Below are 110,072 nucleotides of genomic sequence, written 5' to 3' on the forward strand. Positions count from 1 at the left end.
AGAAAGAACAAACTGCCTTCAATGTCTAGAATCTCATTAGAAGAAAGGATGGGGAGGCTTCATCTCACATACTTTGGACATGTTATCAGGAGGGACCAGTCGCTGAGGAAGGATATCATTCTTGGTAAAATAAAGGGTCAGAGAAAAAGAGGAAGACCCTCAATGAGATGGATTGACACAGTGGCTGTAACAGTGGGCTTCACATAACGACAATTTTGAGGATGGTTCAGAACCAGGCAGTGTTTCCCTCTGTTGTACATAGGATCACTATGAGTCAGAACTGACTTGATGGCACTTAACAACAACAACAGGACCCCAGGGGACTCCCAGGATTCTGGCTTAGGGGCCTGGCTCTCCTAGCAGATGATGGTCCAGTTAACCAGAACACATGAAGAGAAGCAGGTTTTGGAAAAGATCTACAGTTTGAGACACCAGAGGGCCATAAATGCCAAGTTTTGTGTGCATCTACTCCCTTGAAGGGCTTGCTACACCTGCAGATTCCTAGGTCCCTGCCCCAGTGATTTAGACACGGTGGGTCTGGGGTACAGCCCAGGAATCTGCACATGTAAAAAGTGCCCTTCTGCTTCCTTCTGATGCAAGTGGACTCCAACCACTCTCGCCCTAACTCCACCCCCAAGCTGCCAACACAGCCTCTTCAGGAAGATGGGGTGGGAGGCAAGACTGGCACACTCTCACCAGCATTATGGCTAAGCAGCCCAGAGATCCAGGGAAAGGTGGCGTCTAAAGGCCCTGGGTATGGTGGAAGCAACGGCTGCTTGTGTTTCACTGCTGGAGCTGAAGAGTTGCCATAGAGTGGCCTTGATCATCACATATAACAATAGCTCCTGCTCACCTGCTTGAAGAACTGTAGGAAGTAAGTGGTGGAGCCAAGCCTGGGACTCATTATCTGCCTTTTATCTTGTACCCTGATGGGGAGTGGTGGTGGCTGTGGTGAACTGGAAAACAAGCTCAGTGCAAAGGGAACAGCTCCTACCTCACGGTATCTCCCCTAATTAACTCTTACAACAGCCCTATGTAGTCAGTTCTACTATTATTTCCATTTTTAGATGAGAAAACTGAGGCTCAAAGAAGTTCTATAAATTGTGCTGGTTCACAAGGCGAGGAAGCAGGGAAACCAAGGCTGGTATGCAGATCTCTAAACACTTCTAACCCCAGCATTGCCCTACCTCCCCCTGAGTGGGAAAATTCACTTCATCTCTTAATCTTCAATGACCTTCCAAGCAAGGGGGTGCGGGAAGTACAAATTTCCTTTGGGCCATCCCTTTCAGAAGGTATCTACGTCCTTTCCCAAAGAGAAAGCTCTCAAGGCCCAGAGGAGCTGGAGTTTAGAGGCTCATGGTGCAAACGAAGTTGTAGGGTCCCCGCCTGATCTTCTAAGAATCTGACAGCAGTACCACATGCCTCAGCCTTATCCTAACAGCAGAAAGAGGTGGCAGCGGCAGCGGCGGCGGCGGCGGCGGCGGCGGCGGCGGCGGTGGCGGCGGCGGCGGCAGCGGCAGCAGCGAATCTACCCCCAGTGCACTAACAGTAGGGTTTTGCTGTGATGAAATATGCATGGCATATGGCTGCAAAGTTACTATCTTGAGAATGGATAGAAATGGGATTTTTCACGTGCCGGATATCACTTCCCTTTCTGAAACAATTCTCATAGTAAACAGCGGTTTTCTGATTTTGTTAAGCTCCTGCAGGATGGGAATTCCTTGACACGCTGCAAGACTATTGTCTTGAAGAGTTTCAGACTGTGGGTTGTGCAAATGTTTTCTAAACTTGAAAGCTAGTCTGTGCTCCCTCCCCTCTGCAAAGGCCAGACCTGGAGGAAGAGTTGCCACCACCAGGGGGCCAACTCCATTCCAGATACAGACCACCCTGGTGATGAGACTTCCCTATGTCCTGTAGCTGCCACCTCTTGGCAAATGGGGTAGAGAAGAGAAAAGCCTTGCAGAGCGTGGGAGGCCACGGGGCGGAGGAGGCAAGGAAGGGCCAGGAAGCGGGTAGAATGTGACTTTTAGGAGGAGAATTATTTTGAACCACGTCTTATGCACTGACAGGATAATAATCATTATTAGGGCCTCAGATGTAACACGAAGCCCTCCCTGAAGTTAAATTTTCCTTTTCAGTTAAGCGTGGCCTGTCAGCCCAACATGAGATGGTTCTGTGCCAACCTCCTCCCTGATGGGGGGTTGGGATGCTCCAGATGCCCTCTCTCAGTTACCTTTCATTAAGGAATTTGCTTTTTGGTAAACAAGGGCCCCATTTTTCTACCTTAGCCTTTTATAATCAACCTGAAAAACGCTTCGTGTAAGGACCACAACTGTATTTGCAGCTTTCTATTCACATTTTTGTTTTGGGGGTTGCTGTCTGGAATCCTACTTTCCCAGAGGCCCTCCTGGACACAGTGTAACCTCTAACAGGGGCAGACCCATGGCCTGAATTATGCCCCGTCCAGTTTGTTTGACTTTCACCATGTTTTTGAAAATTGAGAATTTTTACATCAAAATCCTGTTTGCTGACTTCTCTTGAAAAATCCGAAAACCTGACTATACCGGGCCACAGTTTCCTGTGATCGGAACTGAATAATAGTTGCTCCCTTCGCATAGAGTATGTTCCCCAGTTTTGCCACAGTACTCACCACTCCCTATCACACTCCTATCCACACACAAGGAAAAGAGACAAGTTAAAAGACAGATATGGAGAGATGAGTTCCAGTCTTGGCTGCACATCTTTCTGTGTTTCCTTGAACAGGTGTCTGCATCTCTCTGAGATCTGTTTTTAATCCCTGGGGGTGGGGGGTGGGAAGAATAATGAGATGTCTGCAGAGCACTGGCAAAAGGCTTAGAATAGAGGAAATACTCACTGAGGATTTGCCATATATATTTACTGGTGTAAATGACTATTTCTTGTCAATGACATAGAGGAGCCTTGGAGATGGTATACAAATGGATACACCTACTAGAATGTAAGCTTCATATAGGCAAGGACTCTTTTTTTTTTTTTAATCTGTTTTGCTTAATGCAACATTTTATTCGGTTATACATAAGGTCACTATGAGTCGGAGCTGACTTGATATCAACCAGTAACAACAAAGCTAGAAGAACGAACAAATCACAAGAGAAGCACAACCAGAATGCTCCTTAGAAGCGAGGGTAGCAAGACTTCAGCTTCCTTACTATGGACCCATCATCAGGAAAGACCAATCGCTAGAAATGGGCATCATATTTGGTAAAGTAGAGGGTCAGTGAAAACAAGGGAAACCCTCAGTGAGATGGATTGACACAATGGCCACAGCAATAGACTCAAACATACTAATGACCATGAAGATGGCACAGGACCAGACAACGTTTCTTCCTGTTATACATAAGGTCAGAGACTGGGCAGCAACTAACAGTGACAAGAATATAAGAATATCTCCAGAGCCTAGTGCAGTTCCTGGCACAGAGTAGGCACTCAGTAAATATATTGAACGAATATGTGGATTTAAAGTTTCCTTGAGTTATTATTCTTCCTACGTGATTTTTAAAATTATTATTTGCCCATTTTATAAATATCAGTGCAAATGGGCTTACGAGCTAGTTATTTATTTCTAATTTACATGTGTTGATTTTTTTAATCCTTTAAAATATCAAAAAGCAGAAAGATTCTTCAGAGCTGATGGGGACTTCATTGCCATACTCAGTTGAGTCACAGCCTGGGAGAAAAATATGTTCTCCAGGGCTGGGTTTCTAAGATCACTATCAGAATGCCAGGTGACTTCAGGAATCGGTGCTTCAAGAAGTCACAATTAAAAATGTATGCAGTTATGTGATGCTTCTTGAGAACTCAAGGTGCTGTACAAATACATTGAAAGCCTTAAGTGCACCCTGAAGGACTTTCCTCAGAAGTAATACTTCCAGAGAGGAGAGTGCTCTTAGCCAATGGCAGGCGCTGTGCCGTGATCTCAACACAGCTCAGCCTCTGAGTGCGTGGAGCTTGCTCCCCACTGGATGCAACTTTCCTGGAAATTCAAAGGAAGGTGAGTTGATGCCAAGAAAGCCTGGGGGAATATTACATTACATGCAGGCGCCTTTCATAAGCTTGTGGTTTCCGTATCGATGACCTGTAGGGGTCAGCTGTGATTTTGTTTGCCCAGTATCCATTTCTCCTAGTTCTGGTAACTGAATCTTGATTTTCCTTGGGAAGCCATTCTGTCCACACTTTTAAATGTGGAGTTTGTGGGAAGCAGACCTCATTCCCAGCTCCAGAAGAGAGCATAGGACTAGCCAGGGTGTCACATCCCCTGGCCACAGTCACACATTCAGAGAAAAATAAGTTACCCATGCCAATCTGAACACCAAGATTCCATTCTGGAGCTTTCTTAGTACTTGTGAGAATGAGAAAGCTGCTTGTCTGCCGGTACTTTTCACTGTGGGAATGTAATTTTGACACTCTCAGAGATACTGCCTGAGAATGAAGCCACGCAGAGGAAAGAGAGCTAAGAGATGGAGTGAAAGATGAGATTCCTGGTGACAGTGTTTGAGTGCTTGGATCCAGCTATGCCTGAAGCTCAGATTCATCCTTGGATTTTTGTTTTCATGAGCCAATGAATTCTCTTTCCCTTGCTTTCTTAAACCAATTTGAGTAGCACTTCAGTCTCTTGCACTAGAGAGAGTCCTAACTAGCAAGTCAGAATTTGAAAACCTAGGTCAGAAAAAGAGACACATAACTGTGAGAACCATTGCTCAAGTGAAAACTAAAGCTTTGAACTATAGAAAGAAGCAAACTGATGAATTTGCCTCTTTCTCTTGGAATTCTCTAATGGAATTTGCAGCTTAAATTCCATTGGAATCAGGCAGAGCAGTGAGCTAGGAAACAGTAGGGGAAACACAATTTTTTGTTGTTGTTTCATTTCCTTAATACACCCCCACACAAAAGAAGAATCCAGTCATTCTTTCCGAGTATTTGTGCATGTGCTGGTCACATTCACTGGCTTTCTGTTAACATGTGTTCATTTGTCTGCTTCCCTGGGGGAGATGAAACAAGCCAGAAGCCAGAGTGGGGGATCTCAGGTCTTGGTGGACTTGTCCAGTGCTTTAAAGCTCTCTGTACTTAACTCAGGGTAATGCTGCTAGCATTTGCCTTTGAGTGAAGGAGCTCCAAAAAAGAGGTTCGACTCAATGCAGCATTTAGTGATGTTCACTTAATAGGACTACTGAGAGCCTCTGCATGCCAGGCTTCAGCTTCTACACACATACAAGCTAGTGGGGCAGGATTTCTTGTTTTCAGAAGAGGCTGTTTCTAGTCCCTGATTAGCCTTCTTCACCCTTGGGCTGCACCTTGGCCACGAGCCCCGCTCTCTCTTCTGACCCATCCTGAATACTGCTGCCAAGTGATTTTCCACAAAACACTGCATCCTGTTCCCATTCCCACTTCCAGGACCTTCAGTGGTCCCCTAGAGTTTTCACTGAATCTCTCCACTTCTGCTCAGCCCTTAACAAAACTAAAACTACTAATAAAAGCTAAAGATTTGGAGCATTTACCATGTGTGAGGCACCATGCATAGGTTTTATATACATTATCTCAGTTAATCCTCAAAACATCTTTATAAGGCAGACACCAACCTTATCCTTATTTTCAGATGAGGAAACTAATGCACAGAGAGGTTTATTATTGCTCAAATCACACGGCCAATAAGTGATGGAACCAGATTCGACCTTGTCACTTGGGCTGTAGACTCCATGTACCTACCAGAAGATTCTGCCGTCTCGTCTGAAGAGTGGGCTTCAAGAATGAATGCTTTTAGCTCTGCGTTAACAGAACATCCGGGAACCATGGCTTCGGGGGTTCCTCCAGTCTCAGTCAGACCATTAAGCCTGGTCTTCTTATGTGAATTTGAGTTCTCTTCTACACTTTTCTTCCACTCTGTCAGGGGCTCTGTTGCCTTCTCTGTCAGGGCGGTCATTTGTAGTAACCAGGCACCATCTAGTTCTTCTGGTCTCAGGCTGATGGAGCCTGGTTCATGTGGCCGTTATGTTGGTTTGGTTTTTTAGATAGCTCTTTAAAGGAGCACAATGCTTGGTGACACAACTCAAAGAATGTAATCAATGTCACTGAATTGAACATGTAGGAACTGTTGAATTCATGTATGTTCTGCTGTATATATTCTCAACAATGAAAAAGAAAATAAGAATAATAGATGAGGTAGAGAAACAAATTACTGTGCAATTTAAGAACAGCAACATTCAAAATATATACAGGTAGAGAAATAGGATAGAAAAGGGCATAATAACTCCCATGATTAGAGTTCTGGGAGGCCAGGAATGCCTCCCTAGAGAAGGTGTAATACCTGATATGGGTTGTGAAGGATACATAGGAGTTTGCCTGGGGAACTGTAATTGAAATGTCTTTCCAAGGAAAAGGAATAGCAAGTCAGAAAACGAAACAACAACAACAAAAGACTCCAAGAACATCAGAAAATAAAACTATCAGATAGAGATTATGAAATTCTCAGTCCGTAGTTCTTAAAGTGTGGTCCTCAGACCAGCAGCATCAGCACTACCTGAGAATTTGTTAGAGATGCAAATTCTCAATACCAGCCCCAGACCTACAGAATCAGAAACTCTGGGGGTGTTTCAATAGGATCTCCAGGTGATTCCAATGCCCATTAGAGCTTGACAACCATGGTGCTAGGCAAACATCTTTATGTCAGTAAACCTTGATTTTGTTGAAGCCTTTTTCCTTAGATTAAAAACAAAAATTGTTTTCTGATTATTGAGGTATTACATGTTATTATAATGATTAAAGGAAATACAAAAATGTGTGACAAATAAATGTCACCTATTCTCCTACCACTCAGAGATTACCATAAATACTTTAAAGGTTTTTGAAAGTTGTTTTTGAAAAGTGGTTACATCTCCTTCTAGTCTGTCTCATCCAACCTTACAGTTGATTGTTATTGTTGGTGTTAGGTGCTATCGAGTCGGTTCTGACTCACAGCGACCTTGTATACAACAGAACGAAACACTGCCTGGTCCTGCACCATCCTCACAATCATTGCTATGTTTGAGCCCATTGTTGCAGCTGCTGTGTCAATTCATCTCATCGAGGGTCTTCCTCTTTTTCTCTGACTCAAACTCTGCTTTACCAAGCATAATGTCCTTCTCCAGGGACTGGTCCCTTCTGGTAACATAGTTGGACAAGTATGTGAGAGGATGTCTCATCATACTTGCTTCTAAGGAGCATTCTGGCTATATTTCTTCCAAGGCAAATTCGTTAGTTCTTCTGGCAGTCCATGGTATATTCAATATTCTTTGCCAACACCGTAATTCAAAGGCATCAATTCTTCAGTCTTCCTTATTCTTTGTCCAGCTTTCGCATCATATGACGCGATTGAAAATACCATGGCTTGGGTCAGGAGCACCTTAGTCCTCAAAGTGACATCTTTGCTTTTTAACACTTTGCAGAAGATTTGCCCAGTGCAATGCGTCGTTTGATTTCTTGACTGCTGCATCCATGAGTGTTGATTGTGGATCCAAGTCCGTAAAACGTAATCCTTGACAACTTTAATCTTTTCTCCGTTTCTCATGATGTTGCTTATTGGTCCAGTTGTGAGGATTTATGTTTATATTGAAGTGTAATTCATGCTGAAGGCTGTAGTCTTTGATCTTCATCAGTAAGTGCTTCAAGCCCTCTTCACTTTCAGCAAGTAAGGTTGTGTCATCTGCATGTTGCAGGTTGTTAATGAGTCTTCCCCCAGTCCTGATACCTCGTTCTACTTCGTATAGTCCAGCATACAGACTGAATAAGTATGGTGAAAGTATACAACACTCACACACACCTTTCCTGATTTTAAACCATGCAGTATCCCCTTGCTCTGTTCTTGACTGCCTCTTGGCCTATGTTTAGGTTCCTCATGACACAATTAACTATTCTGGAATTCCCATTCTCTCCAATATTATCCATAATTTGTTATGATCTGCACAGTCAAATGCCTTTGCAGAGTCAATAAAACAGAGGAAAACATCTTTCTGGTAGTCTCTGCTTACAGTCAAGATCCATCTGACATCAGCAATGATGTCCTTCATCCTATGTTCTTTTCTCAGTCTGGCCTGAATCTGTGGCAGTTCCCTGCCAATGTCTTTGGGTTGTCTTCAGCAAAACTTTACTTGTGCATAATATTAATGATATTATTCAATAATTTCCATATTCTGTTGGATCACCTTTCTTTGGAATGAGCACAGATATGGATCTCTTCCAGCTGGTTGGCCAGGTAGCTGTCTTCCAAATTTCTTGGCATATATGAGTGAGTGTTTCCAGCACTGCATTCATTTGTTGAAACATTTCAATTGGTATTCCATCAATTCCTGGAGCCTTGTTTTTCACCAATGCCTTCACTGCAGCTTGGACTTCTTTTAATACCATTGGTTCGTGATCATATGCTACCTCCTGAAATGGTTGAATGTCGACCAATCACAGTTGATTATCCACCATCTTATACTGTTCTCTTGCTTCACAAATGAGTCTTGTCTCTCCCAAAAGCCTGGAAGCTTCTAGGCAGCAAAAGCTGGTCAGCAGTAACAGAGCCATGGGGGCCTAGACTCTGGGAGCTTGAATGGACCTGAGAGAGCTATAGTCTGGTGTTCCCATTTTATAGATGAGAGAACAGAATCCCCCAGAGCTATGTGACCCACCAGGTAGAGACAGAATTACATCCAGATCCTGCTCTCCAGAGCTCCTTCCAGTGTATGTTCCATGGTGAGGAAGACACAGCCAATACTGCACCTAAAACATATTCTTGACACCCGCTGAGGTCACAGACTCCACTCTTCCCCTGCCCCCTGGGTCATCCCAGCACATCACCAGGTGATGAGGCCATCTTCATCCTCACTGGCTGTTGTTCCTACTCCATCCAGACACAAGACTCCTGAAACACACTAAGCCCAGGGGCATTGAACCCACACTGTTCCTTGGTGGTGCTTTCCGGAGATTAAAAGACAGATGTCCAGAAATGTAAAATGGTGCAGCCACTTTAGAAAACCATTTGGTGGTTCCTCAAATTTAAATTATCATGTGAGCCAGCAATTTCACTCCTAGGTATATACCCAGGAGACTTGTAAGCAGGAACTCAAACAGATCTGTGTATACCAGCGTTCATTGTAACTATTCACGGTAGCCAAAAGGTGGAGCAAGCCAAATGTCTATTAACAGATGAATGGGTAAACAAAATGTGGTGCAGATATGCAATGGAATATTATTCAACCGTAAAGAGAAAATTCTGATACATGCTATGACATGGATGAACCTTGAAAACACTATTGAGTGAAATAAGTCAGACACAAAAGGACAAATATTGTATAATTTCACATGGAATATCTAAAGTAAGTAAATGTATTGACACAAAAGTTTATTAGTAGTTAACAGAGGCTAGGAGGAAAAGGGAATGAAAGTTATTGCTTAAGGGGTACTGAGTTTCTGTTTGGGGTGATATAAAACTTTTTGAAATGGATAGTGGTGATGATAGCACAGCATGGTGAAAGTAATTAATGTCACTAAATTGTATACTTCAAAATGGTTAAAATGGCAAACTTTTGTTGTATTTTACCTTGATGAAATTTAAAAAAAGAAAAAACAACGCAATGCACAAGGCAGACATTCTTATTACTAATTAAGCTAAATTATTGTTTAGTTTAAAGAAGATTTCAGGGGATAATTTTGGTTTAGGGTTTAAAGATTATCTCAGGGTAATAGTTTCAGGGGTTCATCCAGCGTCAATGGCTCTAGAAAGTCTGGATTCCATGAGAATTTGAAATTCTCTTCTGTATTTTCCCCCTTATGATTATGATTCTTCTATAGAATCTTTGATCAAAACATATTCAGCAACTATTTACTGAGCCCTTGCCCTAGGTGCACATCTTATCCCTCTATCTAGAATAAACATTAGGCTAATTTCAGGGTAAAGAAAGGGAATCCAGATTCATATTTTAAGGACCATTTTTATAACCATTGTATCTTCATTGGATCCCATTTGTTCACTCAACAATTGGGTGAAAGAATGTTTCTTGATTACCTAGGTATTCACCTTCTGGTTAGCAGCCAGTGATATTAACTGTTTGTACCACCGAAGGACTAGTCTTATGCAATTGATATTATCTCCATTTTGCAGATAAGAAAACTGATTCTCAAAGAAGATAGGTGTCTTAGGCTGAGTTCTCTAGAGAAGCAAAACCAGTGAAGCATATATATATATACACACATATAAACAAACAAACAAAAAACCCAGTGCTGTGGAGTCGATTCCAACTCATAGCGGCCCTACAGGACAGAGTAGAACTGCCCCATAGAGTTTCCAAGGACTGCCTGGCAGATTCGAACTGCTGACCCTTTGGTTAGCAGCTGTAGCACTTAACCACTACGCCACCAGGGATATACATATATGTATAGACACAGAGAGAGAGATTTATCTCAAGAAAATGGCTCACACAGCTGTAGAGGCTGGCAAGTCCCAAGTCTGTGGATCAGGTGTCAGGCTGGAGGCTTCTCCTGACTCAGGTAGCCACAGGGTCTCATGAACCCAAGATTGGCAGGTCAGACAGCAGGCCACTGGCTTATGGGCTGCAGAAGTCAATGAATCCAATATCAGCAGGTAAGACGCAGGTGGCTGGCTCAAGTCCCAAAAACCGGACATCAGATGATGACAATCTGGATGCAGGATTCAGAGCAAGCGATGAGCTTTGCCAGAACGTCCATATATATATTTGATGCAGGCCACACACATGAGGAAACTCTCCTTACAACTGATTGGCTGCTCACATCATGGAGGATGACTGTATCATTACATAACTGCCAAACAATATCATTATATAATTGCCAAACTACATCATTACACAACTGCCAAACCACTGAGAATCATGGCCCAGTCAAGTTGATACACAACCTAAACCATCACAGTAGGTAACTTGCTCCAATTCACACAATGGATAAATCTCAGAGCCCAGGTTCCCAGCTACTGCACCAGGCTGCCTCCACAGTTCTTGGATGGTTCACCTGAATTAACAGTGTTGACAATCCCTGCAGCTTCTGTGGCTGGATATATACATCGCCAGGGTCTTCTACATGGACATTTTTCTTTATCTCCAGGAATAGAAACCTACTGCTGTTGTGAAGAAATGTGGTGAAACTCCAGCAACTTCTACACCTGGTCTACTGCTCAGTCCTGGGATATGAGTTCAAAATCCTGGAAAAGAGCCATGTGAGACATTCTAACTGGCCACATTTCTAGTTCTTGGATGATGCCAGCAACATTCTCTGAGTTTTTACCCACGTGATAGTGTTCCTTCCTCAGCAGTGGAGGTGGGGTGGGAAATGTTCTGTTTTTCTTTTGATGGTTACACCCTTGCCCTACCAACTCAGTAAAAGGGGAATGGCCAGGGACCTTACTGAAAACGTGTTCTATCATTTTTTCTCCCCCAGCACAGCCCCCGGATGTGCTGCCATGCTAAGTTTCCCTCCCTTCCAAGGCAGTTAGCCCTGCCTTCCACCCCATTCGCACCTTGTCCTGCCCAGATTGGTGCCCAGGAGCATGTGCTTACCTCTCCCCCCGCTCCACAAAAAAAAGAAAAAGGCCTGGAAAACCTCCCAGCCCAAAAGGCTCTATAGTCTCGAGGAGCACTATCTAAGTGTAGTTACGGGTGTGCCTGTTTCTGCTCTTCCCTCTGCATCAGTGCTTTGCAAAGGGTAGCTCTTTTCCCCTCATGGTCCAGAGATGGTTTTAGGGTATGCATGGATGACCTTCCTTCCTCAGTGACTGACTGGCAGTTGTTCTCCCCTGCCAACCTCCAAAGGACACTGCCCACTGCCTGGTCCTGAGGAGACGTTGGCCTGTGCTGGGTTCTCCCCACCCACTCCCCCTTCCCCTCGGCCATTGCCTTTGCAGTCCCTCAGCTTCCCTTCCCTTGATGCTGTTAGCACCCTTCCTGGGCCTTTCTTCACCTTGCCTTCCCTTGCAGCAACCCCTCCCCAAACCACTGGGTCCCCCAAACCTTATTCTGGCCCAAATTCCCCCTCCACCCGAAGTTCCTCTTCTCAGATCTATCAAACACCCCAGGTCTGGCTACCCCTGCCCTGTTCCCACCATCTTCCTGCCCTCTAGTCTCTGCCCCCGGGGACTTAGGCAGAGGACCCTCTTTCTGTCTGGAGCCATGATTCTTCTCTACCTTTCACCGATGTCTTTTTTTTCCATATATATGTTAGCTCCTTTGAAAAGTAAATGTATAAAAGTTAAAAAATGTCACTTAAATAAAACTATTAAGTAAATAATAAACATTACAGGCTGGATGGTTAAACATTACAGGTGGTACTTGGATTCACAATCAACACCCATGGAAGCAGCAGTCAAGAAATCAAACAACGTATTTCATCGGGCAAATCTGCTGCAAAAGACCTCTTTAAAGTGTTGGAAAGCAAAGATGTCACCTTGAAGAGTAAGGTGCATCTGACCCAAGTCATGGTGTTTTCAATCACCTTCTATGCATGTGAAAGCTGGACGATGAATAAAGAAGACCAAAGAAGAACTGACGCCTTTGAATTGTGGTGTTGGTGAAGAATACTGAATATACACCATGGTCTGCCAAAAGAACGAACAAATCTGTCTTGAAGAAGTACAGCCAGAATTCTCCTTAGAAGCAAGGATGGCAAGGCTACATCTTACATACTTTGGACACGTTGTCAAAGGGTCAGTCCCTGAAGAAGGACATCATGCTTGGTAAAGTAGAGGGTCAGTGAAAAAGAATAAGACCCTCATGTTGAAGTGTAAGGCCCTTATGTTGAAGTGTAATTCATACTGAAGGCTGTAGCCTTTGATCTTCATCAGTAAGTACTTCAAGTTGTCTTTACTTTCAGCAAGCAAGGCTGTGTCATCTGCATAACACAGGCTGTTAATGAGTCTCCCTCTAATACTGATGCCCCGTTCTTCTTCACAGAGTCTAGTGTCTTGGATTATTTGCTCAGCATACAGATTGAATAAGTATGGTGAAAGGATACAACCCTGACACACACCTTTCCTGACTTTAAACCACGCAGTATCCCCTTGTTTTGTTCAAACAACTGCCTCTTGGTCTATGTACAGGTTCCACATGAGCACAATTAAGTGTTCTGGAATTTCCATCCTTTGCAACGTGTTATCCATAATTTGTTATGATTCACACAGTTGAATGCCTTTGCATAGTCAATAAAACACAGGTAAGTATCTTTCTGATATTCTCTGCTTTCAGCCAGGATCCATCTGACATCAGCAATGATATCCCTCGTTACATGTCCTCTTCTGAATCTGGCTTGAATTTCTGGCAGTTTCCTGTCAATGTACTGCTGCAACCTCTCTAGAATGATCTTCAGCAAAATTTTACTTGTGTGTGATATTAATAATATTGTTCAAAAATTTCTGTGTCCAGTTGCACGGAATGGGTATAAATATGGATCTCTTCCAGCTGGTTGGCCACGTAGCTGTCTTCCAAATTTCTTTGCATAGATGAGTGAGTGCTTCCAGTGCTTCATCTGTTTGTTGAAACATCTCGGTTGGTGATCTGTCAATTCCTGGAGCCTTGTTTTTCAGTAATGACTGCAGTAAAGTTTGGACTTCTTTCTTCAATACCATCTAGTCTTAATCATATGCTACCTCCTGAACATCAACCAATTCTTTTTGTTATGGTGACTCTGTATTCCTTCCATCTTTTGTTGGTTTCTGTGTCATTTAATATTTTCCCTGTAGAATCCTTCAGAAGAAGTGACCATCTGCAGCCCTCAAAACACATATAGGAAGAGTGCTGTCTGGGTGCTGCTGCCAACAAGATATTTTTGCAAGACAGACAAAGAAAATACATGTAGGCATCTTGTGACCATGATCTAAGCATCCTGTGAAACTATCTGTAATCACTAACTAATTAACTAATCAGAGTGTGATTATTATATTAATTGATTTTCCTGTAATTGCCCTACCCATGAGCCCTGATGGCACAGTGTTTAAGAGCTCGGCTGCTAACCAAAAGGTTGACAGTTCAGATCCTTCGGCTGCTCCTTGGAAACCTTATGAAGCAGTTCTAGTCTGTCCTATAGGGTCGCTATGAGTCACAGTGGACTCCATGGCAACTAGTTTGGTACAGTTCGGTTCCTTTTATACCCCATAAGAATTCTTTTATAACGAAACTGCCCCGGACTCCCTGGCTACATTTTCAATTGTTTTAAACCCCTAATAAACCTTCGTTTTAACTTGAAACAGCATTCAAGTTTTTCTCTACAACACTTGCTTTGAGGTTTATGGGGGAAAAGTTTCCAGAGAGCAGTCCAGTCATCAGCTTCAGCCCCAGTCCTCTCAGGTACAGCTCGGGGAGCAAACTGACACCCCAGAATCTAGTTGGGTCTAGGCTGAGAAGACACCAGGAGGCAGCAGCCCACAGCGAACCCCGTGTGCCACGCACTGGGCAGAGTAGCGCAGGGACACAGGTTCTAACTCTCGGACTCCAGCGCTAGCGGTTAGGCGGTATTGATTGTAGAGCTGATGATCTAACTAGAGGGGATATCTGCTGGAGTCTCAGATACGGTCCCAGCTCAGAAGCCAGCGCAGGGCGGCCAGAGTCCGACCTCCCGCCGAGGCGGCGCGGACAGGCAGGGAGCCGCAGCGGCTGCGCCTCTGGGCCAAGAGGCTGGGGGCGGGGCCCGTGCTGTGACCCCGCCCCTCGGCCCGCCCTGCGCGTGTTGCCAGGGTGATCAGGTGACTCCGAGCTTGCGCGGCGCTCGGGGCGGCCGTGACGTCAGGCGCGCGGTTGCTACTCGTTCGCTTGGAGACAGATGCTGCGTGTCCCGAGCGGCCCCGTGCAGTCCAGTCCCGACCGAACCAGTGTCCAGTCCAGCTCATTCGTGGAGAGGAGAGGTGAGGCGCGGCGGGCCCGGGCCGGTCCAGCTGGGATCAGGGAGGGGGCGAGGCGCGGACGGGGGCCATCCTGGGCTGTGGGCACCCCGGAACTCCCCTCTAGGCGCCGCGACAGCGGGCACCGGGGCCCAATGGGGGAGGGGCCGGGAGCCGACGAAGCGGCTGCCGCCCCGGTTGGATACCCACCCGGGCGCCCCACGGCTGTTCCTCGGACTTCGTCGCTGCGCCGCTGGCGGAGGCTGAAGGCGGTCTCGCGCCACCCGCCCGGCCTCTCGGCTGTGGTTGAAGCGCCTGCCGGGCTGCACGTTTCTGCGAGTCTGGCTCGGAGCGAGTCGGCGGGCTCCGAGTCGGGCTCGCCACACCCGGTCTCTGGGGACGTCTGCGGGAGGCTTCTGGAATTCTTCACCTTGGGTTTCCGATTTCGGAAGCGCTGCCTACTACATGGTCTGTGCAGGGTCCTGCTGGGGGCGTGAGGCCGGCGTGGAGCCCGTGGGTGGGAGCAGCGGGTGGAGGTGGACTGCAAGTGGGAAAAGCAAAGCCGGGCGCTCAGTGGCCCCGGGCTTCCATTGAAGGTGCTGTGGAGGGGGAAGGAATCTCGACTGCTGTTGAGAGCGGTGGATTGGGGATCTGAAGAGAGGTGAAATCTGAGCGGGGTCCTGAGGAATGGGACTAATCTCTTTGTAGCCATGGGGTTAGAAGAGTAGAGTGAAGGGAAGAGGGGACCCCCGGAAAAGGAGACCTTGCTCTAGAGGTAGAGGAGAAATGATTCGGTGACTAACTGGAAAAAAAAAGTTTGGAAAATTAGGCTAGGACCGGTTAGTAAAAACAGTGCTGTGGGAAGCCATCGAAGCATCAGCTGGATCGGGGTGGGGGGAACACTGGGGTAGACATAAACTGAGACTGGTATGACAGTCTCTAGAGAGGTGAGGACGCTCGGAACTCTGGTCTGATGGGATTCCGGGAAGCCTGTTTATGAAATATTTATAACAGACAGGGCTGGAGGCTTAGGCAACTAGGTGCTGTACACCCTTGAGATTGTTAGCAGATTAAAAACAAAAACAAACAACAAAAAAACCGCGAGAGAAAAACACACAAAGGCCACCCGTTTTCTTGTAATCTCCTTTGACTATATTTAATGACCAGCTGAGGATTTGCCCCCCCCCCCAGTATGCACAGAGATTGTAATGACCACTGCACATTCCCTTCAAGAGTTTCAAGAGTATTTTACAAAAACACCTCATATCCGCAGGGTGAAACCCAAATCTCCAGTGATTGGTAGGAGATTTAATGGGGGGAGGAGGGGAAGTTATTAAAGGAGAATCGTGGCCTAAAACATGACTATGTATCATTGGGTAAGCATTTCAAAAAGGGGCCCCATGTTCTTTGTTAATCCAGTCCAGAGTTCTCCTTTCCTACCTGTTCCCCTTAGCTTGTGGGCTTCTTAATGTAAGGCTGCTTAAGTGTTTATTGGCCGTTTCGTGTTAATTTCCTGAGAAACCTGAAGAAGATATTTTGATTATATGAAGAGGAATGATTTAGTGATTTTCAAAAATTTTCCCAGCCATGAAGTTCACTGATGCTGTGACAAAAAAAAAAAAAGCACACCCGCCCATTTTACATGGGAACTTGGAATTTTCTGTTTTCTGGGAGGAAGTGAAATGCTGAACCTTCTCACCAATTTGTTTTGTATTTGTTTCACTGACTCCAAAAAACAGAACTGGACCTCCAGAAGTTCTGGACAGTAAAAGGTAGTTTAGGGAATTGCCAAGAACTTCAGAAGGCGGCAGAAGCTGGTTTGTGCATGAAGGGAGAAACCAGCACAGCACTAGAGGGAGGGCCAGTCCAGAGTGTGGGACCTGAGGAAGGCCAACTTCCTAGTCAGATCAACTAAGTCATTCTCTCTAAAAGACCCAAGATAAGTGACGTGAGCAACGTGTGTAAAAGGCCAGAGCAGCGTGCATGTCCTTCACACACACACCCCCCCCCCCGCCTGCCCCCATGGCCTTGTTCCTGTTCAGTGGTAGGGCTTGTTACTATAGCAGTTTTTAAGGGTCTTTGCAGGAGCCCCTTAGTATCAAGAATCACTGGATATTAGATTTCTTGGCCACATTTTAAGTTTGTTAACTATTTTTTTTTAAACCTCTCACAGTGTTTGAACAGTCTGCTCTCCCTCCCTTCTAAACACAATAAGTACAGTATGTGCTATCAGGGTAGATAAGTAGGCCAAGAGTTTTCAGAAATTTTCTATAATCCTTTCATTCACCCCTGCCACCTCCACTTCCTTGTCAGGAAAAAAATGTTAGTGTGTTTCCCTAAACACAAACTAAGATAAAAACTGGGGCTGCACTTCAACAGAATGCCCTCCCCTATGAGGAGAACTCGGAGCAGGGCTGGGTTGTTGGCAGGACACTGGCTTGGAGTCATTCTGATCCCTGTGCCTGCGATATCCAAGGCCCTGAGCAAGCCCCTCCTCTTCACATGGAAATGTTCCTCAACCTTGAAAATGGATAATAGTACCCCTTCACAGAGGTACCAAGGAGAGTTAATGAGAGGCTTATATATTTGAGGTCCTCCAAAGTAGACTGAATGGTATATTTTGAGACAAAGTAAAATGAAGGCGGTAAACATTCTAAATTTTAAAGTAAAAGACCAATTCAAACTCTTAAGGCATTTTTGCTCTTTTTTCCTGGAGTATATGGGCTTGGTTACCAGTCAGCCTGTACTCAAGATATAGAGGCCTAAAGCTAAGTGTACGTTTGTGTTTCATATGTAAATCAGCTCAGATTGCTCACCACCCTTTATTTCCCCTGGTGTTGTTAGTTGCCATGCCATCAAGTCGGCTGCAACTATTGGTGATCTTATATTGTCCAATGCAGTGCCATCTTCATGGTCTTTAATATATTTGAGCCCATTGTTGAGACTGATGTGTCAGTTCAGCACATTGAGGGTTTCCCTCATTTTCTATTACTCTTACATATCTCTCTGTGTCTTCCTTTGTCTTGGTCATGTTGTGCTGACGTCCCCCTTGTGTTTTGTGTTTACCAGAGTTAATACTTGTCTACTGTCTAGTTACTGATTTTCTCTCCCTCCCCCTACCATCCCTGGTAACCATCAAAAAATGTTTCTTTCTGTGTATAAACCTTTTCTTCACTTTTTATAATAGTGGTCTCATGCAATATTTGTCCTTTTGTGAATGACTTATTTCACTCAGCATAATGCCCTCCAGGTTCATCCATGTTGTGAGCTGTTATGCAGATTCATCTTATTCTTTAACGTTGCATAATATTCCATTAGATGTATGTACCACAGTTTGTTTATCCATTCAACCACCGATGAGCACTTATATTGTTTCCGTTTTTTTACTATTATGAATAATGCTTCAGTGAACATGGGTGTGTATATGTCTGTTAGTGTCACAGCTCTTACTTCTTTGGGTTATGTACCTAGGAGTGGAATTGCTGAATCATATGGTATTTCTATTTCTAGCTTTGTGTGTGTTTTAGTTGAAGGTTTACAGAGCAATTAGTTTCTCATTGAACAATTAATACACACATTGTTTTGTGATATTAGTTGCCAACCCTGTGACTGTCAGCACTCTCCCCACCTTGACCTTGAGTTCCTCATTTCCATTCATCCAACTTTCCTGTACTCTTGGGACTTCTTATCCTTGTGCCTGGGGTGGTATGCCCATTTAGTCTCATATACATGGTTGAGCTAAATGTATTATTGATTGTTTTATGGGCCTGTCTGATCTTTGGCTGAAGGGTGAACCTCAAGAGTGACTTCAGTACTGAGTTAAAAGGATGTCCCGGGGCCATACTCTCAGGGTTTCTTCAGTCTCTGTCAGACCATTAAGTCTGGTCTTTTTTTGGTGAGTTTAAATTTTGTTCTACATTTTTCTCCAGCTCTGTCTGGGATCCATATATTGTGATCCCTGTCAGAGCAGTTGGTGGTGGTAACTGGGCACCATCTAGTTGTGCTGGACTCAGTCTGGTAGAAGCTGTAGTACTTGTGGTCCATTAGTTTTCTAGACTAATCTTTCCTTCGTGTCTTTGGTTTTCTTCATTCTCCCTTGCTCCAGACGGAGTGGGACCAGTGGAGGATCTTAGATGGCTACTCACAAGCTTTTAGGACTCCAAACCCTACTCACCGAAGTAGGATGTAGAACATTTTCTTTATAAACTATCTTATGCCAGTTGAGCTAGATGTCCGCTAAGACCATGGCCCCCAGCCCTCAGCCCAGTAATTCAGTTTCTTAGGGAGTTTGGATGTACCTATGAAGCTTCCATGCCCTTGCCCTGGTCAAGTTGTGCTAACTTCCCCAATATTGGGTACTGTGTTACCATTCACCAAGGTTACCACTTATCTATTTTCTAGTTAGTATTCTTCCCTCCCCTCTCTCGTAACCATCAAAAATTGTTTCTTTCTTTGTGTAAACCTTTTCATGATTTTGTATAATAGTGGTCTCATACAGTATTTGCCCTTTTGTGATTGACTTATTTCACTCAGCATAATGCCGTCCAGATTCATCCATGTTTTGAGATGTTTTGCAGGTTCATCATTATACTTTATTGTTGCGTAGTATTCCATTGTGTGTATATACCATATTTCATTTATCCATTCATCTGTGGATGGGCACTTAGGTTGTTTCCATCTTTTTGCTATTGTGAATAATGCTGCAGTTAACATGGATGTCCATATGTCTGTTCATGTCACAGTTCTTATTTCTCTAGGATATATTCGTAGGAGTGGGATTGCTGGATCATACGGTATGTCTTATTTCTGGCTTTTTAAGGAAGCTCCATACCATTTTGCACAGTGTTTGTGCCATTTTGCATTCCTATCAGTGTATGAGAGTTTCAGTCTCCCCACAATCATACTAGCATTTGTTGTTTTCTGTGTTTTGGATCAGTGCTATTATTACTGGGGTGAAATGGTATCCCATTGTAGTTTTGATTTGCATCTCTGTAATGGCTAGTGATCACGAGCATCTCTTCATGTGTTTTCTAGCCACCTGACTGTCTTCTTTGGTGAAGTGTCTATTCATGTCTTTTGCCCATTTTTTAATTGGATTGTTTGTCTTTTTATTGTTGAGGTGTTGAAGTTTTCTATAAATCTTAGAGATTAGCCCTTTGTTGGATATGTCTTTGCCAAAAAATTTTCCCAATCTGTGAGTTCTCTTTTTAGTCTTTTGGTGAAGTCTTTTGATATGCGTATGTATTTAATTTTTAGGAGGCCCCAGTTGTCTAGTTTACTATATACTCTTTGTACATTTTTAGTGATGCTTAATAGTCTATTTATGCCATAAATTAGGGCCCCTAGGTGTGCCACTGTTTTTTCTCCTATGAGCTTTATAGTTTTAGGTTTTACTCTGAGTTAGGTTTTGTGTATGGTGTGAAGTAAGGGTCCTGCTTCATTCTTCTGCAAATGGATATCCAGTTTTGCCAGCACCATTTGTTAAAGAGACTATCTCTTTCCCATTTAATGGATTTCGACACTTTGTCAAAGATCACCTGCCCATAGATGGCTGATTTACTTCTGGGTTTACAATTTTGTTCCATTCTATGTGTTTGTCATTGTATCAGTACCAGGCTGTTTTAACTACTGTGGCTGTATAGTAGGTTCTGAGATCAAGAAATATGAGTCCTCCTACTTTGTTCTTCTTCAGTAATGCTTTGCTTATCTGGGGCTTCTTTCCTTTCTATATAAAGTTGGTGATTAGTTTTTCCATCTCGTTAAAGAATGTTGTTGGAATTTGGATTGGGATTGTATTATATCTATAGATTGCTTTGGGTAGTATTGACATTTTCACAATGTTAAGTGTTCCTATCCATGAATGTGGTATGTCTCTTGGTTTCCTGAAATAGTGTTTTGTAGTTTTCTTTGTATAAATCTTTTATGTCCCGGGTTAGATTTATTCCTGAGTATTTTATCTTTTGGGGGGCTATTGTAAATGGTATTTTTTTCCTGATTTTCTTTTGGGAGTTCTCATTGTTACGATAGAGCAATCCAGCTGATTTTTTTTATGTTGATCTTGTATCCTATCACTTTGCTGAGTCCTTCTATTAGTTCCAGTAGCCTTCTTGTAGAATCTCTGGGATTTTTTATGTATAGGATCATATTGTCTGCAAATAGAGATAGTTTTACTTCTTCCTTATTGATTTGGATGCCCTTCATTTCTCTTTCTTGCCTTACTGCTCTAGCTAGAACTTCCATTACAATATTGAATAAGAGTGGTAATAAAGGGCATCCTTGTGTGGTTCCAGTTCTCAAGGGGAATGTTTTTAGCCTCTCTCCAGTGTTGGCTGTTGATTTTGTATTTATGCCCTTAATTATGTTGAGGAATTTCTCTTCTGTTCCTATTTTGCTGAGAGTTTTTATCAGAAATGAGTGTTGGATTTTATCAGATGCCTTTTCTGCATCAGTTGAAATGATCATGTGGTTCTTTTCCTTTGTTTTATTTATGTGGTGGATTATGTTGATTGATTTTCTATGTTGCACCATCCTTGTATACCTGTTATAATCCCACTTGGTCATGATGTATTATTTTTCTGTTATGCTGTTGGATTCCATTGGCTAGGATTTTGTTGAAAATATTTACATCCATATTCATGAGAGATATTGGTCTATGATTTTCTTTTTTAGTGGTATCTTTGCCTGATTTTGGTATCAGGGTTATACTGGCTTCATAGAGTGAATTCAGGAGTATTCCGTCTTTTTCTGTGTTCTGGAATAGTTTGAGTAGAATTGGTGTCAGCTCTTCTCAGAATGTTTGGTAGTATTCTCTAGTGAAGCTGTCTGGGCCAGGGCTTTTTTTTCTTGGGAGTTTTTTTTTATGACCTCTTCAATTTCTTCTTTTGTTATGGATCTGTTGAGATTTTCCACCTCAGTTTGTGTAAGGTGGGTAGTGTGTTTCTAGAAATTTGCCCATTTCTTCTAGGTTTTCAAATTTGTTATAATTCCTCATAGTATTCGGTTATGGTCCTTTTTATTTCAGTTGGTGGTTTCCCTCATTTTCACTGACCTAATTTATCAAGCATGACATCCTTTTCCAGGGACTAATCTTTTCTGATGACGTGTCCAAAATAAGCAGGAAGTTATGCCATCCTCACTTCTAAGGAACATTCTGGCTTTATTTCTTTGCTATGATACTGGAAACTATGCCACCAGTATTTCAAATACCAGCAGGGTCACCCATGGTGGATAGGTTTCAGCAGAGCTTCCAGATAGGACAGACTAGGAAGAAAAGCCTGGCCATCTACTTCTGAAAATTAGCCGATAAAAACCATATTTCTTTTAGCCTCGGTTAACCTGGGCTTAGTCCCTGGGTGGTACAAATAGTTAATGTGCTTGGCTGCTAACCTAAAGATTAGAGGTTTGTGTCCACTGAGAGGTGCCTCAGAAGAAACGTCTGGTGATCTACTTCCAAAATATCAGCCATCGAAAGCACTATAGATCATAGTTCCACTCTGACACACATGGGGTTGCCATAAGTCAGTTTGAGGACAATTGGTTTTTAACTGCACTTGGTCTTTTCAGAATGCCTGAAGTAAATCAGTGACAGAGCAGGCAGTGGGGCTGACAGCTTTTGACCCAGCATCCTTTCAACAGCAAGAATATTATAGGAAGGTGTCTCCACCTTAAAAGAAGTTAGTTATTAAATTCATTAGAGAAAGAAGTGGGTAATAATGCTCACTAAATTGAATGATCAATGCAGTAGTCATCTGTTTAAATTCCCCCTATCCTATGTTAGTCCGCCAGGCCTGCAGCTTAGTCAAGTAGAGATTCAGGTACTTGCTGATGTGCTCAGGGACTCCATGGAACTGTGACATCTATCTCTTAGATTTCTGACATTTGTTGACCAGGCATAGCTCTCTCTACATGTGGGCAATTCTGACAGGAGAGTTTCCCTATCCTTCTCAGGCAGAGCTGAGTGCTCTGTTCCAGGCCTCCATATTCCCCATGCTTGGCCAAGGCTACTAATTGACGTGGCTGTAAAATGGAGTCAGCAATTAAAAAGCAGCAGCGTAGGAGGGAGGGAAGTGGATGTGCATTGACTCTCCAGCTTCACAGTCAAAAACGTTTCCTCCACTTTGGCATCTATATACAAAGTGTTCTTCAAAAGGAAGTGAACTTGGGATGACACTTTTTGTAGTTTTTAGGAGACCTTATGTAAGTATTATATAAGTATTAGTACTTTATAAAAGTATTAGTACTGATTTGGGCCTCAAAGCCAGATCTAGGAAACTGGATAGGCCAGTGCTTAGATCTAAAGCAAGGCAAACAAGCGATTTGAGTCCAGTCTCTGGGCAGCAAGACTGTGGTATGACTTTGCCAAAAGCAAGGGATGATTTATATTTTTCTGAACTCTTTCAATTAAAGGGTTAAAGCATAGTCATGGTGGAAGGAGAACTTGATGAATTTCCTCATTGGGTAATACTGCCTTATCAGGAATGCCTATCATTACTTCGCTGATGATTTGTGCTAAAGAATCTTAGCCAATCCCAAGAATTCTGGGCCAGAATATACATCATGACTGAGAACTATTTACACATGGTCAGTGTTCAAAGAAAGGTGGAGGTGGGGAATATTTGAACTGCAAAGAGAGTTGGGGAGAGGAAGATCTGGAAAATGATATTTAACTGCCACTTTAAATGTCTAATGCTGCATGTAGTACTTTAATCCAGTTGCTGTCCAGCCAATTCCTACTCAAAGTGACCCCATGTGTGTCAGAGCAGAACTGTACTCTTTAGGGTTCTCAATGGCTGGTCTTTCGGAAGTGGATCACCAGGCTTTGTTCAGAAGAACAAGGCATCTCTGGGTGAACTTGAGCAGCCAACCTTTTTGTTCAGCAGCCGAGCACACTTGTCAGCTTTCAGTATCAGGACCTTGGGTAGGGTCAGGTCAGCTGGGAATAAAATGTGTTGAGAGGGTGACATTTGTAGTAAAGTGCCTGTCTCATGAGTTTTTATCTTTAAGCATAATACTTAATGCTTTTGTGATGCCACGAGCTTCCTGGGGACCCCAGGCCCTATTCTACCCCTATTTTCCCTCTCTAACAATACCCTCTTTAAATGCAGTCTAATTTCTATAGATATAATCTGATATTAGAGATAACCTCATCCCAGTTTCTGCTTTTTTCTGGCCCTGCTAACTTTCCTGAACTATTTTTTGGTGGTCTTTAATGTAAGGGGAGTCCTGGTGGCACAGTGGTTAAGTGCTTGGTTGCTAACTGAAAGCTGGGTGGTTCCAACTCACCAGTGGAGAAAGACATGGTAGTCTGCTTCCTAAAGATTACAGCCTAGGAAACCCTATGGGGAAGTTGTACGCTGTCCTATAGGGTTGCTATGAGTTGGAATCCACTCCGTGGCACACAACAACAACGTGTGGTGATGGTGATTAGTCTTTAATGTCTGGTGGTGGTGATAGAAGGAAATCCTGTTGGGGCAGTTAAATTCCAAAATGAGGGACTGGATGCTTAACACTGGTGTTTCTTAGGCTTGATTTGTATATTATTTGCTTGATCTTTGTCTTATCTGTATGCCATCTGTACCATTATTTCATTAACATTTTTCTTTAAATTGATCCACTTTAAAAAACTCTAAAATTTACTAAAAAGGGAAACTGTATCATTGCCTTAGATTAAAAACCACTCTCAACAGCCACAAATAGAGGTGAGTTAAAAAAAGGCATAACTACAGGCATGTTCCCCAAATTATGCCCCACTTGGGGAAATACAGCCTTCACCTAAAGATACTCTCACTAATAGTGAGTTTTTCAGGCACCATTAGATAGTGGTAGGAAGGTTGTAGAGGTAGACAGGCCTTCAGACCAAAACCCAGAAAACCAAACCCAATGCCGTCGAATCGATTCCGACTCATAGCAACGCTATAGGGCAGAGTAGAATAGAGTAGAACTAACTGCCCCAGAACTACCTTCAGACTAAACAAAAAAAAAACAAAACCCATTGCCATCGAGTCGATTCTGACTCATAGAAACCCTAGTGGCATAGTGGTTAAGAGCTGCGGCAGCTAACCAAAGAGTCAGCAGTTAGAATCTACCAGGCACTCCTTGGAATCTCTGTGGAGCAGTTCTACTTTGTCCTTTTGGGTTGCTATGAGTATGGGATGACCTTCAGACAAAAAAAAAAAAAAAAACCAAAAACCCAGTGCCTTCAAGTTGATTCCGACTCATAGTGACCCTTATAGCACAGACCTTCAGACAGGGCCCCTTAAATCCCATCCTTCCGAAACTCCCTGTGTGGCTCTATGGTTCCATGAAGGCAGTAGGGTGAAGACGAATCTTAAGAGCTAAAAAGAAGTAAGTGCAGTGTGAAACCACTGGTGTTTTGATACGAAGTTTGCCCAAAAGGTGGTGGTGAGCCTTTATATTGTATTAAATTCTAGGCCCTTTGCCAGGGGCTTGGCTTCACTGATGCTGTTATTGTTCTTCCTATGCATGCGTCCTCCTGGAAAACTTACTTTAATTTTTTTGAGGGGGGGTTATTATTATTTTTTTACTCATCAGTACCCCAAACTACTTTGAGCCCTTGTCGTCCGTATGCAGAGTAGCTCTTTGTGGATGTTACTAATGACAGAAGTCTGAAGTTGGCAACTAGCAATTTGCTTTTTCTAACCTTTGTTGTCCATAAAGCCTATTCCTTTAAAAGTCCTATGAAAATGGAGAAAGAAAGGGGGAAGGGCAAGCTGCCCTGGGGTTGTATGGTCTCTTAGGGTGCTGCCCATGGTAGGCATCAGCGGTAGGTAGTTCCCAGGGGGACGTGAAATTCACTGTTGCCCATTAAGAGCCACCCAGCAGTGCTGACTGAGCTGCTGCTCCCTCAGAGGGTCAGGAGAGCGCACTTTAATGGTGGAGCAGACTGAGGCTGGCTTGCTGTTCATCAGGGACCAGGAGAGCATTTAGTTAAATTGCCTGCGCATTGAGCTGTGGGGACTGCTTTCTAAGCCATCAAGATTTCACCTTTCCCACAAAGCCTCATCTGATGCTTTGGGAGGAGGCAGGCAGAGCTAGTCTTTCAGGAGCCATGCTGGTGGGAGACTCAGCCTGGGAAGTGACCCTGTCAGGCCTGTTGGGAGGGACAGACCTGTCCCTTTCTAGTGTGCCCTCTTAACTTGGCAGGGGGCAGAGTTCTTCCCTTCTCTCTCTCCATGCCCTAACCTCTCCTTTCATTTCCCCAACTCATTTTCTGTGTTGTTAACCGCTTTCTTCCCTTTTCCTTTGCTTTCTATTCACTTTTGCCCTCTCTTTTGATCCTTTCTCTTGCTGGGCCTCATTTTCTCTCCATTCTCACTTTGAGGGCTGGCTATTTGAAGTTCCCAGAGTCAAAATGCTGTATGTTCCAGTGACAAGATAGAATTCAGAGGTGCCCAGACTTTTTTTTTTCTGAGGAGGAGCCAGCCTTCACTTGCCACTGGCTTCAGATAGCAGGGTTGGTGGGGCACTGACCAGAGTCCCTAACTTGAGTGGTTGGGGTGGGACGGGTTGTGCCCGTTTCCCAGCAGTGAGGGGGGAAGTTGTGGTCAAGATTTGCTGGCACTGTCAGGAGCTGTCAGATAAGAAGCAGAGGTGTACTCCTGGGAACTCTTCAGGGGCATACCCCTCCTGGAAGCTGAAGGCAGAAGGGAGTCCTGCATCCAGGCTGTCCTCTGGTTTCTGCAGAGGACCGTTTATGCTTAATGAAGGCTGGAGAAGGGGCCCTTGGTGAGTTTGGCCTGGAACCCACAGGACTGTTCATCATCACTGTGGATTCTGCCCTGGAGCTGCATATTTCCTGGTGGTGACCGGAACATATTCTGTTCTCAGTGGTGGTTGGATGGTTATCGGAAGCACAGAGAAGCATGGCTTTCCTGTTCAATGAGGAAATAAATGAATTATTTTTTCTCCTAAAAGCCATGTAGTTGACTTAACCCAAAGATCATCAGCAGGGGTTTTAACTTTCTTTGTTTAGTATGGCATATATAAAGTATATGTAACATAAATGTACGGTTTAATGAATAATTATATTCGTTAATGTAACTGTGTAATCTACCCAGGTCTAGAAATACACCTTTATTTTTAAACCTAAACGAGGTAATAGAATACACTGTTACAATTTGATTTTTTAACTTAATACATGTTGATGCTTTTCCATATCAGCACATATAGTTCTACCTTATTGTTTTTAAGGGTTCATTGGAGGTCCCTGGGTAGCACAAATGGTTTGCGTTTGACTGCTAAATGAAAGGTTGGTAGTTCAAACCCATCCAGCAGTGCCACGGAAGAAAGGCCTGGCACCCTGCTTTCATAAAGCTTACAGACAAGAAAACCGTACAGAGTAGTTCAGCTCTGTAACACATGGGGTTGCTATGAGTCAGAACTGACCCAACGGCAACAGGAAAAATAGTAGCTCCATGAGGGCAATGGTAATTCAGAATTCTCGCCTTCCAGGTGGGAGACCTGGGTTTGATTCCCAGCCAGTACACCTCATTTGCAGGCACCACCCATCTGTCAGTGGAGGCTTGCTTGCAATGATGCTGAACACGTTTCAGTGAAGTTTCCAGACTAAGACAGACTAGGAAGAAAGTCCTAGCAATCTACTGCAGAAAATCAGCCAGTGAAAATCCTATAGATCACAACAGTCCAGTCTGCAACTGATTATGAGGATGGCACAGGACCGGGCATGATTTCGTTCTGTTGTACATGGGGTTGCCATGAGTCTGGGGCCTGACTTCACAGCAGCCGACAACAGTAGAAGTTCCATGGTGTGGAAATACCTTGGTTTATTTCACCATTCATGAAGCCCTGGTGGTGCAGTGGTTAAGATGCTCGACTGCTAAATGAAAGGTCGGTGGTTTGAAACCCCCAGCAGCTCTGGAGGAGAAAGATGTGGCAGTCTGCTTCCATAGAGATTTACAGCTTGGAAAACCTAGGAGGTTGCTGTGAGTCAGAATTGACTTGATGGTAAAGAATCTTTAATCATTCATATATATGGAAACCCTGGTGGCATAGTGGTTAAGAACTACGGCTGCTAACCAAAAGGTCAGCAGTTCGAATCCACCAGACACTCCTTGGAAACTCTGTGGGGCAGTTCTACTCTGTCCTGTAGGGTTGCTATGAGTCGGAATCAACTCCATGGCAATGGGGTGGGTTTATATATATATATAGTAAATTCTTCAAATGCTTTTTATTTTTTATTGTGCTTTAGGTGAAAGCTCACAGAGTAATTTCCCATTCCATAGTTTGTACATAAGCGTTCCATGACATTGGTTGCATTCCCTGCAATGTGTCAGCACTCTCCCCATTACCACCCCGGGTTCCCTGTTTCTTTTCATCCAGATTTTCTCCCCCTTCTCACCTTTTTGTCTTTGCTTTTGAGGAAATGTTGTCCTTTTGATCTCGTGTAATTGATTGTTCTTAGGAGCATGTTCCTCTCAGGTGTTATTTGTATTATAGCCCTGCCTATTGTTTGACTGAAAGGTGGTCTCTGAGAATGGCTTCAGTTTCAGGTCAGAAGGGTGTCTTAGGGCCATAGTCTTGGAGGTTCCTCCAGTTTCTCTGAGCAGTAAGTCTGGCCTTTTTTGTGAATTTGATTTTTTTGTTCTACATTTTTCTGCTGCTCTGTTCGGGACCCTCTGTTGTAATTCCAGTCAGAGTGGTCGGTAGTGGTAGCTGGGCAGCACCTAGTTCTTCTGGTCTCTGGGTCATGTAGGCTGTGGTTTGAGTGGTCCATTAGTCCATTGAACTAATTGTTCCCTTGAGTCTTTGTGGTTTTCTACACTCTCCTTTCCTCTGGATGGGAAGAGACCAATATTGTATTTTAAACGGCCACTCGCAAGGTTTTAAGACTTCACACAGGATGTAGAACATTGTCTTTATGAACAGTGTTGTGCCAATTGATGTAGGTGTCCACTGAGTCTGTGGTCCTTTGCCTTCGAGCCTAGGAGCTTTGTCCTTTGAGGTGTTTGGTTATGTCTCAGAAGTTTCCATGACTGTGCCTCTTGTACTTGTATGCTTTATTGTCTGTATCTGTATACGTGCAGCACCTACAACTATGTCTGTAGAAATACCCACAACCAAACCTATATCTGCAGGTGGATGTGCTCCCTTGTACCCTCCCACACCTCTTTAGCATACCTGTCTACCTGTGTATCCTTATTGTTTGTTTGTTTGTTAATACTTTTGTTGCAGGTTTGTCAATGTTATAGTAATTACTGTAGCTGCCCTTTAATTTTGCTTTCCTCTCAGTATCTTCCTTTGCCTTGGTCATGTTGTGCCAACTACCTCCATATTGTGTATTGCCATTCCCTTCACCAGCGTTAACATGTGTCTTCTATCTAGTTAGTAATTTTATTTTCCCTCCCTCCTCCTCCCATCCCTGGTAACCATCAAAGATTTTTTTTTTTCTTCTGGTTATTAACCTTTCTTGTTTTTTTTAAAATAGTGGTTGCATACAATATTTGTCCTTTTGTGATTGTCATATTTCACTCAGCATGATGTCTTCCAAATTCATCCATGTTTTGAGATGTTTCACAGATCCTTAATTTTTATCCTTGAGTAGTATTACATGGTGTGTATGTAGCACGGTTTGTTTGTCCATTCATTCATTAATGGGCACTTAGGTTGTTTCTGCTTTTTGCTCTTATGAATAATGCTGCATTGAACATGGGTGTGTATATATCTATTCGTGACATGGCTCTTATTTCTTCAGGGTATATATATATCTAGGAGTGGGATTGCTGGATCATTGAACCACTCACATATTGATGGACATTTGGAATGTTTTATTTGCTATTGCAAATGAATACTGTAATATATATCTGTGTGTGTATGACAAATTTTTTTTTGGTATATGGGTGCTAGTAGGTATCTGTAGGATAAATTTCTAAAGGTAGAATTGCTAGTTCAGAGTAGGGTGTTTTTATTTATTTATTTGGGGTTTCACTCCAAAATGTGTTTTTATTGAAGTGTTTATAAGAAAAAAGGATGGTCCCTCTGTAAAAAGAATGTTTGCTCCAAACATGAGGCAAGACTGAAGCATCAATGCCTGGGTGGCTCAGGGTAGGCCATTTTAATTGTTGATAGGTATTTTCAGATAGCAGTGATTTTTTTTTTTAAGTTACATTGAATAAATGTGGTAGATGTTGTATCTTATAGAGCAGTAGGTCCTGAATCCAGCCAGAGGTTCTTTATAGAATGCTTTATGCGCAATGATTTTAGCAGATATGTTGTCCTTGAAGGGAGGTTCCCTGGATTATCTCAGAAGTCTTCAAGGCTAGAAGAATGCTAAACTGTATATGCCAAATTTAATATCAGAGGGAGGCAAGCTTGATTGGCTATAGCCATATTTTAAAAATAATTTTGAACTACTAATGTGAATCATTAATGTGGGTATGACTTTTCAGGCTTTGTGGTTCCTAATCTAAGATATTAGAATAAGTTGAGAATGCTTATATCCTTTGAGTTATCTTAAAGTTGGGGATGGCAGCGTAAAGCAATTTCCTGAATGACATTAGCTAGCCATGTTATGAAATTGTTGATTTCTTAGTTTCATGTGTAACTCAGTTACAAAAACAATAAACCCAAAAAACCAAAGCCAGTGCTATCGAGTCGATTCCGACTCATAGCGACCCTGTAGGACGGAGTAGAACTTCCCCATAGAGTTTCTGAGGAGTGCCTGGGGGATTCAAACTGCCGACCCTTTGGTTAGCAGCCGTAGCACTTTAACCACTATACCACCAGGGTTTCCACAAAAGCAATATGTTGTTTTACATCAAATATTCTTTGTGAGAAAGGAAAATAAAATAAGATAGTCTCTGATCTTTTGCCTTGCATTTACATCTTGATGTCTTTGTTCACTGAAGGGTCCCATTTCTGAGCTGTCTCATTGTGTACCTTACAGAGCGGGTATTCCAAAGCCACAGCCAAAAAAATTTTCTTATTTTGTTGTTGTTGAGAATGCACACAGCAAAACATATATCAATTCAACAGTTTCTGAAAGTACCATTTAGTGACACTGATTACATTCCTCAAGTTGTGCAACCACTCTTACCTTCCTTTTCTGAGTTTTTCCTCCCCTCTTAACATAAATTCACTGCCCCCTAAGGTTCCTATCTAATATTTCAAGTTGCTATTGTCAGTATAGTTCTTAAAAGAGCTTAGTGCTCAAGGGAAACATTTTTTACTAATTAAGCTAAACTGTTGTTTGGTTCTAAGAAGACTTCAGGGAATATTAAAGATTATCTCAGGGCAGTAGTTTCAGGGGTTCATCCAACCTTCATGACTCCAGGAAGTCTAGAGTCTCTGAGAATTTGAAATTCCGTTCTGCATTTTCCTCCTTTTGATCAGGATTCTTCTATAGAATCTTGGATCAAGATGCTCAGTAATGGTAGCTGGGTACCATCCAGTTCTTGTGGTCTCCTGGTAAGGGAGGCAGTTGTTCATGGAGGCGGTTAGCCACACATTCCATTTCTTCCTCCTATTCCTGATGCTCCTTCTTCCTCTCTTGCTCCAGGTAAAGTATAGACTAATTGTTGTGCCTTGCATGTCCATTTGCAAGCTTTTAAAACCCCAGGCACTGCACTACGCAGTGAACTAGGAGGTAGAACAGAAGCAGTAAACATGTTATTAGGCCAGTTAACTGGGATGTCCCATGTAACCATGACCCTAAACCTCCAAACCAAGAAACCAAATCCCATGAGGTTTTTGGTTGTACATAAGCAGTCTCAGCAGCTACTCTTTTTTTTTTGTCGTTGTAAATATATCTATCACACAACTTTTGCCAATTCAACTTTATCCAGGTGTACAGCTTACTGACAGCAATTACAATAATCACCACAACCAAAAGTTTTGATACAAAAGACATGCTGTAGTATTTGTCCATTCACTGACTATATGAGGACAGCTCATGGCTTGATAGAACTCTAGCAAACAAAAGACTGTGAATGAAGTAGGAATTGCTAATAATATTTGGGAATAGTAATGGAATAACACTGCAAGTTGTTTCCTTTTCGCCTACTCCCAAAAGAAAAGAAACTTAGGAAATGACAGCACACAGCAAAATGAGTTAGAAATGGTGAGCATGTCATAAAAACAAAGATCTTGTCCATTTTGTACTATCAGAGGTCTCCTGGTATTGTCTTTGCTGGGAGCATCACTCTTTGCTGCGAGCATCACTACCATCTTTAAAAAAGTAAATCTTTGCTGTTGCTCCCATGTAAAGTGGCCCATGTCAGGAGTTGGTTCTCCCTAGGTGAAGGTCTACAGTTCCACTGGAATGCCTGTTGTTGTGACTTTGGCTTTGGGATTTGGGTTTGAGACCATTGCTTCTTACCTCTGTGCACTGTACACGTGAATGCGTGGCATGACTCTCCTGATTCGGGCCTCTACTTGTACTTTGGTTTCAGTAGAACTGCTCATAACTCTTTGAGGTAGTTTCCCCCCGTGCCCTGGACTCCACAAAGTGATTTCGTCTAGTCTGTGTAGCCAGATTACCCTCACCATACCCTTGAAATTTGGAGAAATTCTAGCCTTTACAATCTGATGCAATAAGAGACAAATGGAAAAAAAAAAATTATTTTTGTTAATAACATTACTGAGGGAAAAGAGCAAGTTGGCTAGAGCTCTTCCTCTCTTATCTCCAGCACCGGGCCTGACATGTGTTGTTGTTGTTAGGTGCTGAGTAGATTTTCAACTCATAGAGACCCCATGTGACAGAATAGAACTGCCCCGTAGGGTTTTTAAAAAAATTATTTATCTGTTGTTATTGTTGAGAATACACCAATTCAGTAGTTTCTACATGTCCGATTCAGTGACATTGATTACATTCCTTGAGTTGTGCAACCAGAGGAACCACAGTACTCTGTGCTTCCTCTACCTCAGCTTGGTTTTATAATTGCTGATGTTAACAACGTCTGTCTCCCTCACTAACCTGAGTAGCTGTCTCTAGCTTACCATTATTGCTGTAGTGCCGGGAATCATATTAGGTGTTCCAGGAAGTATATATGGAATGAACAAAGACCTGTGTTAATGGAATAAACTAGCCTGTAAATGCTAAAAATTAATGAAAACTGTAAACCGGAGATGATATAACAGCACAAAACCAGTAATTCTAAAGCTTTTTTAGCCCAACAAACTGCATCTAAATCACAGCTAAATTATGGGTGTGAGAATCAAGAAAAATTGAGGGACAGAGGATATAAACAGTCTATTTACAAAGGTCCTATTCAAAGGCCAGCTAATCAGGGAGTTCAAAAATAGACAGGGAGGTCTTTAGAGTTAGATCTGCTTTCAAGTTTTTAAACTTTAAAGAGGAATTTTATAAGTTACCATGAAGGATATTTAAAGACAGAAAGATAAGCCTGACATCAGGCTTTGAAGATAATAGGGTTTCAAGGTGGGGTAATCTTACATGGAACCAAGAGAATTTTTTTTTTAACTCCAAGTCTGGTACCTAGCCAAGTGAAGTGTCTTCTGAAAAAAGAATCACAACTACAAAAATCACCACAAAAAACAGTGAAGGGGAAGATTAATAATAGGAGGGAAAATTGGTATACCAAAAGTAGATAGGAGGCCTAAAGAGGCGTTCCAGCCATTAAAAAAAAAGTAGGCAGTATAAAAATATGAGAAAGCACTAAGAAGACTTAATTTTTTTATGATTATATAAGTTCCTTTATTGAAAATTTCAGGAATACAGTAGAGTATAAACAGGAAAACAAAAACTGTCCATAATTCCAACACCCAGGGAAAACCACTAATATTTTTTTTTCCTTCTAGCCAACTTTTGTCTGTCTGTTGTTACTGTACCACTTAAGCATACAACTCAGTGAATTTATATGTTGTCATGTAAACATGACTCAGCTCAAGATATAGAATATTTTCAACATCTTAGAAGGCTCCCGAGCTTGTGTCTTTTCCCAGTCAATATCCATAGATTTGGCTCTTCTTGAATCTCATATAAATGAAATCTTAGTTACCTAGTGCTGCTATACCAGAAATACCACAAATGGCTGTTTTTAACAAACAGACATTTATTTTCTCACAGTTTAAGAGGCTGGAAGTTCAAATTCAGGGTTCTGGCTCCAGGGGAAGCCTTTCTTTCTCTGTTGGCTCTGGAGGAAGGTTATTGTTTCTTTGAGCTTCTGTTCCTGGGCGATCTTCCTGTGGCTTGGCATCTCTCTTCCGCTATCTCTGCTCTTTCTCTTGCTGGTTTAATCTTATTTATATCTCAGAAGAGATTGATTTAAGACACACCCTACACTAATCCTGTGTCATTAACATAACAAAGACAACACATTCCCAAATGGGATTATAACCACAGGTATAAAAGCAAAATGTGCCGATGCCATGATGTTGATTTCAACTCACAGTAGCCCTGCAGGACAGAGTAGAACTGCCTTATCATAGGGTTTCCAAGGAGCAACTAGGAGATTCGAACTGCTGACCTTTTGGTTAGCAGCTGAGCTCTTAACCATTGTACCACCAGGGCCCCATCACAGGCATACCCGCTGCCGTGGAGTCGATTCCAACTCAGCAACCCTATAGGACAGAGTAGAACTGCCTCATAGGGTTTCCAAGGAGAGCCTGGTGGATTCAAACTGCCAGCTTTTTGGTTAGCAGCTGTAACAACTAAGCAACCAGAGTTTCCATCTCAGGCATAGAGGTTATGATTTACAACACATATTTTTGGGGAACATGATTCAATCCATAACATGTGGCATTAAGTCTGTTGAGTCTGGGTTCTTCTGCTCATCATTTTCTGTGGGATTGATTCATGTTGTTGCGTGTAGTAAGAGGATTTTTTTTTATATTGCTGAGTAGTTTTCTATTGTATAAATATACCATAATTTATCCCTTCTGCTGTTGATAAAAGGAGCCCTTGTGGTGCAGTGGTTAAGCGTTTGACTGCTAACCGAAAGGTTGGCGGTTCAAACCCACCAGCCACTCTGTGGGAGGAAGATGTGGCCAATCAGCTTCCCTAAAGATTACAGCCTTGGAAACCCTATGGGGTGGTTCTACCCTGTCCTACAGGATTGCTATGAGATAGAATCTACTCATTGGCAGTGTGTTTGGTTTGGTTTTTGCTGTTGGTAAACACTGGGATAGTTTCCAGTTTTTGCTTTTATAAAGCTGCTTTGAACATCTTGTACATGTCTTTTGGTGGACTTATGGGATGTACAATTAACTTTACCCAGAGAATTTAGTTTTCCTCTCACTTCCTCTGACTTCCCTGACCAGTTAGTTGCCTCTACTTTGAACTCTCAGTAGAGAACTTTGAACTCTCTGTGCTTCCTCTACCTTAACTTGGTTTTGTAATTGCTGATATCAATGTCTATCTCCTTCACTAGCCTGAGCAGTTGTTTCTCTTTTCCTTTTTTTTTTTTTTTAATATTTTATTGTGTTTAAGGTAAATTTTACACAGCAAATTAGCTTCCAACTCAACAATTCATACACAGATTTTTCCGTGATATTGGTTGCTATCCCCACAAATTGTCAATACTCTCCTTATATCCACCCTGCCTTGCCCCGTTTCCATCCCTCCACTTTCCCCGCCCCTCCTTGCCTTCTCGTCCTTGCTTTTGGGCAAATGTTGTCTGTTTGATCTTGTATAGTTAGTTGATTGTTCTAAGGAGCACATTCCTTTATAAGTCAATCTATTGTTTGGTTGAAAGGTGACCTTCGGGAGTAGCTTCAGTTCCAGGTTAAAAGGGTATCTTAGGGCGATAGGCTCAGGGGTTCCTCCAGCCTCTATCAGTCTGGTCTTTTTTATGAATTTGATTTTTGTTCTACATTTTTCTCCATTCTAACCAGGACCTTCTACTGTATACCTGGTCAGAGTGATTGATAGTGGTAGCTGTGTACCATTCTAGTTCTTCTGATCTCAGGCTGGAGGACCCTGTGGTTTGTGTGGGTCTTTAGTCCTGTGGACTAATTGCTTCCTTGAGTCTTTGGTTTCCTTCACTCTCCTTTGCTCCAGATGAGAAGAGACCAATAGTTAGTTGTGTCTTCGAAGGCCGCTCGTAAGCTTTTAAGAACCCAGATGCTACTTACCAAACTAGGATGCAGGTGGAACATTATCTTTATGAACTATGTTATGCCAATTGACCTAGATGTACCCTGAGATTATGTGAGTAGCTGTCTCTAGCTTACCATTATTGCTGTAGTGCCAGAAACCGCTAGTGCTGGGTCATAGTAGGTGCTCCAGGAAGTATTTATGGAATGAACAAAGGACTATGTGAATGGAAAAAACTAACCTGTAAGTGCTAATAATTAATGAAAACTGTAAACTGGAGATGATACAATAATACAAAACCAGTAATTCTAAAGCTTTTTTAGCCCAACAAACTGTACCCAAAGCACAGCTAAATTATGGGTATGAAAATCAAGAAAAATTGAGGACACAGAATATAAACAATCTATTTACAAAGATCCTATTCAAAGGCCAACTAATCAGGGAGTTTAAACATAAACATGGAGACTGTTCTTGGGAGATAATCTCTAAACTCTTGGAATTCCCAGTGATTGGAGTCTTTGTTATTTATGGAGGGGCTGCAGATTACACCTGCTAGATTATGACAAAGAGGCAACTCTTGGGTAGAGGCTGTCTACTCCAGAAAGACCCACCAGGTGATATCAGCCCTACTACGGGGCAGTGAGAGGGGCTGGAGATTGAGTTCAACCATGTGAGCAATAATTTAATCAGCTATGCCAAGGAAATGAAACCCCAATAAAAACTCTGGACAATGAGGCTCAGGTGAGCTTCCTGGTTAGTGGAAGACATGGGAGGATAATGCATCTTTGGGACATGGAAGCTCCATATATGTATTTCTAAAAGCGTCTAAGTTACTCTCTTAATGATGCCTTTTGAGGAATATTTTTATTTTTTTTAACAAAGTTCAATTTACTTCCTTTTATGTTAAGGTTTTTTGTATCATGTTCAAGAAATCTTTACCTACCCCAAAGCATTGAACATATTCTATGCTTTCTTCTAAAAGTTTGATTGTTTTAGCTTTCATAGATAGATAAATGGCTATCTTCTATCATGGTGACCTTACAAACAACAAAATGAAACATTGGCCAGTCCTGCATCATCCTCATGATCACCAGCATGTTCGAGTCCATCATTGCATCTTTCATGTCACTCTATCTTACCAAGGGTCTCTCTTGCCCTTGCTGGTCCTCTGCTTCACCAAACATGATGTCCTTCTCTACTAATTGATCCATCCTGATAATGTGTCCAAAGCAAGCAAATCAGTCAGTGTTCTGTTTTGATCTATGAAGTTTACGTTGGCTGATTTTCAGAAGTAGATTCCCAGGCCTTTCTTCCTACACTGTCTTAGTCTGGAAGCTCTATGGAAACTTGTCCACCATGTATGATCCTTCTGGTGTTTGAGATAGCTTTCAGCATTACAGCAACACACAAGCCACCACAGTATGACAAATTGACAGATGGTTGGTGGTTTCATATATAGGCCTATGATCTACATATTATGAATTAATTTTTGTGTATGAGAGTAGGAATCAAGGTTAATTTTTTTCCCCCACAAGGCTGTCCAGTGAATCCAGGTCTATTTATTGAAAAGACTAGCTTTTCCATTCTGAATTGCAGTGGTGTCATTCTCTTAAATTAGGTGGCTATACTGTATGGTTCTGTTCTAGGATACTTCCTTCTGTTATGTTGATCTATTTATCAGCATTTCCTCCCTTATTTTTTGTAAACTTGCATCTTTAAAAATGTGTCTATCCTTGTACTTGATTGATAGTTTAGCTGTAAAGGTTAAACACCTTTCCCTCAGAATTTTGAAGGCATTGTTCTATGATGGCAAGTTTCAAGTGTTGCTTTTGAAGTTCCTGATCATTTTCTCTCTGGAAGGTTTTAATAATCTTTGCTTTGTCTCTGGTGTTCTGAAGTTTCACAAAGAAGTTCTTTGATGTGGGTTATTTTATTCATTGGGATGAGCCTTTCAGTTGGTAAAACAAAACTCTCAGTTCTGGGAAATTTTCTTGAATTGTTTCTATGATTTCATCACCACCATTTTCTCTCTCTCTCTTTTTGTCCCCTGAAACTCCTCTTAGTTGGATATGAACCTCCTGGATTAAGACTGTTTTTTTTTTTGTTGCTGTTTGTTCTTTCCTATTTTCGTTTTTCTTGTGTATTTGTGTATGTTTTTTACTTTCTGTGAAATTTAGTTTACCTTTAACCAGGTGAATGTGTTTTGCATGTGGGAAGGGCAAGAATTTTGGGGACCACCACTTATCTGTCAATTTGTTGTACTGTGGTGGCTTGTGTGTTGCTATGGTGCTGGGAGCTATGCCACCAGTATTTCAAATACTAGCAGGGTCAGCCACAGTGGACAGGTTTCAGCAGAGCTTCTAGACTAGACAGACTTAGGAAGATGGACCTGGTGGTCTACTTCCAAAAAAGATTAGCCAGTGAAAACCTCATGAATAGCAGTGGAACACTGTCTGATGTAGTGCTGGAAGATGGACCCCTCAGGTTGGAGGCACTCAGAATATGACTGGGTAAGAGCTGCCTCCTCAAAGTAGAGTTGACTTTAATGATGCAGGTAGAGTAAAGTTTTGGGGACTTTCATTTGCTGATGTGGCAGGACTCAAAATGAGAAGAAACAGCTGCAAACATCCATTAATAATCCAGACATGGAATGTACAAAGTATAGATCTAGGAAAATTAGAAGTTGTCAAAAATGAAATGGAACACTTGAAGATAGATATCCAAGGTATTAGTGAGCTGAAATGGTCTGGTATTGTGGCTACTTGGAATCAGACAGTCATATTAAAGAGTAACGGCATCATATTCATTCATTGTCAGAAAGAACATTTCAAGATCTGTCCTGTCGGTGATAGGATAATAGCTATATGCCTACAGGGAAGCCTAGTTAACACAACTATTATTCAAATTTATGCACCAACCACTAATGCCAAAGATGAGGAAATTGAAGACTTTTACCAACATCTGCAGTTGAAACTGATCAAACGTGCAATCAAGATGTATTGATAATTACTGGTGATAGCACACGAAAGTTGGAAACAAAGAAGGATCAGTAGTTGGAAAATATGGCCTTGGTGGTAGAAACAACATCGGACATTGCACGATAGAATTTTGTAAGACCAACAATCTATTCATTCCAAATACCTTTTTTCAACAATATAAACAGCAACTATACATGTGAACCTCACCAAGTAGAATACAGAAGAATCAAATCGACTACATCTGTGGAAAGAGACGATGGAGTAGATGAATACCATCAGTCAGAACAAGGCCAGGGGCTTACTGGGGAATAGACCATCAATTGCCCAAATGCAAGTTCAAATTGAAGCTGAAGAAAATTAAAACAAGTCCACAAGAACCAAAGTATGACCTTGAGTATATCCCACCTGAATTTGGAGATGATCTTAAGAAATGAATTAAACACTAATGACCGAGACTAGACAAGCTGTGAGATGGCATTAAGGACATCAAACATGAAGAACACAAAAGGTCATTAAAAAGACAGGAAAGAAGGAAAAGACTAAAATGAATGTCAGAAGAGACTCTGAAACTTGCTCTTGAATGTAAAGTAGCTAAAGAAAATGGAAAAATGATGAAGTAAAAGAGCTGAACAGAAGATTTCAAAGGGTAGCTTGAGAAAACAAAATATTATAGTGAAATGTGCAAAGACCTGGAGTTAGAAAACCAAAAAGGAGAACATGCTCAGCATTTCTCAAGTTGAAAAACCCGAAGAAAAATTTCAAGCCTGAAGTCGTAATATTGAAGGATTCCATGGGCAAAATATCGAACGCAGCAGGAAGCATGAAAGGAAGATGGAAGGCATACACAGTATCACCATACCAAAAACAGTTGGTCGATGTTCAGCCATTTCAGGAGGTAGTGTATGATCAAGAATCGATGGTATTCAAGGAAGAAGCCCAAACTGTACTGAAGGCATTGTTGAAAAACAAGCCTTCAGGAATTGACAGAGCAACAATCAAGATGTTTCAACAAAGGAATGCAGCACTTGAAGCACTCACTTGTCTTTGCCAAGAAATTTGGAAGACAGCTGCCTGGCCAACAGACTGGAAATGATCCATACTTGTGCCCATTCCAAAGAATGGTGAGCCAGTCGAATGAGGAAATTATTGAACAATATCATTAATAAATTACACTACACCAGTAAAATTTTGCTGGAGGTAATTAAAAAATGGTTGTAGCAGTATATCGACAGGGAACTACCGGAAATTCAAGCCTGATTCAGAAGTGGATGTGAAATGAGGGATATCATTGCTGATGTCAGATGGATCTTGGCTGAAAGCAGAGAATACCAGAAATATGTTTACCTGTGTTTTATTGACTATGCAGTGGCATTTGACTATGTGGATCACAACAAATTATGAATAACATTGTGAAGACTGGGAATTCCAGAATACTTAATTGTGGTCATGAGGAACTTGTACATAGGCCAAGAGGCAGTCATTTGGACAGAACAAGGGTACACTGTGTGATTTAAACTCAGGAAAGGTATCCATCAGGGTTTTATCCTTATACCATACTTATTCAGTCTGTGTGCTGAGCAAATAACCAAAGAAGCTGGACTATGTGAAGAAGAATGAGGCATCAGGATTGGAGGAAGACTCATTAACAACCTGTGATATGCAGATGACACAGCCTTGTTAGTTGAAAGTGAAAAGGACTTGAAGCACTGATGAAGATCAAAGACAACAGCCTTCAGTATGGTTTACACATCAACATAAAGTAAACAAAAATCCTCACAACTGAATCAATAAGCAACATCATGACAGAGAAAAGATCGAAATTGTCAAGGATTTCATTGTACTTAGATCCACAATCAACGCCCACAGAAGCAGCAGTCAAGAAACCAAACGATGTGTTGTATTGGGCAAATCTGCTGCAAAAAACCTCTTTAAAATATTGAAAAGCAAAGGTGTCACCTTGAAGACTAAGATGTGCCTGACCCAAGCGATGGTATTTTCAGTCACCTCACATGCATGTAAAAGTTCAGCAGTGAATAAGGAAGACTGAAGAAGAATTGATGCCTTTGAATTATGGTGTTGGTGAAGAATATTGAATATGCTACGGACTGTCAGAAGAATGAACAAATCTGTCTTGGAAGAAGTACAGCCAGAAAGCTCCTGAGAATGGAGGTTGGAGAAACTTCGTCTCAAATACTTTGAACATATTATCAGGAGGGACAAGTCCCTAATGAAGTCCATCATGCTTGGTAAAGTAGAGGGTCAGCAAAAAGAAGACCATCAACGAGGTAGATTGACACAATGGCTGCAACAGTGTGCTCAAACATAGCAATGATTGTGAGGATGTTGTGGGACTGGACAGTGTTTCTTTTTGTTGTACATAGGGGTTGCCATGAGTCAAAACCAACTTGATGGCACCTAACAACAACAACAAAGGGTGGAATGTTATGGATTGAATTGTGACCTCCCCCCACCCCCGCAAAAAAAAATATGTGTGATATAGCCTAACCCCTACACCTGTGGTTGTAATCCATTTAGGAATGGGTTTACCTTGTTATGTTAATGAGGCAGTGTGGTGTAATTAATGACTTAATACGGCCTTTCTAGCCATGGTCTTGTAACTCCCACCCAGTGATTGAGTGGGACTCAATCATGGCCCACCAAAGGGATTGGTCAGTTTTGCCTTAAGAGAGCCAATTCCAGAGCAGAGAGGAGAGCCCACCACCACCAGGGAGGAATAGCAAGGAGCCAGAGAGTCCATTGGACTCATGATCCCTGTGCTGGGAGGATCCAGGAGACAGAGAGAGAGCTGTGGCACTGGGAACAGCAGAGACCCGGCAGCAGAGACCTGACAGCACGGGACAGGTGCGGTGGGCTTCCTGCTCCACAGAACGAGAAAGCCGAGAGCTTTTTGGCAGAGACTAAGGACCAGGGAGAGGTGTGACAGGGAAAGGCATGCCTGCTAGTGAGTGTTGACTGTGGGTTCTGTGTTACCATTGCAGTGAATTGTCAAATCCAGCAGAGAAGTAGAGAGTGCTGTGGGCGGGACAGTTGGCGTCAGAGTTGGTAAAGATGGTGGCAAGAGAAGGCATATCTGACTTCTGCATCATAGGAATCAGCCTTCGGCTGTTGGTTTTGATTCTCCTTTCCCTTTGTGAAGTTAGAGGAGGTAGGACACCATCCCCATGCTGCTGGCAGTTTGCATTTGCTGGCAGTATTAGTGTAGGGTGTGTCTTAGGTCAGTCTCTTTTGAGATACAAAAGAGCAGGTTAAGCAAGCAAGCAAGCAAGCACAAGGTAAGGGGAAGAGCACACCAAATGATCCTCAAGGAACCTGGGAATAGAGGCTCAAAAAAGAGAAGGACTTCCCCCAGAGTAGACAGAGAGAGGGGCGAGAGCCTTCCCCTGGTGCCTATGCCCTGAATTCAGACTCAGAACCTCCTAAACAGTGAGAAAATAGATTTCTGCTTTTTAAAGCCTCCCACTTGTGGTATTTCTGTTATAGCAGCACTAGGTAACTAAGACACCTATCTACTGAACTTTTATACATGTGTGTGTATCTGTGTATGTACAGATAGATGGGTGGATCAAAAAATTAAATTTTATCTAATCTGCTGTTTCTTATTCTTTAACTGGCTATAATAATGCTTATTTTCTAGGGTTCTTGAGAGAATTGCATGAGATAATAAAGGAAGAGTACGTAGTAGTTACTCATTGGACATCCTCTTCCTATTCTTTTTTTAAGCTGGGTCAGAAGGTCTTTCATCCTTTGCTAATACAAATGACAAGTAGGTTTCAGAGGTCTCATCTCTTGACATGTGCACATCTCTTGACATCTTGCCACCAACCAAAAGGTAGCTGTTAGGTGGGTAAATATTTCTTTCATACTAGTCATGTGTCCTTTCTTGTGGTGTGAGTATCACTATTACAATACTCCTGACCTCTCTCCTTATTGACTACGCAAAGGCATTCGACTGTGTGGACCATAACAAATTATGGATGACGTTGCAAAGAATGGGAGTTCCAGAACACTTAATTGTGCTCATGGGGAACCTTTACATAAATCAAGAATTTGTTCCGACAGAACATGGGGATACTGATTGGTTTAAAGTCAGGAAAGGTGTGCGTCAGAGTTGTATCCTTTCACCATACCTATTTAGTCTGTATGCTGAACAAATAATCTGAGAAGCTGGATTATATGAAGAAGAATGGGGCATCAGGATTGAAGGAAGACTCATTAACAACTTGTGTTATGCAGATGACACAACCTTGCTTGCTGAAAGTGAAGAGGACTTGAAGCACTTATTAATGAAGATCAGAGACCACAGCCTTCAGTATGGATTGCACCTCAACATAAAGAAAAAAAAAATCCTCACAACTGGACCAATAAACAACATCATGATAAATGGAGAAAAGATTGTCAAGGATTTCATTTTACTTGGATCCACAGCCACGGAAGCAGCAGTCAAGAAATCAAACGATGCATTGCATTGGGTAAATCTGCTGCAAAGGACCTATTTAAAATGTTAAAAAGCAAAGATGTTGCTTTGAAGACTAAGGTGCACCTGACCCAAGCCATGGTGAAACCTGGACAATGAATAAGGAAGACTGAAGAAGAATTGACACCTTTGAATTGTGGTGTTGGCGAAGAATATCGAATATACCATGGACTGCCAAAAGAATAAACAGATCTGTCTTGGAAGAAGTGCAACCAGAATGCTCCTTAGAAGCAAGGATGGCGAGACTGGGTCTTACATACTTTGGACGTGTTGTCAGGAAGGATCAGTCCCTGCAGAAGGACGTCATGCTTGGCAAAGTACAGGGTGAGCGGAAAAGAGGAAGACCTTCAATGAGGTGGATTGACACAGTGGCTGCAACAATGAGCTCAAGCATAACAACGACTGTAAGGATGGCGCGGGACTGGGCAGTGTTTTGTTCTGTTGTGCATAGGGTCGCTATGAGTCGGAACCACCTCGATGGCACCTAACAACAACGATCTCTCTCCAGTGCCTCGTTTATTTCTCCCTTAGGCAGATGCGGTGACATATTTGTGAATACACTTGAAAGTATTTTTACGATTACATTTTTAATTTCCAAGAGCTACTGATTGTTCTCTGTTCCTTTTTTTTTTTTTTTAGCATCTGCTTTTGTTTTATGGCTCCCTTCTTTTCTAGATGTTTGGTTTTTGTTTTTAATTTCTTCTTATTCACTTTGTCTTTGTTACCTCTAAGCTGCTTTCTTTTCCCTGCTTTGTTTTGGTCTTCAAATACCTGATAATCCTTGTCAATCCATTCACTTTTTTTTTTTTTAAATAATATTTTATTGTGTTTTTGGTGAAAGTTTACACAGCAAATTAGTTTCCTATTTCACAATTTCTACACAGATTGTTCAGTGACATTAGTTACATTTTCCACAATGTGTCAACATTCTTTTCAATTGCATTCTGGTTGTTCCATTTCCAGTTGTTATGGATTGAGTTGTGTTCCCCAAAAATGTGTGTTAGCTTGGCTAGGCCATGATTCCCAGTATTGTGTGATTGTCTGCCATTTTGTCATCTGTTGTGATTTTCCTATGTGTTGTAAATCCTACCTCTGTGATGTTAATGAGGCAGAATTAGAGGCAGTTGTGTTAATGAGGCAGAACTCCATCTATAAGATCAGGTTGTATTTTGAGTCAGTCTCTTTTGAGATACCAAAGAGAGAAGCAAGCAGAGAGATAGAGGGACCTCCTACCACCAAGAATGAGGAACCAGGAGAGGAATGCATCCTTTGGACCTGGGGTTCCTACACTGAGAAGCTCCTAGACCAGGGGAAGATTGATGACAAGGACCTTCCCCGAGAGTCAGCAGAGAGAAAAAGCCTTCCCCTGGTGCTGGCACCCTGAATTTGGACTTTTAGCCTCGTAGACTGTAAGAGAATACACTTCTGTTTGTTAAAGCTATTCACTTGTGATATTTCTGCTATAGCAGCGCTAGATAACTAAGACACCAGTACTCTAGTTTCCCTGCTTCCTTATCTTTTCATCTTTGCTTTAGAGTAAGTATTTACCTTTTTGGTCTCATATAGATGGTTTTTTAACAGAGCACTCTACTCACAGGTAATATCATTTATTTTGTGTGCCAATCTGATAGGTTCAGAGTGTAAAGAGTATTTCAGGGCAATAGTCTCAAGGAGTCCTCAAGTCTCAACTGGTCTAGTAAGTCTAGACTTTTTAAGAATTTGAATTCTGTTCCATGTTTTTCTCCCCTTCTTTCAGGGCCTATCTACTGAACCCCTAATCAGAGCAGTTGGTAGTGGTAGCTGGGCACCATCTAGTTCTTGTCTTGGGGTAGATAAGGCCGTGGCTTGTGTAAACTAGTTGCCCTATACACTAGTTTCTTCTCTGAAAATAGTTCCCTTTTTTCTCTTTTGTTCCTTACAAGTAGGGACCAATAGTTGTATCTTACATCGTTGCTCTCAAGCTTTTAAGACCCCAGATTGTTACATCACTAGGATGCGGAATGTGAACTTTGTGAACTATATTATGCCAATTGACTGAATTGTCCAATGAGACTAAGGTCCTAAGCCTTCAAACCCAGAAAACCAATCTCACAAGATGTTTGGTTATGCCTGAGAATTATCTGTAACTGTGTCCTCTATAGATATATATGTGTGCACACACATACATGTAGATACTTCTGTCTGTACATGTGTAGGTACATACCTGTACCCACCTGTACACATATATGCTAATACACATACATGTGTGACCATGCATTCATTTTTTGGTTATTGTTGGTATTGCTTCTAGATTATATATGTCGTATTCTTCAGCACAAACATCTTTTTCTCTTGTCCACTTCTTAGTGGCATCGTTTACTTTGGTCATGCTGTGTTCATTATACCCACATTCTGTGCTACTTTTCCCATCACCAAAAATAACAAGTATCTACAATTTAGAGAGTAATTCCCCCTCTCCTCCCACCCGTCCCTGGTAACCATCAGTGAACATTGGTCTTTGCATATATATCTATTCTTGTCATCTTATAAAAGTGAGATCATACAGTATTTGTCTTTATGTGATTAACTTATTTCACTTAACATTATGAGTCCATTCAGGTTTGTCTGAGGCATTAAAAAATCGATTAGACCTCCTTTGCCATGAGATGAGAAGAAATGGATGGTGCCTGGCTACCATTACTGAACATTTTAATCAAAGATTCCATAGAAGAACCCTGAACAAAAGGTAGAAAATGCAGAACAGAATATCAAATTCTCATGGACTGCAGACCTTCTAGAGCCACCAAGACTAGATGACCCCCGAAACTGTTGCCCCGAGATAATCTTTAAACCTTAAACCAAAAATATCTCCTGAAGCCTTCTTAAAACCAAACAGTAGTTTAGCTTAACTAGTAAAAAATGCCTTGAGCATTATGCCTGTTTTAGAACTGTTTACCAAAAAATCAAACCCACTGCCATTGAGTCCATTCCAACTGATAGGAACCCTATAGGACAGAGTAGAATTGCTGTATAGGGTTTCCAAGGTTGTAATCTTTACGGAAGCTGACTGCCACATCCTTCTCCCATGGAACAGCTGGTGGGTTCAAGCTGCTGACCTTTTGGTTAGCAGCTGGGTTCTTTAACCACTGTGCCATCAGAGCTCCTTAAGAACTATCTATATGGGATCAAATTGGCAACAACTCGAAAGATTAGATTGTACTTTGGGGGGCATGTTAATTTTGAGTTTATGTTAATGGGGAAGGAATTGCCCAGAAAAGGAAGTGAGAATTGTATAACTTGAAGAATGTACTCAGTGTCACTGAATTGTGCATGTAGAAACTGTTAAATTGGTGTGTGTTTTGCTGTGTATACTCTCAACAACAGCAAAATAAGTAAAATTTTAAAAAGAATTAATATATTGAGAACTAAAAAAAAGAAATCACCTAGAATGAAGCAGAAGTGACAAAATATGAAAGTACAGGAGAGAGGGTAAGAGGCCCAAAGGACATAGTGAGAAGATTTAATATATTTTTATTTGGAATCCCTGAAGAAAGCAAAGAGGACATAAGGCAAAAGCACTATTTGAATAGATAATAGTTTCCCAAGACTTTTGAAAGTCATCAAATAACAGAGTCACGCACAGAGATTCAGACATTTCTGAAAGACCTTTTGTAGGCTGTACTGAATATACCTAGCCAGCAGTGGTCTACAGCTTATAGCCTATGAAATGCAGCAACTAGTAAACAATCTCTAGAGACATTAAGATCTTTTCATTACTCAAGGATTCCCAGAGACTTCTTCATGAAGCTCTAGCCAGAGTTCCAGGGGCTGACTCTAGCTAGCCCCTCTCCTTGTTCCAGTGGCTTTTCATGGCCTGGCACCTCACCCATCCTAGTATGAGCTTTCTAGCTGATTGTGGATAATCAGCTATGACAAGGGCTGAGAGTTACTGAGGCAGCCCGGCATGCCCCAGTGAGTCTATGCAGCAGCCACCCCCACGGGCCAGGGTCATGGCTGGACTAGTCTAGAGCAGGCAATATTGGGTCCTGATGCAGTCCACTGTTTTTGAGGGGCGTCCCACCCCAAGCCAAATCCACCCTGCTGATTCTTATGTTAGGCGAACTCCAAGTGGGCCAGGCCCTCTAGGCCCTTAATAACCTTAAAAATGCTGTGGTACTATGGGCCTCTAAAGTCACAAAGTCCCAAGGACTGCAAATAAAACTGTGAAGACTAATTGGGAGGAAGAGTAGTTTAAATCATTGAATTATGTTCAGTTCAATTGAATATTTTATTAGAAATACTCTGTGTTAATTTTCTAGTATAATAGTAAAGTATACTAGGAAAAAAAATGCCTGCTGGTTAGAGGTTCAACTTTTATCAACAAATTTCAAAAGATTTAAAATTAAAAATGTTGATTAGAAGTTCTGTGGGCTTGGGTAGAGCTTGACAACTTTGGGCTTTACCATAGGGTGATTGAATGAGTCATTTCTTTGGAGTCTACCGAAATATTAGTTTCTATAATTTTATTTACCATTGGGTCTGTTCAGTTTTTTGAGAGAAGTATTTTTCCCTGTTCTGCTTGCAGTGTTCATAATGCCAGGTTACCAGGTATCTTATAGGTGAAAAATAATAGTAATAACGACTTTGAAAAATATTGTTCCTTCTTGTGTCTCTACTGAGATAAAGTCTTCTATAGTGGTCTTTTATATTCAATATTCTTTGCAAATATACCTATACCATGGACTGTCAAAAGAATGAACAAATCTGCCTTGGAAAGTACAACCAGCGTGCTCCTTAGAAGCAAGGTTGGTGAGACTACATCCCACATACTTTGGACATGTTATCAGGAGGAATCAGTCCCTGGAGAAGGACATCATGCTTGGTAAAATAGAGGGTCCGAGAAAAAGAGGAAGTCCCTCAACGAGATGGATTGACATAGTGGCTGCAACAATGGGCTTAAGCATAGCAACAATTGTGAGGATGGCACAGGACCTGGCAGTGTTTCGTTCTGTTGTGCATAGGGTCACTGTGAGTCAGAACTGACTCGACGGCACCCAGCAACAACAACAACATAGTGATCTTGGAGACTTGGTGGTGTGGTGGCTAAGAGCCTGGCTGCTAACCAAAAGTCCAGCAGTTCAAATCCACCAACTGCTCCTTGGAAACCATATGGGGCAGTTCTACTGTGTCCTATAGGGTCTCTATGAGTTGGAATTGACTTGACGGCAGCAGGTTTGGTTTTTTTATAGTGATCTTATCTCCACTGATCACTTTCCCAAAGAACAGTTTCTACTCTTCTCATTGTGTGGTTGAATGACTGCTAATCCTGTGACTTTGAGCATGTCTTGAATGATATCATAGGATAGCAGTGTTCAGTACAGTCTATTAATGATTCACGGCTGCTGTACTATTTGAGCTCTCCCTTTTGGAGCTCTAGTTTTATTTCTTTAATGCCAGAATTTTCACTGTTTACATCTGACCCTCAGTTAACACTCCACACATGGGATTGCTGTAAGTCAGAATCGACTCAACAGCAACGGGTTTGATTTGGGGTTTTATAGTAGGGGTTGCATTTCACCAGACTAAACTTCTAAGGAAAAACCTTCATGCCACAAAAAGATATGAAAAAATTCAGTGTCATATCTTAAATTAAAAAAAAAATTTTTTTCTTTTAATTGTGGTAAATACATATAGCAAAAAATTAGCCATTTGAGCCATTTTTAAGAGTACAGTTCAGTGACATTAATTATATTCACCAAGCTGTGTAACCATCACCACTATCCATCTGCCAAAGTCTCCTATCACCTCTTGCAGCAGTGTTTTGTAATTTCCGTTGTACAGGTCTTTCACTTCTCTGGTTAAATTTGTTCGTAAGTATTTTATTCTCTTAGATGTTATTATAAATGGGTACGTTTCCCTAATTTCACTTTAATGTGTTAATTTTTTTCTTTTGTTGCTCATGCTTTTGGTTTCATATCTAAGAATCTGTTGTCCAAAACATCTCACCTTAAACTCGAAGTCCATTTGTGTTTTGGTTATGTTAAGTGGTTTGTACTAGACTGTGTCAGTGTTGGGTAATCTTTTTTACATTGATTTGTTGCTGTAGGAGCTTAAGAATGATTGATTCCCACTGCGTGAAGTTTTGCTTTTCAAATGCCAGCTCTGAGGTCTTTGATCTCAGCACAGGTACTCTTCCTGTGATTTTTGATGTTCTTTTACTGGAATTTTTTACTGCTTAGAGGAAGCAAAGTAGATCCAGATTTTTATCCCTCTAAGATGACTGTGTGATATTAATGGTATTGATCAATAATATCCTCATTCTCTTGGATCACCTTTCTTTGGAATGGGCACAAATACGGATCTTTTCCAGTCAGTTGGCCAGATAGCTGTCTTCCGAATTTCTTGGCATAGATGAGTGAGTACTTCCAGCGTTGCATCTATTTGTTGAAACATCTCAACTGGTATTCTGTTAATTCCTGGAGACTTGTTTTTCACTAGTGCCTTCAGTGCAGCTTGGACTTCTTCCTTCAATACCATCGATTCTTGGTCATATGCTATCTCCTGAGCATGGTTGAACATCGACCAGTTATTTTTGGTACAGTGACTCTGTATATTCCTTCCATCTTCTTTTGATGCTTCCTGCATCCTTCAATATTTTGCCCACAGAATCCTTCAATATTATGACTCAAGGCTTGAGGTTTTTTTTTTTTCCAATTCTTTCAGCTTGGGAAATTGCTGAGTGTGTTCTTCCTTTTTGGTTTTTCTAACTCCAGATCTTTACACATTTCCTTATAATATTTTACTTTGTCTTCTCAAGCGGCCCTTTGAAATCTTCTGTTCGGCTCTTCTGCTTCATTATTTCTTCCATTCTCTTTAGCCACTTTACGTTCAAGAGCAAGTTTCAGAGTCTATTCTGACATCCATTTTCCTTCTTTCCCATCTTTTTAATGACCTTTTGCTTTCATGTATGATGTCCTTATGTCATCTCACAACTCATCTGGTCTTCAGTCATTAGTGTTTCATGCATCAAATCTATTCTTGAGGTGGTCTCTAAATTCAGGAGGGATATACCTAAGGTCATACTTTGGCCTTTGTGGACTTGTTTTTTAACTTTCTTCAGCTTCAGCTTGAACTTGCATATGAGCAATTGATGGTCTGTTCCACAGTTGGACCTTGGCCTTGTTCTGACTGATGATGGTGAGCTTCCCTGTTGTCTCTTTCCCCCGATAGAGTCAATTTGATTCCTGTGTATTCTACCTGGTGAGGTCCACATGTACAGTCATTGTTTATGGTGTTGAAAAAGGTGTTTGCAATGAATAGGTCATTGGTCTTGCAAATTTCTATCATGTGATGTCTGGCATTGTTGTCCCCAAGGCTATATTTTCCAATTACCAATTCTCCTTCTTTGTTTCCAACTTTCGCATTTCAATCATCAGTAATTATCAATACATCTTGATTGCATGTCTATCAATTTCAGACATCAGAAGTTGGTAAAAATCTTCAATTTCTTCATCTTTGGCATTAGCGCTTAGTGTGTAAATTTGAATAATAGTCATGTTAACTGGTCTTCTTTGTAGGCATATTGATACTACCCTGTCGTTGACAGCGTTGTACTTCAGGATAGATCTTGAAACGGTCTTTTTGATGATTAATGTGATGCCATTCCTCTTCAATTTGTCATTCCCAGCATAGTAGACCATGAGATTGTCCGATTCAAAATGGCCAGAAGCAGTCCATTTCAGCTCACGAATGCCTAGGATATCGATCTTTATGCATTTCATTTTTGATGACTTCCAATTTTCTTAGATTCAAACTTTCTACATTCCATGTTCCAGTTATTAATGGATGTTCGCAGCTGTTTCACATCAGTAAATGAAGGTCCCGAAAGCTTTACTCCATCCGCATAATTAAGGTTGATTCTACTTTGCAGAGGCAGCCCTTCCCCAGTTGTATTTTGAGTGCCTTCTGTAAAAATGGCATGGGGGCAGTGTCTGACCTCCTCTGACTTCACAAGGGGAAAGAAGAATCAAGATCAACAGCCCAAGTCTGATTCTTATGAGGCGGAGGTCAGACATGCCTCCTCCCTCCGCCATCTTTACCAATTCTGACATCAACTGTCCCTCCCACAGCACTCTCTATCACTCCGCTGGGTTTGATAATTCATTTCAATGGCCACCCAGAACTCACAGACAATACTCAGTGATTATTGAGTTTACTAGGGAAATAACAATTACAATTCAGGCTCAGTAACGCTCGGGATACAGTTCTTCTATTAGGACAGCCTCTTCTCAGCTGTGCTTGCCGGCATGTCTCTTCCTGGCCCTTGACTCTGCCCAAAGGCACTCAGCTCCTACTTCGTGGGCTGGGAAGCTCACCATGCTGTCTCCTGCTGCTAGGTCTCTGCCGGGGCTTATTGCTGCCTTCAGTTTTACAACTCTTTGTCTCCTGGTTGCAGGAGCTTCTCAGTGCAGAGATCCTAGTCCAAAGGATGTGCTGGCTTCTGGCTGTTCTTTCTTGGTGGTGATAGAATCCACCCTCTGATGCATTTGGCTCTATTTTAAGGCAAAACTGACCAATCTCATCACAGGGCCACAATTACCCTATCACATAGTCCCACCCAATCACTTGGGAGGGAGTTACAAGACCATGGTGAGAAAGACCACAGGAAAGCAATCCATTACACTGCACCTTCCAACCTGAGGGGCTGATCATCCGGCACTATGTCAGACAGTGTTCCACTGCTATCCATAAGGTTTTCACTGGCCAGTCTTTTTTGGAAGTTGACCACCACGTTCTTCTTCTTAGTCTGGAAGCTCCACTGAAACCTGTCCGCCATGAGTGACCCTGCTGGTATTTGAAATCAATTCCAGCATCACAGCAACACACAAGCCACCACAGTATGACAGACTGACAGACAAGTGGTGGAAGCCCAAACGTGGAAGTTAAGATTTACAACTCAGGTTTTTGGGGGACACAGTTCAATCCATAACATTCTACCCTTTGGAACTCAAAAATTCACACCCTTGCCACATGCAAAACACATTCACCCCATCACATCATTGCAAGTCTTAAATTAACCCCAAGTCCAAAATCTCATCTTCTGAAGCATCTAAATCAAATATGGGTACGACTTTAGGCATTTTTTTTTTTTTAAACATTCCATCATGGTGCAAAATTCCTCTTCATCTGTGAACCTGTGAAATCTAAAACATAAGTTATGTGCTTATAAAGTACAATGGTTGAACAGGTACAACGTAGACATTTCCATTACAAATGGGAAAAATTGGAGGGAAAGAAGGAATAACAGGCACCAAGCAAGTCCAAAACCCAGCAGAACAAATTACATTAGCTCTCCAGGTTTGAAAATAATCCTCTGTTCTCTGAGAACATCTGGGCAATGGCCTTGCCCTCTAGGCTCTGGGTGTTGGCCATGCCCTCTGGATTTTAAGTGGATCCTCCCGGACCCTGGGTTTCAGCTTCGCCTTTCAGGCCCACTGGGGTGGCAACTCTCCTCCTTAGGCTTTGGGCAGCCGCATTCCCCTAATCTATCTGAGTGGCAACCCCACCCCCTCAGCCCCAGAAGGTCCCAATCTTTTGCCCCTTGGGCGTGGCAGACCTACCCCTTCAGCTTTGGGTGGCAGCCCCATCCTCTTGGCACACCTTAATGACAGCCCCATACTCCAGAACTCTGTTGGCAAAGATCCGACTGTTTGAAACCTAGAAGACTATGACCCCACCCTTTGAGATCCATGAGATCGCGCCCTCACCCTTTGAAACCAAGAAGGCCCTGCTTCCGATGCTTTTTCCAACAGTTCTGCTGATCTGTGAGGTGCTCCAGGGATGTTTCTTTTCTTTTCTCGGAGGACAGCAGATGTAGCTCCCTTTGCCGTTTTTGCCTGTAGAATTCCAAGAGGTAGACAGCATTCTTTCCTTTCGTTCTTTCTCTGTCCCCTTCAGTCTAAGCTGATGGGTTTTCTGCTATGGTAGTTGCTTAGATCCATCAGTCACAGACTTAATTTTTTTAACAAAAGATTGTATACCAACATTCTTGGTGAACATTCTAGGACACGTGTGCTTAGTTTGTACAACAGAATTTTCCACATCTTTAAGTTCCTGTTTTCATTTTGCACAATTCATTTTTAAGTCCATCTCTTTCCTCTCACGTTTTACTGTAAGTAGCAAGGAGAAACTGTGTGGCCCCTTTAAGATCTTGCTTAGAAATCTCCTCAGCCAGATACCTAAGTTTATCACTTACAAGTTCTACCTTCCACCAAACATCTGAATATAATTTAGACAAGCTCTTTGCCACTGCATAAAAAGCATCGCCCTTCCTCCATTGTCCAGTCATATGTTCATCATTTTCCTTTAAAGCCTCACAGGAAGCACATTTGATGTCCACATTTCTAGCAGCACACTGCTGCTGACGCGGTGTGCGTTCTCTAAGACTAAATAGAGACTTTCGCTACGGCTCCTCACTTCCTTCTGAACTCTCGCTAGAATTGCCTTTGACATCCATAATTCTGCCAAAAGCCTCTTCAAGCAATCTAGGCTTTTACTGTTAGGTACCTTAAAACTATTTTTGGCCTCTTTCCTTATCCAATTCTAAAACCATTTCCACATTTTAGGTATCTGTTAGAGTAACACTCCACTTTTCGGATACCAAACTCTTAATTATCTAGTGCTGCTATAATAGAAATACCACAAATGGGTGGCTTCAACAAATGGAAATTTATTTTCTTACAATTTTGAAGGCTAGAAGTTCCAATTCAGGGTACCGGCTCTCGGGGAAGGCTTTTTTTTAAATCTCAGAAGAGATTGACTCAAGATATACTCTACATTAGTCCTGCGTCATTAACATAACAGACGACCCATTCCCAAATAGAGGTTAGAATTTACAATGCATATTTTTGTGGACATTACTTGTCATGGATTGAATTATGTCTCCCCAAAAATGTGTATCAATTTGGTTGGGCCATGATTTCCAGTATCGTGTCGTTGTCTGCCATTTTGAGATTGTAATTTTATGTTAAGGAAGATTAGGGTGGGATTGTAACACCAATACCCAGGTCACATTCCTGATCCAATGTAAAAGGAATTTCCCTGGAGTGTGGCCTGCACCACCTTTTATCCCTCAAGAGGTAAACAGGAAAGGGAAGCAAGCAGAGAGTTAGGGACCTCATACCACCAAGAAAGCAGTACTGGGAGCAGAGCCCGTCCTTTGGACCAAGGGTCCCTGTGCCTGAGCAACTCCTCAACCAGGGAAGATTAAGGACAAGGACCTTCCTCCAGAGCTGACAGAGAAAGAAAGTCTTCCCCTGGAGCCGATGCCCTGAATTTAGACTTTAGCCTACTTTACTGTGAGGAAATAAATTTCTCTTTGTTAAAGCCATCCACTTGTGGTATTTCTGTTACAGCAGCACTAGATGACTAGGACATTATTCAATCCATAACAGTTAGTCATTGTGAGCCATTGCATTAGGCTAAAGGGTAAGGCCATTCCCAGGTCAGATGTGATGACACATTGGCACACACCAGATGGCTGAGAAGGGAAAGAATTCTAGGCCTTCTCTGAGACCCTGGCAGGCCCCTGGAAAAAGAAGACAGTCTCTAAAATGGGGGACAGAGGGCAGATGTCAAAATTAAGGCAATCAAGCCATTCTGATTGCTTATTATAAAGTTTCAATTTATAATCACCTCCTTCAAGGAACGCTTCCCACCCCTACCTCCTCCTACTGCATTTAAGCCCCTACTCCTACCCAGCAGTTTGTTTAGTACCTTTTCTAAAGATCATTATCATTTTATCTCTTCAGTCAATTGCCCAAGGTAAGGGTTTAAGACATATTCATTTCTATACCTTATTGCTTAGCACAGTGCCAGGCACAAAGTCAGCACTGCATAAATGTATGTCTGGTTGAATGTCACTCAGAAGAGTTTATTAGCTTGCATTACTGTTCATTCCAATGACTGGAAAGTCTGTACCGGTAGTTTAGGTTAAGTTGGGTTTCAGTCTTTGATTTATGGACTGTTATAAAGTTAAACCTGGAATTCTTTCTGCTCTGCCTTTTTGCAGTGTCCACTTCATTTTAAGGTTGGTGCCCTCTCAAGGCTGCAAATTGGCTGCCAGGAATTCTATGGGCCATGTTCTTCCTAGACTCTGTGTGTGTGTGTTGGGGGGAGGCGGTCATGGAGAAGAACAGATTGGAAGTATGACAGGAGATACCTGAGCTTTGAGCTGATGGAGCCACTTTTTGGAACCATTCCCAGTGGCTAAGAGATGCCATCTGTGATTGGCATCCTGGACTCCTTGAACCAGTCTTGGTGGGAAAGAAGAGACGGTGACTTAGATTGGTTTAGATCACACTGGGCTCACTGTGGAGCTGGGATAGGATGAGCTTCTTCCCCTGAAGCACTTGGAACTGCAGGAAGAATGTTTGGATACCTGACTGGAAACCTGACAACCATTAGAAAAGGAGGATATGGATGTGTGGACAGCTGGCAAAGTCCACTATTGTTATTTTAATCCAGATTTTTTTAGGGAATCTTACATTGTGGTTATTCTGTTCTTCATACAGAGTCACTTATAAATTCATTGTTTCATGTTATGAAAGGAATAGTGAAATTACTGAATTTTGAGATCATAGACTCTTTGTCTATGAAATTACTATGTAGTTGGAAATGGAAGACACTCAAATTGGTAAGAAGTTAAATATCAATACATAAGATGGTAACAGTACAAGACAACAGCATGACAGATGTCATGTGGTTTTTGTTGTTGGGTGCTGTTGAGTCAATTTCGACTCATACTGGCCCCATGGACAGAGTAGAACTTTGCCATAGGGTTTCCTAGGCTGTAATCTTTATGGGAGCAGATTTTCAGGTCTTTTTCCAGAGCCACTTGGTAGATTTGAACTGCCAACCTTTCAGTTCGCAACTGAGCGCTTAACTGTTGTGCCACCAGGGCTGTTTACAGGTATTATAATACTGTCTAAATGAATCATCCAGAGAGTATATACTCTGTGTTCCCCAATAATGGTTTGTTTGCTTTTAATCTGGAAGTCATTGTGCCAGGCACTAATGAGGGTTACAGAGATGATGGCAACAGGAATAAAGATGCTTCTGGCCCTCCAGGAGCTTCAAGCCCAGTCAAGAGAGTGGTTACTGGGTGAGCCCTCCAGAGTCTGAAGGATCAGAGGAGATGCTCAGTGTCCTCTGTCGACAGCTCTGCCCTCTGTCCGGTGATAACTGAGCACATTACTTGTTGCGGGGGGGTTTGGGGAGAACAACCAGATCACTCCCATGTCCAGGGTACAGCAGTGGTTACAAACTGATTGGCCACTGCTAGCAGTCTTGCTTGTTCGAAGACCCCAATATATTTTGGACGGTTTCTAGTACTATGACAGCTTCCACTGGTCTGACTCATAGTGCTGTTAGAATTCTGCCTTCTTTTTGGAGCTATCCAATCACATTTATGGGCATTTCAGAGAATTTTAAAAATAAAACTGTAAAATGGTAAGAGTAGCATCAGAATGAGAATCACTGTTACCATCAGCCCAAAGCTGATTCCTATGAAGTGAAGATCAGACGTACCTCTGCTCTTCAAACTTTTTTACCAATTCTGACACCAGCCATCCTCCCCATGGCACTGTCTACTTCTCTGCTGGTTCAGTAATTCGTTGCAACGGCCACACTGAACTCACAGACCATAGTCACTATTATGGCATTTTATTAGGGAAGTAACAAGTTACCGTTCAGGATCAGGATCAAAGTGGAAGTAACTGGAACAACTCAGGATACAACTTTTCAATCAGGACAGCTTCTTCTTTGGCTGTGCCTGCAGGCATGCCTCTGCCCTGCTCGGGCAGGTGTTATAGCTCTTTATAGCCCACCGATAACTGCCAGAGGCACCCTACTCTGCCAGGAAGCCTCCTGCCTGAAGGACCTCAACGCTCTCGCTGTGTGGGTTGGCGAGCCCCTTTAGCTCTGCTGCCAAGTGCCTGGAGGCAGCCTACTCTGCCAGCAAGCTTCTTCCCCAAAAGTGCTCAGCTCTTTCTCTCTCATGAGCTGGCGCACCCACTGTAGCTGCCTCACTCCATGGACCAGGAAGCCCACTGCACTGTCTTGTGCTGGTCTTCTGGCTCTGCTGCTGCCGTTTCTGTGTTGCTGGACTCTGCCATGCTTGCCTCAGCTTCTTGTCTCTCACCATCTCCAGTGTTACAGCTTTCTCTGTCTCCTGGGTCTAGGGGTTCTCAGCACAGAGACCCTGGGTCCAACAGGCACACTCAGCTCCTGGCTCTTCTTCTTGATGGTATTGAGGTCCCCCACAACCTCTGAGATGGGCTGTTTATAAGCCTAGCAGGATGGCAAAACTGACCAGTCCCCTTGGTGGGCCACAGATACCTTATTTGCGTAGTTCTTGGCAAGGATTCCATGCATCTTATTTGCATAGTCCCACCCAGTCATTTTCGTGGGAGTTATAAGACCATGGGTGGTGGTGTTGGGTGCTGTTGAGTTGGTTCCAACTCATAATGACCCCGTGTACTACAGAATGAAACACTGCCCGGTTCTGCGCTGTGCTCACAATCATTATGCTTGAGCCTGTTGTTGCAGCTACTGTGTCAACCTATCTTCTTGAGGGTCTTCCTCTTTTTCACTGACCCTCTACTTTACCAAGCATGATGTCCTTCTCCTGGGATTTTTACCTCCTGATAACATGTCCAAAGTATGTAAGATGCAGTCTCACCATCCTTGTTTTTAAGGAACATTCTGGTTGTACTTCTTCCAAGACAGATTTGTTCATTCTTTTGGCAGTCCGTGGTATATTCAATACTCTTCTCCAATGCCACAATTCAAAGGCATCAATTCTTCGGTCTTCCTTATTCATTGTCCAGCTTTCACATGCATATGATACGAATGAAAATACCATGACTTGGGTCAGCGCACCTTAGTCCTCAAGGTAACATCTTTATTTTTCAATACTTTAAGGAGATCTTTTGCGGCAGATTTCTCCAATGCAATGCATCTCTTGATTTCTTGACTGCTGCTTCCGTGGGTGTTGATTGTGGATCCAAGTAAAATGAAATCCTGACAACTTCAATCTTTTCTCCATTTATCATGATGTTGCTCATTGGTCTGGTTGTGAAAATTTTTGTTTTCTTTATGTTAAGGTGTAATCCATACTGAAGGCTGTGGTCTTGGATCTTAATCAGTAAGTGCTTCAAGTCCTCTTCACTTTCAGCAAGCAAGGTTGTGTCATCTGCATAACGCAGGTTGTTTATAAGCCTTCCTCCAATCCTGATGCCCCGTTCTTCTTGAAACAGTCCAGCTTCTCAGATTATTTGCTCAGCATACAGAATGATTTGATATGGTGAAAGGATAACCCTGATGCACACCTTTCCTGACTTTAGACCACACAGTATCCCCTTGTTCTGTCCAAACAACTGCCTCTTCATCTATATAAAGGTTCCTCATGAGCACAGTTGTTCTGGAATTCCCATTCTTCTCAGTGCTATCCAGAATTTGTTATGATCCACACAGTTGTGTGCCTTTGCATAGACAATAAAACAGAGGTAAACATCTTTCTGATATTCTCTGCTTTCAGCCAGGATCCATCTGACATCAGCAATGATATCCCTGGTTCCACATCCTCTTCTGAATCAACCTGAATTTCTGGCAGTTCCCTGTCAGTATACTGCTGAGCCACTTTTGAATGATCTTCAGCAAAATTTTACTTGCTTATAATATTAACGATATTGTTCAATAATTTCTGCATTCAGTTGGATCACCTTTCTTGGGAATAGGCATAAATGTGGATCTCTTCCAGTCAGTTGGCCAGGTAGCAGTCTTCCAGATCTCTTGGCATAAATTAGTGAGCACCTCCAGCGCTGCATCTGTTTGTTGAAACATCTTAATTGATATTCCATCAATTCCTGGAGCCTTGTTTTTCTCCAGTGCCTTCAGTGCTGACCATGGCTAGAAGGGCCATATAAAAGCAATTCACTGTACTACAAAAACAATATCCTGTTATTCTTTCAATACATTGATTGAAGGACTTGCCTTGTGCCAGACACTGTGCTAGGCTCTAGGGACACCGTGGTGATCCACAATTGTTATCATCCCAGCTGTCACAGCCTACTGTCCAGTGGGGAAAGCAGACAAAAGGAAAATAAGCAGATACGTAATTGTTAACTGCGATGTGAGGTAGAAACAAAATGGGCAGAGCTAGAGGTTTGCAAGAGATGTGAGCCACCTTTTAAGGTATTTTGTAAGTGATCTCGTGGGTTGACGTTTTTTTCCTAATGATTTCAACAGGTTAAATGCAAATAATTTTTGTCTGTTTGTCCCTTAGGTACAGTTTGCAGTCCCTGATGAACCAAGGGAATCCTCCACCATATCCGGGCCCTGGTCCGTCGGCCCCATACCCACCTTATCCACAACAACCAATGGGGCCTGAGGTCTACCCTCCAGGACCTATGGGTGGACCCTACCCACCTCCTCAGGGATACCCCTACCAAGGATACCCACAGTACGGCTGGCAGGGTGGACCTCAGGAGCCTCCTAAAACCACAGGTACTCTGAATGTTGGGTATGTGTGTATATGTGGGTGCCCATGTGTGCGGTCTCACATCACCATAGGAAATATTTGCATGTTTTCTTTGGCAGAGAACACACTGTGGCCTTTGCATGTGATGGTTGATGTCCCCAAAGCTTGGTTATGGCTTAGAGTGGCTTCTTCAGATCCAAGTCAGTTCTGCCTACTTCCTTCATGTCCCTCATCCCCTCTCGGGCTGATGACTTCCTGGCCAACATGTGTTTTGAGGGCCACCCCTAGAGCACTGGTAGGGGAAAGTACCCATTGGGTTTTGGCCTAGCAGCCAGTTTTGTTTTTCGGGCTTAGCCTTTTAGGGTTATTTTATCTCTCAGCTTGTTGACCCTCAAGTCATCTTCCTGCCCCTGCTAATGGAGTTGCTTTTCTTTACTAACATGTTTTCATGATTCTATTTAACTCGTGAGTTGAGTTTTCAGCAGGCTCCTGAGTCCCTCCTGTGTGCTAGAATAGTGCTACTCAAAGTTCAGTCTGCAGACAGATGCCAGTCTGTGAACTGTTTGTTATCCGACTATGATAAGTACAGAAGGTGAAAGCAAGCATTTAGAAACTTTGGAGCAATGTGATGTTGCTGTGACATCCAAGCAAATAATCTTGCGTTTTACAAAAGTATCAGCCTGTAAAGGATTGGAAATAGAATAGCTTGAGAAGCACTGTGCTAGATGTCCTGGTGACTGTTTTATAACCCTTTGGTTTGCAGAATAGTTGCTCCCTTACAGTGCTTTCATCTTTGTAAAACAGCTAATTCTTACTGAATGCTTACTATGTGCCAAGTGGTCTCCTAATGGCCTTATATGCATTAGCATTTAATCCTTGCAACAACCTATGGGGTTAATCCCATTTTAGGGTGAGGCAGTGGAGGCTCAGAGTAGAGTAATGACTTGCTCAAGACCACCCAGGTAAATTTCCCCCTTCTTCTACTGAGCTGGCCCACATTCACCTGAATTTAGGGCCTTAGACCACTGCTGAGAGATTTTCCTATAGTTTAACTCCTTATTTATCAAAAGTAATAACAGAGTTGATGACTAATTTTCTTTCAGGATTTGAGGATTCTTTAGAACGGATGGATACCATTAAAGAAATACATTTAAGAGGAATTTTGCACTCAGTATGGGAAAGATAATACTTTTGTAGGATCCAGTCAGAGGCCCTGTTAGGATTGAAATAGAATATTTGAGTACCTTTAAAGTTTAATTTATCTTGAAGGAAAACATTTGCAATCCCAGGTTCTGTTTTCTTGTAACAATTCTTATAACACATGCTCAGAGTAGCTCAGGAAGAATAACAGTGTAATCAGAGTAGATGGAATTCAGGTCTGTGACATCAGAGGGGGATTTCCTAAAAATCTCAGCTTCTGAGTTTTCTGCTTCAAAACGTGGTAGCCCTGTGGTGAATGAACGAAGGCAGACACAGAAGACTACATTCCGTATAATCCCATTTATGTGAAATTGGAGAACTGGCACAATAGTGATAGAGATCAGAATAGTGGTTACTTCTGGCCATGGAGTAGGGGGTGGACTGGGGGAGGAGTGTTACTGATTGGGAAGGGCACAAGGGAGCCTCCTGGGTAATAGAAAGAAAAGAAAGAAAAAAACCCAGCCCAGCTTTTGGGTTATCTAATAGATGCCCAATGCCTGCCTGGTGGTATGTCTTCCACCCACAGCCCTCATGGTCTATCTGTCCATTTCCAGGCCATGTTACATTATATTTAAGATCATTATGAGTCGGAGCCGACTCAACAGCACCTAACAACAACAACAACATTGTTCACACTGACTCCGTAACTGACATTTGATAAGTTTGGAACTTTATTGAGCTTGTCTAGAATAAGTGCTTCTTTATGCTTGGCAGGGAGTCCCTGGGTGGTGCAAATGGTTAACATGCTCGGTTGTTAACTGAAAGGAGGTTTGAGTCCACCCAGAGGTGCCTTGAAAAAAAGGCCTGGTGGTCTACTACTGAAAAATCAGCCATTGAAAACCTCATGGAGCATGGTTCTACTCTGACATACATGGAATCTCCAAGAGTCGGAATTGACTTGATGGCAACTGGAAGAAGGCTTGGCAGACCTTGTCCCTCATGCAGACGATACCTGCAGATTTGGTTCTCTTTCTTACCTTTGGTGTAATTTAAGTATTGATGTCAGCCTTTTTGAGAAAAAGATTTTCTTAATTCTTCTTAGGATCAAAAGGCTCTGTCTTTTTATTCAGTGTTAACAATTTACCATGTCTTTTAGTTCAATGTTAACAATTTACCATGATTTCACAAATGCAATTGAAAGCCGTTTAATATTCTTTCCTAAAGATATGCCCAGGGATTTCTTTCTCTGTTATCAGCTTGTAATTGTTAACTGCCCAGACCCATTTTGAAAGACTCAAGTGATGTCAGATGGTCGAGTTGTTCACTTATTGGGGCCCAGGTACTGTGGCTCGGATGCTTTGAGGGTGTGGGCTCACTAAGAGATGTGCCCCATTAGAGACCTGTCCCATTTCTTGCTCTTTGCATTGCTCCTGAGATCCCCAATCAGAATCATTCTTGGGGCCTCTGTTCTCCTGCTACTGTGAGCGCTCTACAGAAATCAGTCTTCTCTCTCCAGCTGAATGATTTTAGATTTACCTACTACTGCAGATAACCATTTCACTGCTGAAGTTCAAGTGTGTAGTCCATGGGTGGGAATTGTTTCTTTTTCAAAGGAGGGAGGATCTTCTTTAGCTGTTCTAAACTGGTGTTTGGTAATTAGTAAGGAATAAAGATGTGATGAATAAATGGATAGGTGGGTAGATGGGTAGTCACAGCGTTGTGTAACCATACCACTATCTAATTCCATGACATTTTCAGTCACCTCAAAAAGGAACCCTTTAGCAGAAACTTCTTCAGTCACCTGTTTATGGTTCAGAATTTATTTTTCAGAAATTATAGCAAAACAACAACAACAAAAAAAACTTAATTTTTTTCTCAGAAGAACAGCCGTTTGGAAACTATGTGATTGGAAGCAGCAGATGCTTGTGGGAATGAGGTTTCCCTGAGAACGCACCTGGCAGGTTATGTCAAGGATCTCCTGGGGGGTTAGTAATAATAATAAGAACTAGTGTTTCTTGAGCATGGTGCCTGGCATTAGGCTCACATAATCCTCACAACAACCCTGCTAGGTGGGTGGCATCAGTCCCATGTTACAGAGTGGACTCTGAGGTTCAGAGATGTTGTTTTTCAGTTATATATAACACATCACCCCAAAACTCAGTACTAAAACAACAGTGATTTATGTCTCACAATTATGAGATTTGATTAAGAGGTTCTACTGCTTTATGTGATCTCATCACTTGGTGGCTTAATTCAGCTGTCATCTTGGCTGGGGCTGGAATGTCTAAGATGGCCTCATTCACATGAGTAGCATCTTGGTTTGCATCTGTGTGGCCTCTCTCTACACGTAGTCTCTCATCATCGGGTAGTCCAATCGAAGCTTCTTTACATGGCACTTGGCTTCCAAAAAGGTAAAAGTGGTAGCTGCCAGGCTTTTAATGGACAGGCCCAAAATTGGCACAACATTACTTTCCACCATATTCTCTTGTCCAAAACAAGTCATAAGGCCAGGCCAGATTCAACAGAAGGTGAAATAGACTCCATCTCCCCTCCCCCTTTATTTTTTGGTAACAGCTTTATTGAGATATAGTTAAAGTACCATACGATTCACCTATTTTGAAGTGTACAAGTCAGTGGTTTTCAGTGTAGTCACAGAATTGTATAACCATAGCACTAATTCCATAATATTTTCATCACCACAAAAAGAAACCTTATACCCTTTAGCAATCACCCCTCACCATTTTCCTCCAGTTTCCCTCTCTCCTCCCCCCGTGCCCTCCCCGCCAGCTCTAGGCAACCACTAGTCTACTTTCCGTCTCTATGGATTTGCCTATTCTGGACATTTCGTATAAATGGAATAATTCAATACGTGGTCTTTTGTGACTGGCTTCTTTCACTTGGCATAATATGTTCACCTGTGTTGTAGCATGTACCAGTACTCCATTCTTTTTTTATTGTTGAACAGTATTTCGTTGTATGGATATACCACCATTCATTCATGAGTTTATGGACATTTGAGTTCTTCCACTTTTTGGCTATAATGAATAATGCTGATATGAACATTCATGTACAATAGACTCCATCTCTTGATAGGAGGAAGGGCACATAAATGCAGGTTGAGAGGAACTGGTGACCATCCTTGCAGACAACTACAGTCCTACTTTGGCCTCAACAATTCATGTCTCTTCTGTGTTCAAAAGCACCCATCCCCTTCCAAGACCACCAGATGTTTCATTCAATAACTGCATCAGCTTGCAGTGCAGGGTGTCATCATCTAAGTAGTCCACATATAGATGAGGGGCCTAGCCTACCTTTGTTCACACTGCTCCCTTTACTCCCCACCCCTCATTCCGACTTCTGTCTCAGCCTCAAACAAAACATCACTTCCTCCAGGAAGGTTTTCTTTACCGACCCCACACCTCCAGTAGAATTTGCCAATTCCGTGTGGTTTAACTGCCCTCTGTACAAACCTCTTTTAAGGCACCTCTTCTCTTTCCAAATTCAGTTAGTTCCCATTTTCTGTTCGGTTTACTTCCTTAATGTCTGAAATCAGTCAGTCTTGCTCTTAATGTCTTAATTTAGGCTTTCACCATTACTTTTATTTCATCACAAGTTATCTTTTGTTTAAATATGAAAAAGCATAAGGAAAGAAACAAAAAGAAACCTGTAGTCACACCATGAAGATCATCGCTTTTGACATTTTGAAAATGTAATACATTCACTTAGCTGGAAAATTCAAATGGTGTAGAAAGATATGAAATAAAAGTAAAATTCTGATTTTCCAGCCCTCTGATCATCTCCTCAAAGATGACCACTTCTAGTTTCTTTTGTATCGTCTAAAAAAAGTCTTAGCAGAAATTACATGATACAGAGTACCAAAGAGAGATGAATTAGCACATGTAGACAAGAGAGAAACTGAGATCCAGAGATGGGAAACTAACCTAGATGGAGCTTTATAATGTTTTGTAATGGGGTCTAAATGTTTTCACGTTCAAACTGGCAGGTCTGTGTATCCTGCTTTACAATTGGGAAATATTATATTTTTATTAAACCAAAGAAGCTATCAGATATTAAAATGTAAAGGGGGGAACCCTTAAAATCCATGATTCTTTCATCCTCAAGTCACCCTTCTAGGATGCTATCCTACGGCAGTATTTGGAATCGAAGGTAGAGATTTGTGAATAAATATTTTTATTGCAGTATTAATTATAAATTGGAAATGATGCAATCATCCTTTGAATAATCAATGTAAGGTTTGCATGCAAGGAAATGTCACCTAACCGTTAAAATGTTGGGGCTTTCACCATTTCTATTAGTCAAGACATAAGACCACAAGTGTCAGAACCTCAGCCTTGAATATTAATCAACAACAAAGAAACATCAGACATCTGAGGAAAGCCTCCAACGTGAAAGATGATGATCAAAACAGGCAGACAGAAGGGACTCTGAGGGAAGAGACAATACAGGTAGCAGAAACCCTCCTACCAAAAAAAAGACCCTCTAATATTCTTTGAGTAGGATACTGTATAAAAAGGAACCTAGGGAAACAAAAGCACTTAGGAAGAGTGTGAAACTGACTTCAGCCTGAGGATTAGATCCAAAACGCACGTTTGAGTAGCCAGATCTTGCCAAACTAGAATTTAAGGCTTTTTGCCACTGGTGGAAGTTTGACGTATGGTTACATATGTATGTATGATGTATGGTTTGAGTTTTGTTACCTATTGCTAAATAAGAAATCACACCAAAATTTTTTTTTACTGTGCTTTAGGTGAAGGTTTACAGAACAAATTAGTTTCTCATTAAATAATTAAAACACATATTCTTTTGTAACATTGGTTGCCAACCCCGTGATGTGTCAACACTCCCTTTCTCGACATCGGGTTTCCCGTTTCCATTCACCCAGCCTTCTTGTTCCCTCCACCTTCTCATCCTTGCCCCTGGGCTGGTGTGCCCATTTAGTCTCATATATATGGTTGAGCTATGTATATTATTGTTTGTTTTATGGGCCTGTCTAATCTTTGGCTGAAGCACCCCAGATCTTAATGGCTAATGATTCTGTGATTTGGTCAGGGTTTGGCAGGACAGGAAAGATTCATCTCTGCTCCACGTGGCTTCCCCTGGGGCTGGAACATAGATGATAATCAGTGTCCTGCATTGGGTTTGTGCATTTTCTACCCTCAGATGAGATTTATAAACTTTCCTCTTGGCTTCATGTCATGTCCAAAGGGGTACATGTCCAACTGGGTTCACTTATACCTACAATATAGAGGAAAAGCCATTTGGTTTAGTAGATGCTTCGGGAAGGAGAGAAGGATGGGAGCATGATGGCACACTAACTGCTGGAAAGGGCCAAAAGTTACCCAGGCTGAGATACTATTATCCTTCTCTGTATTCCAAACCAGTCTTGGGCTTCTCCACTCATACTGACTTTGTTTGACCACCTTCTTATTTTGCTTGAAGATTTAATTAATCATATTCTTTCAGCTATTTCAGTTTCAATGGAATCTTGTATTCCTGGCTTATTTTAACAAGAAATCTCTCAAATTAAAAAAAAGAAAAAATCACATCTGGCATCTCAGTTGGATGGCTGAGGCAGGTGGGGACTGGGTGAGTGGGGTTTCTCTTTGCCACCGGTCTCTCAATGTGACTAGTTTGAGCATCCTCACAGCATGGCAGTCTTAGGGTAGCTGGGTTTCATCCATGTTAGGGTACAAAGGTAGAGGCTACCTTTAAAAAATAAACCAAAACCTTTTTATTTAACTTTTAATAACTGAAAAATTTCATACTTAAAAAACATTGCAAAATAGTGCAAGTTATTCCATATACTTTTCACCCAGGTTTCCCCAAACCTCACATAATCACAATACAATTGTCTGCCCAGCTTTCTTAATGCCTGAGCTCAGAATTCTCAGGATGTCAATTCCATCACATGCTTTTGGTCAAAGCCACCACAGGTCCAGCTAGCCTAAATTCAGAGGAAGGGGAAATAGACTTCATTCCTTGTGGGAGAGTGGCAAGGTCACAGTGCGAAACAGTACATGGGCTGGGAGTCATAGCAGCACCTTTGGAAACACTACTACAAGTTCCAGTGGCAACAGGTGAACTCTTGTTTCAGTGATGCATCCTAAATAACAAAATTTATTTTTAGGTTCTTACGAATATGCCATAGTATCAAGACCATTTAAAGTAAAAAAATCAAGCAAAACAGTATCTCTATTCATAGATCAGAAAATAAGAAACCTTTCTTTTTAAAAATGTTTTTGTGAATTGGTTAGGTCACGAAAGAAGGTAATTTTTAATTCTATCACCAAAATTTCAAAATGACTCCCACTTATATACCTCAGATCATCAGAGGTACAAGAGTCTTCTCAGATGGCCATCCAGGTTAACCACCCTACCAAGCTCATGGCAGACACAACTAATCTTAGTTATGGCACTTTCCTGCTAAGCCTGTGAATGTGGCTTCAGAAACCTCTTACTGAAGCAATCTTAGGCAGCCACTATGAATAGATTTGAAACCAATTTACCAGCCTTCGTTAGGCTTGTTGTTGTTAGGTGCTGCTGATTCGGTTCCGACTCACAGCGACTACGCACAACAGAACAAAACTCTGCTCAGTCCTGTGCCATCCTCACAATTGTTGCTATGCTCGAGCCCATTGTTGCAGCCACTGTGTCAGTCCATCTTGTTGAGGGTCTTCCTTTTTTTCGCTGATCATCTGCTTTACCAGGCGTGATGTCTTTCTCCAGGGACTGGTCCCTGCTGATAACATGCCCAAAGTATGTGAGACAAAGTCTTACTTTCCTTGTTTCTAAGGAGCATTCTGGCAGTACTTCTTCAAAGACAGATGTGTTTGTTCTTCTGACAGTCCATGGTCTATTCAGTATTCTTTGCCAACACCATATTTCAAGTGCATCAATTCTTCTCTCATCTTCCTTATTCATTGTCCAGCTTTCGCATGCATATGAGGCAATATGACCCAGACATGGCTTGGGTCAGGTACATCTTAGTCCTTAAAGTGACATATTTTGCTTTTTAACACTCTAAAGAGGTCTTTTGCAGCAGATTTGCACAATGCAATATATCATTTGATTTTTTGTTGCTTCCATGGGCATTGATTGTAGATCTAAGTAAAATGAAATCCTTGACAACATCAATCTTTTTCCCATTTATCATGATGTTGCTTATTGGTTCAGCTGAGGATTTTTGTTTTTCTTATGTTGAGGTATAATCCATACTGAAGTCTGTAGCCTTTGATATTCATCAGTAAGTACGTGAAGTCCTCTTCACTTTCAGCAAGGAAGGTTGTATCATCTGCGTATCGCAGGTTCTTAATGGGTCTTCCTCCAATCCCGATGCTGGGTTCTTCACATAGTTCAGTTTCTTGTATTAGTTGTTTAGCATACCTATTGAATAAGTATGGTGAAAGGATACAATCCTGACACATACCTTTTCTGATTTTAAACCACACAGTATCCCCTTGTTCTGTTAGAATGATTGCCTCTAGGTCTATGTACAGGTTCCTCATGAGCACAATTAAGTGTTCTGGAATTCCTGTTCTTTGCAATGTTACCTATAATTTGTTATGATTCATGTAGTCGAATGCCTTTGCGTAGTCAGTAAAACACAGGTAAAGTTCTTTCTGTTATTCTCTGCTCTCAGCCAATATCCACTTGACATTAGCAATGATACATACCCTCCTTCCACATTCTCTGCTAATCCCTTCTTTTTAGAGACATTCAAGCTGAAGCCCAAAAAGGTTTAGTGACTTGCCCACAGTTGGTAAGTTTTGACTAGGATGGAACTCTCCCGATTCCAAGCTTAGTGCTTTTCCTCATTTTGCCGTGCTGCTGCCACCCAGCACAAATTCCACAGAAATTCTCAACACACCTACCAAAGGAAAACTCCTTTTCAGTGCCTGTTGTACCCAACTCTCCACCCTCACCTCCACCCCCACTCCCTGCCTTCTCCAGGAACCCTGGTAGTTATAGCAGGGCACCAGTTTCCTGGCAGACAGAGATAAAGTGTAAGGTGATAAAGGTGAGTTCAAACCCTCTTATTAACACTGTGACTGGGCAGGTTATGTAACTTCCTTGATCTTTGAGTGTGCCCTACTTCCTGTTGTAAGCTTCAAGAAGGCAGAGTTTTGTGGTTTTTATTTGTTTTTCTTCATCTCTGGTTCCTATGGATCGCTATGAGTTGGAATCAACTCAACGGCACTGGATTTGGTTTTGGTTCCACAGTACCTAGAACACAGTGTTCGGCACAAGGTATAAAAAAAATTTTTTTTTGCTCCGTAAATATGTGTTGGATGAGTGGGAGATATTAGCATTTTAGAGAGTGATGTGAATCCATGTTAGGTGTCTGGGCCTCTTTCTCCTTTCCCTTTGAGACCCTGCCCTTGCTATTTAACTTCTGTGAGTCCACGTGTTAGGGTTTTGCACATGTTCTTCCAGGATAGGAATGTGATATCTGGCAACGTATTGATGTAAAACAAAATAAATTCTGCTTCAGCAGAGTCCTTGGGATGCCCCATGGAGTTCACAAACCCAGTTGGCATTTGAATTGGGTTTCTAAACCTGTAAGTAGGAAACTACCCGGTGACCTCATTGTACTTCTTTATAATTTGAAGAAGGTAAAGAGGAGAGTGTTCCGGAGTGCCCTGCTGGGCCCATCATTGGCCAACCAGCAAGAAGTTATGAGATGTCCAGGTTTTATTTCACAGTCAGAGATTCTGGGGAAGGTGATAGAGTGACATCTTTCTCCTTCTGCATGCTGTTGTTGGTGTCTGACCCTGCTATCATTAGTCAATGTGAGAATGGAAGAGGAAGGAAATTTAACAGTCTGGCCTCTCTGGCTAATTGGCTTGGAATATGGAATTACAGCATGGCTTTTTTGAGCCCTTTGTCCCTATTTTATCAGAAACTTAGATCAGACATTTTCATTGCCCTGGGAAGCCTTTCCAAATAGATGAAGTCCAGCTCAGTGCCTTCTTTCTTTGCCAGGTGTCAGATGACAGAATGTCCCAACAAGGATACCGCATGGTGGTATGCCAGGAGCCGTATTGGCTTAGGAATCTAGGTAGAGTTTCTTCAGTTCTCTGGGCTGTATTTCCTTATCTGTAAAATGGGGATTGCAGGACCGTGGTGAAGAATAAATAATACATCTACAGTTTATGGCACCTCGATGGGCAATGAGGAAAAATTAGTATACTGCTTTGGCCTGTACAGATGTGCTGAGTTTTTGCTTTTGGATGGATGGTAATGAGGAGCTCTCAGGAGAGGAGCAGAAGCCAGTTGCTGAGAGTCACTCCCAATCCACCCTGAGAATCTCCACTGGCCTGAGACTACTGTGGGACAGCTCCAAAGTCTTCTCTCATCTGCAGTCATAACCACGTAACCTATCTCCCTACTCCTGCCCCTTGCTGTCCGTTTTCTCTCTGTCACCCTAATAGCATTCCATGTTACTCAGAGTAAAAGCCAGAGTCCTTACAGTGGCCAGCAAGGCTCTATATGAGCTGGCACCTGCTGCCTCCCTAACGTCCACTATCATTCTGTTCAGGCACACCACTCCAGGGCCATTGTATTTGCCATTCCCTCTGCCTTACCATTTCAGGAGGTAACGTATGATCATGAACCAATGGAACTGAAAGAAGGAGTCCAAGCTGCACTGAAGGCATTGACAAAAACCAAGGCACCAGGAATTGAGATGTTTCAACAAATGGATGCAGCACTGGAAGTGCTCACTCAACTATGCCAAGAAATTTGGAAGACAGCTATCTGGCCACCCAACTGGAAGAGATCTGTATTTATGCCCATTCCCAAGAAAGGTGATACAACTGAATGTGGAAACTATCAAACAATATCATTAATATCACATGTAAGCAAAATTTTGCTGATGATCATTCAAAAGCAGCTGCAGCAGTATATTGACAGGAAACTGCCAGAAATTCAAACCGGATTTAGAAGAGGACATGGAACCAGGGATATCATTGCTGATGTCAGATGGATCCTGGCTGAAAGTAGAGAATACCAGAAAGATGTTTACCTGTGTTTTATTGACTATGCTAAGGCATTTGACTATGTGGATCATAACAAATTATAGATAACATTGTGAAGAATGGGAATTATGGAATACTTAATTGTGCTCATGAGGAATCTGTACACAGATCAAGAGGCAGTTGTTCAAACAGAACAAGGGGAATACTGCATGGTTTAAAGTCAGGAAAGGTGTGCATCAGGGTTGTACCCTTTCACCATACCTATTCAATCTATATGCTGAGCAAATAATCTGAGAAGCTGGACTATATGAAGAACGGGGCATCAGGATTGGAGGAAGACTCATTACCAAGCTGCATTATGTGGATAACACAACCTTGCTTGCTGAAAATGAAGAGGACTTGAAGCACTTTCTGATGAAGATCAAAGACCACAGCCTTCAGTATGGATTACACCTCAGCATAAAGAAAACAAAATCCCTCACGACTGGACCAGTAAGCAACATCATGATAAACGGAGAAAAGATTAAGGTTGTCAAGAATTTCATTTTATTTGGATCCACAATCAACACCCATGGAAGCAGCAGTCAAGAAATCATTTGTATTGCATTGGGCAAATCGGCTGCAAGAGATATCTTTAAAGTGTTAAAAAGCAAAGATGTGACCTTGAGGACTATGGTGCACCTGACCCAAGCCATGGTATTTTCAATTGCCTCATATACATGCAAAAGCTGGACAATGAATAAGGAAGACCAAAGAAGAATTGACACTTTTGAATTGTGGTATTGATGAAGAATATTGAATATACTATGGACTACCAAAAGACCGAACAAGTCTTTCTTGGAAGAAGTACAACCAGAATACTCCTTAGAATCAAGGATGGTGAGAGAATATCTTGCATACTTTGGACATGTTATCAGGAGGGATCAGCCCCTGGAGAAGGGCATCATGCTTGGTAAAGTAGAGAATCAGTGAAAAAGAGGAAGACCTTCAACGAGATGGGTTGACACAGTGGCTGCAACAATGGGCTCAAGTGTAGCACCAATTGTGAGGATGGTGCATTCTGTTGTGCATAGGGTCACTATGAGTCAAACCCAGAACCCAGCTCAAATGGCACCTAACAACAACAACAACAATTTCCTTTCCCTTCCCTCAGAAAGGTACACAACTTATATTCTCACTTCCTTTTGAATTTTGCCCAGCCATCTCTTAGTCAGAGTTCTTCCAATTTCCCACCCACCCCATTTAATAGAGCACTCCCACTGGCATTCTCTGTTTCTAGTCTTCCCACCTCTCTTCTCTACCTAATATGTTATGCTTATTTGTTCATTGGCTGCCTTACTCCTCACACTAGAATATAAACTCCTTGAAGTCAGGGACTTTTGTATGTTATGTTCACTACTCTATTTCAAATATTTGTTGAATGGTTGAGTGCCCCACTCCCCCCGTATTTCTGGCTGCATGAGGTATCTTGTGAGGCATTTCTCCTTCAAGCCTTACCTTTGGCTCCTTTTCCTCCTTATCTTACCGTTACAGAACTTTGAGAGTGGACCTCAAGAGCTGATATTGTGTTACTGCCCTGTGACAGGGCTGGTGCTGAGCACTGTAAATCTCTTAACATTTAATCGGCATGACAACCCTATGACGTTTGTTTTATTAAAGAAGAAGCTAAGGATTAAAACCAAGCCAAACCCGTTGCCATCAAGTCGATTCTCATAGAGACCTTATAGGACAGAGTAGAACTGCCCCATACAGTTTCCGAGGAGCACCTGTTGGATTCAAACTGTCGACCTCCTTGATTAGCAGCCGTGACTCTTAATCACTGTGCCATAATGATACTGCCTCAATGGCTCCATCTCCAGGCTAAGTCACCACCTCCTGTGAGCTCTGCTCCCTTGCTGCCTTCTCACTTCACACCTGGCCAAGACAGAGCTTTGTCCATGCTTGATGGCATGGTATACTTCGTGGCTCTTTGGTACTACTTCCTTCTTGACCTCCTAGTTTATCCTGGTCTCTGCCTTTTTGATGACAAGAATCTTGCAAAATACTCCTCTATATCTTTTCCTCAGTTTATCTTTGTCCAATCCTTTTTTCTCCTTCCTCCCACATCTTGTAGCATATACTATGGGGAAACCCTGGTGGCATAGTGGTCAAGAGCTGCAGCTGCTAACCAAAAGGTTGGCAGTTCAAATCTACCAGATGCTCCTTGGAAACCCTATGGGGCAGTTCTACTCTGTCCTGTAGGGTTGCTATGAGTCAGAATCGACTCGATGGCAACGGGTTTGGTTTGTTTTTTAATGCCCAAATATTGTTTTCATGGAATACCTTGGAAAAGTGCCCTCAGGTCTCACGTGGGCCTGGGCCAGCATCTTTAAGGCTTTAGCTGGTCTGTCAAAAGCTTGAGAGGCTTGTGGTTTCTGACCTGGCAAGTGGGCTTGGGCACATACACCTTAAAGTGGACATGCTATGAAAAGGGAGGAGACAGAGTGCAGGTGCCCACAAGGAGGGAAAGGTCTTACTGTGCTCCTTCCTCCAACATGTTTTTACAAATACAATTTCCTCTGTGGTGGTGTTAGCTGCCATCGAGCTAACTCAGGGTGACCCCATGCACAGCAGCATCAGGACCAGTGTGATCTATAGAGTTTTCATTGGCTGATTTTTCAGAAATAGATCACCAGCCCTTTCTTCCTAATCTATATTAGTCTAGAAACTCCACTGAAAGCTAGTCAACATCACAGCAACACACAGATCTCTGCTGACAGGTGGGTGGTAGCTGAGCTTGAGGTGCGCTGGCTGGGAATCAAACGCAGGTCTCCTACATGGAAGGCAAGAATTGTACCCCTGAGCTACCACTGCCCCCATTTCCTCTGTATGGCTTGGGAAATTCTTTACTTCTCTTGGCTCAGTACGTTGTTGTTGTTAGGTGCCGTCGAGTCAATTTTTGACTCATAGCGACCCCATGAGACAGAGTAGAACTGCCCCTTTGGGTTTCCTTGGCTCTGATCTTTACAGAAGCAGATCACCAGGTCTTTCTCACTTGAAGCCGCTACATAGGTTCAAACTGCCAACCTTTCGGTTAGCAACCAAGTGTTTAATGGTTGCACCATGGGGGCTCCTTATGGCATCTCACCCATGTGTCACTTTAGTGCCATTGAGTAGGCTCCCCACCTCCATTCTGTGTCAGATTTCTGTCCTTCATCTTGGTTTACAATCTTACAGTCATGACTCTGGTAATAGAATTAAGGTCTCCCCAACTATCTGACGAGCCCTGGTGGTGCAGTGGTCAAACATTCAGCTGCTAACCAAAAGGTCGGCAGTTTGAATCCACCATCTGCTCCTTGGAAACCCTGTGGGGCGGTTATACTATCTGAAAGCTCCATGATAGCAGAGACCTTGTCTAGCATTGATTGGCTACTAGATTCCCCAGTAACTACTTGCCGAGTGATTAAAGAGGAAGAATTTAGAGATGTATAGAAAAGAGGACAGGATGAGACTGTGAAGAAGGCTTTTTCAAATTATTAAACTCTGAGCTTGATTTTGCAGAAAGGATTGTTTGTACTACTTTTGCCTCCCTCACCTATTCATTTTTTTGTGAGGGGTGTAAGACAGAGTATTTATTATGTAACAGGGGTTGGAGCACGCTATAATACGGGCAGTCACAGCTTTGTGAAAAACCAGAACCAAGCAATATAGCTTTGGGGCATTCTTACCTCCACTGAATGCCTCCCCTCACTCTTTTCTGGTCCTCATAGTAACAACTCTCATAAAAATAACTTAAAAAAATTTTCTACTCATAATCCAGTTGCCTCATCATCTCAAATAATTTTCATGTTCTTATTTCTTATGAAATTTTTACTTACATGCAAAGTGCCATTTGTGCCTGGCTGCCATTGCAGTATAGATACCACTGTGTATTCTGTTTCTTCCCCCCACTTCCTTTTCATAAGCTACTTTCCTATAGGGCAGAGTTTCTCAGCCTCAGCACATTGACATTTGGGGCTGGATAATTCTTTGTCGTGGGGGACTGTCCTGTGTATTGCAGAATGTTTAGCCACATCCGTAAGCTCTGTCCATTAGACGCCAGTAGCATCTCCTAGTTACAACAAACCAAATAACTCTCCAGATGTTATCAAATGTTCCCTGAGGGCCAAAATCGCCCTTCTTTGAGAACTGCTGCTATGGAGTGTCATAATTAAAAATTTAAGTTGGCCATTGCTTTTGAGCCCAGTGGAGAAAAAGGCCTTCCTTAATCAGCTTTATCAGCTGGAAAATATATGACTTTTTGGTCGCCTGCCCAGGGAGAAGGCTCTGGGAATTTGAAACTATAAAGAACTTTTTCTTTCCTGACTGGACAGATTTTGTTTCTGATCCTCTGTCTAGTCTGAAGCTGGAGAATATGGGTGGTTTGAAACTAATTCGTAGATTAAAACCACCAAAACAGTAAGAGTTTGAGGCAAATGTTCCAAGTCTTTTAATATTAATTATTAAATAATAATCAATATGTAAGGAGCTCTGATGGCACAATGGTTAAGTGATTGACTGCTAACTGGAAAGGTCGGTGATTCAAACCTACCAGCTGCTCTGCAAGAGACAGACCTGGCAATCTGCTGCTATAAAGATTACATCCTAGGAAACCCTATGGGGCAGTTCTCCTGTCATGTATGATCACTATGAGTCAGAATCGACTCAACGGCATACAACAAAAATCAATATGTAATTGTCGTTAACGAATAATAAATCCAAAACCAAACTCAGTGCCGTCGAGTCATTTCTGACTCATAGTGACCCTATAGGGTTTCCAAGCCTGTAAATCTTTATGGAAGCAGATTGCCACATCTTTCTCCTGCGGAGCGGCTGGTGGGTTCAAACCGCCAACCTTATGGTTAGCAACCAAATGCTTTAACCACTGTACCACCAGGGCTCCTTAAATAATAATTACCAGCTCTAAATAATAGAGCTAATATTTATCGAGCACTTATTGTGTGCCGGAAACCCTCGTGGCATAGTGGTTAAGTGCTCTGGCTGCTAACCAAAGAGTCGGCAGTTCGAATCCGCCAGGCGCTCCTTGGAAATCCTGTGGGGCAGTTCTACTCTGTCCTATAGGATTGCTATGAGTTGGAATCAACTCGACAGCACTGGGTTTCGTTTTTGGTATTGTGTGCCAGGCACTTTTATATATTAGCTTATTTAGTCCTCAGAACAACCCTCTGAGTTAAGTCTTGTTATTATTCCTTGGTCACATGTGCTAGGAAGTGGTGGAGCTGAGATTCAAACTCAGCAACCTGACTCCAGAGCCCGCTCTTGTCAGTAACTACCATGTATGGGCACCGACTGAGGTACCTGACTCTGGGCTGGGAGCTTTATGGACATGGCTTCTCATTCTTACAATAGCCCTCAGGGTAAGTGATATTATTCCAAATTCTATAGTTGTAAAGGACCAGAAGAGAGCATGACATGCTTCAACTGTGTCATGGAGCCCCTCTTATACATGAGTGAAAATTTTTTATAACCTCATTTTCCTTTTTCCCTTGGAACTACCACTCACTTATTCAACAAATGACCAGTTAAATGCCTTTTGTAACTTAGTGCTAGGCAGCCAAATGAATGTTGGCATTTCTTTTTTTTTTTTTTTTCCATCTCCACCCCTCACTTCCCTGATAACCATCAAAGATTGCTTTTTTGGGGGTGTAAACCTTTTCATGAGTTTTTATAACAGTGGTCTCATATAATATTTGTGCTTTTGTGATTGATTTGTTTCACTCAGCATAATACCCTCCAGATTCATCCACGTTGTGAGATGCTTCGCAGATTCATCATTGTTCTTTATCATTGCGTAGTACTCCAATGTGTGTATGTACCGTAGTTTATCCATTCCTCTGTTGATGGGCATCTAGGTTGTTTCCACCTTTTTGCTATTGTGAACAATGCTGCAGTGAACATGAGTGTGCATATACCTATTCGTGTGACAGCTCTTATTTCTCTAGGATATATTCCTAGGAGTGTGATTGCTGGATCATATGTTATTTCTATTTATAGCTTTCTGAGGAAGGACCGTATCGTTTTCCAGAATGGTTACACCATTTTGCATTCCCACCAGCAGTGCATAAGAGTTCCAGTCTCCCTGCAGCCGCTCCAACATTTGTTATTTTCTGTTTCTTTGATTTGTGCCAGTAATGCTGGGGTGGGGGGGTGGGGGTGGGAGTAGGGGGTGGAGATAATATCTAATTGTGGTTTTAACTTGCATTTCTGTAACGGCTGGTGATCACAGATCATTTCCTCATGTGTCTATTAGTTGCTTGAACGTCATCTTTGGTGAAGTGTTCCTTTACTTTGCTCATTTCTTTTTTTTTTAATTGTGCTTTAAGTGGAAGTTTCTAATTCAAGTCAGTTTCTGATACAAAAACTCATACACACATTGTTATGTGGCCGTAGTTGCTCTCCCTTTAATGCTACAGCACACTCCTCCTCTCTACCCTGTGTTTCCCATGTCCACTCAACCAGCTCCTGTCTCCCTCTTGCCTTCTCCTCTCACCTCCAGACAGGAGTCATTTCTTTTGCCCATTTTTTAATTGGATTATTGTCTTTCTGTTGTAGAGGTATTAGATTTTCCTGTAGATTTTAGAGATTAGATCTTTGTCGGATTTGTTACATCCAAAAAATTTTTCCCAATCTGTAGATTCTGTTTTTAATCAAGTCTTTTGATGGGCATAAGTGTTTAATTTTTAGAAGATCCCAGTTATCTAGCTTATCTGGAGTTCATATGTTGTTAGTTATGGTTTGTAGCCTGTTAATGCCGTGTATTAGGGTCTCTAGCATTGATTCTATTTTTTCTTCTCTGATCCTCATAGCTTTTGGTTTTATATTTAGGTCTTTGATACATTTTGAATTAGCTTTTATGTATGGTGTGAATTATGGGTCCTGTTTCATTTTTGTTTGCAGATGAACATCCCGTTTTGCCAGCACTATTTGTTAAAAAGACTGAGTTTTCCCCATTTGATGGACTTTGGGCCCTTGTTGAAGATCAAGTGACCATAGGTAGATGGATTTACATCTGGGTTCTCAGTTCTGTTCCATTGGTCAATGTATCTGTCATTGTACCAATGCCAGGCTGTTTTGACTACTGTAGCTATATGGTAGGTTCTGAGGTCAGGTAGTGTGAGTCCTTCAACTTTATTCTTCTTCTTCAGTAGTGCTTTACTCATCCAGGGCCTCTTCCCTTTCCATATAAAGTTAATGATTAGTTTTTTGGTATTTGGATTGGGATTACATTGTATTTGTAGATTGCTTTGGGTAGAACTGACATTTTCACAAAGTTGAGTCTACCTATCCATGAGCATGGTATGTTTTTCCATTTATGTAGATCTCTTTTGGTTTCTTGCAGTAGTGTTTTGTAGTTTTCTTTGTATAGGTCTTTTACGTCCCTCGTTAGATTTATTCCTAAGTATTTTATTTTTTTAGGGACTATTATAAATGGTATTGTTTTCCTGATTTTCTTTTCGTCGTTCTCTTTATGGGTGTATAGGAATTAAATGTTGGTATTTCTAATTGTTAGTTTATTCTAAAACTCAGCATGAACTCTGAGTTTTTTTCCAACAAAAATATAATCTATGATTTTTAGTTATAAATCATCATGTATCTCTGGCTTGGCAAGCAGATATGATACCTGTAAGAGTGATGTACTTCCTGGCATGCAAAGGAACCCAGCTTTTCTTTTACCTACCGTTTGTTAGATGCTTACCAGAGTGCTTTGCTTATGTTGTCTTTTTTTTTTTTAATATTTAATTTTATTTTTGGTAAAAATATATACAGCAAAACCCTGCTCACATTCTACAGTGTGTAGACATCATGCAATATTGGTTACATTCTTCACATTGTGTCAGCATTCTCATTATTTCTGTGCTAGTTGTTTCACTTCCATTTACATAAACTTCCTGGCCCACAACCTTCTCATATATGCTTTAAAATGGCTATTGATCTTTTGGTCTTATGTAATTTTTTTTTTTTTTTAATGTAATACTCAAGGGTGACAATCTTTACTCATTGGTCTAAACTGTTACTTAGTTTAAAGTGACTTCAGGGGTAGCATCAATTCAAGGTTTGAAAAGCAACTAAGGGCAATAGTCTCAGGGACTCCTCCAGCTTCAACAGGTCCGGTAAGTCTGGGTTCTTCAAGAATTTGAAGTTCTGTTCTACATTTTTCTCCCATTTTATTAAGATTCATCTATTGTATCCTGATCAGAATGCTCAGTAGTAGTAGGAGGGTATCATCTAGTTCTTCTGGTCTCAAGGTAGAGGAGGCAGTGGTTCATGGAGACAGTTAGTCCTGTCTCTGATCCTTGGGTTTCCTTCTTTCTCTTTTGTTTCAGACAAATAAAGACCAATAGTTGTGGCTTAGATGGCTGCTTATAAGCTTTTAAGACCCCCAGACACTACTCACCACACTGGGAGGTAAGACATAAACTTTAAGAATTATGTCTGTTTACTGGGTTGTACCATGAGACCATGGCCCTAAGCCCCCAAGCCAAGAGAACTAATCCCATAAGGTGATTGGTTATGTCTAATTAGTATCAACATCTATATTTCGCCACCTCCCCCCACTTTTTTTGGATTATTGCTGTTGTTGTAAAACCATACACAACCTAGAATTTGCCTGCTCTTTACATTGTCTTATTAACAGATACAGCAGTCCTGGTGGTATTATTATCCCATTTCACAGATGAAGAGACTGAGATTCAGAGAGATGAAAGAACTTGCCCAAGGTCAAATAGTAACTAACTGAGCCATACACTGAACTCACGTCTGTCTGATTTCCAGTTGTCTTCTTAACTACTATGCTCTTTTACATTCCATTAGGCAATATCCTTAAAATACTTCAAAATTAGCAATAACATTTATTGTCAGCAGTGGTAAAGAAGGAGGGATCTGTGGGTAAGACGTGTTCTCTGGTGCAACTTTCTTCCTTTTCTTTCCACAAAAGTAGATGAGAATGGCTTTTAGTGAGTGTACTGGGAACTTAACAACTTTTAACTACCATTCCGTATACTTGTGACTTCAGGCCTTAACATGACAGATCTGCTCAGCTAGCCTGAGCACTTTGATGACAGTCCTCTAGTGACTACGAGGTGTCATGGACCTGTGCCAGTCATGTGAAGACAGCCTGACCATGAGGACGCTGGGGGCCTGTAGGCTCCTAAAGATGGCCTTGGGTTTTTCCAGCTTCCCAGGGATAGAAGCACACTCTATTTTGGTTATGCAGAACAGTACGTTTTCAAAAGCCTTGGTCACCAGGCCTGCCCAGCACTCAAGGGTAATGGAGTATGAAAAGACAACTGCTCTTTGCAGATCCAGTTTACTCAGCTGGATGGTGAGCTGCGCTCAGTGCCTTCTGGCTGGGAGCAGGCTGAGTTGGCCAAACCTGGCTGGCCTGGGGAAACAGGAGGTGTTTTAAAGTCTTACTCTGCTTACCAAGACTGGTTTGCTTCATTCTTCCTCTTAGCCCCCTTCCACCCAGGTGCAGCCTGGTTTATCTGTTCTAATACTGCTTTTAACCAGTCTTGAAAACATGGTACACACATTGGTTTGGTGAGCAAGAAAAAGAAGACCGCTTTGGGTAAAATGTAGCTAGGGAAATTGGAAGGTGTAGGTGGAATAGAATGGGTCAGTCTCAGAAGGATTGGTGCCAAGACAGTGGTGTTGGGGCCTCTCCATTCCCAGCTCCACTCTGCAGAGCAAGCCCAGTGCTGCAGGCTGTGAGTATGGGGGAACACCTAGGGTAGCAGGGGTCTTTCTCTAGGATATATCCTGCAAAATAATAAGGAGGGTCAGCTGCACCAGAGGGGTGCAGCCTCCAGGGCCTGGGCACAAGGCAGCACAGCTCTAACCAGACCTGCAGCTGGTGTGGCATGGTGCCCATAGGCATCTATAACTCTCTACCCAGTGGTCAGTGTGGTTAGCCACAGGGGAGACTTAGGGAGAAACCTCTTGAAAACTGACAGCTTTTTTATTCTCTGAAGCCTCCTTTGGGTTTTCATGGAAGTCACTGACTACATTGGTGGCATTTGGTGCCTCTTTTTTAATCTATATTCTGCTTACACGGGCTCCCCAGAGTTAAGAAGCTATAAAAAGTAGGACACAGCACAGAATGATTCTAACTAAAATGCTGAAAGTGAAGATGGCAAGGATGATGTCTGTTTTCGCTGGGTGAAAGGACTCAGCCCAGCAAAGAATAACAGAAATGTGATGACCACGTCTAGAATCATCAGTGGGCCAGAAGAGCTTGTTTCTTCCAAGCCCTTACTCAGTTCAGCTCTGCTAATATTTCAGAGCTTCTGCTCCTGGGTTATACTCAGATCCTTACACAGAGAAACATGGCCTCTTTTTTAAAAAAAACTTTAAAATACAGAAATACCTCTTCCTTATAGAAAGTAAATAATACCCATAATTTTACCATCCAGGAATAGCAGTTATTAACATTTTGATGTAAATCTTTTGGTCTACATTAATTTTTTATGATGCAGCCCTTTTTGAAATTCAACTAGTGTATTAGACTCTGTCCAGGGAATATATTTGCAACTAATACAATGCTACATAAAAGTGTTGTTTGGTGTTTTTTGTTTTGTTTTTTTAATTCATCAAGTCCATATATCCTCAGTGGCAACTTGGCTTGGCCTCTTGGAATATACAAGTCTTTTCTCTCTCTCTCTCTCTTTTATTGTGGTGGAAAAATATACACCAAAACATCCGTCAGCACAGCTTCCACATTTACCGCTCAGTGCCATTGATTGTATTTTTCCCGTTGTCCACCATTATCGCTATCCTCATCCAAAACATGACACTACCATTAACATAAGCTAAGAGCCTCTCTCTTTCCTCCTCTCTGCCACCCCTGGTAAGCATTAATGACCTTTGGTTTGTGTGTATTTGCTTATTTCAGAATATGCAAATTTCAAGAGTGGGGATCAGTTTTCATTGAGGTCTCCATTGCAGATGTCAAACTCACGCTGCTGACTTCAAGTTGTATTTTCCCCCCAGTCTAAATTATTCTTGTTTTTAAAAATCTCAGTACAGTGTAAAGCCCTGCAATATGGATTGCTTTCCCTTTTAGCCCTTTATTAATTTAGTTTATAGGATAACAGCAACATGATAGCTATATTTATTATCTGTTTACTTTGTGCCAGGCTCCGTGCTAACTGCTTTACAGAGATTACCTCATATAACCTTTGTAACAATCCTAGGAAGTTAGTGCTGTGTTGTCTCCATTTTTCAAGTGAGGAAACTGAGCCATAGAGAAGTTAAGGGACTTGGATTTTACTTAGGTGGACTATGCTGGGTATATTAAGCATAACCCTCAAATCTAGTGAACCTGTATCTGTGACCTTGGGGTTACAAAGATGAAGAAGACCCAGCTTCTGCTCTGTGAGGCAGAGCTGAGAGCCTGACGGGGGCAGGGGTTAGATAAGGGGTCTGAGGGGTTGATGGAGACACATCTGACACGTGGGTGGATCATGGCAACGTTTGAGTAGTCTGCTGCTCCAGACTTGCCTTGGCTCCCAGAGAGAGTGGGTCCCTTCTCCAGGAAATATTTACTTTCCTGTCAACTCTTGCGGAAAGTCTTATCAGCTTGCAGCCAGGAAGCTTGCTGCTGTGTGCCAGCAGGGCTACAGCCCTTTTGGTTTTGAGACACCATTGCTGCTTCCCCTCCTTTTCTCTTCCTCCTTGGCTTAGTGGCCCTTTCCTCCTTTGATCACAGGCTGTCTTACATGCCCAGGCTGGGATCCTGATTGGAGCAGTGGCACACTCCTTAGGAATTCCATGACCCATCCTTAGCCTCTCAGATTTTAGGGGCTTTCCGAAGCTGGGAAGAGAATAGGCCCCCTCCCCCTCACACACACTTATTCTGGGGCTTGTACCTGGAGTGTATGTGCTGATGTAGAGAGCTTCTTAGGCTCCCAGGCACCAGACCCTTTCCCCAGTACACTTCTGCTTAAAGATCATAATTAGGAACAGGCTTAGGAATGATTTTGATGCTTTTCAATTTTATTTACCTTAGGGAAAAAATCTCCATTATGTTTGAATTTTTAGCAGTGTGTTGGTTCTCTCTGAGCTTTTCTGTTTACCCTTGAAATTAGTCCATTTGGTAGCCTGGGAGACCTTGTTGGCCTGGGGGATTTTAGAGAGGGAGTGCAAGATTGTATTTGAGTTGTTCTTCATGGGTAAAAATGGATTTTTGCTTCTGGGGGCATAAGCATCATGCGTAGTTTATGAAGGATCAATATTCCTCTCTCTTTCTCCCCATCCTCCCCCCAAAAAGCCCTTTCCAAGTACCTTTGGGCAGCCTATGGATAACCATGCGCTCCTCAGGGCTGTGGGTGAGAGCCTGGCTCCTCCAGTTGCCCTGTTGCTTCAGATTTGAAGAGACCCTTTAGGAGAAGGTATATTCTGTGACTGCAGAGCCCACCCTCCCCTGGTCCAAGCTGGGACCTTTGCTGCTTGGCCCACTTCCAAGATCACCTAGTGAGATTGAATCCTTACAGTATAATGCGATGGCCCCAAGACCAGGGATTGCCCTCAGCCCCTTTCTGGAAAGTTTAGGCTATGCCAAGATCTCTTTAGAAGGGCTTGACCTGACAGAAGTAGAAGTGACTGCCTTCCCTAAGAACTTGAGGCTAATAGGGTCTTCATGTTTTTTCTTAGTAGTCCTTTATAGTTGCTGCAGACAGTAGCCAGATAAGTCCTTTTCTGTAGCTGGATTACAAGGCAGGCTAGGAACAGCTTTTCCAAGCGAGCTAAGGGGTACAAGGCAAATCATTCATTCATTCTGTACCTCCTGTGTTCCAGGTCTGTTGAGTGCACTCTGTTAGGGAATACAGTGGTGACATTGGAGTCCTTAGCATTTTTGTCCAGGTAGAATCAGGAGCTGGGTGTCACCAGGGGTCATCTTAGAGACCAAAAAGACTTCCTGAATAGGACCGTTCCCCTGTTCAGGCAGAGAAGAAGGGAGATGAGGGTGGACATTTGGTAGAAGGGCTCTTAGTGGTAGTCACCTCCGGCCTGCTGATATGGTGGGGGTCAGTAATAGGATGGCTGTGTGGTAGTTAGCATCGTTAGGAGGCAGTGCCCTGGCATTCCAGAGTTATTGCCCAGCAGCTTGGCATCCACAAGGAGCTGGGCTCAGACAATACCTTTGGGAAATAGATGCCTCTTTCACCCTATATCTCTATCTCTCGTTCTTCAGAGATTCGAAATCATTGTATAAAATGGGATTGCCTATAGGATCTCCTGCTAGGTTTATACAGTGCCCATGTTGCCTCCACGTATCTCAGCTATTGGGGAGCCCCGCCTTTTGTCCATCAAGTTTCTGTCTTGGGAGAGTAATAGTAGCTAACCGATACAGAATACCTGCTAGGCACTGTATACTAGGCACTGGCCTGTGTGGATTAGCTCATTAAGTCCCTGAAGAACCTAATGAGGGAATAAAAAAAAACCAAACTCGTTGCCATCGAGTCAATTCTGACTCTTAGCGACCCTGTAGGACAGAGTAGGACTGCATTATAGGTTTTCCAAGGAGCATCTGGTGGGTTCAAACTGCTGATCTTTTGGTCCTATTATTATTCCCATTTTACAGATGAGGAAACTGAAGCTGGTCACACCCTAAAGGTGGCACTGAGGCTGGACCCCAGGGTGTCCAACTTCAGCGCCAGCTATCTTTACCTCCACACTGTGTTTCTGGACATGCTGCTAGGCCCAGAGATTGTCTGCTTGTGCTATGATTCGGGGAAGGGCTTCTATGCCAGTGATGACAGCAAACAGTGTCCAAAAGTATACCCTAAGTTGAGTGTGCTGTGTACTGGGCATTCAGAGTTTACTGAGTTTCCTTCTGTTCTTTCTGTCTCCTGGCTCTCCAAACTGGGTTGCTGAACATAAACCCACTGCTTTGGGCACCTGAACCCACTAAGTGGATGGAGAGAAATCAGATGCCTTGAGGCCTTCTTAGCATATCGGAGGCTCCCTACATACCCACTCTACCTACAGAGCTAACTCCACTTAATCCTCCACCTTAGGTTTTTCATGGCAAGGACTAGTCTGTTTCTTTTCTGCAGGCAGGCAGAGTCTGGTGTTTCAGTGGAAAGGTGGTTGGTCTTGATATTGGAGACTTTTTGACCTGACATCAGTGACAAGCTGGCCAGAACTTGTGACGCTGAAGTTGTTTCCGTAAACTCTGGCCCTGTCTCCCAGGTTGGCAGAGTTTTAGCCACAGTCTTATAGGCCAGGCCATTCCCTCTGTCTCCTTTTCTCCACTGGAGAAGTTTCTGGCCTTACATTTGGCAAACAGCATGTCTTCATGGGTAAGACGGTGATTTTCAGGACCCTTTGTCACTGGTTTTTGGATGGATGTTGGCTTGTGTCGGTGTTATGAAACATCAGGAATTGCTGCGGATAACTTAGTGGAGCCCAGGCACCCCACACAGTTCTTTCCAAATCTACAAGGATGACCTTTATTTCTCTGAAATGGTGGGCAGTATGCTGCAGGGAGTAGGCGGTAGGGATAGGCAGACTCCTTACAAGTGAGTCTGCCTCGAATCACCTTCTCACCATGTTCATTAAGAGTGGTCATCCTGTTCTATCCCTGACCTCAGAACTCAGCCCATACCAGGGCTCTTACCTAAGGTGCACTCACGTGAAAACACAACTATTTTTGTTGTTGCAAAATCCAGCCTGACAGTGGAGGAAGAAAACAACCTGGGATGTTTTCCATAAATATATCTGCTGGAGCTGTTAATCAGTAACACAGGAGTCTGGTACGTGTAGAAGCCAGTTGTGGTCTGTATACCTAAGATAAAAACACGCTTTGTGTTCAGTAAAAAATGATATGGTGGTGTTTGCCTTCTTAGAAAATGTGACAAGTACTGTTTGAATGAGACTCCTGGGGCTGGCGCTCGATGTGAGTCAGGCTAACACTGCCGATAACAGAGCAGCCTGTGCCTGGGCACTAATGGGTAAAACCTAGCAGCTACCTCCTTAGTGATCTCTGCCCCCTTGGGCAAGTTGTAAAGAACCAGTTCCCCTCAAAGTAACCTATCCCTTTTTTGTGTAACCCAGAACTGAAAGTAATTGTTTTCCTGATTTCTATTTAACCTCCCCAAATCATGGCCGTAGTTGTCTTATATTCAGGGGCCCACTGGTATTGGGAGTTTGTGGACTCCGAGCCACTTTCTGTTTCTATTCCCTTCTCTACCTTTTCTCTCCTTGCTTTGTTTCCTTGATTCTCTGATCCCAAGGAACTTTCCTGCTGCTTGGCAGGGTATGAAATGATAGGTTATACATTAACCGCCAGCACCACCAGCCCATGGTGATCCTACCAGTCAGGAGAAGCCAGGGCTCTAAAGGCTGGCTGTTGTAGCCAGGGCCCATCTAAGATGACATCCATTTCTTAATGAGCCACTCATTAGCTGTTGTTTCCTTAGATTTTCTTGTAGCAGTGTAAGGGAAGAGAAAGGAGGACGGGGCAGTTCAGACTGGCAGTAGAGATTGACATTCCTCGTAGATTAACTCCTTGAAAGAATCTGTCCTGATTCTGAATTCCGCTTGTGTTTATTATTGGTCCCACCAGTTTGGCATTTTATTGTGTGCCACCTCAGAGATGTTTTTGTCTCTTCTTTCCAAACTGTCTGTGAGATGCCTGAGTCAGGGATGGTGTCTTTTATTTCTGGATTCCCCTGCAGGGTTTGCTGTTAGAGAAATGAGAAGTGAGCATATGAGGTGAGAGGGAGAGTGAGCAAAGTGTCGGCAACAGCAGCTTCCTTCTCCTTCAGCACATTTTCTGGCTGTGAGATAGAGTTCGAGCAGTCTGGAAGAGTCTTCAGGCAGAAGGGCAGGTGGGTAGGTAGGCACTCGAGCAGGCAGAGTGGACTTACTTTTTGGATGACCATGACGTACTTCTAGCTGACTGGAGTCCAGGCCGGCCCCAGGCAACTGCAGGATCGATTCACGCTACCAAACTAAAGAGAACTGAAGCTGCTGAAACAACACCCCCGAGCCACCCGTGTATAGAGTTTTGCCTGCTGAGAAGGGAAGCTCTGATGTCTTCCTTCCCAGGTTGTTGAGGTGCCTGGAATCCTCATGAATAAGCAGATGATTGAAGAATGTGGGGTTTTCAAACAGAAGGAGTAAGAAGTCTTTGAGGGATCAGTTTCTGATGAATCACCCTTCTCCACTGAGGGCTGGATTTGCAGAACAAAAGTCAGACTACTCAGCATCTAATTTTAGACTCCAACATAACCACCACTGGTCACTCGTAATATCGTACTTCCTTTTGATATTTGATAGGCTTACACAACATGCTATAATTCCAGCTTTACATATCACCTTTTATTGGCTGCACTTCAGTTGGCCACTTCCTTCTGATTGTGGGGACCCTTCGCACTCAGTGGTGGGCATTGGCACTAGGCCGTACACCTTAATACAGCTGCTAGCTTGCCCTAATGGTGTAGGCTTCTGCTTCCTGACCCAAAGTGGGCTGGTCTTTTGGCCTTGTCTCCACATCTGGCTGCATGTTGGTGCATGAAATCCTGAGCCTGCTGATGACTGAGGCTATTGGGGCCACTTGTCTTCCACTCAGGGTAGCTTTATCCCTCCTGTCTGCTGCCTCTTATAATCTGCTTTCTTTTATCCAATTCATACACAGCATTTAGAATTAATATAATTATATGTAAATTTTTTCTGAGGAAAGTAAAATATATCATTTTTGAAATGTTTTGGCATTTGGAATTGGTTTTATCTGCACCAGCTAAGAACCAGTACTCGGCCATCTGTAATTGGGGATGTTTACACACCTGGGGGTTACTGGGTTTTTGATGGACTCAGCTGTCCTGTCATGGGGTCTCCCTACCTCTCCATGAGGCTTATTGAGCTGATGTCCCTCTGTATTTGCTAGACCAGTTAGGAAGTGGAGATGGCTGATTGTGAAACTCTTGTCTAGATGGCCACTGTGGTTATTCTCTGTGTTAATTTCTTATTTGGAATTCTCCATGTCCACACATGAGCCAAATCAAGCTTCTTCTGCATAGCCAGGGACACTAAGAACAGTCGCCAGTATCCCAGAAGACTGTGAGCCCCATGACATGATGAGGACCTAGACTGTGGGCCGTGTGGCCTTTGTGAGTGGAGCACTGTAGCCACTGGTCCCTGGCTGGGACTCCTTGGCCAGAAGACTTTTTGGTGCTATGTGTGTTGACCGACCCTGTACTTGCTCAGAGTTCCCACCCACCCCATGCCACCCTCCTCTGTGTCTCAGGCCCTGTTGGAGGCAGCACATGGAGAAGATTGTACCCACACTTGAGGAACTAACAGTTTAGTTAGGACATACAGAAACACTGAAACTAAACCAGCCATTTCTGAGACAGTCCTGTCATCTTTGTTCTATTCTGATGACAAAAGTAAAAATGAAAGCATTACTGGCATACAGAGTGAAGGTCTCTTCTTTTTAACCCCCCAAGCTCTGTCTTCTGGGTGTGAAATAACATGTACTGTTTTGTAGCCTAAAGGAGGCCTGGTGTCGCAGTGGTTAAGCGCTTGGCTGCTAACCATAAGGTCAGCAGTTCAAACCCACCAGCCATTCTGTGGGAGAACGATGTGGCAGTCTGCTTGTGTAAAGATTTACAGCCTTGGAAGCCCTATGGGCAATTCTACCCTGTCCTATAGGGTCACTATGAGTCAGAATTGACTCGTTGGCAGCAGGTTTGGTTTTGAGTTCTGTAACCTTTCTTTTCTTTCTAAATGTTTACCTTGGACCTCCACCTCACTGCTATATATTCTTCTTAAGGACTGCTTGCTATTTCTAAGGCTGTTTTCGGATGATTGTAATTATAGTGTGGTAACCGGAATTCAGAGTCAGAAAGATCCTTGATGGACTGGAGTAGGTCATGAAGGCCTCTTGAAGGGGATTCATGGAGCCCCCAAGTGGTAGGTAGCTTCAGCTTGGCAGTGCAGAGGAGGAGGAGGGCATTTCTGTTGCTTTTCTGCTCAACTGTCCTCAGGGCTGATGGTCACCTTCTCCTACTGCCCTGGTGCGCAGTGGCTGCTCAGCAGGGAGGGAAGGGTCAAGTGATATTTTTGTTGTCAATGCATTTTCATCTCTTTGGGGCCTCACTACAGACACCATCATCATTCCCACTTTTTATAGGTGAAGATGCTGTGGTTCAGAGAGGTGAAAGGGACTGCCCAGGTCAGGGCAGAGCTGGCCTGGGACTTGAGCCAGGAAGGAGGGAAGGAGAGAGGAGAGACCAGTGCATGCTTAGTACCACAGCTGCTCCTTTATTCCCCGGATGGTTGCCTTATTTGGGTTTGTTCTGGATGCTGGAGGATGAAGGGAAGAGCATGCCAAACAGCAGATCAGATGCATCTCAGAGGATCAGAAGGCCTGTGTCGGGCATGGAAGGGGAGCCTCTCATGTTGCAACCCAACCATGAGCTGGATCTCTGGCCTAAGCCCTAGGAGGGGCCTCTAATGAATCAAGCAGCTATTTTTGGAAATGATGGGCACCCTTCTGCCCTGGGGCAGGCGAGCCATTCCTTTGTCAGGGAGAGAAGAAGGGAGAGGTTGTTCAGAGACAACGTAGCCAGATTGGCTCCTGGAGGAGGTCTGGCGTCTGTGCTCACAGATGCCTGTACAGGATGAGGGGAAGGCCAAGGACTTGGCAGGTTGTCTAGGCAGGTACAAGTGAAACCCACTATGGGATTTCCCTGGTGGGGTGGCCACGGGGCCCAGGGTGCCCAGGCCTTCAGTGGCTGGGCTGCGACTAGGCATGGGCCTGGCAGTCAGGATACAGGCCTGTCTGTGGCCCTTGGACTACAGCCCCTGTGCTCCTGTCCCATTTGTTCCCACACTATGCCCAGGCTCAGTATACGAGCCCCCCTCTCCTACTCCTGGAAGCTGCTCTTCCCTGGGCCCTGCCTGAACTTTCCCGAGTCCTACTTCCCAAAGATGTGGCCACATCTCCTTGACCCTGAACCTGGGCTCTGATGCCGTGTGACTGGTTGAGGCCAAAGGAGGAGTGACAGAGACTGTGTGTGCGTTTGTGTGTGTATGAGTTGGGGTGAGGGGGATTGTCAGTAGGCTGGGCCTTGAGCTCCTGGCAGTCCACCCCTCCAGCAGCTTTTCTGATAGTTCTCCCTCCATAGGGCTTGCATCTGCTGGAGACAGAGGCCTGACTCTGTTCATTTCCCCCTCTTCTCATAGTGGCTTTGGGCACATCCCTCCTTGTGCTGGGCCTCTGTTACCTGTTTCGTGCAGCAAAGGCCTGGCTGACTTGCAGGTCCTTTCTCCTAGAATAGCCGATGACTCTGCCTCTTGGCCTCTTTTTTATTTCTGAAGTTTTTCCGCAGTGTTCTGGTGAGCTCCCCTTCTTTCTACCGGCCTACATGTGTCTACAAGAGGCTTACTCTTTACTTGGTCAGGGGAAAGGTCTGCCTGAAGGGTCATAATCATTTGAATAATAGTAATAATGTTAGTGAACATTTATTGAATGCTTTATAATGTGCTGAGCACTGTGCTGGAAACCCTGCTAGCATAGTGGTTAAGTGCTATGGCTGCTAACCAAAAGGTCGGTAGTTCGAATCCGCCAGGTGCTCCTTGGAAACTCTGCAGGGCAGTTCTACTCTGTCCTATGGGGTCGCTATGAGTCAGAATCGACTTGACGGCAGTAGGTTTGGTTTGGTTTGGTTTTGAGCACTGTGCTAAGCATTTTACATGCGTTGTCTCTTAATTTTCCCAGCAATGCTGCGGAGTGGAGATGACTAATATTACCCCCTTTTTTTCCTCTCTCTGAATGTTGTTTATTGTCTTGTTGTTGCTGAAAATATATATAGCAAAACGTATACCAATTCAACAGATTCTACATGTACAGTTCAGTGACATTGATTATTGAGTTGTGCAACCATTCTCACCCCTTTTCTGCATTGTTCTTGTGCCCCAAGGTTCCTATCTAATTGTTTTGAGTAGCTGTTGTCAGTTTGATCCCACGTAGATGGTTCTTAAAAGATTGTAATGCTCAAGGCTGACTTTCTTTACTTATTAAGCTAAATTATTTGGTTTTAAGAAGACTTCAGGGAATATTTTGGGTTTAAAGATTATCTAAGGGCAGTTGTTTCAGGAGCTCATCCAGCCTCCATGGCTTTAGAAAGTCTAGATTCCATGAGGATTTTAAATTCTGTTATGCATTTTCCCCCTTTTGATCAGGATTCTTCTATGGAATCTTTGATCAAAACTGAACTTTTTTTTTGTGAATTTTATTTTGGTAAAATATTTATGTAACAGAAATTTGCCATCTTAACGACTTTTAAGTATAGCATTCGGTGGCATTGATTACATTCACCATGTGCAACTATCACCACTGTCCATTACCAAATGCTTTACATGCCCCAAAACAAAAAACTCTGTGCCCCTTCTCACCTCCGCTCACCCAACCCGTTGTTGTTGTTATTAGGTGTGGTCAAGTTGGATCCGACTCACAGCAACCCTGTGTACAACCCTATGTCCTGGACTATCCTCACAATTATGTTTGAGCTCGTTGTTGCAGCCACTGTGTCAGGCCATCTCATTGAGGGTCTTCCTCTTTTTTGCTGATCCTCTATTTTACCAAGCATGATGTCCTTCTCCAGGGACTCATCCCTCCTGATGATAAATCCAAAATATGCGAGACATAGTCTCGCCATCTTTGCTTCTAAGGAGCATTCTGGTTGTACTTCTTCCAAGACAGATTTGTTTGATCTTTTGGCAGTCCATTGTATATTCAACATTCTTCTCCAACACCACAATTCAAAGGTGTCAGTTCTTCTTCGGTCTCCCTTATTCATCTTTCAGCCTTCACATGGATATGAGGCAGTTGAAAACACTGTGGCTTGGGTCAGGTGCACCTTAGTCTTCAAGGTGACATCTTTGCCTTTCAGCACTTTAAAGAGGTCTTTTGCAGCAGATTTGCCCAATGCAACGCGTCTTTTGATTTCTTGACTGCTGCTTCCATGGGCGATGATTGTGGATCCAAGTAAAATGAAATCCTTGACAACTTCAGTCTTTTCTCCCTTTCTCATGATGTTGCTTATTGGTCCAACCCTGGTAATCTCAGATGCACTTTTGTCTATTTACATTTGCCTGTTCCAGATATTTCATGTAAGTGGAATCATACAATATTTGTCCTTTTGTGTCTGGCTTATTTCACTCTGCAAAATGTTTTCAAGGTTCATTCATGTTGCCACGTGTCAGGACTTCATTTCTCTTTATGGCAATGAGTTGGAATGTACTCAGTGGCAACGGGTTTTTGGTTTTAGAATATTCCATGTGTGGATGGACCATTGTCTGTTGATGAACACTTAAGTTATGTCCACATTTTGGCTATTGTGGATAGTGCTGCTGTAAACATTGGTGCAGTTGTGTCTGTCTGAGTCCCTGCTCTTAAAATTAAGTTTTTTGGTACGTACTCATGTTACCAGAATAAGGTTCTTGCCTCTCACTGGTCAAGAATGAGCAGGTAAGGCACGTACAGTTTTCCACATGAGCAAAGCTTTATTGAAGAGGCTTGCAAGGGGAGACGAGGAGGGCCTAGAGCAATGCTTACCCTCGTCTCACAGAATAAAAGACAGGCCTGGGTTTTTAGAAGTTCTTGGGTGGGAAAAGCTTCATGTTTATTCATAGACATAGGCGGGGATAAGTTAACTAAGGTGTGCGCACAGCAGCTTTCCAAAATGGCTCCTGTCCCGGAGGCCTCTGGGATTCGAAGCAGGATTTATTATGGGGTGTCGCGCCTGTGCAGTCTCTTGCTCTCTGGGTTCAATTTCCCAGCTGGGGCTGCAGCTCCTCACTGCTGCTGGTGGAAGGTCACATAGCAGTAACAGGTGGATGTTCTGTGCATGTCCCTGGGGCTAGTTTTCTCCACTGCTTCTGAAAGGCAACTTTAAAGAAGTTTGTGGGCTATTTTTAGATACCCTGCCCCATTGTTCTAGGGAATGGCTTTGTTTCTGTGCCCTGGCCCATTTCTTGTTACTTTGTTTGCAGATTTAGGGGCCCCTCTGTTCCTTGTCTTAGCAAGTCCCTAGGTTCCGCACCTAACCCCCTATTCCCTGATAGTATAGCCTCTCTGTCTTTCACTTGCTTCTCCTCTAACCACACCAGTCTGTTTGCTATTCCTCAAACAGGCACCCTCCAATCTCAGGGCCTTTGCTCCCTGTCTCACTCAGGAGTGGAATTGCTGGGTCACTCGGTGATTCTGTGTTTAACTTTCTCAGCATCTCTGTGCTTTGAGCCGAGACCTCTCTCCCAGCGAATGCCCAAGTGAGTCTGTACACAGGGATATTGTCACAGCACACACATATCCACCACCCACCCACCACCCGTCTGTCTGTCTGTCCATCCATCATCCATTCACCCATCCACTCACTCCTTCCCTCCTTTATCAGGAAGATAATTTTCTGCATCACCCCTGGTGCCGGGCGGGGTGCACATTGTAGGATGGTGGTGTGAGACCCTCCCTCTTTTTTTCTACAAGCAGAGCCCCTTGGCAATGAAAGAGTGCTGATGTGGACTGCATGGCGTCTCTGAGGCTCGCTCTTCCCATCTAATTAATGAGAGGAACAGCTCCTGCTTACCTATCTTGTAGAGGGGAGGGCTTGGTCAGATCACGTGGCGAAGGGCACCATGCAGTCCTCATCTGTGTCTCCTGGCCTCTGAGCAGGGAGGCTGCCAGGAGCTGCCGCTGACCCATGGAAGGAGGCCTCCAGAAGAGCCCCCGGATGTGCAGGTGTTTTAGAGTCCTGCATGCCCTTGTTAGTGTCAGCTCTCACGTGCAGGGTGCTCTCACATGCAGCGTGCCCCCCTGTACAGTTTTAATCCTGCAAGGTGGGCAGTGCTCATCTCCACTTTACACATGAGACAGCAGAGGCTCAGGCTATTACCTCTTTTTTAGAGAAGAAGAAACTGAGGATATGAGTGGTCGTCACCTGCCCAAAGTTACATGGCCAGTGAATACCAAAAACTAAACCAAACCCATTGCCGTCGAGTCGGTTCTGACTCATAGCAACCCTGTATGAATAGATGAGCCTATATTTAAATCCATTGTGATATCTCTCATTAAAATCCCTGTTCTGAAATCTTAATTGTGGCGCCTTCCACTAAATTGGGACAAGGTACCCTTGGGAATTGTGACCTGGATGGGGGACCTCCCCTTACACATAGTTTCAGGTAGGGAGGGTTCCTTCCCTGATTCTCTCTGAACTTCCCATCACCAGAAAGTGATGAGAATCCAATACCTATCCTACCCACACCTCACCCACTGCTTCCTGCTGAAACTTGGGCTTCTGGGAAGAGATGTTTGGAACAGCTGGGGCCCAACTTTGCTAAGGCTGGGGAGATAGAAACAGATTTTCTGAGAACACAGCCCACTGTAGGTTGTGTTTTTGTGTGTTGGAGACTGGGGCATAGGTATGTTGTCTCCTACAATTCTGACCTCCTTTGTGTGCATGGGCTGGTCGGTGCTAGGCAGTCTCTGCTCACTGAAGGAATTGTTGATGCACACTTTGCCCACTGTGGCCCCCCTTAGCATTGTTGGGAATTCAGGGCAACCCTGTCTCTCTAGTCTGTGAACGTAGCCCTAAGTAGGCTCCTGCCTCCTCACTGCAAAGGTATCCTCACCCAGTTTTCCACAGAGAGCAAGAATTTTGCAGCCACCAAATACAGATTTTGGTGCTTAGAGCACAGAGGAATTTCACCACATGGAATTAGCATTTAGGATTATTAGTTAGCCAAATACTTGCCTTTGTACCATGCACATGCCTAGGATTGGGCTCCCTGATTCATATGAAGAGGAGGCATTGGTCCTGCCTGCCCATAGAGTGCTGGAAGGTCTCCTGAAGGAGTTGTGCTCTATGAAGCAGACTGGGTCAGGGCTGTGCTGTCCAGAGGAACAGCCTCCCTTATAGGGCTCGGAGGGCCTGATCCAGTTCTCGCAAAGCAAGGGGATTAAGCGCTGAGTTATCTGAGGCTCTGGCGGTAGGGCTGGACATGGGGATTGCCAGATACAAACCCCGGGGATCTGTGGAATCTGAACAGTCTAAGTGGCCAAGGAGAAGGTGCCATAGGAAATGGGAGCCTGGATGTTTTAAAGCAGTGGAGTGATATGATGGGCAGCTGAGTGTAGAGCAGTGGAAGGATGCTGGGTGAGGGGTTGGCTGACTGACCTCTAAATGCTATTTTTCAATTGATTTTGGACAAACTGTGTAGTTTATCATCTCTGAAGCAATTTCCTCATCTATAAAATGGGACCATGATGTGTTTTCTACCTGTGAGTGTACAGGGCTGTCCAGGCTTTAGTGTGATAACGTTGAAGAAAATCATGATGAGGGCTGGGTCTGGGAGCAGCGAGCAGGTGCCGTGGCTGGGGAGGCAATCCAGGGTGATATTGGGTGTTGGAGGGCCCAAGAGGAAGAGCAGAAATGTGGAGGGGATATTTCCAGGACAAAGGCAAGGATGAGCCCCATGACAGTGCTGCTAGCTTGGAGAGAATGCCAAGGGCTGGAGTAGGACCGTTTTAAGGGCCAGATGAGTAGGCACTAAAGGTCCCTACAAGGGTACTGTTGAGGTAATAGGGTAATAGGCTGGCAGGGGTAGAGAGCAGCAGCGTGGAGGGGCTCGGCTAAGGAAGTGAGCAGAGAAAGAAGAGTGCCACGTTCACCCTAATTGGGAGTGATCAGGGAGCGGGGGAGCCAGGGGCCTGGTCAGAGAGATACTTAATGCCTGGAAGGCCACAGAGGGGTGGCCCCTGAAGCATGGTGGGAATCCATAGGCAGAGGCTGACTATGCTCCCTTTGTGTCCCGACCAAGAACCAAGCTTTTCCTCAGGGGCTTAGTTCAGGTGGGCTCTTGACCACCCACCCTAGAACCCAAAAGGGAGTGGAAGAGGAGGCTGGGGTTGGTGTAGTAAGATCCGAAGTGTTGCAGCGAGTGTTTCTCAAGAGCGAGGAGGGTGCAGCAGGAATCTTGGCCATGAGCGGTTCGGGACCTGGCATGGCAGCGTTATGTGTTTTTTACTCGTAAGGGCTCAGCGTTGGGAATTGTCCCCATGTAGGGGCACTCTCTAGTCTTGGAGCTCTTTGATTTGATAACATCTCCTGTTTGCCAGGTTTGCCCACAGGCAAAGTCTGAGGGGAGTCAGCATGTGTGATAGATAGGACTCCGGTCAGAAGAGGCCAGGTCAGGCTATGGAGAAACAAGAATGACAGTGGCAGCACAGGGTTGGGGTGGGGTTGGGCCGATCGGGTGTCTAGATAGCAGTGACTTGAGGGGAGCAGTTCAGGATAGAGGCCAGTGCCACTGGGTCTAGGAGCTCAGGTTGGCCCAATGCCTGCTCCCCTCAGTACCTGAGCTAGTACTTGACAAGGTATGCCAAAACTAGCCAGGCCTCTCTCCTACCAGCAGGACTCTGGCAAGGACTGTAGAGCACCAGCTTTGAGTGCGGCTTTGGAATCAGGCAAGCCTGGGTTTGAAATGTTAAGAGAAAACCTCCCCAAACCCTAACCCTTAAGTTTCTTGTATTCTTTCAGAGACTTGTGTGTATGTGTATGTTCTTTTTTATTATAGAACTAAAATAAAAAGAAACACTGTTACATGCTTGCTTTTATTCTTCACTTAATATCTTAGCAACATGGAAGAACTACCTTGTCATTTTTAATGGATGTTTAGTATTCTATTGTATGAATATACCTTAATTTAGCTAATTGGTCTCCAGTTGAAGGACATTGAGATTTTCTGAGCCCCCCCAACATTTTTTTTTATTGCCAAATTCCCTTTCAAAGTGGTGTTACCAATTACACTCCTGCCAACAATGTATGAGCATTATGAAATGAAGATCATAGCCCAGAGGTGGTGTGAGGATTAAGTAAGATGTGTAGAGCGTTCAGCCACTGTCTGCCACATCAGGCTGCAGGGGTGGGGCTCAGGGCAAGGGTTCCACTGCAAACTGCATCACTTTGAGGGGCCTCAAACGAGGTGCTGGGTTGGGCTTCATAGTCAGCTTGGGGATAGAGAGCTGGCAGGAAACAGTTATCTGGCAGCTGCAAGGCAGATGTCTTCACTCGCTCAAGAAACATTTAGTGAGTGCCCGATGTGTGCCAGACACTGGAGGGGTATATAGCAGTGAACAAGATAGGCTTGGTGGCTGCCCTGGTGGAGCTAACAGTCTAGAGATGGAGGAAGACAATGACAGCAGTCTCCATAGATCGTGGTAAGTGCTACCAGGATGCTTCTGCTAATGGTCCCCTCTGACTGGGTCTCTTTCTCCCTCACCCCACTCCCCCTCTCCCCTCCACCCCAGTGTACGTGATGGAACGGGAAAGGAAGACGCAAGACACCGGGTGTGAGGCAGCCTTGGCTGCATGCTGGGCTGCCCTCTGCTGCTGCTGCCTTCTGGACAGCTTGGATTGAGCAGCCAAGACCCAGGTTCTCCGTGGCCTCCAAGTGCTCCCTACAGGCTCTCTACCTGCTGTTACTGGAATAAACAATTACTGTTGCACAATTTCTTTTCTTTTCTTTCTTTCTAATCTGCAGACTTTTATATTTTAGCAACTATGATAGGTGTGAAGTGATATCTCACTATTTTAATTTGCCTTTCCCGACTACTAAAGACCTTGAACATAAAAATATAAAAGTTTCGGTGATGTGGTTTCTTCTGTGAATTGCTTGTACATATTTTTAGTTCTTTTTTTTTTCTTTGGGGCTGTCTTCCTCTTACTGATATACAGAAGATCTTTATATATTCTGCACACTAATATTTGTCAGTTTTACAAGCTTGCAAATAACCTCTCCCTATCTGACTGTCTCTTAATGTTTTTTTGTAGTGTATTTTGTAGGTATGGAGGTTTGTAAATGTATCCGTCAATCTTTTCCTCATGCTTTGCATCATTTAGTCTTTAAAAAACAATGTTCTATTCCAAAGTCATAAAGATAAGTGTATATTTTTTTCTAAAAGTTTGCTTTTCACATAAGGTCTTTAGGCCACCTGGAATTTATTTTTGATCATAGTATGGGATAGGGTTCTGGTTTGTTTTTCCATTTTGATAGTTCTAGCACCATTCGTTAGTTAGGTTACCCTTTCCTCACTGATTTGTGATGACTTTTGTCATATACTAAGTTCCCATATAAACATGGGCTAGAATCAGGAATCCAGTGTGATAAGTACCCCTAACCCAGCACATGCGTACACACACACCCCTTATTCTTCTTTAGCGTTTTCTTGGTCTTTTACTATTTAATCTGGATTTTAGTGTGAGTGTGTCAGTTTCTATGGAAAACCATGTTTAGTTTTGACTGGAGTGTCATGTAATTTATAAAGTAACTGGAGAAAGATTGACATATGCTACAATATTGTCCTCCTAGCATGAGCATGGTTATCTCTCCATTTATTTTTGTCATAAAATGCTTAAATAAAGTCTTATAACTTTCTTCACTTAGGTCTCATTATGTCCTTTGTTGGTTTTTTAAATTTTGGTTTCTTCACAGATACAGTTTTAATACTCTTCTGAATGGATTCTTTTTAAAATGTTGTATTTTCTACCTCATGGAGATAAATTCTTCACTCCAGTGAGGTCACAGATTAGAAATTTAGCCCAGTCTTTATCACAACATTGCCTTGAGGCTTTTTGAACTGTGGGGTTAGTTTTTCAATCTGCCTGATGCCCAGTGCAGAGAGGGGGAGGGGCTTTTCCCAGGGGAGCACCGGTGTTCTACAGGGACACTCATTTACTCAGCACTCAATAGCTCTAGTGTGTTAGGTGTTAGAACACAAAGAACACAGACCCCCATCCCACAGGTAATAATTGACTTTATACTTTCCTGTGAAAAAAAGATACGTAATTCCATGAAAACATACGAGCATGATGGGGCCTCATAGCCCAAATGAGGGATTTTGGTCTTTGTCTTGTGAGCAAGAGGAGGCCATTGAAGTATTTTAAGGAAAGGGATGACATGATCAAAATGGCATTTGTAGAGATGCTTTGGCTTCTATGTGGAGGATGAGTTGGAGGTGGGCACAAGCACATGTGGTGATGATGGAGAAAAAGGAATTCATTTGAGATATTTGGAAGTAAAACCAGATGGATTGGATATGGGAATTGAAGAAGAAAGGAAGACGCCAGGATGACTCCCAGGCTTCTTCTGGAACTGGGTGCGTGGTGATGGTGTTCACGGAGGTTGGGAACAAGGAAAAGGAGCCATGTTTAGTTGGAAGGAAGAGCATCATGTTGGGCTCCGAATGTGTTGGGTTAGTTTGAGGTCTTGAGGTATCCTTGAGACATTTAAGTGGAGATGTCAGGTAAGCCGTTGTATATATATGCCTGAATCTTGGAGGAAAGGCTGGACAGTAGATACAAATATGGGAAGCATTGGTGTGCTGGTGGTAACTGAAGCTATGGCAATGAATGAAATCAAGTTGGTGGAAATATGGAGGAAAAGAGCAGGTGACAGCATAGGGCTGAGCTTTAAGGAATTTTACCATGGACCTGTAGATGATGAAATTGCAAAGGAGTCAGAGATGGAAAACCAGGAGAATAGGGTGTCCTGAAAACTGAAAGATGTTGTATTAAGAAGAGGAGAGTGGTCAATAGCATCTAATGTTGAGAGGTCAGATGAGGTGAGAAATCAAAAGCATCTGTTGGCATTAACCAGCAGACCACTGTCAGTGAGGGATGGACCTCACTCCAGTTCTTGCTAGGATAAGAAGACAGAGTCTTTCAAGCCTGGAGGAAGGCAAACATTTGTGCAGACATGGAAGAGATGAGCTCAGAGATGCAAAGAACCAGATCAGGCATGAAGACTAGAAATCCCTGCAACAAAACACTGAGTCCCAGAAAGTCAGACACCAAGTAAGGGAGGCAAGCTAATGTCACTTAGCTGTGCATCTTTGAGCCTGGACAGAGGAGGTATTGCTCCTCAAGCAGACCGTGTTCCCTGGGGTGGCTGTTGGAGAGTCCGGCACATGGATCGCCAAGCAGGTGACCATCCATGCTCTAGGTTGGCTCTTCTGAATCAGAGCAATAGTATAGATCCTTCATGATCACCATTTCAGAATTTCTGATGGTTTTCAGATTTTTCTAATATAAATCTTTTCAAAAGAAACTTTATATGCAGTTCCAGTACAGAAAATAGGAGTTATGGAACTGCTGTGGTTGAGAGAAGGAGAGGCCACCCCCTACCTTTTATGGAACCCCAGGAACCTGAGGAGGACATTTGAAAGCCTTTGATCTTTCAGGATCTTCCAGCACTTTTGACCAAGGGAGATTTGGGCAGGATGGGTTTTGCACTGGAATGTCATCCTGGGATACTGCCTTGTAGGCAAAATTCTTGGTGTGTAGCTGCTGGCGTATTCTGTAAGGCTCTGGTGGGTACTTTATTGTTGAGCAGTATTCCATTGTACGGAGGTACTGTAGTTTATTCTTTCACCTACTGAAGGACCCTCAGGTTGTTTCCACTTTTTGGTAATTATGAATGTAGCTGTTACAAACATTTATGTACAGGTTTTTATGGGAACATAAGTTTTTATTTCTGTAAGGTAAATGCCCAGGAACAGGTAATGATTGTATCTTTAATAAACTGCAGAGTGGCCGTACCAGTTTGCGTTCCCATCAGCAAGGTATGAGAGTTCCAGTTGCTCTGCATCCTCACTAGTGCTTGATATTGTCGAGATTTTTTATTTTAGCCGCTCTGATAGGTATGTAGTGGCATCTTATTGTGGTTTTAATTTGTATTAATGGCTAATGATGTTGAAGATCTTTTCCTGTGCTTGTTTGCCCTCCTTACATCTGTATGTCTGTTCAAGGCTTTTGCCCACCTTTTTCTTTTTTTTTCAGTTGTGCTCTAACTGAAAGTTTACAGTTCTAGTCAGTTTCTCATATAAAAACTTATTCACGCATTGTTATGTGTCCCTAGTTGCTCTCCTTACAATGTGACAGCATACTCCTTCTCTCGACCCTGTATTTCCTGTGTCCATTCAACCAACTCCTGTCCCGCTCTGCCTTCTCATCTCACCTCCAAATGGGAGCTGCCCACATAGTCTCATGTGTCTACTTGAGCTGAGAAGCATACTCCTCACCAGTATCATTTTATGTCTTATAGTCCAGTATAATCTTTGTCTAAAGAATTGGCTTTGGGAATGGTTTTAATTTGGGGCCAACAGAGAGTCTGGGGGCCATGAATTCTGGGTCCTTCTAGCCTCAGTCAAGCCATTAAGTCTTGTCTTTTTACTAGAATTTGAGGTCTGCATCCCACTTTTTTTTGTCCTGCTCCATCAGGGATCCTCTGTTGTGGTCCCTGTCAGGGCAGTCATTGGTGGAAGCCAAGCTTTTGCCCACTTTTAAGTTGGGTTGCTTTCTTACTGTTGAGTTTTGACAGTCCTTATATATTCTGGATACAAGTTCTTTGCTGGATATGATTTGCAAATATTTTCTCTCAGCCTGTAGCTTATCTTTCCATCCTCTTAACAGTGTCTTTTGAAGAGCAAAAGTTTTTAATTTTGATAAAGTCTAGTTAATTAATTTTTTTCTCTTATGGATTTTGCTTTTGGTGTCAGGTCTAAGAACTCTGCCTAAACTCGGATCATGAAGATTTTCTTCTAAAAGTTTTATAGTTTTGTTTTGCATTTAGATCTGTGATCCATTTTGTATAAAATGTGAGGTTTGGGTTGAAGGTTTTTTACATACTAATTTTTTCAATGCCACTTATTTGAAGAGACTGTCCTTCTCCATTGGGTTGCTTTTGTGTATTAAACATCAGACATCATCTGTGTGGGTCTGTAACTGGCTCCTGTCTTCCGTTCCTGTGATCTTTGTGTCTGCCGTTTTGCCAGTACCGTAATGTCTTGATTACTGCAGCTTTATGCCAAGTCCTCTGAGGACAGCGGTAGTTCAGTGGTAGAATTCTTGCTGTCCATGGGGGAGACCAGGTGTCTGTTCTTGGCCAGTCTACCTCACTGCAGCCACCATACATCTGTCAGTGGAGGCTTGTGTGTTGCTGTGATGCAGAACAGGTTTCAATGGAACTTTCAGACTAAGAGTAGGAAGAAAGGCCTGGTGATCTACTGAAAATCAGCCAGTGGAAACCCTATGGACCACAATAATCCAACCCTGCTGTGCACGGGCATGTCATGAGTCGGAGTCACGTCGATGGCAGTTAGCAGCGGTGACTAAAACTGCCTAAAAATAGGGTAAGATGATTCCTCCAACTTAATTTTTTTTAATTGTTTATTCTTTAAACATTTTTTAAAAAATTCTTTTCAAAAGCTAGCTACTGTAGTTCTCTTGCCTTTTGGTAAATTTTAGAATGTATTTATATCTACAAAAAGTCCTGTTGGGATTTTGAGAAATTCCGTTAAAACTATAGATCATTCTGGGAGGTGTTTAACTTGGATTGTGTATTCTCACATGCAGTAACCTTTGGTGGCATAGGCAGCCTGCTCCCTCATTTGCTGTGTTGTGATCATTTCAGAGTTAGAGCCCCAGCGATTACGTTGGTGTCATTTGAAGTGTAGAAGTAAATGAGGTGTGGTCTTCATCAAATTGAGTAGGAACAGCCATTAAAAGATTTGCTGCCCACTATGTTGAGGGGCTCTGGGCCAGGTCCGCACCATGGTTCACAGCCTCGGTCACTGTGTATCTCACCTCTCTCACGCCGGGAGCGAGATCATGTGCTGGAGGACTCCCCCGCCTCAAGGCCCTGGAATTGTTGTGTACTGGGCACGGGCAGGATTTCTAATTTTCCTCAATGTCTTCTGCCTGGCATAACAGCCCCACTGGTATTTATTTCTTCAGCAACCACATTAGGGATATACTCATGACATGGTGCATCACAACATAGTAAATTGCTTCTTCCCTTCAGCTTAAGTAATGTCACCCATGATATCGGGTTCTTAGCACCAGAGACACTTTGTTCTCTTCCCAAATACACTTTGGGGCTTCTCACATTGTCGGCCCCTCTCTCTCCTTTGACCCTTCACACTGGCTCCTCTGGTCTGTCTCAGGCAATAGTACAAATGGCCTCGAGTGGGATGGTGCAGGGCCAAGGAGTTGGTTGGTGTTCATGTTCTCATCCTGTGTATTTCTCCCCATCACTGCTCCCATCCCAAGTCACCTGGCTGACTTCAGGATCCAAGAAAAACTGCTGTCTACTCTCCAAGCTAAATGCAAAACCCAGGCTGTTCTAAGGTAGCTCTTCCCTTCAGATTATGTAAGATAGCTACTTGATAAAGTCTTGTGCAGTGGAAATGAGGCCATCATCTTAATAAACCATTTGAGGTACCCTTTGTGGGGCTTATTTTCTTCTCTCTGCCAGCATTAGAAGCTCTTGGTTACCTCCCTAGTCTTACAGGTACCTCTCCACGTAAATTCAATTATAATTCTTTCTTTTTATAAACTCATCTGGCTGGAGCTACTGGGCAAGCTGTTCCTCCCTCCAGCCAGCTTGTGGCAGTTCTGTGGATGTGCCAGGCCCTGTACTGCCCTGGGCCTAGGCTGCTTGCTGCAGATATGTTTTGCAAGACCAGGCCTTGTGCACACTTTTGGAATAGGAAACACAAACTTGTGTGCTGTCATGGAACCGTGGGCACTCAGTTCTTTAGTAGTGATATGAACATGAATGGTCAAATGTCTGTCAAGTTATGAAAGGTAATATTTGACAGGTACTAAAGGATCTCACTATTTAAGAAATCCCATGGTGAAACTTTCCTGTTCGTAAATTATGATCTTTTATTGTTGATCTCTCTTAATGACACTAAACTCTCTCCCCATCATAGCATTTTCCCATCTTAACTGAGGCAGTAGCTTCCACAACTCTGCCTTCCCATTTATTAAAGGAGGAAGCAGAGGCTCAGAGAGGTCAAGTGACTTACCTGAGGTTCACCCAGTTCTGGAGGAGCAGAGCCAGCACCTCAGCTCAGGTCTTCCTGACTCCCAAGATGGTAGCAGTGACATGGAGGGTATCAGCCCTGGTTTTGGCCCCTTCTTTTGTAGGTTATAGTAAAAACAAACAAACAAACAAAAATCTTATTTTCTCTATGTGATTTAAGTGGGGTGAGTTCCACTCTTTGCTGGAAAGTACCAAGGAAATGGTTTGGCGTGCGCTAGTGCGTTCTCACACACGCCCTGTGCAGGCTGCTCTGCTACCTTCTTGCTCTCTCCAGCATCTCCACTTGGGGACCGAGGGTGCGTGGGTTGAGAGGACAATGGTCCTTTCAATTTAGTATTGTGTGACTATGGACAGAAAATGCAGTCGGCTCCCTCAGAGCTGTGACCAGCTCACCCCACTTCTCAGTGTGAAAAACAGACTGGAGGGAGCTGCCCCTCTAAAGACACTCTCGTCCCCAGAGAATTCAGTCCCTTTTCCATGACTCAGTGGATAAAGTCAGGAGTCTTGCTGGAATTTTCAAGATTCAGTTATGGGCTGATTGTATTTGCATTTGGTTGGCTTTTCTTTTTTCTTTTTTTTTTTTAAGGCACAGGGAGAAAAACCTTTCTTTCCAGTTTTTAGCCTTTTAAAACTTAGCCTTCTAACTTGGCCATTTCTGGTTTCCTATTATGTTCTGCAGACCTTGGTGTCTGCATTGTCTGAATGTCTGAACGATAGTCATAGATTCCTGTCACATCTGGGAAAATGCTCCCAGAGCTTTTCTTGCGTATGAAGTTTTCCTTACACCCTTCATCTAAGGAAATGGAATGTTTTCTAAGTAGTTCACGCTCTCAGGCTCTGAAGGGTTTTAACAGCTAAAGCTGTGTGTATTCTGCCACCACTCCACCCCAGCACACACTCAGACAGCCCTTGGCTTCTCCCTGGAATTGTTCCTCTTTTCCTTTTCTGTCTGACCAGCTGTGCCCACACGGACTAGCAGTTCTGCTTCTATGATCCCAGAAAGATTTGGGGCCAAACGTAAATGCTAATCAGAATATGTATTGGCTGGAGAAGGCCCTCACCTCACAGAAACCTAGCGTTAAGAAAGCTGAGCTTGTTCATGATATCTTCTGTGCGATGTCACCCCGTTATGGCTCCTATTTATTATGTCCTCTCTCTTCCACTTTGCTTCACATTATCTTATGTTTTTGTCACAACAGCCCTCTGAAGTAGGGATTCCCTCTCCCCCGTTTTGCAAGTGGGATGTTTTGGGCACTGGGAGGCTTCGACTTGCTCAAAGTCACACAGCCTGTCAGTGGCAGAGTCAGAACTGGAACTTGAGCAGTGCCCCCCCACAGCCCAGGTACTTACTCACTGTCCTTAGAGAACAAAGCATCCCAAGGGGAGGGGGTGGCCTAGGAGAGTTGGAAGTTGATCTCTTGATGGGGGGTACCCAGGTGCCAGGTCTCCTCCTTCCCCCCCCATCCCACCCAGGGGGTGTCCTGTTCTGGGCCAGCACACCCACTCACCTGCGAGACTGCCCGTTGCTGCCAGGGGAGCTCTGGCAGTTCACTCCAGCACCCAGTTCCCTGCTGGGCCTGGGCGTTGTGAGGTGATGGGCCCTGACTTTCTTTGGGACACAGGTGAGGTATAGATCCTCACCACACACACACACGCACACGTGTGCGCGCACACATGCATGCACGCACGCCTTGGATTTAGAGGCAGAGTGCAGGCACAGAGAGAAGAGAGGCCTTTCACCCACTGATACTTAGCTGCATATCAGATCCCACGGTACCAGGCTGCTGTCTGACTGAAAGTGAGCCTAGTCTTGATGTGCAGAGAGCACCGGGCCAGGAGGCAGGGTGTTGGGTGACAGGCCAGGACCTGGCTTTAATTCACTTTGTGGCCTCAGTCAAGTTACTTTGCTCCCCTGAGCTCAGCATCCTCGTCTTAACAAAAAAATGACTGTCAGCCAAGATGATCTCCCAGCACTTTCATTTGCAGTTCTGGCATCTGAGGAGTTGTCAGTTGTCCCAGTATCTACAACCAGCCCTGTCCTATTGGCACCAGCAGCTCAAGCCCGAGGGCCGGCCCACAGGAGGGTTGCAGTGCCGCCCTGCTTGTCAGACTGGCACAACTGGCCCAGATGTCCACCCTCAAATTTTGCCATCAGATCTACTTTTCAAAAGATTGATCGCGGTGGGCAGGGCTAAAGCCGAAGTGAACTGACTGCTCCCCTTTCCTTTCCGTCATTTCTTCTTGAAGCCAAAGGCCTTGTGATCAAGCCCGGGGTGGGGGACTGGAGCTCACCCCTCCTGTGGACTCTGGAAGTCCCTCTCTGGTAGAATGGGCCTGGGGCTTCCTGATTCTAGGAGACAGATGACACACTTCCCTTGGGTCCCTAGACCCTGGTCACCCTCTCAGAAGGTTTGGTCTCAGCCCTGGGATAGCTGCTTGGTTTTGTCCAGGGGCTGCCTCTGGACAGGATGGTCGCAGCTGCACTTCTGAGGACCTAGGAACAGGGACCCACATACAGGTCATCAGGCTCTCACCCTTTCCAGACCAATCCGTGTAAACACCTGGCACTCAGTGTCTGGAGAGTGAGTGGCTGGTGAATATTTATGTTGGGAAGCAGTCACCCAGCGTGGAGCCCCTGGCCACACACTTGGTGGTAAATGCTCAGCCAGTGCTGGTTGGCACAGTTGGGTGCACAGTGGGTGGGTGAATTCATTGGCCAGCTCCCAGACTGCTTCCCTTGGAATGGGTGTTTTGGGACACTGAAGCAGGGAAAGGAGCAGGGACTTGAGAGGCATGGTCTCTCCTGACTCACAGCTTCACAGGAGGACAGTAAGGGCAGCACTGGAGCTGCAAGAGGAGGAGGCAAGAGGAGCAGGGCAGGCAAGGAGGTCCCGGGAAGGCCCCGAGCTTAACAGGCAAAGGCAACTGCCATTGCAGACTGGGCCAAAGCTGGCCAGTTCTGCCAGATTCTTGAAGCCCCGTATCTCTCCTCCTCTTAAACTTCAGAATCCAGTGAAAACTATGGGTCCTTGGAAGGATCGGAGTTGGGCTAGTTCCCTCTGCTGGTCACACTGGCACTCTCCCTGTCTGCATACTTACCTGGTGCTCCCCGGGGCTTGAAGCAGATGGCTCAGTAGCACCGCCATTAGGACAGTTTGCTCCCATCAGTGCAGCCCCTTGGTGCTGGGTAGTAAATGTCTTGAGGCTTTACATATTCCTATAATGCCTAAAGATTTTTATTTCCCTTCCTGCCTCTTGGCCTGAACAATAGGAGAGCTATTTCTGCATTTTCTAGCACCTCTTGGGAGGCTGGCCGCCTTCAGTTGGTCTCAATGCCCAAAGTGGTGTGAGGCCTGTTGAGCACAGACTACAGGTCACCCGTCCCTGGCAAGGCTGTCTTCTCTACTCCGGCGGCACTTCTGAGGAGGTGCTGTGGCTGTGGTGGTCTTAGCAGGTGAGGACCAGCCCTGGGTGCTCATCCCTAGTCTGGGCCATACAGGGCCAGGGTACTGCTTTCTACTTTGTGGAGCAAGAAGGCCTCGGATGCCTGAGCCTTTTAGGAGGCTCCAGTCCACATATGCATCTCTCTGAGGACATCATTTTGACTGTGTGCCTCTCCTGATCAGCTCTGTTGGCTTGGGGCTTTGTGCATATGCATATGCAAGCAGGAGGGGCCTCAGAAGGCTCTGTTACCTTCAGTTTGAAGCGCTTGATGAATCATTTAAAAAGTCTAAACTGAGCAACTAAAGGTTTCAGGTGCCGGGGTGGGGCTGACGGAGAAATTGGAGCATTCAGCTGAGATGGCCTCTGCTTACCTTTCTGGCAGGCCATCCCTGCCCTAGCCCCTGTGGGGCCCATCGTCTTCCCAGAGCCAGGTTTCTGAGTAGTCCATGTGAATGGCACTCCTGGGTTTGTACAGTACAGTTGTCCTATACCTTAGAACCAACGGGACTGCTGGCTGGTGTGTCTGGTGGCCAAGTTTTCAGTGGGCACAGGTGGACCTGGAGGGAAAGACCCCAGCACCCAGGCAGGCTCTATCCCTCCCCAAGCAGGCATCTCCCATCTACCTGTCTTCTCTGCTCCCAGGGCTGCTCTGCATCTGAGAACCAAGGCTTAGCTGGGCCTTCCGGACCTAGTCTGGGCCTCTGGGTCACGCCCACATGCCTGTACACCTCTCCTTCACACTCCCCTTGACCCTTCACCCCCCCACCCCACCCCCCACACACACACACCTCTCTCTCTCTCCCTCTTGCTTTCACACTTACATTCTGGCCTCACACTGGGCTGGGGCTGAGAACACTTTAGGGTTGGTGCCAAAGGGCTGTCTGGGGCAAGAGAGACAAGCCAGTGAAGGGACCCAGAGACGTGCCCTCCAATCCAACTGTAGTCCTCTGGAAATAGTCCCTTCTTGCCTGGGGCCAGGGCATAGGCCCTTGCCACTGGCTGTATAGGGTGGCTCCTGCTGCTGAGACACTGGACAGTGAATGAGAAGGTTATATAAACCAATCCTTCAGCTCCTCAAGGCCCTGCATCCATCACCAGGAGGAGCTGGAGTCCAGCCCCTGTCCCCAGGCTGGCCACAGGGGGGCACTTGATCTCCAAGAAGAAGCCACCGTGGGCACCAGAACATCTTTCCAGGCCAGGCCTTGACTGCTGACTTGCCTGGAAGGGTTGTGTCCACCCCACCCCACCCCTTGCTCTTCTGACCCCCTCCTTTTTTTTTTTTTTTAAAGGCTTTTCTCTTGAAAGAACTTCGGACTTAGAGAAGAGTTCCAAAGAGAGTATGAGGTTTCTGTATACCATTCACCCAGCTTCTCCTAATGTTTGATGTCTTACATAACCATAGTTTTGCCTCCTTTTTATGTACTACTTGCCAGTATGGGAGGCCTGGGTGTGAAATACCAGGGCTGGAGCCATCTCTGCCACAGCTCCCACTGATAACTAGGATTGCCGGCTAAGCTTCAGTCCACATAGCTCCCTGGCTTCGAGTTCCCGAGATGCCATACGCCAGGCAGGAGAGCTGCACACTGGTGGCCAAGGTTTCAGTGCGCTTGGGCAGGCTCTTTTCCTCTCCCAGCAGGCATCTCCCATCTCTCTTCTCTGCTCCCAGCATGGGGCTGAGAAGGTGGTGCCCCTCCCAGAGTCCCAGGGCTGCTCTGCACCCAAGAACCAAGGCTTACCTGGGCCTTCCTGACCTAGTCTGGGCCTAGGACATCTCAGGCAGAGAGCACCACTGGGGGGGTGGAAAGGCTGAGCAGAGGTGTGGAACAGTGAGGCGCCTGGAGTGGAGTGGGATCTGGGGCAAAGACTAGGCCACACAGCTCAATGCAGCAGCACCTCTAGGTGCAGTACCTTGGACCCTGCGGGTTGGTCGGACATCTCTGAAGATACAGTTGTAAAAAGTCCTATTTCTGGGCCCCATAGCAGGTGTTATGAGAAACTGTGAGGCCTTCCTTAGAGCTTTCTCCTGGGCCAGTCACCCCCTGCTTTGGATGAAAAAGGAAAAGAAACTCAGGTCACTCCTAACCCCAGGCATGTCCCCTCAACCCTCCCAAAAGCTTGGCCCAGGCAGAAGGGCCCAGGGAGGTGGGGATGTAGGGGGTGCCCAGAGGGTGGAGGTTCTGTTCTCAGCTAGTTGAAGAGAAAATGTTACAAAGACCTTGAGGCTCCAGGAAATAACTGACTCAGGCTTCTGAGGTATCTGCAGACTTACTGCCCCATCAGGGTTGACACAGCTTTCCATTTAAGTCTTCTGTTCTGAAGCCACTATTTTCAACCTCTGTAAGCATTGCTGGGGAGTCGTGAGCTCAGAGTCCCTTATTTCCCCAGCTTTCAGACTACGTTGTGTGAAATAAGCCCCAGCCTGGGCAAACTTAACTGAAGGAGAAAGGTATTAGAGTAAGCAAGACTGGGACAGTCTTGCGTCCCTGACTAAGTTGCTCCCGGGTCAGTGGTCTGACAGGAGAGGCACTGCCACCATCTCTGCCCTTCATGGTGCTGGACGGGCTGGAATTGGGAAGCAGTGAGATGGGCCCTGTGATACCTGTCCCCTAGGGCTGTGGTGAAGACTGCATGGCAGCGCCTTGAAGG

The 110,072-nt window shown here is 43.4% G+C and overlaps 1 protein-coding gene across 1 annotated transcript; it reads left to right on the top strand.

The window, feature by feature from the left end:
* Positions 1 to 14,781: 14,781 nt before the first annotated feature.
* Positions 14,782 to 97,607, top strand: CYSTM1 (cysteine rich transmembrane module containing 1). The gene is made up of 3 exons (XM_049873803.1): positions 14,782 to 14,914; positions 59,719 to 59,939; positions 97,405 to 97,607. Exons 2-3 carry the CDS (start codon positions 59,738 to 59,740, stop codon positions 97,512 to 97,514), a joined length of 312 nt encoding a protein of 103 aa, XP_049729760.1. The 5' UTR covers positions 14,782 to 14,914; positions 59,719 to 59,737; the 3' UTR covers positions 97,515 to 97,607.
* The last annotated feature ends 12,465 nt before the right edge of the window (positions 97,608 to 110,072 follow it).

This window comes from Elephas maximus, chromosome 2 (genome assembly GCF_024166365.1).
Source record: "Elephas maximus indicus isolate mEleMax1 chromosome 2, mEleMax1 primary haplotype, whole genome shotgun sequence".
NCBI lineage: Eukaryota > Metazoa > Chordata > Mammalia > Proboscidea > Elephantidae > Elephas > Elephas maximus.

Excerpts from the sequence above, each read along its gene's own strand:
- CYSTM1 (XM_049873803.1), top strand. The coding sequence starts at position 59,738 with ATGAACCAAGGGAATCCTCCACCATATCCGGGCCCTGGTCCGTCGGCC. Across the intron at positions 59,940-97,404 it reads GGAGCCTCCTAAAACCACAG|TGTACGTGATGGAACGGGAA; the intron begins GTACTCTGAATG and ends CCTCCACCCCAG.